Genomic DNA, 122,134 nt, shown 5'->3' with positions numbered 1-122,134 from the left:
AACATGATGAAATCCTGTCTCTACAAAAAATACAAAAAATTAGCCAGGCATGGGTGCACCTATAGTCCCAGCTGCTCAGGAGGCTGACGCTGGAGGATCACCTGAGCTTAGGAAGGTCAAGCCTGCAGTGAACTGTGATCGCGACACTGCGATCGCAACACTGCACTTTAGCCTGGGTAACAGAGCAAGACTGTGTCTCAAAAAAAAAAAAAAAAAATTGCAAAGGAAACAAGTTTAGAATATACTAAGTAAAACCACAGGCAAAATTGTTCTTACGGTACACTTTTCATTGTGCAAAAAGACATGTAGAAAATAATAAAAAATACAATGTCTAAAGGCAACTGGTGGGCTGTGCGCGATGGCCCTCGCCTGTAATCCCAGCACTTTGGGAGGCCGAGGCGGGCGGATCACGACGTCAGGAGATAAGACCATCCTGGCTAACATGGTGAAACCCCGTCTCTACTAAAAATACAAAAACAAAATTAGCCGGGCATGGTGGCGGACGCCTGTAGTCCCAGCTACTCAGGAGGCTGAGGCGGGAGAATGGCGTGAATCTGGGAGGCGGAGCTTGCAGTGAGCAGAGATGGCACCACTGCAATGCAGCCTGGGTGACAGAGCGAGACTCTGTCTCAATAAATAAATAAATAAATAAATAAATAAATAAATAAAAGACAACTGGTGACTTTTTCTATCTCCTTCTCTGTCTTTTCTAAATTTTCTCTAAGGGGGATATATTTTGCCTTGTTTGTATGTCGACTAATTAAAAAATACAAGTACAATAATAAAGCAAATACTGATAATCTCTTTTTTTTTTTTTTTTTTTTTGAGACGGAGTCTTGCTCTGTCACCCAGGCTGGAGTGCAGTGGCCGGATCTCAGCTCACTGCAAGCTCCGCCTCCCAGGTTTACGCCATTCTCCTGCCTCAGCCTCCCGAGTAGCTGGGACTACAGGCGCCCGCCACCTCGCCCGGCTAGTTGTTTGTATTTTTTAGTAGAGACGGGGTTTCACTGTGTTAGCCAGGATGGTCTCGATCTCCTGACTTCGTGATCCGCCCGTCTCGGCCTCCCAAAGTGCTGGGATTACAGGCTTGAGCCACCGCGCCCGGCCTGATAATCTCATATGTAATTAGCATGTTGTCATATTTACTTCCTTTGTTTCCAGTTTTTGCAGTGAGCCGAGATCGAGATCGTGCCACTGCACTCCAGCCTGGGTGACAAAGTGAGACTCCGTCTCAAAAAAAAAAAAACCAGAATATCATCACCCCAAAACTCCTTCATGGTCAAACCCTGCTCCCACTCTTAATCCCTGGCAACCACCGATCTGTCTGTCTTCTGTCCCTATAGTTTTGCCTTTCCAGAACGTTACACAACCAAATCATATCATATGTATGTAGTCTTTTGAGTTTGGCTTTTTTTCACTTAGCATAATGCATTTGAGATTCATCCAAGTTGTAGTATATAACAACTTATTTTTATTGCCAAGGGTATTCCACACTATCTACTTACCAACTGTAAGATATTGGTTTGTTTCTAGTTTTTAGCAACTATAAAGCTGCTGTATACATTTGTGTACAGGTTTCTTGCAAACTTAAGTTTCGTTTCTCTTGGGTAAGAATCACCTAGGAGATTGCTAGGTCAAATGGGAAGTACATGTTTAACTTCATGAGAAATTGCTAACCTGTTTCCCCAGAGCGGTTGTATCATTTTGCATTCTCACCAGCAATGTATGACTGTTCCAGTTGCTCCACATTCTTGTCTACAGTTGGTATTATCAGATTTGAGGTTTTGTTCTTTTGTTTTGAGACAGAGTCTCCCTCTGCCGCCTAGGCTGGAGTGCATTGGCATGATCTCGGCTCACTGCAAGCTCCGCCTCCCGGGTTCATGCCATTCTCCTACCTCAGCCTCCCAAGTAGCTGGGCCTACAGGCGCCCGCCACCACGCCTGGCTGATTTTTTGTATTTTTAGTAGAGATGGGGTTTCACTGTGTTAGCCAGGATGGTCTCAATCTCCTGACCTCGTGATCTGCTCGCCTTGGCCTCCCGAAGTGCTGGGATTACAGGCATGAGCCACCACGCCCAGCCTGGGGTTTTGTTCTTTAAAATAAAAATTTTTAGCCATTCTAATAGATGTATAGTGGTATATTATTGAGGTTTAATTTGTACTTCTCTAGTAACTAACAATGTTGAACATCTTTTCATGAGCTTGTTTGCCATTAAAAAATAATCAAGCTGGCCAAGTGCAGCGGCTTACATCTGTTATCCCACCATTTTGGGAGACCCAGGTGGGAGGATGGCTTGAGCCTGGAGTTCAAGACCAGCTTGGGCAACATAGTGTAACCCTATCTCTATTTTGTAAAAAAATTAAAAATTAAAAAAAATTTTTTTTAAATCAAGCAAACATATCTATCACCTCAGTTTTTTTGTGGTGAGAATATTTAAGATCTATTCTCTTGGCTGGGTACAGTAGCTCATGCCTGTAATCCCAGCACTTTGGGAGGCCAAGGCATGCAGATCATCTGAGGTCAGGAGTTCAAGACCAGCCTGGCCAACATGTTGAAACCCTATCTCTACTAAAAATACAAAAATTAGCCAGGCATGGTGGTGGGTGCTTGTAGTCTCAGCTACTCGGGGGGCTGAGGCAGGAGAATCACTTGAACCTAGTGTAAGAATTAAACAAAAAGGAGAGAAACACGAAGGGTGGCTTGATAGTCAACAGGTTTATTTCAAACCTGGGAGGGACTTCTGACCAAGTTAGGTCAGAAGCTGCACAATCTTACATACTGAGAGTTTTTAAGGATTCAGGGTTGGAGAGTTTATCAGAGACTTGGACTGCTTCTGTGTTTCTTTGTTGTGCTTATCTAGGAGGGAGAGTTGTGTCTGTTCCTGTACATCTTTCTGCAGCTGCGGGCATATCCCCCGAGTCTGCTTTTAGCTTCCCTATCTTAGTGCACCTGAGGGAAAGGAATGTGCTTATTAAGGCCCACTGTTTTACTGGGGCACATTGTATGAGCGTGAAGTTTGGCAGTCACCCAAGAGACTTTATCCCCACCTCCCTCTGAGCCCGAGCTGTCTTATCTGTGTTTTACTGTCTGCTCTTTCTGGCTGCTTATAGCTAGAAGAGAAGTGATTTCCTTGAAATGTATGAGGCTAGAAAGGGAGTTGGAACTTAAAGTGGTGGTATTTGTCCAAGATGACAGTGCTCCTGCTCTGTCACCCGGGAGGCGGAGGTTGCAGTGAGTCAAGATCGCACCACTGCACTCCAGCCTGGTGACAGAGCAAGACCCTATCTTAAAAAAAAAAAAAAAGCAAAAAACTACACTCTTAGCAATTTTCAAATATACATTATTAACTATAGTCATCATGCTGTATAACAGATCTCCAGAATATACTCCTCCCAACCAAAAGGGTGCCTCATACCCTTTGACCAATATCTCCCTGTTTCATCTGAAACCCCTGACTCTGGCAACCACCATTCTACTCTCTGCTTTTGTGAGTTCAACTTATTTAATTTTTATTTATTTATTTATTTATTTATTTACTTATTTACTTATTGAGACGGACTTTCGCTCTTGGTGACAGAGTGAGACTCCGTCTCAAAAAGACAAAAAAATTCCACATATAAGTGAGAACATGCATTTCCACATATAAGTGAGAACATGCATTTATTCATTTTTTCTTTTTCTTTTTTTTGAGACAGAGTTTCACTCTTGTTGCCCAAGCAGGAGTGCAGTGGTGTGATCTTGGCTCACTGCAACCTCTGCTTCCTGGATTCAGGCGATTCTCCTGCCTCAGCCTCCAGAGGAGCTGGGATTACAGGCGCACGCCACCACACCTGGCTAATTTTGTATTTTTAGTAGAGACGGGGTTTCACCATGTTGACCAGGCTGGTCTCAAATTCCTGACCTCAGGTGATCCGCCCACCTTGGCCCCCCAAAGTGCTGGGATTACAGGCGTGAGCCACCGCACCTGGCCCTCGTTTTCTTTATCCATTCATCTGGCAATGGACACTTGATTCCATAATGTGGTTATTGTGAATAGTGCTGCAATGAACATGGGAGTGCAGATATCTCTCCAAAATACTGATTTTCATTTCCTGTATACATATACCCAGAAGTGAGATTGCTGGATCATATGGTAATTCCATTTTTAGTTTTTCGAGGAACCTCCGTACTGTTTGCCATAATGGCTGTACTAATATACATTCCCACCAAGAGCCTGGGAGGGTTCCATTTTCTCCACATCCTCACCAACACTTATCTTTTGGCCATTTAATGTCTTCTGTTGGGAAATGTCTACTTAGGTCCTTTGCCCATTTTAAAATTGTTTCCTTGCTATTGAAGTCCTTATTGGATGTATGATTTGCAAATGTTTTCTCCCATTCTGTAAACTGCCTTTTCACTGTTTTTTTTTTACTTCTCATCAGATAGGCAATGTGTTGACATCATAACAAGGTTTGAGGGAGGCACACCTCACACATGAACATGAAAACCCACTCATCATGCTTATGAACATTAAAAAATCTGTTGTATTTTGTTTGCCATTCTTTTTTGTTTTTGAGACAGAGTCTCACTCTGTCACCCAGGCTAGAGTGCAGTGGTGTGATCTCAGCTCACTGCAACCTCCGCCTCCCAGTTTCAAGTGATTTTCCTGCCTCAGCCTCCTGAGTAGATGGGACTATATATGTGCACCACCACAACTGGCTTATTTTTGTATTTTTAGTAGAGACGGAGTTTCGCCATGTTGGCCAGGCTGATGTCGAACTCCTAACCTCGGGTGATCCACCCGTCTTGGCTTCCCAAAGTGCTGGGATTACAGGTGTGAGCCACCACCCCCGGCCAGTTTGCCATTCTTGTATTGTCTTCAAGGTGTCAGTTCAAATATTTCACCCGTTTTTTAGCTATTTTCTTACTGCTGAGTTTTAATAGTTCTTTATATATTTATTCAGGTCAATTGTTAATGCTTTTCAAATGCATGTGTGTGTCCATAATGTATATGTGGTGATGTATTACTTTTACAATGGTAAACAAACAAAAACAAACAAACAAACAAAACCCAAACATTTCCACGTACAATACAATTTTGGCCTATGGTATCTTTATCATGTAGGGAAGTTGATACTGCATTGCTCCTTTGTGTATGTTGTGTTTTCCTGAGGTTTTTCTGCAAATGTGATTCTAGCATCTTTTGGTTTGAGAACATACAGTGAACAAGTGACTACACTATAAGCTCCATGAGCCTAGAAACTGTGTCTGTTTCTCATGTTATCTCCAGTGACTCACACATAATAGACACACAATGTATTTAATGCTAATAAACAACTTCTTAGGCAAAATGTTTGTGAAAGCCACACTGAAGCATTTATCATTTATTGAATTGAAACATTTCATTTCATTTATTTATTTATTGAGACAGGGTCTTGCTTTGTCGCCCAGGCTGAAGTGCAGTGGTGTGATCTTGGCTTACTACAGCTATGACCTCCTGGGCCGAGGCAATCCTCCCACCTCAGCCCCATGAGGAACTGGAACTACAGGCATGCACCACCACACCTGCCTGATTTTGTTTATTTTTTGTGGTGGAGGTCTCTCTGGGTTGCCCAGCTTGTTCTCAAAACTCCTGGGCTCAAGCAATCCTCCCACCTCAGCCTCCCAAAGTAATGGGATTACACACATAAGCCATCACACCTATCCAATAAAATCATTTTTTAAAAAACTGTTATGGTTGGAAGATGCAGCTGAGGCATAATACAAACTTCACACTTGATAGTCTTAGCAAGTTCAAAGGTGCCAAAGATAACTTTGTCCTAAATGCAAATGTTGATGCCAATGGATACCACCACTTTGATAAATGTAACAAACAATTGCTTTTTTTGCACTCTCATGGTATCAGTGAGATCCAGGGAGAGGCTAGTAGAGGGCCAGTATGGTACAGAAAACACAAAACTGATTTATGAGATCCTGAGTGGCTCTGCACTGACCTGGGAATAAGATTTTAGTTTTGGCTTTGCCACCAGGATGGACATGTCACTCAACCTGTCTGGGTTTGCTTCTATATTCCTAGAATGGCAGGGGCAGACTAGATTATCTCTAAGATTCTTTCTCACCCTAATGTTCTGTGAGTTTTAATTCTTGCTAGTCCTAATCTTTTGCCAATTTAGTGAACAGGGTGGCTTTACTTTTTATTTTTTAACAGATACGGTGTCTCACTGGTGCCCAGGCTGGTCTTAAACTCCTGGCCTCAAGTGATCCTCCAGGGTAACTTTTCTTTAGAAAATAAACTAGTCGGGCACAGTGGCTCATGCCTGTAATCCCAACACTTTGGGAGGCCAAAGCGGGAAGATTGCTTGAGCCCAGGAGTTTGAGACTAGCCTAAGCAGCATAGTGAGACTCTGTCTCTAAAAACAAAGAAAACAAATAAATAAAGAAAAATTAAATGAAGAAACCCCAGCCTGGCCAACCTGGTGAAACCCTGTCTCTACTAAAAATACAAAAATTAGCTGGGCCTGGTGGCACATTCCTGTAATCCCAGCTACTCAGGAGGCTGAGGCATGAGAATTGCTTGAACATGGGAGGTGGAGGTTGCAGTGAGCCAAGATCACGCCACTGCACTCCAGCCTGGGTGACAGAGCGAGACCCTGTCTCAGAAAAAAAAAAAAAAAAAAAAAAAAGAACAAAAAAAAACCCTCTAAGAACTCTAAATCAGCCTTTCTTATGTATAATCTACTTGACAGTCACATGGCCTTTAGAAGTTAGTTGTTGTTGCTATTATTGTTGTTGTTGTTGTTTTTTTTTTTGAGACGGAGTCTCGCTCTGTCGCCCAGGCTGGAGTGCAGTGGCCGAATCTCAGCTCGCTGCAAGCTCCGCCTCCCGGGTTTACGCCATTCTCCTGCCTCAGCCTCCCAAGTAGCTGGGACTACAGGCGCCCGTCACCACGCCCGGCTAGTTTTTTGTATTGTTTAGTAGAGACGGGGTTTCACTGTGGTAGCCAGGATGGTCTCGATCTCCTGACCTCGTGATCCACCCATCTCAGCCTCCCAAAGTGCTGGGATTACAGGCTTAAGCCACCGCGCCCAGCCTGTTGTTGTTTTGAGACAGAATCCAGCTCTGCTGCCCAGGCTAGAGTGCAGTGGTGTGACCTCAACTCACTGCAAACTCCACCTCCAAGGTTCAAGGGATTCTTGTGCCTCAGCGTCCCAAGTAGCTGGGATTACATGTGCACATCATCAAGCCTAATTTTTTGTTTTTAATTTTTAGTGGAGATGGGGTTTCATCATATTGACAAGCCTGGTCTCAACCTCCTGACCTCAAGTGATCTGCCCACCTTGGCCTCCCAAAATGCTGGGATTACAGGTGTGAGCCACTGTGCCCAGCCATGTATTTTTGTACAATTACTAACGGCAGCAATTGTCTGCAAGCTGCCAGAGCAAATTTTCTAAATCATATTATCCAGAGGCAACTGGGGGCCAACCTTTTTTGCAGGCAACAGCATGAATCTGAGTATAAATACTGGGAAGGAGCCTAGAAATGAACAACAGGCTTCCTGTCCCCACCACCATGTTTATTTTTTCTGTTTTTTTTTTTTTTTTTTATTGTAGAGACAGGGTTTTGCTGTTGGCCAGGCTGGTGTTGAACTTCTGGCCTCAAGTGATCCCTCTGCCTCAGCCTCCCAAAGTGCTGGGAGGCATAAACCTCAGCACCCAGCCCCCATACCATGTTTTTGAGATGGTGTATCACTCTGTCACCAAGGCTGGAATACAGTGGCATGATCATAGCTCACTGCAGCCTCGAACTTCTGGGCTCCAGTGATCCTCCTACCTCAGCCTCCCCAGTAGCTGGGACTATAGGCTTGTGCCACCACACCCTCCTAATTTAAAAACTGCTTTTATTTTTTTATTTTATTTTATTTTTTTTTGAGACGGAGTCTGGCTCTGTTGCCCAGGCTGGAGTGCAGTGGCCGGATCTCAGCTCACTGCAAGCCCCGCCTCCCGGGTTCACGCCATTCTCCTGCCTCAGCCTCCCAAGTAGCTGGGACTACAGGCGCCCGCCACCTCGCCCGGCTAATTTGTTTTTGTATTTTTAGTAGAGACGGGGTTTCACCGTGTTAGCCAGGATGGTCTCGATCTCCTGAACTCGTGATTCGCCCGTCTCGGCCTCCCAAAGTGCTGGGATTACAGGCTTGAACCACCGCGCCCGGCCTAAAAACTGCTTTTATAGAGAGGGGTCTCACTATGTTGCCCAGGCTGGTCTCAAATTCCTGGGCTCAAGCAATCCTCCTGCCTCAGCCTCCCAAAGTGCTAGGACTATAGGTATAAGACACCACGGCTGGCCTCTACCCCACTTAGTGTGGCTTATAGTACAGGTTGAGTGTTATCTGAAATGCTTGGGACCAGAGGTATTTTGGATTTGGGATTTTTTCAGCTTTTGGAAATCTGAAATCTTTTGGAACGTCTTTATATACTTACTCGTTGAGTATCCCTAATCCAAAATCCAAAATGCTCCAATGAGCATTTCCTTTGAGTGCCATGTCAATGCTCAAAAAGTTTTAGATTTTGAAGCATTTCCAATTTTCAGAATGCGGATCATCAACCTGTACTATACTTCTTTAGCTTGGTGAAATAAACATGGGTAGTTAAATGTCTGAGTAACAAGAGTGGAATAACAGAACTGGGTACTTCTGTAACTATCAGCCAGACAATAAGCTCCCTATTTTTTCTGCTTCTGAAATCCACTTCAACCATGTTGGCAAGGATGGTTGCGATCTCTTGACCTCGTGATCTGCCCACCTTGGCCTCCCAAAGTGCTGGGATTACAGGCGTGAGCCACGGCACCCGGCCCAAGCTTAATTTTTAAAGACAGACTGAAAACTGCTTTATTATCAAGGGACTTGCAATCTATGCCTAATTGCTCATGGGCTCAAACCTCTTACTTTTCAGTAAATAAGTGAATTAAACCAAATTACAGAGTAAAAAACATTTCAAAGTATACAGGCGTGAAGAGGTTCCCTTGAAGGTGCCTATGAATGGCTTAGAGGAAAATTTTAAATTTAGCTCATTTTCCACTCACAGATTTTGTTTGTTTGTTTTTTAAGACAGGGCCACACTCTGTTGCCTGGGATGGAGTGGAGTGGTGCAATCTCAGCACTGCAGCTTCCACCTCCTGGGCTCAAGCAGTCTTCCCACTTCAGCCTCCTGAGTAGCTGGGACTACAAGTGCATGCCACCATGCTCAGTTAATTTTTGTATCTTTAGTGGAGATGGGGTCTTGCCACATTGCCCAGGTGGGTCTCGAACTCCATCTTGGAAAAAAAAGGTAGATTAAAAAAATTATAATTAAAAAACTTATGATGAGTTGGCTGGGCGTAAAAAGAAGAAAAGAGTTGCTGGGCGCGGTGGCTCACACCTGTAATCCCAGCACTTTGGGAGGCCGAGGTGGGTGGATCACAAGGTCAAGAGATCAAGACTATCCTGGCTAACATGGTGAAACCCCGTCTCTACTAAAAATATAAAAAATTAGCCAGGTGTGGTGGCAGGCACCTGTAGTCCCAGCTACTCAGGAGGCTGAGGCAGGAGAATCCCTTGAACCTGGGAGGTGGAGGTTGCAGTGAGCCAAGATTGTGCCACAGCACTCCAGCCTGGCAACAGAGCAAGGCTCTGTCTCAAAAAAAAGAAAGAAAAAAGAGCTAACTAAAAAATAGAAAAATTAAAAAAAATAAAGACGGGTCTCATTATGTTGCTCAGGCTTGTGTTGACCTGCTAGGCTCAAGCTATCCTACCACCTCAGCCTCCTGAGTAACTGGGATTACAGGTGCACACCACCACACCTAGCAATATGGTACTATTAAGGGCACTAACTCGTTTAGAACATATTATTATTATTTTTTTGAGACGGAGTCTTCCTCTGTCACCCAGGCTGGAGTCCAGTGGCGCAATCTCAGTTCACTGCAACCTCTGCAGGTTCAAGTGATTCTCTTGCCTCAGCCTCCTGAGTAGCTGGGATTACAGGTGCCTGCCACCATGCCCAGCTAATTTTTGTATTTTTAGTAGAGATTGGGTTTCACCATGTTGGCCAGGCTGGTCTCAAACTCCTAACTTCAAGTGATCCACCCAGCCAAAGTGATGGGATTACAGGTGTGAGCCACTGCACCTGGCCAAAGATGTCCATTTCTATTCTAGGATGCACATGCTAAATCAGAGACAAATCCATATCAAGATCAAATCCAGAGCTGAAGCACAGTGTCAGCATGGTAGGATTGGGAGGAACTGAGAAGAGGAAAAGGGCAATGCTAAATGAAAAAGTCAAGTCTAAGAGAACTTTCAGGGGGAAATTTGGCTTAAGCTACACTTTGTTTTTTGAGATGGAGTCTCCCTCTGTCGCCCAGGCTGGAGTGCAGTGGCGCTATCTTGGCTCACTGCAAGCTCCGCCTCCCAGGTTCACGCCATTCTCCTGCCTCAGCCTCCTGAGTAGCTGGGACTACAGCGCCCGCCACCATGCCCGGCTAATTTTTTTTGTATTTTTTTTTTTTAGTAGAGACGGCGTTTTACCCTGTTAGCCACGACAGTCTCAACCTCCTGACCTTGTGATCCACCCGCCTCGGCCTCCCAAAGTGCTGGGATAACACGCATGAGCCACCGTGCTGGGCCTTGCGCTAGACTTTGAATGGCAAATATGATTTGAATTGAGGGAAATCAGTGTATACAGAGCATAATGACTTCTGTGTGACTAAAATAGATTCTATATAGTGGATAAGCCTTTAGAAGTTGGTTGGTACAAGTTTATAGTAAGCTTTGGATACCAAAATGAAAAGTTTAAACCATCTGTTTTTCTTTTTTTTTTGAGACGTAGTCTTGCTCTGTCACCAGGCTGGAGTGCAGTGGTGCGATCTCGGCTTATTGCAACCTGCACCTCCCGGTTTCAAGCGATTCTCCTGCCTCAGTCTCCCGAGTAGCTGGGAGTATAGGCGCCCGCCACCACGCCCAGCTAATTTTTTGTATTTTTAGTAGAGACAGGGTTTCACTGTGTTAGCCAGGATGGTCCCGATCTCCTGACCTCATGATCTACCCACCTCGGCCTCCCAAAGTGCTGGTATTACAGGCATGAGCCACCGCACCCGGCTATCTGTTTTTCAAAGAAGTAGACATTTAGCTTCTGCCTTTATAAAACTAATAATCTGCCTTGGATTGTGGCTAAATTGTGTGAATGCTGGTATTTCAACAGACTGTAAGCATCATGTCTGATTCAATGCTGTATCTTTTATTGGAGTTTAACATGCCTACATAGTAAATACTTGGTAAATGTGCTGAATGACCAAATGATTCCCAGGATGAGCTAGTCAGCTCAGAGTCCAAACATGGGGACTTGGGCTGGTAAGCCACCTAGGCTTTGAATCAAACAGCTGCATCTGAAAGTTTTATGTTAGAATAATAATGCCATATATTACATTTCTGTGCAATAAGTAAGTCCACCTCTAGCTCCTCTCCCCACCATAATCACAGCAGTCAGATAAAAAGTTGAGTTTATTAGGGAAATATGGGAGGCATAGACACTCCCAAGTGACAGAAAGAAAAGTCTAAAAATGTCCCTTCAAGCCAAGTGGGGGCCTGGCCTTGACCTCCCCAAATCAACAAGAAACTGGTGGGTCTGCAACAACATTCTCTGGCAGCCACATTGCCAGGGCATGAGTGTCTTGGCCAGGATTGCCCCCCACTTCCCACCAAAGGTGGGGAGGAGATAAAGACTGTTCACAGAAGCAGTGCAAAGGCAATGAGAACTTTAAGGAAAGTTTGAGAGAGAGAGAAAGAAAGATAGAGGCGGGGAGGACCTTCACAAAGAGTCCCAGGGTTTTGGCTGTGAATGTCTCAAATACATTGACAAGTAGATCTATAAAATGTTACTGAAAAGGTAAAATGCCTCATGTCGTTTCCAGCAGTTCCTCTGGACTTCTCCCCACATAACACACCACACCCCAGATGGCAGAGCCCAAAGGCCACACTTTTGAAAAAAGAAAAACAAGAATAAGCCCTGTTGCTCTTTAAGGAGAAAGGAAGGAGCTGAAGGCTGCTGGGGCCTTTCCCATGTGGCCTGTGTTGTGTAAAGCAACTTCCCAGCAGCAGCACGTCACTGTTCTAGGTGAGTGTCTCACCTTTTGTCACCTGTGAAAGGAAAGGAAAATTGACATTTAGATACATTCAAAAAGATTAGAGGGGTCTAAAAAAAAATTCTTTAGATCCTAGGCAGTGAGAAATAGTAGAAAAGAAGATAGCTGTGAAGTCACAGAAACCTGGTTCAAATCCAGGCAATCTGCTGAACTTTTGTTTTCTTTTTTTGAGACGGAGTCTCACTCTGCCACCCAGGCTGGAATGCAGTGGTGCGATCTCGGCTCACTGCAACCTCTGCCTCCCAGTTTCTTTTTTTTTTTTTTTTTTTTTGAGACGGAGTCTCACTCTGTCGCCCAGGCTGGAGTGCAGTGGCCGGATCTCAGCTCACTGCAAGCTCCGCCTCCCAGGTTCACACCATTCTCCTGCCTCAGCCTCCCGAGTAGCTGGGACTACAGGCGCCCGCCACCTCGCCCGGCTAGTTTTTTGTACTTTTTAGTAGAGACGGGGTTTCACCGTGTTAGCCAGGATGGTCTCAATCTCCCGACCTCGTGATCCGCCCGTCTCGGCCTCCCAAAGTGCTGGGATTACAGGCTTGAGCCACCGCGCCCGGCAGCCTCCCAGTTTCAAGTGATTCTCCTGCCTCAGCCTCCTGAGTAGCTGGGACTACAGGTGTGAACCACCATGCCTGGCTAATTTTTGTATTTTTAGTAGAGATGGGGTTTCACCATATTGGCCAGGCTGGTCTTGAACTCCTGACCTCAGGTGATCCGCCACCTCGGCCTCCCAAAATGCTGGGATTACAGGTGTGAGCCACCATGTCTGGCCAGTGCTTAAGCTTCCTAAGACTGTTTCTGCTTTCAGGTTTTTTTCAGTAATAAGTGGAAATGCGCATTCTCTCTTGGAATGCCCTGGCCCATCAAACTCACCCGTGCTTCAATGTACTCTATTCTCCGTTCAAGGGCTGTCAATTTCTCGTTTAGTGTTGCAAGTCTTGAACGACAAGACATATCTAAGAAAAAGAGACTGGTGTTCAGAATTAAGGTCACTTCAAACACAGACACAGACACACACAACTCCTACACTGAAAAAGAGGAATAATACACAGAATACAAATGGAAATGGATACAGTGAGAAGTATCTTAGCACAGTTCCTTAGAGTGGATCTGCTGAATTTCCTATCAAGTATTGCAAGTAGAGAATAACGGCCCCACAAAAATGTCCTTTCCCGCAGGGCGTGGTGGCGCATGCCTGTAATCCTAGTACTTTGGGAGGACTAGACAGGTGGATCACCTGAGGTCAAGAATTCAGGACCAGCCTGGCCAACATCGTGAAACTCTATCTCTTATTAAAAATACAAAAATTAGCCGGGCATGATGGCACATGCCTGTAATCCCAGCTACTCGAGAGGCTGAGGCAGGAGAATCGCTTGAACCGGGGGTCAAATGTTGCGGTGAGCCAAGATCTCGCCACTTCACTTCAGCCTGGGTGAAAGAGCAAAACTAAAAAAAAAAAAAAAAAAAGAAAAAAGTCCTTTCTCTAATCCCTGGATCCTGTGAATATGGATTATACATGAGGAAACAGGGCTTTGCAGGTATGATTAAGGTTAAGAACCTTGAGATCCTAGAGTTTGTCTTGGATTGTCCATTTGGCCCCAATCTAATCATAAGTCCACAAATGTAGGTGAGAAAGGCAGAGGAAGGGGGTCAGAGATGAAATGGAAGAAGAAAAAGAGATTCGATGTGTGAAGGGGATGCAATCTGCCATTGTTGGCTTTGAAAGTGGAAGAAGGGAGTCATGAGCCAAGGGATGTAAGTGACCTTTAGAAGCTGGGAACAACTTTCAGCTGACAGCCAGTAACAAAACAGAGATCTCAGTTCTACAACCACGAGAAACTGAGTTCTGCCAACAACCCAATATTCGAGGAACTAGACCCGCTCCTTGAGCCTCCAGAAAGGAAGGCAGTCCTGCTGAAACCCTGATTGGAGCTCAGGCCAGGAGCAGTGACTCATGCCTGTAATCCTAATACTTCAGAAGGCCAAGGTGTGAAGATTGCTAGCCCAGTTATCCGTGTTCAATTTATGACCTACACATGGTAAATAATAAATTTATGTGGTTTAAGCCATAAAATGTGTGGTAATTTGTTTTTTTGTTTGTTTTTGAGACGGAGTCTCACTCTGTTGCCAGGCTGGATCACAGTGGCGTGATCTCAGCTCACTGCAACCTCTGCCTCCCAGGTTCAAGTGATTCTCCTGCCTCAGTCTCCCAAGTAGCTGGGACTACAGGTGTGCGCCACCATGCCCAGCTAATTTTTTTTTGTATTTTTAGTAGAGACAGGGTTTCACCACGTTGGCCAGGATGGTCTCAATCTCTTGACCTCGTGATCCGCCCACCTTAGCCTCCCAAAGTGCTGAGATTACAAGTGTGAGCCACTGTGTCCAGCCTGTGTGGTAATTTGTTATGCCAGGAATAGCAAATGAATACACCAAGGCTGTACAGCCATTTACTAATGGCCTAAGTAAGACCTTCAAAAGAGGGGACATGGCAAGAATAAGAAAATAATCTCAATAGGAAAGAAATGAGGCCAGGTGCAGTGGCTCATGCCTGTAATTCCAGCACTTTAGGGAAGCCAAGCTGGGCAGATCAGCTGAGGTCAGGAGTTTAAGACCAGCCTGGCTAACATGGTGAAACCCCATCTCTACTAAAAGCACAAACTTAGCTGGGCGTGGTGGCAAGTGCCTCTAGTCCCAGCTAGTTGGGAGGCTGAGGCAGGAGAATCACTTGAACCTGGGAGGCGGAGGTTGCAGTGAGCCAGGATCGTGCCACTGCACTGCAGCCTGGGTGACAGAGTGAGACTCCATCTCAAAACAAACAACAAAAAAAGTAGAGGCCAAGAAAGCAGCAGAAATTATGGAAAGGGAAGGTGTGAGAGTTCTGAGCTCATTAAAGCCATGTCACTACTGTTCCTCCTAGAGGCAAAAGGCCTTTCAGAACTAGAGAAAACTTGGAGAACATCAAATACCCTATAAAGCCCACATTCCATCTGTGAAAACAGCCAAAATTCTTTTTCTTCCTCTAGCTTTTCCAGTCTTCTTTTACCATCTCATTCAAAATGAAACCAGATTTAATTTAAAACATCTTTTTCTCTGCAAACTTCTGTAACAGGAACTATTCTTTTTCCAACTATTCTCAATATATGAGAGAAAAGGTATCTTAGCATGGTCATTATCTTCTACTCTCTCCTCCAACATTGTTGTTCAGTCATCTCTCAATAACCTACAGTTTTTAAGTTTGAAACATTCGCTGAGACTCTCCCACGCAATGATTTAACACTTAGCTAACAAGCTGCCTTTTCATCTATTCCCTGGCTGTTTTGCAAAAGCGCTTCAGCATCCATTTTGACAAATCTTCCTACACCCTAATCTTGCCTCAACTTTCATCTTATTATATCCAAATCTTACTCATCTTGCCTGCCTATCTCCCCCAAGGCTAAGTTCAAATTCTATCTCTGAGAGGTCTTGCCAGATGGATATCATAATTCTCTTCTGTATTTACCTAAACATTTACGGATGAATATCTTTTTTTTTTTTTTTTTAAAGAGACATGGTCTTGCTCTGTCACCCAGGCTAGAGTTCAGTGGCACAATCATAGCTTACTGCGCCCCTCAACTCCTAGGTTCAAGTGATCCTTCCACCTCAGCCTCCCGAGTAGCTAGAATTACTACTCAGTAGGTGGATGCCACTGTGCCCGACTAATTGTTTTCTTTTTTTTTTTTTTTTTGGTAGAGATGGGGGTCTCACTTTGTTGCCCAGGCTGATCTCAAACTCCTGAACTCAAGCAATCCTCCTGCCTTGGCCTCTTAAAGTCCTAGGATTACAGGCATGAGGCCCCGTGCCAGCCTCTGAAGTTCTAATTTGTAAGTTATTCGTGTACTTGGTCTTTGGTTATCACTTCCCCCTTTGGATAAAGATTTTACAAATAAGAATGTGCATCACTATTATTTAAGATGGTGAAAAAGCAACAAAACCAAATGCCCATGATTGGAATGGTTTGATATAGTGTATCAATGAGACTATTAAAATAGGCATTAAAAGTTACAATGGCCGGGTGCAGTGGCTCATGCCTGTAATCCCAGCACTTTGGGAGGCCGAGGTGGGCGGATCACTTGAGGTCGGAGTTCAAGACAAGCGTGATCAACATGGAGAAACCCCATCTCTACCAAAAATACAAAAAAAAAAAAAGAAACCCTGTCTCTACTAAAAATACAAAAATAGCTGGGCATGGTGGCGCACGCCTGTAATCCCAGCTGCTCAGGAGGCCGAGGCAGGAGAATGGCTTGAACCCAGGAGGCGGAGGTTGCAGTGAGTCGAGATTGTACCACTGCACTCCAGCCTGGGCAACAGAGTGAGACTCTGTCTCAAAAAAAAAAAAAAAAAAAAAAAAAAAAAAAAAAAAAAGGCTGGGCGCGGTGGCTCACGCCTGTAATTCCAGCGCTTTGGGAGGCCAAGACTGGTGGATCATGAGGTCAGGAGATCGAGACCATCCTGGCGAACACAGTGAAACTCGGTGAAACCCCACCTCTACTAAAAATACAAAAAATTAGCCGGGCGTGGTGGCGGGCGCCTGTAGTCCCAGCTACTTGGGAGGCTGAGGCAGGAGAATGGCGTGAACCTGGGAGGTGGAGGTTGCAGTAAGCCGCGATCACGTCACTGCACTCCAGCCTGGGCGACAGAGCAAGACTCCGTCTCAAAAAAAAAAAAAAAAAAAAAAAAGTGGCCAGGTGCAGTGGCTCACGTCTATAATCCCAGCACTTTGGGAGGCCAGGGTGGGTGGATCACCTGAGGCAGTGGGCTGAGATCGCGCCATTGCACTCTAGCCTGGACAACAAGAGTGAAACTCTGTCTAAAAAAAAAAAAGTTACAAGTTTGAGGAGGATTTAATGAAATGGGAAAATGTTCATGTTACAAAGCCAAATGATATTTATGTACTTATAATTTACAATTTATTTACATGTCTGTTTCACCATTAGAACAAGTTAATTGAAAGAAGTACATATTGCCTCTTGTAACCTCAGTATCATGCCTGGTACACAGATGTTGACTGAAAAAAAAAGGATGCATTCTGGTATGTTAGTGGAACAAAAGATTGACTCTAGTGTAACTCTACTCACCTTACAAGTGAGAAAACTGAGGCCTAGGTAAGCTGAGGGCCCATGTTGGGTCAGTAATGGGACAAAATAACAGCAGGGCTGAGTTTAGAACCCCGTTCTCTCACTGCCCAGTATGGTATTCTTTCCCATCACACTGTCCCAATGCACACTGCTACCATCTTTCTGTGCCTCCAGGGCTATAATTTATACCCCAGGTCTCCAGCCCAACTCTGCCACTTTCCATTCTTTTACCTGCTTAAAGTATACAATTCAATGGTTTTTAGTATATTTACAGAGTTGTGCAATCATTATAATCTACTTTTAGAATATTTTCATCATCCCCAAAAGATACCTTGTACCTCTTAGTCCTGTTACTCCTCATTCTGCCACCCCTCAGTCCCTGGGAAACGCTAATCTTTGTCACTATGGATTTGCCATTTCTGGACATTCTTCATTCTTTTTATGCTTGTGCTGCTTCCTTGAATTCCCAGGTCTAGCTTAAGTATGATCATTTCAGCATCCCCTTTTTCCTGGATGCACTGCCAGTTTCTGTCGGAACTGCCCCACAGGACCAAGCCTCTTTTCAGTCTGGTTTTTGGAAGTCTAAAAGCACATTATGTATGCTAGTGAGTAAGAGCATGAATATTATCTCTGACAACCTGTCATTTCCCATGAAGAAAGACATACCAGCTTCATTGGGGGAGGTGAGAGAGAGGGAAGGTTCCTTCCTGGGTGGCTATTCTGTTCTAGCTGTCAATCTGGTAATGAATTAGAATTCAGGAACAATACTATGCTACTGGCCCACATGGATAAACACTGTTGAGAAACAGAAAATGTTCAACTCCAGAAACTTTGGTCATATTTCAAATCCTAATAAGTACACGCTGGTTCAAATAAAAAACACTGAGAAAGCATTCAGCAGCTGGATAAATCTGAGACCAGAGCACAAGTATGTGTACATTATCACCAGCCTTTAACTGAAAATACCAGTTCTTGTTAGGGAACAAATGCTTTTATCAGACAGCTCCTTCTGTGAACTTACTGCATATAACTTTAGCATTACAAAAATCAATACTGTCAGGCTGGGCATGGTGGTTCACGCCTATAATCCCAGCACTTTGGGAGGCCGAGGTGGGCGGATCACTTGAGGTCAGGAGTTTGAGGCCAGCCTGGCCAACATGGCGAAACCCCATCTCTACTAATAATACAAAAAGTAGCTGGGCATGGTGGCGTGCACCTGTAATCCCAGCTACTCGGGAGGCTGAGGCAGGAGAATGGCTTGAACTCAGGAGGCAGAGGTTGCAGTGAGTCAAGATTGCACCACTGTACTCAAGCCTGGGCAACACAGCAAGACTCCATCTTAAAAAAAAAAAAAAGAAAAAAGAAAAAGAATTAGCCAGGCATGGTGGCGCATGCCTGTAGTCCCAGGTACTTGGGAGACTGAGGCAGAAGAATCGCTTGAAGCCGGGAGGCAGAAGTTGCAGTGAGCCGAGACTGCACCACTGCATTCTATCCTGGGCAACAGAGCGACTCCGTCTCAAAAAAAAAAAAAAAAAATACTGCCTTTCTTTTGGAATGTTTTTGTAGTTAAGTCTTACTTTTCCAGAAAAATTCTGAATATCTTAGGAGTGGGTATCATATCCATTTATTCATATTTATTCCTTTCTCACAGCATCTAACACACACCAGGCATGCTGTATTTGTTGGCTTAGTACAAAAACTAAGATTTTTTAAAAACAGCCACATTCTCTATTTTTTCTTTATAATTCTCTGCATATATTACCTTTAGAACCAGAAAAAAAATAGTATAAGAATAAAAAGCAATAATCTCTAACCATCTGTTTTTAGAAGCTTCACCAATTCCAAAGTACAGAATAGGCCTAGTGTTAGGATGTTATTGCTACATTATGATTTGTACGTCCTCAAGTTCAAGTGGGAGACTGTGACTCTACTCTCACCAGCTGGAATCACAGGGTAAATGCTTTTCAGAAAGTCATTCACTATCTTAGAAAAACAATTCTCTCTCCAAAATACATGGCCCATGCAGATTCTCTGTGGTCAGGGTAAGGACTACAGAATTGCTAACATATTTGAAGAACTCCAGATGCTCCCTCAAAGTAAATTATTTTTCTTTGAGACAGAGTCTCACTCTGTCACCCAGGCTGGAGTACAGTGGCACGTTCTTGGCTCACTGCAACCTTCACCTCCAGGGTTCAAGTGATTCTCATGTCTCAGCCTCCCAGGTAGCTTGGAATTACAGGCATGCGCCACCATGCCTGGCTAATTTTTGTATTTTTTATAGAGATGGGGTTTCGCCATGTTGGCCAGGCTGGTCTCGAACTCCTGAGCTCAAGCGATTAACCTGCCTTGGCCTCCCAAAGTGCTGGGATTACAGGCATGAGCCACCGTGCCTGGCCTCAAAGTAAATTCTTATTTTATTTTATTTTTTTGAGATGGAGTCTTGCTCTGTCGCCCAGGCAGGAGTGCAGTGGCACGATTTTGGCTCATTGCAACCTCTGCCTCCCGGGTTCAAGGGATTGCTCCTGCCTCAGCCTCCTGAGTAGCTGGGATTACAGGTGCACTCCGCCACACCCAACTAATTTTTGTATTTTTAGTAGAGACAGGGTTTCACCATGTTGGGCAGGCTGGTCTCGAACTCCTGACCTCATGATCTGCCCACCTCAGCCTCCCAAAGTGCTGGGATTACAGGCGTGAGCCACTGCACCTGGCAGTAAATTCTTATTGAATCTTTACACCACCAAACCATATCATCATAAACATGTTAGAGTTAACCCCTGAACAACTCAGGGGTTAAGAACATCAACCCTCTGTGCAGTTGAAAATCTGCACAGGCTGGCACGGTGGCTCACACGTGTAATCCTAGCGCTTTGGGAGGCTGAGACAGGAGGATCACTTGAACTTAGGAGTTTGAGAACAGCCTGGGCAACACAGTAAGACCTCATCTCTATTTTAAATACATAAGAAAAAGAAAATCTGCATATAATTTTTGTCTCCACAGAACTAAACGAATAGCCTACTGCTGACTGGAAACCTTACTGATAACAGGAGCAGTTGCTTAACACATATTTTGGAAGTCACATATATGACATACTGTATTACAATAAAGTAAACTAGAGAAAAGACTATGTTATTAAAAAAAACATGAGGAGGCTGAGTGCAGTGGCTCATGTCTGTAATCCCAGCACTTTGGGAGGCCTAGGCGGGCGGATCACAAGGTCAGGAGATGGAGACCATCCTGGCTAGCATGGTGAAATCCCATCTCCACTAAAAATTACAAAAAAATTAGCCGGGCGTGGTGGCGGGCACCTGTGGTCCCAGCTACTCTGGAGGCTGAGGCAGGAGAATGGCAGAGCTTGCAGTGAGCCGAGATCGCGCCACTGCACTCCAGCCTGGGCGACAGAGTGAGATTACGTCTCAAAAAACAAACAAACAAACAACAACCAAAAAAACACACTAGGAAAAGGAAACATATTTACTATTCATTAAACGGAAGTGGATCATCATAATGGTCTTCATCCTCATTGTCTTCCTGCTAAGTTAGGCTGAGGAAGAGGAGGAAGAAGAGAGGTTGTTTTGCTACCTCATGGGTGGCAGAGGTGGAAGGTGAGGCAGGAGAGGCAGGCATACTGTATAACTTTTATCGCAATAAATCCACCTATGGCCAGGCACAGTGGCTCATGCCTGTAATCCCAGCACTTTGGGAAGTTGAACAGAGGTGGGTCACTTGAGGCCAAGAGTTCAAGAGCAGCACGGCCAACATGGCGAATCCTGTCTCTACTAAAACTACAAATATTAACCGGGCATGGTGACACACACTTCTAGTCCCAGCTACTCGGGAGGCTAAGGCAAGAAAATCACTTGAACCTGGGAGGTGGAGGTTGCAGTGAGTCGAGATCATGCCACTGCACTTTAGCCTAGGTGACAGAGTGAAAATCTGTCTCAAAAAAAAATCTACCTGTAAATGGATCCCTGCAGTTCAAACATGTATTGTTCAAGGGACAATTGTAAAAGCTTGCTAATGGCTTAGGATGGGAAAAAAACATCCCACACACAGTCATCCTAAATTATCCAATATCAAGAAAACATACTCAAGTCTATCCTTAAAATTTATCCAGTTTTGCAGCTTGTGGGGTCTTTTTCTAAACTCTTGCATTGTGATATTGTCAATCTTTCTTTTTTTTTTTTTTTGGAGACGGAGTCTTAATCTTTCGCCCAAGCTGCAGTGCAGTGGCACGATCCCTGCTCACTGCAACCTCCACCTCCCCGGTTCAAGCGATTCTCCTGCCTCAGCCTCCTGAGTAGCTGGGATTACAGGCGTGCACCACCACACCCAGCTAATTTTGTATTTTTAGTAGAGACAGGGTTTCACCATGTTAGCCAGGCTGATCTCAAACTTGACCTCAGGTGATCCGCCCGCCTCAGCCTCCCAAAGTGCTGCGATTACAGGCATGAGCCACCATGCCAATCTTTAAGAACCTGCCTCAGGTACACCTAACTACTAAGTCAAATTCCTTTGACTGTTAATCCTGCATTATAATTATCTTCTTACTTAGTTGAATTTAATTGTTATTTTCTCTAAATTCACTTTCTAAAATCTTTAAAAACCACCTAGTAATTACTCCAAACATTTGGCCATCATCATCACTTTAAGGGAGGATAATGATCTAAGCTAAGGGAAGTCATTTATTTTGGCTCCAAAAGACTGGACTTCTGTATGTCTAATTCCTTAGTTTAGAATTTGTTGGGGGCAGGGCACAGTGGCTCACGCCTGTAATCCCAGCACTTTGGGAGGCTGGGGTGGGTGGATCACTTGAGCTCAGGAGTTTGAGACCAGCCTGGGCAAGATGGCCAAAACCTGTCTCTACTTTAAAAAGCACAAAAATCAGCCAGGTGTGGTGCACATCTGTAAACCTAGCTACTCAGGAGGCAGAGGCACGAAAATAGCTTGAGTCCAGGAAGACGAGGTTGCAGTGAGCTGAGATCATGCCACTGCACTCCAGCCTGGACTAGAGTGAGACCCTGTCTCAAAAAAAAAAAAAAAAAAAATTGTTGGAAAGCCCAAATAAAAAGTCTTTACTCTCCATCTGATCATAAAATGTGACTCTTACAAATCAGACATAATGTCTGAGCTGATATCTCCTTGCCTATTAAGCAAGAAAAGAGACATTTCTCCTTTACAAATCCTAAGCTTAAGCTTTTCAATTTTCAGTCAGTCCCAAGACTCATTCACTATAAATTTAATGGGTATGATATACCAAGACTATGTCAAAGATAAACATAATGAATTAAAAGTTTACTGGTACAATTCTGTTCTCAGAAATGAAATTACATTACTAGAATCCAACTCAGGATTTCTTTTTTTTGAGACAGCGTCTTACTCTGTCGCCTAGGCTGGAGTGCAGTGGCATGAACATGGCTCACTGCCTCCAGGGCTCAAGTGATCCTCCTGTCTCGGCCTCCCGAGTAGCTGGGACAACAGGTCTGCATGACCATGCCCAACTAATTTTTTGTCATTGTTGTTTTTTTGTAGAGATAGGATCTGGCCATGTTGTCCAGGCTGGTCTTGAACTCCTGGGCTCAAGCAATCCTCCCAACTTGGCTTCCCAAAGTGCTGGGATTACAGATATGAGCCATTGAACCCAGCCATGATTATAGTCCTATACACCCTGTATGAAAATACTTTAATACAAAAATGATGCTCTTCTTTGTTCTGAAGTTGTCATTATTTCATCTTCAAGATTAGAACTTCTTTGAATGTAGGAAGTGGTTCTTATTCTGTGTCTCCCACTATGCCTTAAGAGAGGGCCTCATATGGAGCTCTAGCATATCTCGCTGATGCTTTCTGACCATCTCTTGCTCTGTCACCTTTACACTCCTAAGGCCATCATTCCTTTAGCTAGAGAATAATTCATTTAAAAATCTTTCCAAAGTACACTAGTTGAGGAAAAGTTCACTAGATGCATCCCTATATCCTGTAATTACACAAGAAAATCTAACCAGTGCCAAGTTCTCTTAAACACTTGGAGAAGAAGGGGTAGGAGTCTTGATTACTTTGCTTGCTGTTCATAAGAAGTTAAGGCTGTCACGAGCAGGCCATGCCTAGGAAAGACTCTGGTAAAGATGTCTTTCTGCTGAAGGCACCCGACCTGTACTAGCTCTGAGGAACAGGCTAGAAGTAGACAGAACACCTACCACAAGCTATATACTAGCAATACAGAGAGGATTTCCAAGATCCTGGCATCCCTCTGACCTCATCTCCAACCACTCTCACCGCAGCACACACAGGAGACGGGAAGAAATGGACAAGACGGGAGTGGTTGACAACGGGTCCAACTAAAAGTCATGACGCTAGAGGGTTTCCAGCAGATCCTAAAGATGGGGAACCGTCAACAGTCTTCAAACAGAGCAGTGACACGGTCCCGGATGTTCACTTTGAGTGCAAAGTGGGGACTGGAATGGATGTAGAGTACAAAGGAGGCAGGGAGACCACTTAGGAGAACCACGGAGCGAGGATGGGGCTGCCTGACCCGTCTGGGAAAAGGACTTGTAGAATGGGTCCAGGGGCATGGCAGGAAGCCAGGAGCTCAGCGTAGGGCAGGATAATCCTACAGAGACTGTCCAGCGGAGCCTGAGGGTCAGGACGGGAGGAAGAAGGTGGGACCTGAAGGAGGAAGTGAAAACCCGCAATAGCCGAAGGCTCCGGGAGTCCTCTCAAAGCATCTCCCCGGAGCCCAGCCCAAGCGCCTCAGCGGCCTCCCTCCTCCCCGCCTCCCCTTGCTGGCCCGCTGACCGAACGAGTTGAGAAAGTCCGCGATTTTCTTGATGCTGCTGGTGATTATCTCAATGTACTCTCGGTTAGCCCAGTCCTGGTGAATCTCCCGCTGCACCGGATCCTCCTGTCCCGCCATGGCGGCCGCCTGAGGAAGAGCGACTGCGCAGGCGCCCCGACCCTACAGGCCTCTAGCGCGCCTGCGCCATCAGCCCACACCCATCCTCTGGAGCGCCCACGAATTCTCGGGTACTGTGATACGCCTGTGCAATGTAACGTCCTCGCTGGCGTTTGCTCTCTACTCCCACGCTGTAGAAAACAGAAGCCTCGACTCCGGCGGCGAAGTTGTAGTGCACGCGCGTTATGGTGTTAAACGGGCTCGTGGGGGGTCTTGCCGTCTCCCTCAACTGCTCCAGGCTGTGTCCGCAGTAAGATGGGCACAGTCGATTAAATCACACTAAATAGCCGGGCGCGGTGGCTCACGCCTGTAATCCTAGCACTTTGGGAGGCCGAGGCGGGCGGATTACGAGGTCAGGAGATCGAGACCACGGTGAAACCCCGTCTCTACTAAAAACACAAAACATTAGCCGGGCGCGGTGGCTGGCGCCTGTAGTCCCAGCTACTCAGGAGGCTGAGGCAGGAGAATGGCGTGAACCCGGGAGGCGGAGTTTGCAGTGACCCGGAGATCGCGCCACTGCACTCCAGCCTGGGAGACAGAGCGAGACTCCCTCTCAAAAAAAAAAAACAAACAAAAAAAACACACTAAATACAAGTCTTTTTTTTCTTTTTTTTTTTAGACGGAGTCTAAAAAATGACATGGTCATAAATAGGTGGGCACACTGCAAACTGGAACAATCCCTTTCAGAAGGAACTTTGTGTTTTTGTGACAAGGTTTTGTTTTTTGTTTTTTTGAGAGGAGTCTCGCTCTGTCGCCCAGGCTGGAGTGGTGTGATCTCGGCTCACTGCAACCTCCGCCTCCCGGATTCAAGCGGTTCTCCTGCCTCAGCTGCCCAAGTAGCTGGAATTACAGGCACACACCACCACGCCCGCCTAAATTTTTTGTATTTTTAGTAGAGCCGGTGTTTCACCATCCTGGCCAGACTGGTCTCGAACTCCTGACCTCAGATAATCCTCCCGCCTCGGCCTCCCAAAGTGCTGGGATTACAGGCGTGAGCCACCGCGCTGGGCCTGACACAAGGTCTTACTGATGCCCAGGCTGGAATGCAATGGCATGATCATGGCTCACTGCAGCCTCGAACTCCTGGGCTCAAGCTATCCTCCAGCCTCAGCCTCCAGTGTAGTTGGGACTACAGGTTCAGGTCACCACACCTGGCTAATTTTTGTATTTTTTGTAGAGGGGGGGTTTCACCATGTTGGCCAGGCTGGTCTGGAACTCCTAACCTCAAGTGATCTGCCCACCTCGGCCTCCCAAAGTGCTGGGATTATAGGCATGAGCCACCACGCCCAGTCTATTATGCAGTCATTTAAATGCTAATTATGAACACAAGCAACATGAAAACAAATACAATAAATTAAGGGGAAAAACAAAACATCCTCCCTCCCTCCCTCCCTTCCTTCCTTTTCTTTGTTTTTTTTTTTTTTTTTTTTTTTTGAGATGGAGTTTCTCTGTTAATTGCCCAGGCTGGAGTGCAATGGCACGATCTTGGCTCACTGTGACCTCTGCCTGCCGGGTTCACGTGATTCTCCTGCCTCAGCCTCCCAAGTAGCTGGGATTACAGGCACCTGCCACTACACCCGGCTATTTTTTGTGTTTTTTAGTAGAGACAGGGTTTCACCATGTTGGCCAGGCTGATCTCGAACTCCTAACCTCAAGTGATCTGCCCACCTCGGCCTCCCAAAGTGCTGGGATTACAGACATGAGCCACCCTGCTTGGCCCACATTTTTCTTTAATTGCAACTATGGAAAAATGTCTGCTTGAGGACAGGAAGGATCTACCAAAAAAGTAAGTATCTGCTTTGCTAAGGTAGTGGAATATGAACAATTTTATTCTCGTTTTAGGGAATACTTACAATCTGGCATGCAGTAAATGCTCTTTTTTTTTTGAGACAGAGTCTTGCTCTGTTGCTGTGGCTGGAGTGCAATGGCTCGATCTCGGCTCACTGCAACCGCTGCCTCCCAGGTTCAAGCAATTCTCCTGCCTCAGCTTCTCAAGTAGCTGGGACTACAGGTGCATACCACCACACACGACTGATTTCTCTGTGTGTGTGTGTGTGTATATATACACATATATGTGTGTATATGTGTGTGTGTGTGTGTGTGTGTATATATATATATATATATATTTTTTTTTTTTTTTAAGTAGAGACAGGGTTTCACCATGTTGGTCAGGCTAGTCTCAAACTCCTGACCTCAGATGATCTCCCTGCCTCAGCCTCCCAAAGTGTTGGGATTACAGGCGTGAGCCACTGTGCCCGGCCAGTAAATGCTTTTTATTAAAAAGAAAAAAGGTGGCTGAGTGGCTGGGTGTGGTGGCTCACACCTGTTAATCCTAGCACTTTGGGAGCCTGAGGTGGGCATATTGCTTGAGGCCAGGAGTTTGAGACCAGCCTGGCCAATACAGTCAAACCCTGTCTCTACAAAAAATAGAAAAATTAGTCAGGCATGGTGGCACGTGCCTGTAATCCCAGCTACTTGGGAGGCTGAAGTGGGAGCATCACCTGAGCCCAGGGCGGTCAAGGCTGTAGTGAGCAGTGATTGCACTCTTGCACTCAGCTTGGATGACAGAGTGAGACCCTGTCTCAAAAAAAAAAAAAAAAAAAGTGGCTGAAGAGGCAGATTACTACTAGTATTAGCATTAACTGGGACGAAACCATTGCTAACAGTTATTTACCCCAGTAGAGGATTTTATAAGCTATAAATATGCTTTTATAGCTATTACCTCACTGGACCCTCACAAACCCTGTGGAAGGAAGCCAGGAAGAAGTTTCTCACTTGAAAATCAAAAATCAAGGCCAGGCGCAGTGGCTCACGCCTGTAATCCCAGCACTTTGGGAGGCCGAGGCAGGTGGATCACGAGGTCAGGAGATTGAGACCATCCTGGCTAACACGGTGAAACCCCGTCTCTACTAAAAATACAAAAAATTAGCCGGGCGTGGTGGCGGGCGCCTGTAGTCCCAGCTACTTGGGAGGCTGAGGCAGGAGAATGGCGTGAACCCGGGAGGCGGAGCTTGCAGTGAGCCGAAATGGCGCCACTGCTCTCCAGTCTGGGCAACAGAGCAAGACTCTGTCTCCAAAAAAAAAAAAAAAAATCAGAAATCTGATGTTCAAGGTAACAAAGCCAATTAAGAGGAAGATCCTAACCAGGTGATTCCAGACTTCATTATCTCTTCACCATACCACTCTGAAAACAGGTTAAAGTCTGTCTGAGCTCTCTTATGTATACATATAAATGATTTTTTTTTTTTTTGAGACAGAGTTTTGTTCTTGTTGCCCAGGCTGGAGTGCAATGGCACCATCTCAGCTCACCGCAACCTCCGTCTCCTGGGTTGAAGCAATTTTCCTGCCTCAGCCTCCCTAGTAACTGGGATTTACAAGCATGTGCCACTATGCCTGGCTAATTTTTTTTTTTGTATTTTTATTAGAGATGGGGTTTCTCCATGTTGGTCAGACTGGTCTTCAACTCCCGACCTCAGGTGATCCACCTGCCTCGGCCACCCAAAGTGCTAGGATTACAGGCATGAGCCACCGTGCCTGGCCTACATATAAATGATTTCTAAAATAAATAATAGATATAGAGAATTAGGGAAGCCTAAGCATGCAGTAGGCTATCTGCTGCTCAAGGCCCTGTATCCTAAGTGATGCTGTTGAAGTGGCATTTTGCTTAGATATCACAAAGTCAGATAGACCTGCTTTTCCTTTAAAGGTATTGCAGGCCGGGCGCGGTGCCTCAAGCCTGTAATCCCAGTACTTTGGGAGGCCGAGACGGGCGGATCATGAGGTCAGGAGATCAAGACCATCCTGGCTAACCCGGTGAAACCCCGTCTCTAGTAAAAAATACAAAAAAATAGCCGGGCGAGGTGGCGAGCGTCTGTAGTCCCAGCTACTCGGGAGGCTGAGGCAGGAGAATGGCGTAAACCCGGGAGGCGGAGCTTGCAGTGAGCCGCAATCTGGCCACTGCACTCCAGCCTGGGCGACAGAGTGAGACTCCGTCTCAAAAAAAAAAAAAAAAAAAAAAGGTATTGCATCGGCCGGGCGTGGTGGCTCATGCCTGTAATCCTAGCACTTTGGGAGGCCGAGGCGGGTGGATCGTCTGAGGTCAGGAGTTTGAGACCAACCTGGCTAACATGGTGAAACCCTGTCTCTACTAAAAATACAGAAAAAAAAAAAAAATTAGCCGAGGGTAGTGGCAGGTGCCTGTAATCCCAGCTACTAGGGAGGCTGAGGCAGGAGAATTGCTTGAACCTGGGAGGCGGAGGGTGCAGTGAGCCAAGACTGCACCATTGAACTCCAGCCTGGGTAACAAGGGTGAAACTCCGTCTCAAAAAAATAAAATAAAAAATAAAGGTATTGCATCATGGTCTGAAATCTTAAATCTACCATCCAGGAGTCATTTCACCTCTCTGAGCTTTGGTGTCTTTATGTGTAATTCAAGGATAACAACATTGATGAATTAGAATTGTTGGAGGATTATGTGAGAAAGTATAAATAAAACACTAAGCACAATGCCTAGCTCTTCATAAAGCATGCACTCAGGATCAGTTTATATTTTCTTATTATGCAGATGGCAGAAAACTATATCCAATAATTTTTTTAAATGATCATCTTCCATGGACAAGTCAGACTCAAGTCTTGTCCTTTTGCTTGACTTCCTATACACTGTTCCAGAATCTCCTGTGTAATTCCAAATGACTCAAGGATATGCTGCTGTTCTTGAGTGAAGATGGTTCCTGTGGACCTCAGGAGCCTTTTCCTAAATGCTTTACAGAGCTTGCTGTCAGACAGTCCTCCAGTTATGGGTTTGCTAGCATGATAGTTCTTCATTGTAGGAATTGTTTCTGATGAGTGACACAGGGCTGCAGAGGCCAGCTTTGGGAATGTTGTTGGTGCAACAAGGAGTGCTACAGTTTTTTTTTTTTTTTGAGACAGAGTCTCGCTCTGTTGCCCAGGCTAGAGTATGGTGGCCAGATCTCGGCTCACTGCAAGCTCCGCCTCCCGGGTTCACGCCATTCTCCTGCCTCAGCCTCCCGAGTAGCTGGGACTACAGGCGCCTGCTACCTCGCCCAGCTAGTTTTTTTTTTTTTTTTTTTTTTTTTTTTTTTTTTTAGTAGAGACGGGGTTTCACCGTGTTAGCCAGGATGGTCTCGATCTCCTGACCTCGTGATCCGCCCGCCTCAGCCTCCCAAAGTGCTGGGATTACAGGCTTGAGCCACCACGCCCGGCCAGGGGTGCTACAGTTAACATATGGAAACCAGGTCCCTGTCTTCACTTTTTTTTTTTTTTTTTTTTTTGAGACAGAGTCTCATTCTGTTGCCCAGGCTGGAGTGCAGTGGCGCAATTTCGGCTCACTGCAACTTCTGTTTCCTGGGTTCAAGCAGTTTGCCTGCCTCAGCCTCCTGAATAACTTGGATTACAGGCATGAGTCACCATGCCCAGCTAATTTTTGTATATTTTGGTAGAGACGGGGTTTTGCCATGTTGACCAGGCTAGTCTCAAATTCCTGACCTCAAATGATCCGCCTGCCTCAGGCTCCCAAAGTGCTGGGATTACAGGCATGAGCCACCATGCCGAGCCCCTGTCTTCACTTTGAGTTGGCCATACACTTCACGGAACTTGGGGATCTCACTGATGACTTCAGGTATAAGAATCAATGTGGAATCAAAGCTCGAAGAAATATAGCAATTACATTAAGCCTGGTCATTTGAGCCTCCTTTGCAGTCATATGCACTTGGACCATCATTGGCACAGCTGGGCCTGTTAAGTCAGTATTTCAAATTCCTACTAACACTTCGTGACACCATATTACTGCCATAATAAATGGAACATGTGCTGAGACATCTAAGGGTGGATAGTTTGTGCACCATAGCAGTGTTGCTGCCTGCTTTGAAAGCATTGAATCAGCTTTTGGCAGAGTAAATGTGGCTATTGTCATGAGAATCCCTGAACAGTGCAACCAGAATGTTGAGCACTGGATGATACAGATCACATTCTGGTTTTCCATATGGAGCATACTATCAGACTTAGAGGTGATGGTGAATGGCACTTCTGAGAACACATCCCTTAGAGCTGGGCAGACTGCACAGAGGACTGTTGTACAAATTCTTTTTTTTTTTTTTTTTGAGACAGAGTATTGCTCTGTCACCCAGGCTGGAGTGCAATAGCACGATCTTGGCTCACTGCAGCCTCTGCCTCCTGGGTTCAAGCGATTCTCCTGCCTCAGCCTCCCGAGTAGCTGGGATTACAGGTGCCCACCATCACGCCTGGCTAATTTTTGTATTTTTAGTAGAGATGGGATTTCACCATGTTGGCCAGGCTGGTCTTGAACTCATGACCTCAGGTGATCTGCCCGCCACAGCCTCCCAAAGTATTAGGATTACAGGTGTGAGCCACTGCACCCAGCCCATACAAATTCTTAACAGTATGAAGCCCTATCTATCCAGTAATTTTTAAACATACAATTTTGCATTGAGGACTTTCATTTAAAAAACAAAACAACAACAAAAAAATCACTGTGCAATTAAAACCTAAATAAAAATGACTGTTTTCTTTTAAAATAAAAATGTCTTTTTTTATTCAAGAGGGAAATAAAGCCGGGTGTGGTGGCTCACGTCTGTAATCCCAGCACTTTGGGAGGCTGAGGAGGGCAGATCACGAGGTCAGGAGTTCGAGACCTGCCTGGCCAACATGGTGAAACCCCATCTCTACTAAAAATACAAAAATCAGCTGGGCCTGGTTGCGGGCACCTGTAATCCCAGCTACTCGGGAGGCTGAGACAGGAGAATCGCTTGAACCCGGGAGGTGAAGGTTGCAGTGACCTGAGATCAAGCCACTGCACTCCAACCTGGGCGACACAGTGAGACTCCATTAAAAAAAAAAAAAAGAGATGGAAATAAAAGTGAACTAGCTGGGGAAAAAAGTTTTGTAATTCAAAATCATTTGTGTCTCTTCCAAGTCTCACTATTCTGTGCCCCTCTCTTCATGTTCTGACACTCCCTCCACACTCTTCTCCACTTACCTCTTCTTCCACAAGGTGCACATGCACAGACAGTGGGGGTGTGTCTTCTAAATCAGGATCTTGCCTGACCCTATGCTCAGGCCCTCAGTCTCTCTCCATCAGCTTTACCCAAAGAACCAGACCAAAGGTGACAAGTCTTATTTGTGGTGTGTGTTCTATAGTGTGTAAAATGCAAGGGCGATTCTGGGTGTACAAGGGAAGGCCAAGTAGGCCATTAACTACTTCCCCCCACAAATACTGCACACTGCCAGGCATGGCAATAACCAGGTACTGGGAATACAGACATCAGCTGGGTAGACTCCTCCTTTCCCTCAGCCATCCAGGGTCATTATTTTAAGTGATGATTACAAAGTTGTCAAATCACTCCTTCACTAATATGGCAAAAGTGTATCTCTGCATTATAAGAATGAGACAAAATTATTCTTGAGATATTTTTGTTTTCTTTTTGAGCAGGGCATCTCACTATGTTGCCCAGACTGGTCTTGAACTCCTGGGCTCAGGCAGTCTACCGTCTCAGCCACCCAGATAGCTGGGATTACAGGTACTCTCAGGTTTAACAGAAGGCTGAGAAAGGTTTTCTGTCAGGAAATCAAGGAAGGACGTGCGTTTCCTCCTCCTCTTGACAGGTGAACATTTATTCTATTTCTTTGCACTGGGATCATTCAAATAGAGCAACACTGAGCAAGCCTGAGCACCCACTGAGCACAGTGTGATGAGTTGGGGCTAACTTTTAACACTAACTACAGGTCCTGGGACTTTTATGCAGGCCCTTTGAAGTAGGGGTCGCCTGTCCTCTGTGACTTGATCAAAGGTACACAGGTGTGGCACGGTAGGGAGGCAGACAGTGGAGGGAACAGGATTCGAACCAGCCCTCCTGAAGGCCGAGTCCTGGACAAGGCATTCCAATGAGGTGGGGGCGGGGAGTGCGGCCCCCCGCCGCGGCTCGGGCTGCCCCGCAGTCCTGAGTCACAAAGGTGGTTGCCAGGCGCCACGAACAGCGGCCGCCGCTTTGGAGCGTGCGACCCTCAGGGTTCAGCAGGTGAGCCCTGGGCCCGGATGGTGGGACTGGGCCCAGGTTCCCACCGCATCGTCCTCCTCAGCCAGAACCTTCTGGTCCCCGTCCCCGGATAGAGACCCAGGAGGCCCAAGCCCTTTCTTCCGGCTTGGAGTGGGAGCCTCTCCACTCTCAGCAGCTCCAGACCCTTCGCATCTCCGTTTACAGTTCACGACCTCAGCTGCATTTTGGCGCTAACGCCCCGTTTCCCAGGTGGGGAAATCCTTGGAACGGGAAGTGGGGTGTGAAGGGGAAACCTTTTTGACCAGGAGAACCAGGTGTTCCCTATCTGGGAGCTACTAAGCAGCTTGAGCAGACTTCGTAGGTTCAAGCCCTTCTGGAGTGGTTGACTGACTTCTGGGCAGTGGGGATGGGATGAACCATCTTTAAACTTTGCGCGAAGTGGTGCGGGGACCTAGGTTTAGAAGCCCCTCATCCCATGTTGGTTCTGCCGAATATTTAGGCTGACTCCTGACCTCAAGTGATTGGCCCACCGTGGCCTCCGAAAGTGCTGTGATTGCAGGCCTGAGCCACCGCACCCTGACTTAGGCTGGACATTTGACAAAGCCTTTTACTTCTACCTCTATTTCCTCTTAGAAGATGTGGCAAAAAAAAAAGGATCCTGGGGGCAGAGTCCGGTGGCTCGCGCCTATAATCCCAGCACTTTGGGAGGCTGAGGCGGGTGGATCACGAGGTCAGGAGACTGAGACCATTCTGACTAATACGGTGAGACCCCGTCTCTACTAAAAACACAAAAAAATTAGCCGGGCGTGGTGGCGGGCGCCTGTAGTCCCAGCTACTCGGGAGGCTGAGGCAGGAGAATGGCATGAACCTGGGAGGTGGAGCTTGCAGTGAGCCGAGATTGCGCCACTGCACTCCAGCCTGGGCAACAGAGCCAGACTCCATGTCAAAAAAAAAAAAAAGAAAAGAAAGAGAAAATGATCCTGTGATTAAATACTTTTTAAAATCTCATATTATGGGATTAAAAATATGCTTGGCAGCATTTATCCTCTCTGCCCACCTTGTCATGGTGGTGTACCACGGTAGTCCCTCTCTTGGGTATGTGTTCTGAAGGTCAAGATATCAAGCACCAGAAGCCTTTCACAGGGTGTTTGGAATAGATAACTGTCCCTTGGGTGTCCCTTTCTCATTCTAAGGCCGCCCAGATATTTGAACATTTAGTACTTTGCAAAGAGCCTACATAGATCATGAGAAACATACTAGTTGCAGAAAATCAACAAATCCCCCATACTAACCATTATCAGGGGCAGGTCTTCTGGTCTGAAATGTCACCAACCATTTTTTTTTTTTTTTAATTGAGATGGAGTCTCCCTCTGTCACCCAAGCTGGAGTTCAATGGCTTGATCCCAGCTCACTGGAACCTCCGTTCAAGTGATTCTCCTGCCTCAGCCTCATGAGTACCCAGGATTACAGGTGCCCACCACCGCGCCTGGCTAATTTTTGTATTTTTAGTAGAGACGGGGTTTCACCCTGTTGGCCAGGCTGGTCTTGAACTCCTGACCTCAAGTGATCCACCTGCCTCGGCCTCCCAAAGTGCTGGGATTACAGGTGTGAGCCACTGTGCCTGGCCAACAGTTCTTTTTTTAAAATCAACTTTTCTATCTCACAAATGGTGGTGAAGATGTCAAAATTTTCACAGTATTTCTGGGGCAATTACTGGATAGGATGGGATCTGCTGCTATCTTCTGTGGGAGAAGGGGCAGAGAAATACACTTGGCTAGAAAGAAAAGGGACCCACTATGCCCACTAACAAAATAGGTACACGCTAAAAAAAGAATTAGCTTCTGAATTCAGTAAACCTTCTTGTATACTGGCAATGTTGAAGGAGAATGATAGAAAATTCTAATTTTACTTGCATAAATTTTGAGTTAGCAATATCCTCACAGCCCTTTTTAATCTTCAAAGGAAAAAGAAAATTAAGGTCTTATGGAACCAGTAGGTCTTCCACAGATGGAAAACAAACAAAACAGAAAAACAAATTTAAAAACACACCCACACCTAGAAAAACAAAAATCTTTAACAATATTTTGACTGGACTTTGGAAATGTTTCTCCTCCCAGTCTCCTACCAGCTCCTCTGAGGTGGTATATAAATAACCCAGGGGTCTGCAAGTTGCTCCCGTGTGCAGAGAAAATACAGTGGCCTTTGGGGCCAGGAGATGATCTCAGTAATGAATAGTGAAAGTTAGAGTTGTTTGAAAGGAATAGCATAAGAAATTCTCAAAATAGCCAATGCAAGAGGGCTTGTATAAATGCAGATTGCTGGGCCCCACTTGGAGTTTGTTTCTGTTGGTCTGAGGTGGGGCCCAAAAATGTGCACATCTACAAGTTTCCAAATGATGCTGAAGTTCATACTTGCAAGTTCATACATTGTACAGAGTTCATACATTGCGAACCACACAATTTTTTTTTTTTGAGACAGAGTCTTGCTCTTTCACCCAGGCTGGAGTGCAGTGGTGCAATCTTGACTCACTGCAACCTCTGCCTCCTGGGTTAAAGCGATTTTCACGCCTCAGCCTCCCCACGTAGCTGGGACTACAGGCGTACGCCACCATGCCCGGCTAATTTTTGTATTTTTAGTAGAGACAAGGTTTCACCATGTTGGCCAGGCTAGTCTGGAACTCTGATCTCAAGTGATCCGCCTGCCTCAGCCTTCCAAAGTGCTGGGATTGTAGGCATGAGCCACTGTGTCCAGCCATAAATATTTTTAAGATATGACTTTTCTGAGCTGCTTCTAATCTCAAGTAATAAGGTCTCATCATGAATTCTCAGCAGCTTCTGTCACCTCAGAACATATAGATTCTGTCATTAGCAGCTAACAACATAGCATAGGTCCTAACAGTGGACCTATATTCATTTCATTTCAGACAAATCATTTCCTCATCTATAAAATGGGTTAAGACCTACTTCCAAAGGCTTGTGAAAAAGTGTAATATAAAGTTTTAGTACACATAGCAGTTGCCAGATCAATATTTGTAATCATTCCCTACTTCCCTTTATTAGAATTACTAATACCCACGCTGGGCGCAGTGAGTCACGCCTGTAATCCCAGCACTTTGGGAGGCCAAGGCAGGTGGATCACCTGTCAGGAGTTGGAAACTAGCCTGGCCAACATGGCAAAACTCTGTCACTACTAAAAATACAGTGAGCCAAGATTGCTCCACTGCACTCCAGCCTGAGTGACAGAGCGAGACTGTCTCAAAAAAGAAAAAAAGAAAGAAAGAAAAGAATTACTAATATCCTAACACCTGTTGGAATCTATTCATGGGAACTATAGAATAAGTTTATGTCAATAGTGAGACAGAGATGGGAATTTGAAAGTCCATACCATCATGAAAAGCATGTCAGGGAAATTCCATGCTCTGATTTCCCTCCTTTAGGACTGTCAATGGCAGGATACCAGCTCTGGTCACCATGGACCCCACTGGATGAGAGTTTCCAATGGCTGCGGCACACGACACCTATACCTTCCTCCAAGCACCCCTTCAGGGCCTCTCCCTGCTTCCCACACACACCATCTGACCTTGAAGTGCAGCTGTGCTTTCAAGAGGTCACTCTAGTCCTAGACAGCCCATTCCTGGAATCTGGAGTGAGTCCCAAGTTACCCTGTCACACATCAGAATTGCGAACAATGAACAACAAAGGACTGGTCAGGAAGCCCCAGCCCATCCGCCTCAGTGGAGTAGATTCTGTCTTTGGCAGGGTTATCACAGCTCAGCCACCAAAATGGACCGGGACTTTCAGAGTTTCAGACAAGTCAGCCTTTTGCAAAATCATTAGCAGGGAGCACCAGTGGCCCATTGGACTGAAGGAGCCTCAGATTCAGATGACAGTGACTATGTGCAAACAGATGCTGCGCTCTATCCTCTTGCTGTATGCAACTTACAAAAAGTGCACCTTTGCCTTGCAGCACTCCAAGTAAAGGGTCCTCATTTGATCCCCATTTCTTCACACCATGCCCTTTGGCATGTAACTGAAGCTTACAGAAACCTGTCCATGTAAATGAAACTGTGTCATTGCCCCAGCCATCTTGCTTTTGTTTCAAGCAGTGATGATTCAGGAGCCCCTTTCATCCCTTCCCCTCCAAAAAGGACCAATGATAGAGAACAAGGAAAAACATTCCCATTGTAAGGTTGAACCATTTAGAGTCAAACTAGCATTGACATGTACATGTGATAACCATTAAACAAATGATATAAACCAATGAGCCTAGTGTGAACTCACATAAACACCTAAGATCACAATGAATTGGGGGAAAAAGGGGTGTAGAGGAGAAAGATATGGATTTCATGTACCAGGGGATGTCAAAAATCTATATATAGGTCAAGGATTAGTTTAAAACCTCCCCCAACCAAAACAATGAAAATAAGAAAAAAACCCTAACTAACCACACCCTAATACCATGGGAGTGTACAAAAGTGGGTAGAAATATACTGATATTAAACAATACGTACAGCCTGGCAAGAAAGATCTTGGTAGCACTGAACGAAGCTAGGCTTTCTGGTAGGGTACATGGAACTCATGACTCTCCATTTTAGCTGAAATGTACTCCTAATGTTCTATTTCTAATAAACTACAAGTAATTTTGTAGCATTTTTTTGTTTTTTTCTGTCATCCCAGCTGGACTACAATAGCATGGTCTTGGCTCACTGCAGCCTCAAACTCCCAGGCTCAAGGGATCCTCCCGCCTCAGCCTCCTGAGTAGCTGGGACTACAGGTGTGGGCCACCATATCTGGCTTTTTTTTTTTGAGATGGAGTTTTGCTCTTGTTGCCCAGGCTGGAGTGCAATGGCACGATCTCAGCTCACTGCAACCTCTGCCTCCCAGGTTCAAGCGATTCTCTTGCCTCAGCCTTCCTAGTAGCTGGGATTACAGGCATGTGCCATCATGCCCAGCTACTTTTGTATTTTTAGTAGAGACGGGGTTTCTCCAGGCTGGTCAGGCTGGTCTTGAACTCCTGATCTCAGGTAATCTGCCCGCTTTGGCCTCCCAAAGTGCTGGAATTACAGGCATGAGTCACTAATTTTTCTATTTTTTTTTTTTTTTTTTTTTTTTTAGTAAAGATGGAGTTTCGCCACGTTGCCCAAGCTGGTCTCAAACTCCTGGGCTCAAGCAATCCCCTGGCCTCAGCCTCCAAAAGTGTTGGGATTACAGGCATGAACCACTGCACCTGGCCTTTGTAGCATTCTTATAACTAGGTTGGCCAGGCGCGGTGGCTCAAGCCTGTAATCCCAGCACTTTGGGAGGCCGAGACGGGCAGATCACAAGGTCAGGAGATCGAGACCATCCTGGCTAACACAGTGAAACCCCGTCTCTACTAAAAAATGCAAAAAAACTAGCCGGGCGGGTTGGCGGGCGCCTGTAGTCCCAGCTACTTGGGAGGCTGAGGTAGGAGAATGGCGTAAACCCGGGAGGCGGAGCTTGCAGTGAGCTGAGATCCGGCCACTGCACCCCAGCCTGGGCAATAGAGCAAGACTCCATCTCAAAAAAAAAAAAAAAAAAAAATTAACTAGGTTAGGTATAACTCAGAATATGGAAATAAACATTATATATACAAAGTTAACACGAGTTTGATGCTGCTTTTTTATTTTATTTTGGTCTTTTTTTTTTTTTTGAGACAGAGTCTTGCTGTGTTGCCCAGGCTGGAGTGCAGTGGCACGATGTTGGCTCACTGCAAGCTCCACCTCCCAGGTTCAAGCGATTCTCCTGCCTCAGCCTTCTGAGTAGCTGGGACTAAAGGTGCCCACCACCATGCCCGGCGAATTTTTTGTATTTTTTAGTAGAGATGGGGTTTCACTGTGTTAGCCAGGATGGTCTCGATCTCCTGACCTCGTGATCCACCCTCCTCAGCCTCCCAAAATGCTAGGATTACAGGTGTGAGCCATGCGCCCGGCCTTTATTTTGGTCTTATACTATCACACCAATCAAAAAAATTTAAAAAGCAGCCAAAACATTCCTTTTGACTTTCTTTGGGCATTGACAAGAAGTTTAAGTCGACCAGGCATGGTGACTCACGCCTATAATCACACCACTTTGGGAGGCCGAGGCGGGTGGATCACGAGGTCAGGAGTTCAAGACCAGCCTGGCCAATATGGTGAAACCCTGTCTCTACTAAAAAAATACAAAGATTAACCAGGCATGGTGGTGTGCACCTGCAGTCCCAGCTATGCAGGAGGCTGAGACAGGAGAATCACTTGAACCTGGGAGGCGGAGGTTGCAGTGAGCTGAGATCGTGCCACTGCACTCCAGCCTGGGTGACAGAGTGAGATTCCGTTTCAAAAAAAAAAAAAAAGAAGATCATCAAGATCAAGTCAATCCTCCAGAAAGACCAGATATATCTCATTTCAAATGAAATTGGTTCTTATAATAGGAGACATTTCTTTTTTTTTTTTTGAGATGGAGTCTCGCTCTGTCTCCCAGGCTGGAGTGCAGTGGTGCGATCTCGGCTCACTGCAAGCTTCGCCTCCCGGGTTCTTGCCATTCTCCTGCCTCAGCCTCCCAAGTAGCTGGGACTACAGGCGCCCGCCACCACACCCGACTAATTTTTTGTATTTTTAGTAGAGATGGGGTTTCACCGTGTTAGCCAGGATGGTCTCGATCTCCTGACCTTGTGATCCGCCTGTCTCGGCCTCCCAAAGTGCTGGGATTACAGGCATGAGCCACTGCACCCGGCCAGGAGACATGATTTTAATCGGCAGAACTATGTTAGCACCAGTCTCCATAATTTCTCTGCACAAATCTCAATTCAATTCCACCTAATCCTTGAATAATGAAGCAAATCCAGAAAGATAAATGAGGCAGCTGAAGCAGAACTTAGAAGAGAATTTATTTGTAAAATTGGTACAAGCCTAAGTTCTAGAATAAATCAGTTTCAAAACTAGCTCCCAAAGTCCAGAATCATGACTCAGAGATTTTACTCTGCAGTGTAGCACAGCTAGGTTTATCCAAACCAATAAATAATGCTACATTAGAATCCTGAGCCAGGGACTGTGATGATGTTAGATAATCCATGATGTCCACAAGTTAATAAAGCCCCCACTTTAAGAACAAAAGATGGCCGGGTGTGGTGCCTCATGCCTGTAATCCCAGCACTTTGGGAGGCTGAGGCAGGTGGATCATGAGTTCAGGAGATCGAGACCATCTGGCCAACATGGTGAAACCCTGTGTCTACTAAAAATACAAAAATTAGCCGGGCATGGTGGCGTGTTCCTGTAGTCCCAGCTACTCAGGAGGCTGAGGCATGATAATCGTTTGAACCTAGGAGGTGGAGGTTGCAGTGAGCCGAGATTACGCCACTGCACTCCAGCCTGGGCGACACAGTGAGACTCTGTCTTAGGAAAAAAAAAAAAAATAGAGGAACAAAAAAAGGATCCTTCCAGTAAGAAAGGTAAACAGCGGATTTCAAACTCTTAACACAAAATGATCAGTGGCTGGCAGAGACACAGAAGCGGGCAACAATCTGTCTGGGGTCTAATCAGAGTCATCATAACTCTCATCACTGTCTTGCTCCTTTTCTCCAGCACTTACTTCGTCTTCTTCACCATCCTAAGGGGCAAAGAATAAATAAGTATTTTAGGTTACTGCTCTGGGTGACCTCTGGAATACAGTTCCTAGAGGATACACAACTGTACTACTGTCACTGTTAAAACTTTTATTTATTTTTTTAAAGGAGTCTTGCTCTGTTGCCAGGCTGGAATGCAGTGGCGTGATCTCAGCTCACTGCAACCTCCGCCTCCCAGGTTCAAGCGATTCCCCTGCCTCAGCCTCCCAAGTAGCTGGGATTACAGGCATTCACCACCACGCCCGGCTGATTTTTGTATTTTGGTAGAGATGGGGTTTCGCCACGTTGGCTAGGCTGGTCTCAAACTCCTGACCTCAGGTGATCCGCCTGCCTCAGCCTCCCAAAGGGCTGGGATTACAGGCCTGAGCCATCGCACCCAGCCCAATTTGCATAATTTTAAACAAGCCATGGTCCTCCAGCTCTACTTCATGTGTATGACATAGGAACAAAGAGGGCATTCAATATAGAATGAAATATTTATTACAAGTGGTGCTATGGCAGTGCACGGTGGCTCATGCCTATAATCCCAACACTTTGGGAGGCTGAGGTGGATGGATCATCTGAGGTCAGGAGTTCGAGACCAGCCTGCTCAACATGGTGAAACCCTGTCTCTACTAAATATACAAAAACTAGCCAGGCATGGTGGCAGTCACCTGTAATCCCAGCTACTTGGGAGGCTGAGGCAGGAGAATTGCTTGAACCTGGGAGACAGATTGCAGTGAGCCGAGACTGCACCACTGCACCTCAGCCTGGGCGACAGAGGGAGACTCTGTCTCAAAAAAAGAAGTGCTGTGCTGGTGTATCTCAACAGGAATCCAGTACAAAATTCTGTTCTGTCTGGCTTACAATTCTAGTATGAGAGATTTGCTTAGGGGAAAGTACCAAACTAATAGGATACTGTCTGCCTCAAATTCTCTGAGAAAAAGGTGGAAGGGGTATATTATACAAATAAAACTGTGGACCATGTAAATAAAAGAACTTTTTAAATTTGAGACAGGGTCTGTCATCCAGGCTGGAGTGTGATGATGGCTCACTGCAGCCTCCACCTCCTGGGCTTCAGCAACCTTCTCACCTCAGCCTCCTGAGTAGCAGGGACCATAGGCATGCGTCACTATGCCTGGCTAGCTCAAAAAAATTTTTTTTGTAAAGATGGGGTCTCAAGCTGGTCTTGAAATCCTGGGCTTAAGCAGTCCTCCCACCTTAGCCTCACAAAGTGCTATGATTACAGGTGTGAGCCACCCTACCAGGCCAGACTTTTCATACTAAATGATCTTTCTGGATCAGACTCAAACTGCATTACAGACAGAGGCCCCACAGCAGGGGTTCTTAAATCTGAGATTTTGGTGTCTATAACCTACCTGAATTGTGACAAAATTTTATAAATGTACGCTTTTTTTTTTTTTTTTTTTTTTTGAGACGGAGTCTCGTTCTGTTGCCCAGGCTAGAGTGCAGTAGCGGGATCTCAGCTCACCACAACCTCCACCTCCCAGGTTCAAGTGATTCTCCTGCCTTAGCCTCCCAAGTAGCTGAGACTACAAGTGCGTGCCACCACACCCAGCTAATTTTTGTATTTTTAGTAGAGATGGGGTTTCACTATGTTGGCCAGGCCGGTCTTGAACTCCTGACCTTGTGACCTGCCTACCTCGGCCTCCCAAAGTGCTGGGATTACAGGCGTGAGCCACCACACCTGTGCTTATTTTTCATTTTTTTGTGGAGATAGGGTCTTGTTATGTTGTGCAGCTTGGTCTTGAGCTCCCGGGCTCAAGCAATTCTCCTACCTTGGCCTCACAAAGTGCTAGGATTACAAGCATGAGTCACTGCGCCAGCCATGTATACATTTTTATTTAGCTTTCTTCAAATTCTCAAAAGCATCTGTACCACAAAAAAGAGTAAGAACTTCTATTTTTATTTCAGTTCTCTAAGGTGGCAGCTTCTGACTCTGTGCTTTGGCTTTCACCAAATGCTTTCACATTTCTATTTTCGTATGTTTCAAATGTGTTTAAATGGTTTAACTCATTCTTTTCAACACTCAGAAAATACTTCGATGACTTCTCCCTTCTAAAATGATTTCAGATATGGATTCATGGAAAATGAAAGGCTATAATGCAGAGAATTGTCAACTCTATAACAAATGCCACAACTCGAGATACTCAGTAGCGATTCTAAGATTGTGTGGTTGTTTTTTCTGGGTCCCAAAAAATTATATAAGCACAGAAGGTGTTATGGAGGGAATGGAAATGGGCATAGAAGTACTTGACAATAAACATAAGTAGGCAAAGTTCTGCTCCACCAACTCAGAACAATTAACAAAATGCAACCATCAGTGCCTGACTCTGGTGCCTTTTGCAGAGATACCTCAGTGGCTTTGCTCTTGGAGGCCTGGGATGACATGTCATCCTCACTCTCATCTGCTGTGCTCTCCTGGGAATTTTGGGACTTAATCTCTTCACCCTAAATGTGAATGGACCAAGAAAATTGTGGGTTATAATGACCACATTTAGGGTAATAGGGGAGAAGGTTGAGTTTACAGGCAATACAAAGGAAGATATTCTAGCCATTCAAAACACGGTCAAACATGGATACCAACTTGTGATTCAGCACCTAGAGGAGGGATACTCAACTCCAGGTTTCCGAGATGTCTGTGGCTCTGATACAAAAAGTAATGTAACAAAAGGTTCATCTTGGTATGCTAGCATCACACTACATTTTAAAAGGCTAGATTGTATTGGTGACTCTAAGTTGATGCTGAACATGGTTCTAAAATTTCCCAAATACCTTAAAGTATATAAGCACCATTACACCAACTACGAAAGGCCATGCAGAGGCTAAAGGACAGTACAGTGAAGTGTTTTTTGTTTTTTTTGTTTTGTTTTTTTTGAGACAGAGTCTTGCTCTGTCACCCAGGCTGGAGTGCAGTGGCCTGATCTCCGCTCACTGCAAGCTCCGCCTCCCAGGTTCACGCCATTCTCCTGCCTCAGCCTCCCAAGTAGCTGGGACTACAGGCGCCCGCCACCTCGCCCGGCTAGTTTTTTGTGTTTTTTAGTAGAGCCGGGGTTTCACTGTGTTAGCCAGGATGGTCTCAATCTCCTGACCTCGTGATCCGCCCATCTCGGCCTCCCAAAGTGCTGGGATTACAGGCGTGAGCCACCGCGCCCGGCCCAGTGAAGTGTTTAAGAGCATCAAGTCTGAATTTAGGACTGTTTGGACTCAAACCGTGGCTCCACTCACTTACTGTTGAATGACATTAGGTAAATTACTTAACTTCTTTGAGTTTCAATTTTTACGAAGAAACAATAGTATCTGCCTCATAAGGTTGATGTGAAGAAAGGAAGTTAATTCTCTGTGGTGCTATTTTATATATTTCATATATAAATGACTATAAGACTCAGATATTTTAAGCATGAAAGAAAAGGGCTTATACTACCCTATCTGAAAAATGTTGTAACTCCAAAGTAGTATTATAAACAACACAAGATTTCAGCTAATCAGACAATTAAAAAACCTTATAAATGCTCATTAGTTAAAATTAGAGATTAATTTATAATTTCCGGAATAAGACAGATTGGCTTAGTATAACTAAACAAAAGAAATGTTTGTCCCTATACAAAAATGTTATTATGAATCTACCCTCAGTGGGGCTTAAAGGAGCCCCTCTGGCTGTGGAGAGAGGTTTGTACTGGTCTGACTCCTTTATGTCTGAGGCATTGTTTATATCAATGGCATGTTTTGGTGCCTTGCTGCCTAAGATGAGGGGTATAGCCTGTGACTAGGGCCCATGAGCAACATACCATAACTTTAAGAGTTCAACAGTCACAGACTTAAGAGAAAAGTAGCCTTACTGAGAGACCAGGGCTTAGGTGAACTGCCTTACATGCCATCTGATGCTGTCACAAAGAATAAGATTGGAGAATTATCACTAGCAGGATCCAAGGCTTACCTGCAAGTCCCGGTTTTTTAGATTGCCCAGCCAGAAAGCCTCTCTACAATTGTTGAGGGTGAGCATAGCTTTGACTCTGCAAACTAACAGTTCCAGGGTCTTTTTGAGCAGAGGCACATGTTGTGTGAGTCTCGTGTCCTGGTGAATCTGAATGGAGATAAATAACATCCATCTTTTGTGAGTTTATCATCATGCCTTCATATTTCTTATAGAAACCTTTGAATACTGAATAAGGATACAAGCCCCGCCAATATGAACCAACAGTATGTTCCATCGAACAGGAATAGCTTGGCAGAGTAATCCAAAGACAATGGCAGCTAAATAATTCAAAGCCTAGAAGACATACCACTACCACCTCTGGTTCCTCTTCATAACCTCTTGCTGGCTGATCATCAATGAATTTACCTAAAATATTCTTGAATATATATTTTACTGATATTAAACAATAGAGTAGCCCTATTTAGCTAAGAGAATTCCTTAAAAATTCACTGTGCAGCCGTGAAGTGGAACTTGCAGTGAGCAGAGATTGCACCACTGCACTCCAGCCTGGGCTACAAAGCGAGACTTCATCTCAAAAAAAAAAAAAAAAAAAAAATTCACTCTTCAGGACCTTACACATTTAGAACCAGAAGAGGAAGTAAGTAACAGAAACTGGACTCAAGAATCATTTGGTTTGCCAGCGACTGCAGAACTCTAGGGTTCTATGTTCATTCAGACAAAACATGACAATACCTCATTAACTATAAGAAGGCTTCAAGTGGAAAAATCCTTTAATGCTAAGATGTTCTCATAAGACACAGATGCATTCCTTGAAAGTAAGTAGCACAGATGAAAGCCTCTACAGATGGCTGCTTTAGAGCCACCTCCTGTCTCCTGCAGGATCATCACTTACATCACAGTCCTGTCGCCTAGGGGACTTTGCAGAAGTAAACATATACCAGCATTCTATTCCTCTCACCCAAGAAGTTTCTAGAGGAAAAAGAGCTTTGGAGTTTGAATCATATTTCAGATGCAGAGATTCCCCTCTAGAGGACTGCCCGATCTGAAGCAGCAACTAAGGATTTGCTCTGAATAAACTGCCTTTGGACAGACACAGTCCCAGATATAAATGAAGGACAGCAGCCCATGGATCTCCCAATAGCAACTGCAGATTAAGCCAACAGGCAGGCTGCTGATAGGATCTGCTTCCCTTCTTACCTTGGAATGCCCACACAGGTGATGAAGCAGCCTTGTGTCCAACTGGAAGGTTTCCAGTAAGCTCAGAACATCTTCCTATAACCAATAAGTTTATAAATACTCTATGAAATGTACTGATTTCATTTTAGATTCAGTATACCCTTGGAATCAAAAGCTCCAAAGAGGATAAACTCTGCAGGTTCCAGCCTATGCTGATAATCATCTTAATTTGCCTCTCAAATAGGAGGAATAGCAGCTACCGCTTATTCTCAACTCTCCCATTTCTGTCCCTTGTATAAATCTGAGAGTTATAAGACCTGCATTTTAGTTTTACATAGGTTACCATGTCTCAGTTTTCCCATCTGCAACATTAGGATAAAATACCACCTTCCTTTTCTCTTTCAGGGCTATGAGGGACCAACCAAATATGGTGAGTGGTTTGTTCAACTTGCTAAGTATGTATAGGAAATAATCTGATTCTATCCTTACTTCATCACTCTAGCCCTGGGTGCCATTGGCTAAAAAACTGTCAAGAATGTTCATTACCACAGCAAAGGGTTTTATGACACAAAGGAACTTTTTTTTTTTTAATCATTTCTGAGTATACCTACAGAAGCATAAAGGAATAAGCAAATGACACACTGATACATGAGGACCTGAGAGTGCAGTAGCACAATAAAATCAAGCTAAAAGGAAAACCACTGTCGGATCTGGAGAAGAAGTAGAAAGGTGGGTTTGATCCAGAGTGGGTCTGAGGAGTTCAGCCTACTTTGGAATATTCAGTCCTATTTGGGGATCTCTGGCTATAACTGAAGTGGATCAGAGGAACCCAGGTAGAATACTCCAGCCTCACCCAGGAGTCACCATGGACATAACTTCTGAGCAACTCTTCGGTGCATATCTTTGTTCTCTGCTCTTAGCTCTTTTTTTTTTTTTTTTGAGACGGAGTCTCGCTCTGTCGCCCAGGCTGGAGTGCAGTGGCCAGATCTCAGCTCACTGCAAGCTCTGCCTCCCGGGTTCACGCCATTCTCCTGCCTCAGCCTCCCGAGTAGTTGGGACTACAGGCGCCCGCCACCGCGCCCGGCTAGTTTTTCTGTATTTTTTAGTAGAGACGGGGTTTCACCGTGTTAGCCAGGATGGTCTCGATCTCCTGACCTCGTGATCCGCCCGTCTCGGCCTCCCAAAGTGCTGGGATTACAGGCTTGAGCCACCGTGCCCGGCCCTGCTCTTAGCTCTTACCCGGTGTTTTCTAAAACTGAAGTCTAGGAGCGGCATACATTGCTTCAGAAATGCTTCCACAAAGAGACGTCCGTACTGAAGAAGAGAGACACACTGTTATCTCTAGCTGAGGTATCTCACTGAAAGGCCCCTTTCTGAGGCAGAATAGCCTCATTCTGCCCAAGGGTTTTATTTTCTTATTTATATATATAAAAAACAAATTGGGAATGGTCCAAAAGGTTTATTTGGAGAATGTAACTTAACACAAAAATCAAATAGGCCTGTTAACTAAGCCCCAGAATTAGGCAGACTTACCTACCACAGATACAGTGGATGGAAAGGGAACTTGCTCAGCTTAGGAGTGAGAGCATAGAGGAGTAGAGGGGAGCTGTATCTGAGGATAACTTACTCCCAAGAGGGAAAAACTGGGTAAAGCTGAGGAAGCATATGACCAATTTCTAAACTTCCCAATCAGATAAATCACTCCTCTTTCCAACTCGTCCAGCTCCCACACTGTGCAAGGGTGGAGTAAAAAGGGAGAGAGTGACCAGCAGATAACAAGAATGGGGCACCATCCACTTGGAAGGAAACTTCAGGAGTGGGGAAGTAGCATTCTCCCCATAACATTCCGACTGGACTTCCCATCAAATCTAGGGCTAATACAGGCTATTCCCATGAAAGAGAAGTTTGGCAATTCTCAGTATATCAGATCCCACATTTGTAAGGCCACCACATAGACTTTAAAGAAGAATCATCTACTCCTTCCTCCCTTTTGCCTGGTAAGGAATGGCAGGGAAGGTAACTACTGCTCCTAAACTCAACTGCCCTGAAGCCATTCCTCCTAGTACTAAGATTCTTACCGAAAGTTTTCAAATTCATAGGAAAACTGGCTTCTCCAATCATCCAACTAGGGTGGGAAAATGTATCCATTGCCTTCCCTAAACTGGCACAGATTCTGGAAACTCTGGCTTGTGGGCAAGAAACTGAGCAATTTATCTTAGCTGAGGTCCTCTCTAGAGTGATCCATAGGAAGAATATGAAACAGGGCCCAGTAAATCTCTCACCTTCAAACATACATGCAGAACAGGATGACTGTCAAATACCTGGAGAGGTGAAAGACAAGAAACCAAGGCTGAGATCTGCTCCTTTGAGCACTCCAGCCTCTTTCCCACTGCGCAAAACACAGCTTTGGGTTCTGTAGAGAATACTAAAATGGAGGAATGTCAGCATTTAAATTAATATTACAAAGCAGCATAAAGTAATTATCACAACTGGAGTTCAAGAAAAGGAAGAGAAAAGCAAAGAGAAATAAACTGATTCCAACTGGAAGTGTTCAGAAGATGGCATTATTAGAGGTCCAAAACCTTGATCTGAAGACTTAAGAAAGACTGGATGAGGCTGGGCATGCTGGCTCATGTCTGATATCCCAGCATTTTGGGAAGCGGAGGCTGGTGTATCACTTGAGCCCAGGAGTTTGAGGCCAGCCTGGGTAACACAATGAGACCCTGTTTCTATAAAAAATAGAAAAATTAGCTGGGCATGGTGGCATGTGCCTGTAGTCCCAGCTACTCCAGAGGCTTAAGTGGGAAGATTCTTGAGTCTAGGAGATTGAGGCTGCAGTGAGCTGTGATCACCCTACTGCATTCCAGCCTGGACAACAGAGTGAGATCCTGCCTCAAAACAAAAACAAAAACAAAAAGACATGAAAGAGATGGAAAGGAGAGGCAAGGACATTCTAGGCTAGGGGAACAAGCTGAGCAAAACCACAATGGAGTCGGTGAGAGTACAGTGTGTTTAAAGGAGAACGAGGGCTTTCAGGGTTAGAAGAGGGAATGTGTGCTCAGATCACAGAGGACCCAAGGCAAGGTGAAAAAGTGAAGAAATTACAGATGGAAGGAGTCATTAAATAGTATTGTGGCATAAGTAGAAGGAAGAAAGGAAGAGGCAAAAAAAAAAAATGCCTAGTGAGAAAAAGGGTTATCCAGGACGGGTATGGGGACAAAGGAAGAAGACAATTCAGGGAGAGCAGGCCCCAAGGAAGAGTGGGAAAAGGAGCAAGGACAGTCCATTTTGGAAGCCAGGACACTTGGTTTCTGCAGTTATTTGGTGAGATGGGTCAAGGAGCCTCCATACTCACCTTTATCAAGTTGATGAGGATACTGAAGTCTCGAACAGCCATGTTCCAGTAGAGGAGCTTCTCTTCATGAATCTGGGGCAGCCAAATATATGGGCACCTCTGAGTCATAGCCAGATACTTCCCTTAGTATATTCCCACTAAGATATAGTTCTTGAATTACTAGCTATACAGATATTTAAGCCAATTATCTTTCCCAAGAGATGTAGCAACCAGTGCATCCACAAGATGGCTCTGAGGCCTGCGCATGTTGTGGTAACATTAGAACACCTCATAGAGACAGACATCCTAAGAAGTTTCCTCTTCAGCAATTCCCAAGTAAGTAAAAGCCTTTGCAACATGTACTGGCCATCAGACCAAGTGTGGTGGTTCATGCCTATAATCCCAGCACTTTGGGAGGCTGAGGCTAGAAGATTGCTTGAGCCTAAGAGTTCAAGACCAGCCTGAGCAACATGACAAAACCCTGCCTCTACTAAAAATAGAAAAATTAGCCGGGCATGGTGGCGTGCACCTGTGGTCCCAGCTATTCAGGAGGCTGAGGTGGGAGGATCATCTGAGCCCAGAAGGCAAAGGTTGCAGTGAGCCAAGTTTGCATCACTGTACTCCAACCTGGATGTCAGACTTAGACCCTGTCTCAAAAAGAAAAAGAAAAAACATATATTGGCTGTAGCTTCTCTGCTTCCCTATGCTAGCCCTTTACTTGTGTAGCTCTGTTCTGGTTAGCAGGCTGCCAAGATCCACAGTATCTCAAACAGACTGGCTTACCTCATGTCAGTTAACAGGAGGCAAACTGGGCAGTAGCCAAGGAAAACAGAGCCCATTCCTCATCTCTAACTAGAGGGAAAGGAAATTAAACTAGGAACTCTTTGAAAAAAATCCTGAATCTCAGAAACTCAAAACAAAACAAAACAAAAAACAGCTTAGGAGAAAACTTGGACCCAAGAAATAGAATCAGCAACTTCTACCAGGCGCACTGGCACATGTCTGTAATCCCAGCACTTTGGGAGGCCGCGGCGGGTGTATCATGAGGTTAGGAGTTCGAGACCAGCCTGGCCAACATGGTGAAACCCTGTCTCTACTAAAAAATACAAAAATTAGCCGGGTGTGGTGGCACATGCCTGTAATCCCAGCTACTCAGGAGTCTGAGGCAGAAGAATTGCCTGAACTCAGGAGGTGAGGTTGCAGTGAGCTGAGATCATGCCACTGCACTCCAGTCTGGGCAACAGAGCAAGCAAGACTCTGTCTCAGGGAAAGGAAAAAAAAAAAAAGAATCAGCAACTTCCAAGTAATCCAAAGTCCACTTCTTGAAGTGACTATATCTTACTCACCTGCTGCGAGTCTGCTGCTGTGCCAGGCTCAATTTTTTTCACTGTCTTCTCTAGTTCAGCCATCATGACACGGAAGAAAACAACAAAAGTGTGCCTAGAAGATGAGAAAAGCATGCATGCCTACGCCATGATGCACTGCTTAGAACTACTTGGGAAGAATCAGGAACCAAAAGTATCTTCCTTCCCTACCTCTCTAAATGTCCTTCACTAGGGTCCTTAGGAAGAGGATGGGGGAGTGGAAAGGACTCAGTAATAGGGACTCAGTAATAGGTCCAAGAAGATTGCCTGTCAAACAATGGGATTAACTTTATGAAAGGATGTGGTATGGTAGTATGGAAAAAGCAGTGAAGTAACAGTGAGAAGATCTGAGTTTGAGTCCTGGTTCTATGTTTATTTTATTGCATGTGTAAGCTTGAGAATTTCCCTAGCTCTCATTTTCCTCAACAGTAAAATAGGGGCAATGATACCAAAGACCTCACAGAATTATCAAAAGGATCAAACAAGATAAAGTAAAAGTGCTTTATAAACTGAAAAGACTACAAATGTTAAGATAACTATTGATATTCTGAGACACAAACCCATTAAGTGAGACATACATGTGAGCACCCTGTTCTCAAGATGGCTAAAATATCTCAGCTGGGCACAATGGCTCACGCCTGTAATCCCAGCACTTCGGGAGGCTGAGGCAGGCAGATCACCTGAGGTCGGGTTCAAGACTAGACTGGCCAACATGGTGAAACCCAATCTCCACTAAAAATACAAAAATTAGCCGGGTGTGGTGGTGGGTGACTGTAATCCCAGTTACTTGGAAGGCTGGGGTAGGAGAATCGCTTGAACCCAGGAAGCAGAGGTTGCAGTGAACTGAGATTGCGCCAGTGCACTCCAGCCTGGGTGGCAAGTTTTCTCAAAAACAAAACAATACAAAACAAAAACCACCAGGGTCCTCTCAAATGTATTAGCTGAGAGCCCTTAAAAGGAATCCATAGCAAACTCTCTTTATTGAATGAATGAATATATCTACTGTCTATATCAGAATTAGATGAGGAGGAGCAAAGCAGTTGTGTGGAAGCTACATACATTGGACAGTGTGATGATGATTCTTTTTTTTTGAGATGGAGTTTCGCTCTTGGTGCTCAGGCTGGAGTGCAGTGGCGCAATCCCGGCTCACTGTAACCTCTGCCTCCCAGGTTCAAGCGATTCTCCTGCCTCAGCCTCTTAAGTAGCTGGGATTACACGCCCAGCTACTTTTTGTATTTTTAGTAGGGACGGAGTTTCACTGTGTTGGCCAGGTGGGTCTCAAACTCCTGACCTCAAGGTAATCTGCCTGCCTCAGCCTCCCAAAGTGCTGGGATTACAGGGGTGAGCCACCGCGCCCAGCCTGATGATGATTCTATCTTAAGGGAAAAACTGGAGGAAAGAACTCCCTTACCTGGTCAGTGTAGGGAATGTGGAGGAAGACACATCTTTAGGAGAGTTGATCAGTTCTGGGACACCAACACCAGCAATCTCCTCTATGGCCTTCAGAATGCTATCTGTGTGCTCCAGGTAGATACTGCATTGAGAGTCAAATATTTGACCCACTGATTAACAAAGTAGAATACACTGCAGATTCCTCAAATTCCTCTATGATCTGAATTAACAATAAGCAGTTAGCTGACAGCATAAAACAGAACCAGAGGATCTTAAGATCCACATGTTCCAAATTGTGTTCATTTTTAACCTACTTCATTGTTTTCAAATTCCCACTAAAAAGGTCATTTGTCCAGTCTCTGACAAAAAACAGTAGCAAAGTAGAAAATGGCTATTTGGCTCATTGGAAGAAACCAAACATCTCACCAGAGCAAAGCATGGAGCTGGTCATTAGAGATGCTGCTCTTCTCTTTATCCCCACTTGGCCACACCCGACAGAGGAATTGTCTGGCAAGGGAAGCTGTTAGAAAAGAAGACAAAGGAATCTTACATATGGGAACTTCACCTCATTCTTGCTTTTCAGGCTTTTGAGGATATCGATCAAAAGGATTATTAGTTTACATTTACTAAGACGGTCCTGGTCTAACAGGCAACTTACAAAAAGCTGTCATGTTCCTGAACCACTGGCCCTTTTGCCAGACATAAACTCATTTGTCTAAGGCTCAACACGTCCCACCCCAACCCCATCCTGAAATACACAAACATGCAAACATGAACATAAATACAGACACACAGAGAAAAGGAATGCTGCTGGGCAGTGGGAAGGCCAATCTTGTTCCTCCTGAGCTGGCCAATAGCAGTGGTCACCTCCAAGATTCAGACCAAACCTTCCCCTTTTAATCAATAGGGAAAAATAAAGGTTTGTTTTGCATTTTTATCTTACTTTCTGATGTGCTGCAAACTAGGATGAGCCGCATTCTAAGAGCTATAACAAAAGACAGTTAAAGAAAGAAGCCAGGGCTGGGCACAGTGGCTCACGCCTGTAATCCCAGCACTTTGGGAGGCCGAGGCAGGCGGATCACGAGGTCAGGAGTTTGAGACCAGCCCGACCAACATGGTGAAACCCCGTCTCTATTAAAAATACAAAAATTGGCCAGGCATGGTGGTGCATGCCTGTAATCCCAGCTACCTGAAAGGCTGAGGCAGGAGAATTGCTTGAACCTCAGAGGTGGAGGGTTGCAGTGAGCCAAGATCGCACCATTGTACTCTAGCCTGGGCGACAGAGCGAGACTCTGTCTCAAAAAAAAAAAAAAGAAAAAGAAAAGAAAAGAAAAGAAAAAGGCCAGGGAAGAGGCTAGTATTTCTTTTACACTTGACCCTGACTTCTCCTTTATCTCCTACTTTATTAACCTCATGGTTTGTGTAGTTTTGTCATATGTCTCAGATAATTTTTTTTTTTTTTTTGAAAAGGAAGAACATGATTAAACTTAAGCCAAAGAGAAAACTAAGCAATTTTAGCAGAAATCAGTCAGGTTGTTCTGGGAAAATGACCTTCTTGGTATACCAAGAGGGCCTGTCTGAGGTTATGTGGGGATTTACATGTAAAAATGTCCTGGGAAGCCCCAAGGTTACAAGTGTGAGATATCAGTCCTATTCATTACAAAAAAAAAAAAAAAGGATCTGGGGCCCATCACCAATTTTTTCTTTGTTCTGAGTAGAAGCTGTCGATTTCTCCAAAATAACCATCAAAAGTCTGATGAGATAAAGAGCACACTGGAAACTGGGAATGCTTTGATGGAAATTCTGCAAGTAATGGAAGCTCTGGCTGTAAGAAGACAAGAAAAACAAACAAATGCAATAATATCCTATGTATTACAGATATATTTAAATCCACATGACGTGCCCAAGTCCCTTTAAGTGTTTGATGGCCTAATCAGAATCCTCCTTATTTTCAGGTGCTTTAGTAGCAACCCTCTTCAAGCATCTCAGTAGAAAACCATACCTTTGTATGGAAAAAGCCAGAGCAGAAGACAGCCCCATGGATGGAATGTTGGCCTTGAAGGGGTCATGTATGCTGAGAAACCCAAGCACCACGCTAATATGCACAACCCTAGATAAATTATCTGCTCTTTAAAGCCTTAGGCAATACACTGAAAATAATTTTTAAAATCTGGGTTCACAGGCCGGCCATGGTGGCTCATGCCTGTAATCCTAGCACTTTGGTAGGCTGAGACAGGCAGATCACCTGAGCTCAGGAATTAGAGACCAGCCTGGCCACATGGCGAAAATATCTCTACAAAAATACAAAAATTAGCAGGGTGTGGCAGCATGCGCATGTAATCCCAGCTACTTGGAAGGCTGAGGCAGGACAATCACTTGAGCCCGGAAGGCGGAGGTTGCAGTGAGCCGAGATCACTCCAGCCTGGGTGACAAAGTGAGACTCTGTCTCTCAAAAAAAAATAAATAAATAAATAAAAATAAATAAAAGAAGAAATAAGGTCCTGACCTATAGACAGGGATGATAAGCACTGACTGCTGACCCAGTGATAGTCTAGGTTATCAAGGGAAGTCAGAGAAAGACCAAGTCAAATCTGACTGAAGGGGGAGGGGGCTGAAAAGCCATGCCCCTGAGATCATCTCACCTCCCTTGTCCACTGCCTACCCCTCAGTCATGTAAGGTCTTCCTACAAGACAAGGGGAAAGAAGCAGGTTATCAGTGATAACTAGCTGCTGCCTAATTACCCAACCCTGCTGGGAGACAGTAGGTCCCTGGATAATCAAGAGTTGATTACAGATGGTCAATGTTTTCATCATTATTACTTGAAAAGGCTGTGTTTATGGGCTGATACATTCATGAAGATTTAGCATGATTATTCAAGGCTTCTAATACTTCAGGATTTATCAGAATATATAGATGAGAACGCTCATATATGAGGAGAGTAGCTGAAAATAATTTCCTTTACAACTACTGAAAGACACCCAGGTATTTTCAAGAAAGTTGCCAATCCTGTTCCTAGGAGTTTCTTGGGACAACAATCTTGGTTATGTAGTCTGACTCACCTGAGCAGTTCCTCCAACGGCTGGCTGTGTTCTCCCTGTTTCAGTCGGCTACTAAGGACATGGAGGGCTGAATACAGTAAATTCTGATTTTCAGGTTGAGAAAATCCACTCCTAAGGAAGTCAAGGTAAGAGGGGTTAGCTTAGTTTCTGGAAAACTACTTGGATAATATTTAAGGATCCTGGCCTCCAGTCTATACCATCAATAGTTTAACAGTTTGAAAAAAGAGAGGTCAGGCGTGGTGGCTCATGCCTATAATTCCAGCACTTTGGGAGGCCAAGGCGGGCGAATCACGAGGTCAACAGATGGAGACCATCTTGGCCAACATGGTGAAACCCCGTCTCTACTGAAAATACAAAAATTAGCTGGGCATGGTGGTGGGCGCCCATAGTCCCAGCTACTCAGGAGGCTAAGGCAGGAGAATCGCTGGAACCAGGGAGGCAGAGGTTGCAGTGAGCCGAGATTGTGCCACTGCACTCCAGCCTGGTGACAGAGTGAGACTCCATCTCAAAAAAAAAAAAAAAAGAAAAAAGAATTGAAATGGAAAGTACTGAAGTACCAAATTCAATCACAGCTCTAAGTATCAGAGTAGAAATTGAAATACATCCAAAGTAATCTTTCCTGAAGTCTTCACAGGCTTCTTTTCTTCTTTCTTGTCACAGGTGTGAGCCACCACGCCTGGCCCATAGGTTTATTTTCAAGGGCAAAAAGCTCTCCTTCATTCCCTACATTTTAGAGATAGGTAGTCTTCTTAAAAAATATAGTAATAATTTTGTCCAACTGCTAAATCAATGTCCAGCCCATAGTGGTACTTACCCATTCTCCTACATTAACCAGTCAAGTCTTGACATTTCTATCTTTGGATTACCTTTCATATTGTCCCTTCCTTTCCAAGCCCAGACCATCATTTTGGCCAGGCCCCTATCAATACATGTGTAGATCATAGTGACACATGTATTTTTGAGTGTTCTTTTTGCATCTCTTTTCAATCTGTCCTGCACGCTGCTGCCAGAAGGGTTTTCCTAAACCACTGCTTTCATTGCATCATGGCTATGATCATAAAACTCCAAAATGGCTTCCCTGGACAACATTTAAATTATTCTGCCTGACTTTTGACGCCCAGCACAATCTGACTTCCTAGATGTTCTCCTCTAGAAGCATTTTCCCGACCACCAGTGATAGTAATTCTTCTTTTCAACAAATGTATTCTGAGGGCCTATTAGGTGTCAGGTTTTATGTCTACCATAGCTTCAATGAGATATAATTGATGTACAGCAAACTTCATGTATTTAAAATGTTGAATTTGGGCCAGGTATGGTGGCTCACGCCTCTGATGCCAGCACTTTGGGAGGCTGAGGCAGGTGGATCACTTGAGCTCAGGGGTTCGAGACCAGCCTGGGGGCAACATGGAGAAACCCTGTCTCTACCAAAGAAAAACAAACAAACAAAAAAAAAGCAAAAATTAGCTGGGCATGGTGGTACGTGCCTGCAGTCCCAACTGCTTGAGAGGCTGAGGTGGGAGGATTTATAAGCCTGGAAGGCAGAGGTTGCAGTGAGCTGCGATTGCGTCACTGCACTCCAGCCTGGGCAACAGAGCAAGACCCTGTCTCAGGGGAAAAAAAAAAAAAAGCCGGGTGTGGTGGCTCACACCTGTAATCCCAGCACTTTGGGAGGGTAGATCATGAGGTCAGGAGTTCAAGATCAGCCTGGCCAAGATGGTGAAACCCCGTCTCTACTAAAAATACAAAAATTAGCCGGGCACGGTGGCAGTCGCCTGTATTCTCAGCTATTCAGGAGGCTGAGGCAGGAGAATCACGTGAACCTGGGTGGCAGAGGTTACAGTGAGCCGAGATTGCGCCACTGCACTCTAGCCTGGGCGACAGAGTAAGACTCCGTCACACACATACACACACACACACACACGCACGCACGCACACAAGCATGGGAAACAAGTTCAGAATATACTATGTAAAACCACAGGCTAAATTGCTAAAAATATTCCTGTATCAGACCCTGGTGGATATATGCTTTCATTTCCCTTGGTTAAATACCTAAAGACGGAATGGCTGAGTCACATGGTAGGTACACGTCTAGCTTTTTAAGAAACTACCAAACTATTTCTCAATATGGATGTACTATTGTAAAGTCTCCCTAGAAGCATGTGAGAGCTCGTTGCTCCACATTCTCACCAACACTTGGCATGCTAAGTCTTTTTAATGTAGCTATGCTAGTGAGTGTGTTGTGCTATCTCATCGTGCTTTTAATTTGCATTTCCTTAAGAAGTAATAAATAAACATCTTTTCATGTATTTATTCTAATTATTGTTTTTATAATTTTTAGAGATGGTTTATTTTCTGTGTTAACTTCGCTGGGCCATTGTGCCCAGATTTTTTTTTTTTTTTTTTTTTTTGAGACAAGGTCTGGTTCTGTTGCCCAGATTGGAGTGCGGTGTTGCAATCTTGGCTCACTACAACCTCTGCCTCACAGGCTCAAGCCATCCTGTCACCTCAGCCTCCTGAGTAGCTGGGACTACAGATGCATGCCACCATGCCCAGATAATTTTTGTATTTTTTGTAGAGATAGGGTTTTGCCGTGCTGCCCAGGCTGGTCTCGAACTCCTAAGCTCAAGTTATCCACCCACTTTGGCCTCCCAAAGTGTTGGGATTACAGGCATAAACCACAATGTCAGGCCCCTTTCACACGTGCCATCCATAAGTCTCCTCGATAAATTGTTCAAATTTTTTGTCAGGCACTGCTTTTAAGTACTGAGGATATTAAAATGACAGACATCTGCCTTTATGGAGCTCAGAGTCTAGCAGGAAAGACTGCTGAACAAGTAATTATAATAAAATGAAATTAAGTTTTATCACGAACGGATACCAGAGTGTTAGAAGAGAACTGGGGGTTAGAGAGGCAGGATGGATGCTTAAGCCCAGATCTCAAGAGATGTGATGAGTCAGAAAAAGTTGGGGATCAAGAAGAGTGGGGGTCCTGGCAGGAGAATGAACATGTGCAAAGCCTCCCACATAAAAGCTATATGGGGTGCTGAAATTAACTCAGTGAGGCTAGAGGCAGAGTATAATATAATAAATGGAATAGCAGGAGTCAGAAAAAGACCTAGAGGCTAGGTAAGAGAGTTTTAACTCAAGAAAAATCTAAGAGCAATCAGAAATCCAAATTGGGATAGGATCAAATTGGGTTTATGTTAGGAAGATCACTCTTACTGCCATGTGAAGAATGGACTGAGAGAGGCCAAGTGTGAACCTAGCCCAGTCCAGGTTGAGAGATAATGGGAGTTTGGAAGCAGTGGAGAAACAGGGACAGATGGCTATCTGGATGTTATTTATAACAGAAAATAAAATCAACAGGATTTGGCAATCAGATGTGGGAAAAAGACGGTGGAGAGCAGAGGGAGGGACAAAGAATAACTCCTGGTTTCTGGTTCAGGCAATTGGTGGTACCATGTACTAAGCCAGACAAAGCTGAAGGAGCGTGCTAGGGATGACACATTCCATTTTGGATGTGGAGTCTGAGGTGTCAATGACACATCTAAGGAGGTGTTGAGTAGGCAGTTGGATATAAATGCCTATAGCTCAGAAAATAAATTTTGGCTAAATTTAAGCTTGGGTAGGATTGACCAGAAATCTTGTATAATGAGAACAGAGAGCCCAAGGTCTGTCCCTGATGAACAAAAGTATTTAAGGGGCACACCTCCCTTAGTTCTACTTTTGTCCATGTTGTACCTTCCACCTCCTTTCTTTATCTCTCTAAAGGCCATGTACCCTTCTGGGGTTCCCTCGAGTCCCACTGTTTCCATGAAGGTATCATGGAATAGTCCAGCTCACACTGTGTTCAGCCCGTCACCAAACAATCTGGAATTAAAGCATGCTAAAGGAAACTGGACTGAGGATCAGATGGCCAGATCTGTTATATGTTAGCTTACCTAGCCTCTAGGTCTTTTTCTGACTCAGCAAGTCACCTAATTTGTCAAATGGTTAACAATAGTGACTCCAAAGGACTCAGAGGGTATAAGATCAAATGAAATAATACAGACAAGAACACTCCCACAAAATTAAAGAACCATATTTACATAAGGTTTTTGAACCTTTTCTTTCTTTTCTACATTTCAGTGCCTTGGTGACTGTTAAGTAAAAGCAAGTATATAATCATTTCTCTCCACACTTCCCACATACTTACCAAGCAAAAAGCCCATGAAAAATCTGCAGCAGCCTTTGATAGCAGGAAGACATTATGTGGTACTCCTGAACTTTCATTCCTGGTCCATCAACTACACCATGATTCTCAGCAGCTAAACACTAAAAATAAAAATGATTTTAGGACAGTTGCTTCAGTAATTGTCCTCATTTTCCTTTTTCTCAGCCAAAAATAAAACCTCATATTTGCTTAGTGGCTTCTAAGTCTAGGCTTCTGACCTGAAAATAGTTGTGAATGTTCTCCAGGTGGTTACACATTGGGGTCACCAGTTGAAAAACACAATGAACAATTTCTTGGGCAGATCTCTGTTGGAGATGTGAGAATCCAATATTCCGGCTTCCTTTGTTCTATAATAAATTCAGAGTTATGAGTGAAGAAATTGCTGGATAGCTTCTCAGAAACTAAGGGTTCGCAATGGAGTCAAGTCAAACCTGTGTCACCAGGTAGGAGCAGATGGGAGAAATGAGTTGTTCACCTAAGACTATATTCTAACAGAGGGATAAAAATCTTGCTCCATCTTCTAATGACTGAGAGATTGGCTTTTGTAGAGGAGGAACAGTGTTTGATTGAGACATATAGCCCTATCATAACTAATCAGATAAAGGTCACATAAAAGTAGAAATCATGGCCGGTCGCGGTGGCTCAAGCCTGTAATCCCAGCACTTTGGGAGGCCGAGACGGGCGGATCACGAGGTCAGGAGATCGAGACCATCCTGGCTAACACGGTGAAACCCCGTCTCTACTAAAAAATACAAAAAAAAACTAGCCGGGCGAGGTGGCGGGCGCCTGTAGTCCCAGCTACTCGGGAGGCTCAGGCAGGAGAATGGTCTAAACCCGGGAGGCAGAGCTTGCAGTGAGCTGAGATCCGGCCACTGCACCCCAGCCTGGGCGACAGAGCAAGACTCTGTCTCAAAAAAAAAAAAAAAAAAAAAAAAGTAGAAATCATTTAGGTTGACAAATGTAGAGCAATAGACTCCTTCTTATAACTTTTTTTTTTTTTCTTTTTGAGACAAGGTTCTGCTCTGTCACCCAGGCTGGAGTGCAGTGGCACGATCACAGCTCACTGCAGCCTTGAATTCCTGGGTTCAAGTGATCCTCTCACCTCAGCCTCCCAAGTAGCTGAGACCACAGGCACATGCCAACAAACATGGCTAGTTTTTGTAATTTTTGTAGAGATGGGGTTTAACCACATTGCCCAGGCTGGTCTCGAACTCCTGAGCTCAAGCAATCCACCATCTTGGCCTCCCAAAGTGTTAGGGTTAAAGGCGTGAGCCACTGTGCCCTGCCTCCCTCTTATAATTGAAAAACAAACAAATAAAAAATGTAGGCCGAGACGGGTGGATCACGAGGTCAGAAGATCGAGACCATCCTGGCTAACACGGTGAAACCCCGTCTCTACTAAAAAATACAAAAAACTAGCCGGGCGAGGTGGCGGGCGCCTGTAGTCCCAGCTACTCGGGAGGCTGAGGCAGGAGAATGGCGTGAACCCGGGAGGCGGGGCTTGCAGTGAGCTGAGATCCGGCCACTGCACTCCAGCCTGGGCGACAGAGCAAGACTGCGTCTCAAAAAAAAAAAAAAAAAAAAAGAAAAAATGTAAAAGCCTGGGCAACACGCTGAAACTCTTATTTACAAAAAATACAAAAATTAGCTGAGTGTGGTGGCACATGCCTATAGTCCTAGCTACTCAGGAGGCTGAGGTGGGAGGATTACTTGAATCCAGGAGGTGGAGGTTTCAGTGAGCCAAGACTGTGCCACTACACTCCAGCCTGGGCAATATAGCAAAGCCTTGTCTCAAAAAGTAGAGCCAATAGTGAATACAAAGAAGAATGAATTGCTGGGCACTGTGGCTCTCGCCTGTAATCCCAGCACTTCGGGAGGCTGAGGCAGGCGGATTACGAGGTCAAGAGATCGAGACAATCCTGGCCAACATGGTGAAACCCCGTCTTTACTAAAAATAAAAAAATTAGCCGGGCATGGTGGCGTGCGCCTGTAGTCCCAGCTACTTGGGAGGCTGAGGCAGGAGAATCGCTTGAACCTGGGAGGCGGAGGTTGCAGTGAGCCAAGATCAAGTCACTGCACTCCAGCCTGGCAACAGAGGAAAACTCCAACTCAAAAAAAAAAAAAAAAAGAAGGAATCAAGAAACTGGATATATTGATGTTTAAAATGCTTATATCCAAGACTTTCTTATTTTGTTATATGCACCATCCAACTGCTTCCCCGGATATTAGGTGCATGTTTGTACACAACATACACATCTGAAGTTCTGGCCGCTCTAGACAGCTTACTACTACATTGAGGCATGGGCCCGGGCTTAGTTTGGGAGGCTGTTGAAACCAAAATTCAAGTGAAGAACAGGATTCAGGAATATTTAGGGCATTTAGAAATACACTTCGTAGGTCGGGCGTGATGCTCACGCCTGTAATTCCAGCACTTTGGGAGGCCGAGGTGGGCGGATCATGAGGTCAGGAGTTTGAGATCAGCCTGACGAACATGTTAAAACCCCTTCTCTACTAAAAATACAAAAATTAGCTGGGCATGGTGGTGCGCGCCTCTAGTCCCCAGCTACTCAGGAGGCTGAGGCATGAGAATTGCTTGAACCCAGGAGGCAGAGGCTGCAGTGAGCCGAGATCGTGCCACTGGGCAACGGAGCGAGACTGTCTCAAAAAAAGAAATACATTCCTTATTCCAAGTGCCTTTCTATTTTCTGTTTCAGACTTCCTTTTTTTTTTTTTTTTTAAATTTCTGAGACGGAGTCTCATTCTAATGCCCAGGCTAGAGTGCAGTAGCATGATCTTGGCTCACTGCAGCGTCTACCTCCTGGGGTCAAGCAAATCTTCTGCCTCAGTCTCCCAAGTACCTGGGACTACAAGCATGCGCCACCATACCTGGCTAATTATTTTTGTATTTTTAGTAGAGACAGGCTCTTGCCACGTTGGCCAGGCTGGTCTCAAACTCCTGACCTCAGGTGATCCACCTGCCTCGGCCTTCTAATGTGCTGGGATTACAGGTGTGAGCCACTGCACAGGTAGACTTTTTGTTTGTTTGAGACAAAATCTGTCGCCCGGACTGGAGTGCGGTAGTGCAATCTCAGCTCACTGCAACCTCCGCCTCCCCATGCCTCAGCCTGCCAAGTAGCTGGGACTATATAGCTGCACCACCATGCCTGCTAGTTCTTTTTGTATTTTTAGTAGAGATGGGGTTTCACCATGTTGGCCAGGCTGGTCTCGAACTCCTGAACTCAAGTGATCTGCCCTCCTCGGCCTCCCAAAGTGCTGGGATTACAGGCGTGAGCCATCGGGCCCAGCTTTCAGACTTCCTTTTTAAAGCAAGATGAGGCCGGGCGTTGGTGGCTCACACCTGTAATCCCAGCACTTTGGGGGGCCAAGGTGGGTGGATCATGAAGTCAGGAGATTGAGACCCTCCTGGCTAAAATGGTGAAACCCCGTCTCTACTAAAAAAATTAGCCAGGCGTGGTGGTGGGTGTCTGTAGTCCCAGATACTTGGGAGGCTGAGGCAGGAGAATGGCATGAACCCGGGAGGCGGAGCTTGCAGTGAGCTGAGATCACTTCACTGCACTCCAGCCTGTGTGACAGAGTGAGACTCTGTCTCAAAATAAATAAATAAATAAAGCAAGATGAATACTGTCTGGCAATACGGCTGCACCCATGCTACACAGTGACCCAAACACAAAGCCAGAGAAAGTGACAACTTTTTCATCACTAATACCTCCTTTGTTCCCAAATCCACTAAGCCCAAGTCATCTGCTTCTGCCTATACTAACCTTGAAAAAGGGGACTCTCCTGGCAATAGGAGGTGTCAGCATACTCTCCAGCTTCTGGGAGAGATCTTCTAGCAAGAAAAGTAGCTCAGGGGGCCCAAGTTGCACAACTTCTGTCGCCTGTCACATGGAGGAAAGGATTAGTTCCAAGAATGTCCTAGTCATTTCATGATAATTTTTTTTATTTCTTTCTTTTTCGTAAATGTGCAGTGGCAAGATCATAGCCATTCCAGCCTTGAACTCCTGGGCCCAAGTTATCCTCCCATCTCAGCCTCCTGAGTAGCTGGGACTACAGGCACACGCAACCATGCCCAGCTACATCTTTTTTTTTTTTTAATTAATAAGAAATGAGGTCTCACTATATTGCCCGAGCTGGTCTCAAACTCCTGGGCTCAGATGATCCTTCTGCCTTGGCCTCCCAGTGTGCCAGAATTACAGGTATGAACCAGCACACCTGGGCTCAGCTAATTTTCAAATTTTTTTTATACAGATGGGGTCTCACTTTGTTGCTCAGGCTGGTTTCAAACTCCTGGGCTCAAGCAAACCTCCTGCCTTGGCCTCTCAAGGTATTGGGATTATGGACAGGCATGAGCCACCACACCTGGCTATTTCATGTTAATACTTCCCAATGGGTGAAAAAAAAATTTTTTTTTGAGACAGAGTCTTGTTCTGTCTCCCAGACTGGAGGGCAGTGGCATGATCTTGGCTCACTACAAGCTCTGCATCCCAGGTTCAAGCAATTCTCCTGCCTCAGCCTCCCAAGCAGCTGGGATTACAGGTGCCCACCACCAGCCTGACTAATTTTTGTATTTTTAGTACAGACGTGTTTCATCACGTTGGCCAGGTTGGTCTCAAACTCTTGACCTCAGGTGATACACCTGTCTCGGTCTCCCAAAGTGCTGTGATTAGAGGTGTGAGCCACCGCGCCTGGCCGGGTAAATAATTTGACTTTTATTTATTTATTTACTTATTTTTGAGACAGGGTCTTGCTCTGTTGCTCAGGCTGGAGTGCAATATTGTGTTCACAGCTCACTGCAGCCTCAACCTCCTGGACTCAAGTGATGGTCCCACCTCAGCTGCCCAGGTAGCTGGGATCACAGGTGTGCGTCACCACGCTTGGCTATTTTTTTTTTTTTTTTTTTTACTTTTTGTAGAGACAGGTCTCACTGTGTTACCTAGGCTGGTCTCAAACTCCCAGTACTTTGGGAGGTCAAGGCGGGCAGATCATTTGAGGTCAGGAGTCTGAGACCAGCCTGGCCAATATGGTGAAATCCCCTCTCTATTAAAAATACAAAAATTAGCCAATGTGGTGGTGGGCATCTGTAATCGCAGATACTTGGGAGGCTGAGGCAGGAGAATCGCTTGAGCTCAGGAGGAAGAGGCTGCAGTGAGCCAAGATCCTGCCACTGTACTCCAGCCTGATGGACAGAGCAAGACTCCGTCTCCAACAAACAAACAAAAAAACTAGCTGGGTGTAGTTGGGCATGCCAGTGGCCCTAGATACTTGGAAGGCTAAGGTGGGAGAATCACTTGATCCTTGAATCCAGGAGTTCAAGGTTGCAGTGAGCTATGATCTTGCCACTGCACTTTAGCCTGGGTGACAGAGCAAGACTCTGTCTCTAAAAAGAAAAGAGGCAAAGGAGGAAATTGCACCCATCTCATATAAAGGATAGCTATTATGCTCTGTCATATAATAAAGTCAAGCATGTCCAAAATAAATATTCTGAATAGTAAAATAAGAATTCAAGACAGTATAGTTTAGAAGACATACTTTTTCTCTATAAATTCCTCTGTATACCTTTCCAGTTGTGGATCCAAGATGCATTTCCTAAATATCCTGTGATTTAAAAAATGACTTTGAATGCCACACGCAGAGTTTGGAAAGAAAAAAAAAGACTAATTCAAGGGAATTTCACTTTTGTCTGTTCATTAAATAATCCTTTCATACTTCTCTTCCTCTAATGTTTTGCTACTATTAACTCTGGGCAGGATCCCAGAGTGATCCCAGTGTAATAACTACATTACACTGCCAGAAGCAGAATGGGTGAAATACAGTCTCATTGCAAACTGCTCACTCAATACACATTTATGTGGAATCTCCTAAGGGTGAGATGATGTAGAAAGATAAAAAAAAATATATATGGCTGGGTACAGTGGCTCACATCTGTAATCCCAGCACTTTCAGAGGCCAAGGTGGGCGGATCACAAGGTCAGGAGATCGAGACCATCCTAGCTAACAACAGTGAAACCCCGTCTCTACTAAAAATACAAAAAATTAGCTGGGCAAGGTGGCGGGCGCCTGTAGTCCCAGCTATTCAGGAGGCTGAAGTGGCAGCAGAATGGCGTGAACCCAGGAGGCAGAGCTTGCAGTGAATGGAGATCGCGCCACTTCACTTCAGCCTGGGCCACAGAGCGAGACTCCGTCTCAAAAAAAAAAAAAAAAAAAAAAAAAAAGAAGTGAGAGGTTCTGCCTGTGGAGGAGTGGAGAAACAGTCTTATTTGGGATGAGATGGGCTGCCTCATTATTTTACAAAAGCAATTAAAACAGGCCCTAAGGAATATGGGTTCAATTTTAAGTCTAGCCTTGGTGGTTTCTTTACTGTAGCTGAGAAAGGAGGCTGTATTTGACTGTTTGCCTTGGGGACTTGTAGACTAAGTGTCCCTGGTTTTTTTCAATGTGGACCTCACTGTCTGAACTATTAAAAAAATTAATAATAATAAAGCTATGGTACTGCTAGCTATTTCCACTTCTTCGATTAGATTAGAAGCTATTTGAAGGCAAGCATCATGCTCTATGTACTACTGAAATGCAAGTACCTTGATTAGTGGCAAACACAAAATAGGACTCAGTAAGCATCTGTCGGGTGCTGAACAAATGTGAAAAAGTGAAAAGGGCAATGACCTCTAAGAACCAGAAAAGTGCTCCTCTACAAAAATAATCTAAGTAGCTTACTAGCAGTAGTAGTAGTAGTAGTAGTAGTAATAGTAATAGTAGTAGTAATAGTAGTAGTAGTAGTAGTAGTAACCTAAACGTAAGGATCACATCATTGGCATATTTTATGTCTGACACATTTTTAAAATCCTTATGACTTACAAACACCAATATGATAAGGATGATTATTCATCATTACTTTCACATATAAAGGCTTATACAGTCAGTCTAACTTCTCTCCTCAGGGTCACAGTGTTCTTTGTGAAATAAGAATAGACCTGAGGAACTTTCTGAAAGAAGATTAAATTCTGAGATCCTAGCCTGTCACTTACTTCAGTGTGCATTTCAGTATCTAAGATGAACTTGGTCACAAGTCCACAATGTAGAATAGAGAAGACCTCAATGTCCAGCTCTCGGAAAAAAGCATGGTAATTATGTAGTAACAATGATGTCTTTTCTTCCTTCCCTGTGAACTCCTATGGGGAAGTCACGGCAACAAAGAGAATAAATAAATCTTCTATATTAATCAAATTTTAATAAAACTTCAAAGTGCAAATATGCATTTATTTAATGCAAAAAATTACATTTTTATTATAATAACACATTTCTCTAGCAAAAGTCCCTAAATATTCCCAAGACAGAGCACCTAATTTAAGATGGGGATACAAGTCACACATCAAGACCCTTAGCTGGTTTCTATTTAGGGATGATCTATTAGGCAAATCAAGGCATTTAGGTCTAATGTAGAAAACTGTGAGCTGGCCGGGCATGGTGGTTCATGCCTGTAATCCCAGCACTTTGGGAGGCTGAGGCGGGTGGATCACGAGGTCAGGAGTTTGAGACCAGCCTGGCCAAGATGGTGAAACCCCGTCTCTACTAAAAGTATAAAAATTAGCTGGGTGTGGTGGTGTATGCCTGTAGTCCCAGCTACTCGGGAGGCTGAGGTAGGAGAATCACTTGAACCCAGGAGGTGGAGGTTGCAGTGAGCCGAGATGGCACCACTGCACTCCAGCCTGGGTGACAGTGCGAGACTCCATCTCAGAAAAAAAAAAAAAAGAAAAAAAACCTGTGAGCTTAGGGGCCAGAATGGTCTGGCTTCAAATCCTAGCTCCAGCATTTATTAACTGTGTGACTTTGGGCACTTGTCTTCCCTGGGTCTTAGTTTCCTTATTCATTAAATGTGGTATTAATATTAAACTTGGGCTCTTAGAGAAACTATACCTAATATACAATAAATGGTAGCTGATAAACAGAAATAATTGGGATCCATGTGGTCCAGGCAATTTCAAACACATGAAACTCATTCTGCGAACAGTACAAATGTAAAGTAAAAGGGAACTAATGATAATCAAGTACCTCAAGAGAGAATTCAACGTATTGCTGGGGTACAAAAAAGGGACTAAAACAGTCAAGAAAATAATTAGAAAAAACAGTCAACAGTGTGTGGCAGGAATAAGGACCTACAGTCTAATCTGAACTTTGCTACTAAGGAGATTACTCCAAGGCCTAAGAGAGTTTTGGCTTGCTGTTTCCTAATTTTCTTTTTCTTTGTAAAATGCAGAGAATAAAGTTGGGGTTCTGTTACTCTCATTTGGATGTCACAAACCTTCATGGATACCCATCATTCCAATACCTTGTTCAGCTGGCCTCTATGAGATGGTGTAGGGTCACATTCTGAATTTTTCTCTTCTGAAATTGTGTCAGAGGAGGATGTCTTGCTACCATCTGCTTTTTGTTTCCTTTCTTTTATATTAAAAAGAGAAAAATGACTCAAGTAATTAATAATCATGTCAGCCAAATATCATTGCCCTCAGAAAACAACCTGTTGGGAACTGCCTAGAGGTAGAAGAGGTAATTTTATAACCCTAAATTACAGTGTATTTATAAATCTAACAAAGGGTTCAGTTATACAATTGCTCCAATTATTTATGCCATGATACACATAACTTTTAGGTTAATTCAACGCAGCTCATTTAGAAACAGAAGACGAGGAAAAGAACATACTTACCTATTTTTCCTTTCTTTCTGATTTTTGCTGAAATAGCAGTAACAGTATGAGGTGTTATATCTAAAGTTTCCACGTCAAAGTTTCCAAGAGGAGGGATATAGTCTGGGGTGACTGAAACAAAGAGCAGGTTGAAACTCAATGAGTACCAATTACACGCCACCATTAGACTTGAAATTCAGTCACTCCATTGGCTAAAAACTAGTTTCCAAAATTACCAAGTGTGGCTGAATGCTTATAAGACATATTCAAGTCATCTGACATTGTTTTGGCATAGCAAAATGGCCAGAGATAACACAGAAATATCATATTATGATCAATTATCATAAAACAACTTTAAATAATGATATATAACTAACAAACAGATAAAAACTAAAACAAACATTTAAAATCTAAATGGTGGCCAGGCAGGTGGCTCACGCCTGTAATCCCAAGCACTTTGGGAGGCCAAGGCGGGTGGATCACCTGAGGTCAGGAGTTTGACACCAGTCTGGCCAACATGGTGTAACCCTGTCTCTACCAAAACTACAAAAATGAGCCGGGTGTGCTGGCAGGTGCCTGTAATAGCAGCTACTCGGGAGGTTGAAGCAGGAGAACTGCCTGAACCCAGGAGGCAGAGGTTGTAGTAAGGATCTTATTCATTCTATCTAACTATATTTTTGAACCTATTAACCACCCTACCATTTTTCCTAGTCCCCCAACCACCATTACCCTCCCCAGCCTCTGGTAACCATCCTTCTACTCTATCTCCATGAGTCAAATTATTTTAATTTTCAGCTCCCACAAATATGTGAAAATATGTTGTGCCTGGCCTATTTCACTTAACATAATGTCCTCCAGTTCCATCTGTATTATTGCAAACAACAGGATCTCATTGTTTTTTATGGCTGAATAGTACTCCATTGTGTAATGTACCACATTTTATCCATTCACCCACAGATGGACACTTAGGTTGCTTCCAAATCTTGACTATTGTGACTAGCACTGCAATAAACATGGGAGTGCAGGTATCTCCTTGGTATACTGATTTCCTTTCTTTTGCGTATACACCTATCAGTGGCATTCCTGGATCATATAGTGATTCTATTTTTAGTTTTTTGAGGAAACTCCAAACTGTTTTCCATAGTGCTTGTACTAATTTACATTCCCAACAGCGTACAAAGGTTCTCTTTTCTCCATATTCTCACCAGCATTTGTTATTGCCTGTCTTTTGGATAAAAGCCATCTTAACTAGAGTGAGATGATATCTCATGGCAGTTTTGATTTGCATTTCTCTGATGCTCAGTGATGTTTAGCACCTTTTCATATATCCACCATTTCTATGTCTTGTTTTGAGGAATGTCTATTCAGACCTTTTACCCATTTTTCAATCCGAATAAATTTTTTTCCTATCTTTATATATTCTAGTTATTAATCCCTTGTCAGTACATAGTTTACAAATATTTTCTCCCCTTCTGTGGGCTGTGTCTTCACTTTGGTGTTTCCTTTGCTATACAGAGGAAAGGAACTTAACTTTTTAACTTAATGTGATCCAATTTGTCCATTTTTGCTTTGGTTGCCTGTGTTTGTACGGTATTCCTCAAGAAATCTTTGCCCACTCTAATGTCCTGAAGAGTTTTCTGAATGTTTTTTGTTATTGTTGTTGCTAGTAGTTTCATAATTTGAAGTCTTAGATTTAAGTCTACAATCCGTTTTTTCTATATGGCAAGAGATAGGGGTCTAGTTTCATTCTTCTGCATATGGATGTCCAGTTTTCCCAACACCATTTATTGAAGACATGTCCTTCCCCAATGTATATTCTTGGCACCTTTGCTTAGAATGAGTTCATTGTAGGTATATGGATTTATTTCTGGGCTCTCTTCTGTTCCACTGGTGTATGCATCTGTTTTTATGCCAGCACCATGCTGTTTTGGTTACTATAGCTCTGTAGTATAATTTGAAGTCAGGTAATGTGATTCCTCCAGTTTCATTCATTTTACTCAGGACAGCTTTGGCTATTCTGGGTCTTCAGTGGTTCTCTATAAATTTTAGGATTTTTTTTTTTCTATTTCTGTGAAGAATCTCATTGGTATTTTGATAGGGATTACCTTGAATCTACAGATTGTGTTGGGTAGTATGGAAATTTTAACACTATTAATTCTTCCGATCCATGAACATGAAGTATTTTTCCTTTTTTTATTTGCTCTTCAATTTCTTGCATCAATGTTTCATAGTTCTCATTGTAGTGCTCTTTCACTTCTTTGGTTAAGTTTATTCCTATTTTATTTGTAACTTTTGTTTGTTTTATTTGTAGCTATTGTAAATGGATTACTTTCTTGATATTTTTCAGATTCTTAGTTGTTGGTATACAGAAATGCTACTCATTTTTATATGATGAGTTTGTGTCTTGCAACTTTACTAAATTTATCTAATAGTTTTTTGATGGAGTCTTTAGGCTTTTCCAAATATAAGATCATATCTGCAAACAAGTATAATTTAACATTTTCCTTTATAATTTGGATGCCCTTCCTTTCTTTCTCTTAATTGTTCTAGCTTGGACTTCCAATACTGTATTGTATAATAGTGGTATTATATAAGTGGGTATCCTTGTCTTGTTCCAGATCTTAGAAGAAAGGCTTTCAGTTTTTCCCTGTTCAGTTTAATAGTAGCTATGGGTCTATACCCAGTTTTCTGAGGGACTTTTTTTATGATGAAAGGAAGTTGAATTTAAAAAAATTTTTTTAAGCATCAAGTTAAATATCAGGTGGCTTTTGTCCTTCATTCTGTTGATAGGATGTATCACATTGATTTATGTATGTTGAACAATCCTTGCATCCCTGGGATAAATCATCCCATTTGGCCATGATGAATGATCTTTTTTTTGTTTGTTTTTGAGATGGGAGTCTTGCTCTGTCACCCAGGCTGGAGTGCAGTGGCGCAATCTTGGCTCACTGCAACCTCCGCCTCCTAGGTTCAAGCGATTCTCCTGTCTCAGCCTCCCGAGTAGCTGGGATTACAGGTGCCCACAACCACGCCCAGCTAATTTTTGTATGTTTAGTACAGACAGGGTTTCACCGTGTTGGCCAGGCTGGTCTCAAATTCCTGACCTCAAGTGATCCACCTGCCTTGGCTTCCCAAAGTGCTGGGATTACAGGCGTGAGCCACCTTGCACCTGGCCGATATTTTTAATGTGTTGCTGAATTAGGTTTGCTAGTATTTTGTTAGGATTTTTGTATCAACATTCATCAGGTGTATTGGCCTGAGGTTTCTTTTCTTTCTTTTTTTTTTTTTTTGAGGAGTCTCACTCAGTCACCCAAGCTAGAGTGCAGTGGCGCGATCTTGGCTCACTGCAAGCTCCGCCTCCTGGATTCACACCATTCTCCTGCCGCAGCCTCCCAAGTAGCTGGGACTACAGGTGCCCATCACTATGCCCGGCTAATTTTTTTTGTATTTTCAGTAGAGACAGGGTTTCACTGTGTTAGTGAGGATGGTCTCGATCTCCTGACCTCATGATCTGCCCGTCTTGGCCTCCCAAAGTGCTGGGATCACAGGCATGAGCCACCACACCCAGCTGAGGTTTCTTTTTTGATGTGTCTTTGTCTGGTTTTGGTATCAGGGAAAGCTAAGCGCTTTATTGCCTCACTACTGGCCTAGTAGGACTACCAGTATAGGACATGTCCCTTACCTGCCAAGTACTTTTCCAGGATTATTTGCAGTTCTACAATGTGCTTTAATCGGGTGAGCACCTTCCCCTTCATCTCAGGTGACGTTTCCTGGCAGAAGGCATTCACAATCTGCAAAGTACAAATTACACTGTCATACTTCCAAATGTTCAGATTTTAACCTTGTTTGTATTATTTATCCAGAGCTGAGAGATGTCTATGAAAAGCAGGATCTTTGAGTTTAGTCTGTAATAGAACTGTCCTCAGCAAGGTGGTATAGAGAAAAAAAATTTCTGGGCCAAAATATAGGAGATTCAGCCAGGCGCAGTGGCTCACATCTATAATCCCAGCACTTTGGGAGGCCAAGGCAGGAGGATCACTTGAGGCCAGGAGTTCGAGACCAGTCTGGCCAACATGGTGAAAGCCCATCTCTACCAAAAATACAAAAATTAGCTGGGCATGGTGGCACATGTCTGTAATCCCAGCTACTAGGGAGGCTGAGGCAGGAGAATTGCCTGAACCTGGGAAGCGGAGGTTGCGGTGAGCCGAAATTGAGCCACTGCACTCCAGCCAGGGTGACACAGCAAGACTCCATCTCAAAAAAACAAAAAGTGAAGGAGATTAGGCTTGTGACCCTAGTTTTACTTATTACTAGTTATGTTACAAGCTGGAATAGCCAGAGAGCACATAATTTGGTGAAACAAGTTCTATTCTGCTCCTTACTGTGTGACCTTGGCTGAGTCTTTAACCTTTCTAAGATTTTCTTCATAAAGAAATGAGTCCAGCACTTGGTACAGTGTAAGTACTTAAAAATTTTTAATGACTTTGAACTCCCTATACTTGAAATTCATTTGTGTAAAATGAGGACAATAGTATTCCTGCCCATATCACAATAGAGATGTGGTAATCAAATAAGCTCATTCAAGTGCATAAACATTCCTGAAATAACATGTGAGAGGAAGTCAGTGAGATAGAGACATAAGGTGTTGTCATCATTGTCATTATCACTAAACACAAACATGTTCTAATGGGAGGGAAACTACCACCACTCACTGAATCAAAACCATAGGCATATGCCTGTGCTAGGATGGACAGCAGTTCTACAGTGAAGAAAGTGAGAAGGTCATTCTAGGCAGAAGGCAGCTTGGAGGAAATAAAACGTGGGCAATGTGAAGTGAATTCTAAGTATTCTGATTTGGCTACATAAGGAGGATCATATAATTGGAGAGTGGTGGGATATAACAGCTAGAGAAGCACAAGGGGGTTAGTGCTTGGTGAAGACTTCTAGGGAATCTTGCGAGAACTAAGAAAATAGTTTTGAGAAAAATTGCGGACAATAAGTGAAACATCCTATTAACTCTGCTTACCTCTCGGAACCAGTTGAGAGTAAGAAATAGGAGAGAACACATGAATGCACGCTCTTTAGCAGACATGGACTCCAGCTTCTCTCCAGGCTCCAGGTCAGTTAGGAATATAGGACAATCTGAGAGAGAACAAACATTTCCAACTACCTTTAGTGCAAGCCAATAAAACCTGGAGGTTGCCTCTGGAGCTAGCTCTGCTTGCTATTTACTTTCCCCTTTAACTCATATTTGAAGGCCAAGATTTAAAATATTTGCATATCATATGGCAATCAACAAATATAATTAGAAAGTTTTTGTAACAATTGATTTGTTAACATAATGGGATTCTGTATGCACTATTTTGTCTTTGGAATTCCAATGCTAAACTACTCTGTTAAGGTTAAAAAATTATTCCTTCCCACATATACCATGTACTGATATGCCCTTTCCCTAAGTTTACCAAAGAAAGAGTACAAAGAAGAAAGGATCTGATGACTTCATCCTATACCTAGTAGACCATCAATCTCCTCCAAGTTTCCGTTATGCTGTCTCTCCACACAAAGTCTCAGTAATCGGAAATAGGGAGCCAGGCACAGTGGCGACACCAATCTGAGAAGGAAAAATAAATTTCTAGACCACACTTAATAGGTATATGACTCTACCTACATAGGAAGCACAACTTTTTTTTTGAGACAGAGTCTTGCTCTGTCATCCAGGCTGGAGTGCAGTGGTGTGATCTCAGCTCACTGAAACCTCTGCCTCCCAGGTTCAAGCAATTCTCCTGCCTCGGCCTCCTGAGTAGCTGGGATTATAGGCGCACACCACACTGTCCGACTGATTTTTGTATTTTTAGTAGAAACGGTGTTTCACCATGTTGGCCAGGCTGGTCTCGAACTCCTGGCCTCAAGTGATCCACCCGCCTCAGCCTCCCAAAGTGCTGGGATTACAGGCATGAACCACCATGCCCGGCTACCAACTTTTTAAGAATTTTCCTCAAAACAAGTGTCTACTTTTAAGAATAAATGGCAAGGAACTTAATGGATGCTCCATTAAGAAAATAAATATAATGAGCTGAATCATAGGAAGGCAGAGGTATGAGGAATGAAAGTCCATGTGTTAGGAGAACCAGAAATAAGATAGAAAGAGAATGTAAGAGAGGCAGAGGTAGCACAGAATGTTCAAGGGAGGGAAAGAATAAGATACAGAAAAGAAGGTAATCTCAGAATATCTGTTGGCTCACACAAGGCAATATAAATCTCAAGCCAAGGGTCCAAGAAAAACCAAGGAATCTGCCGCATCCTCCCTAAGCTCTCCAAATACCATTTGTCCTGAGAGAAACTTTTTTGACTCAAGTTCCCCACCAAGAACTGTGGAATTCCCCATGAACATTCAAAACACTAACAGGTTTAGAAAAGAAAAACTATACTGACTTTTGGCCTGATTCCTGTGGAGTCACCGGAACCCCATCTTTTGCAAAGTCCTGAGAAAACAGCAGCGGCAGGAGGTTGATGGCGATCCCATCCTGAGTGTTGTGTTCTTCCAGTCCGTACAGCGCTTTCACAGGAAATGGAAAGTCACTGCGGAGAAAAACCAGAATCTGATGCTGCAGCTCAGGAATACGCAAGGCTACAGGGAAAACCACTAGAGCAAACCAATTTCAAATACAACATCATGGGGAGAAATTAGAAATAGAAGAACAAACAGTGAAACTTTTAGGAATTTTGGAGCTAAGGGTGCAGGGGTGCTGGGGTTGGCAGGAAAGAAGCTGTGGGACTGGGCAGCTGTGGCTGAGGTCAAGGGTATTCTGAAGTTTGTATCAGCTACTGACAGAATTGATGTAACTTCACCAGTACAACCAAGCCAGCAGGTAAACAATACCTACCCTTCCGGAACAACACAGGAGTCCACTACGAAGGCATCCTGGAAATCAATGCAGATGGTATGCCCAACACGTTCCTTCAGGAAGCAAACAAACAAAAAGGGCATTGCAGGGTGTACTTGCTGTAAGCCCTAGATAAATTACTCTTAACCTTTCTAAGTCTCAGTTCTCTCATTTCTAAAAAGAAAGTAATAATAAATATCTCATTTTTGTGAAGTAGAAAAGAGAGAGTGCATAAAAAGCACTTAGCACAAGGCCTAGCATAGAATAGGGCTCTCAGACAGATAGTAGCCATCATCATTAACAAAGTCAATCTCTTCTTTACTATTGTTATTAAGTGAAGGAAGCCTCAGAGAAGAGCCCTGAGACAGGGTAGGGCAGAAAAGCCTTTCGCAGTTAGAATTTAGGAGAGGTCACAGGATGATCTATTTTCACACTGCAACAGAAAGACCTGAAGAGTGTAGTAAAGCAGCTCTCATGCTTTATTGCTTTAAGAAAAGACAATTGGCTTTACCAGGGCTTTTGGATCCAGCTTTTCTTGTTGGATCAGGTTGGCAAATTCATCATAGTAAAGTGCAGAGGCCTGAGGAGACTGCTCACTGCAGGAATGAACCAACTGCAACAAGGAGGTCACCTGGAGCAAAGAGGAAGAATGGTTTAAACCTTGGGCTGCCAATCCTTCCCAAACTCCATTCGCCCCATTCAAGACTGTTTTTTTCACTTTCTGATTTTACTGGCAAAGCTCTACTTCTCACTTGAAGTTTTCCTGAATGTTCTGACCTGTTTGTCTCTTTCTGATATCATCCCTTTTGCAATCTGTCAGACACTGCAGCCAGATTAATTTTTCTAAAGCAAAGCTTTGATTTTGCCATTTCCATGCTAAGAAACCCTTAAGGAATACCTCTGCCTAAAGAATGAAATAAAAATGTATTGCTTTACAGGCAAGGCTCTCGGTTTTCTCTCTCAACTAGCTTTTTCTTTTTTTCTTTTGAGACGGAGTCTTGCTCTGTCATCTAGGCTGGAGTATAGTAGCGTGATCCCAGCTCACTGTAACCTCCACTTCCCGGATTCGAGCAATTCTCTTGCCCCAGTCTCCTGAGTAGCTGGGACTACAGGCACCTGTCACCATGTCCAGCTAATTCTTTTGTACTTTTATTAAAGACAGGATTTCACCATGTTGGTCAGGCTGGCCTCAAACTCCTGACCTCAAGTGATCCTCCTGCCTTGGCCTCCCAAAGTGCTGGGATTACAGTCGCAAGCCACCGTGCCCTGCCTGAACTAGCTTTATGTCCCACTTTCCAATTATATACTTATTTGTCCCTATGCTTCAACCAAACTGTTATTCCATAAACATGGTATATCTTTCTTGCTAAGACTTTATAATCAGAGAGATTAAATGGATATAGAAATAAATGCAACCGGCCGGGCGCGGTGGCTCACGCCTGTAATCCCAGCACTTTGGGAGGCCGAGGCGGGCGGATCACAAGGTCAGGAGATCAAGACCACGGTGAAACCCCGTCTCTACTAAAAATATAAAAAAATTAGCCGGGTGCGGTTGTGGGCGCCTGTAGTCCCAGCTACTCGGGAGGCTGAGGCAGGAGAATGGCGTGAACCCGGGAGGCGGAGCTTGCAGTGAGCCAAGATCGCGCCACTGCACTCCAGCCTGGGCTGGGCGACAGAGCGAGACTCCGTCTCAAAAAAAAAAAAAAAAAAAAAAAGAAATAAATGCAACCAGCCTGGGAGTGGTGGCTCACGTCTGTAATCCCAGTGCTTTGGGAGGCTGATGGGGGCGGATCATCTGAGATCAGGAGTTTGAGACCAGCATGGCCAACATAGCGAAACCCTGACATGGTGAAACCCCGTCTCTACTAAAAATACAAATTTAGCCGTGGTGACTCAACACCTATAATCCCAGCACTTTGGGAGGCCAAGGCAGGTGGATCACTTGAGGTCAGGAGTTCAGGACCAGCAGGGCCAACATGGTGAAACCTCATCTCTACCAAAAATATAAAAAATTAGCCGGGTATGGTGGTGTGTGCCTGTAATCCCAGCTACTCTGGAGGCTGAGGCAGGAGAATCGCTTGAACCTGGGAGGCGGAGGTTGCAGTGAGCTGAGAACCTGGGAGGCGGAGGTTGCAGTGAGCTGAGATCTTGCCACTGCACTCCAGCTCGGGTGACAGAGCGAGGCTCTCTAAAAAAAAAAAAAAAAAAAAAAAAGAAAGAAAGAAAAAACTCACCTGTGTGCACTGCTCATTGCTCAGGTTGGCTCTCTCTTGGGTCAAACTACATGATTCAGTTCTAAAAATAAAACATTTTAATTTCATTTTTGTAATATTTTGTAGCAACTGCCAATAAGTTTAAGAATTCTGACTTCCCGGCCGGGCGCAGTGGCTCAAGCCTGTAATCCCAGCACTTTGGGAGGCCGAGACGGGCGGATCACGAGGTCAGGAGATCGAGACCATCCTGGCTAACATGGTGAAACCCCGTCTCTACTAAAAAATACAAAAAACTAGCTGGGCACGGTGGCGGGCGCCTGTAGTCCCAGCTACTCGGGAGGCTGAGGCAGGAGAATGGCGTGAACCCGGGAGGCGGAGCTTGCAGTGAGCTGAGAGATTCGGCCACTGCACTCCAGCCTGGGTGACTGAGCGAGACTCCGTCTCAAAAAAAAAAAAAAAAGATTTCTGACTTCCCTAGGGTAGGGTAAAGATAAAAGTGCATAAAGGCAGAGAAGAGTATTTATTTTGTCCATACAAAATACAGATTAGAGCAAAGGATGGTTATTTTATATATTTTTTTCTTTTCTCTTTTCTGTACATATTTTTTAAGGGCAAATTAGCAATAATTAGAGGAAGCACTTAATTAGTGTATGTTATGTGCTAGACATTTCAACGACTCTATGAGGTAAATCCTATTATTATCCTTATTGCAGATGTGAGTCTATAAAGGCAGAGAAATAAAGTAACTTACCCAAGGTAATTCAGCTAATTTGACCCTGGGCAAGCAGTATGGCTTCAGTGAAGGAACTCTTAACCAATACACTCTGCAACCTCTTCCCATTATTAATGTGTGCCACAGGGGAGCAATGACTATCTGAGCCGGTGGCGGCTGGGGTAGGGTTAGGGGGAGAATTTACTAAGACAGTTGTAGGTAAAGAAAGACAAGATTTCTTAGAGAAAGTATAAAAATACATTGCAAGAAAGCAATGGGCAGCCAGCAATAGAGGAGCTGACTGCAAGGAAACAAAGGCTTGCTGGGGATTTACAGAGTAGTACTTATGATGTATGCTGTATGCTGAAGAGGGCTTTGTGCAGTACTGATAATGCCAAAATTGCAGTGAGCCAACTTGCAGGTGTCTGGTGATAAGTTGGGTGCAGAGGGCTGCATGTCCTGCACCATGAAAAAAGGCAGACTTACATACTTTGTCTTTGCTTTCTTTGCTCCCACCACTCTGACTCCTTTTCCCTAATTAGGATTCCACAATGTGGATTCTAAAGATGTCTCCTGATGTCTCAGAAAATAATTTCCAAGGAGCATGAACTGAAATCCAATGTTGGTTTGTAATAGCAACATCTTATCAAGCCCCCAAACCAATATGTCTTTAGATTCTACAAATGGGGACTCAAGGAACAAGGTGAGAGGAAATCCACAAGATCTTATTTGTACCAAATGTATAAAGTTCCCAACAGGAATGACACAGCAATGTAGACACCTGCATTGTCTAGTGCCTACATCAGGAGCAGATAAAGAAAAACGCATTCTAAAAGAATCAGGGCTCCCTTTTTGTGCAAAGATTTCTAGAATTTTACCTCTAGGCAATCCTTAATTTTTAACAACAGACTGTAATAGCTAGGATCACAATCCAGCAAAAAATATACATGGTGGTATATACAGTCATGATTAGAACATGGAAAAGTAGCAAAACACATTTGCTCATTTCTCTCATAGTTGCAACGTCTACTGTTAAAATGATGTCTATGAGATGTAACACTTCGTTTGTTAGCAAGATTAACTGATCTCAGACCACAGAAGTCAGAATTTCCATGTGTACCTGTCTGCTGCCATGATGCCAGCCATGGTGACAGCACCAATAATCCCAATGAGTTTGTACTTGAATACGGTGCTAGAGAGCTGCTTTCTTATCACCAAGTGCATGTCATCCTGCAATGAGATGATGAAGAAAGATGAAAATGCTGGAATGGCACAGCAAAAGAAGGTATGGCTTTTATCGTTTACTAACTGTTTTTTATTTTTATTTTTTTTGAGAGGGAGTTTTGTTCTTGTTGCCCAGGCTAGAGTGCACAATCTCGGCTCACTGCAACCTCTGCCTCCCAAGTTCAAACGATTCTCCTGCCTCAGCCTCCTGGGTAACTGGGATTACAGGTGCCTGCCACCACGACCGGCTAATTTTGTATTTTCAGTAGAGATGGGGTTTCACCATGTTGGCTAGGCTGGTGTTGAACTCCTGACCTCAGGTGATCCACCCGCCTTGGCCTTCCAAAGTGCTGGGATTACAGGTGTGAACCACCATAACTAGCCCTGTGTGTCTTTAGCAAGTCAATTCATCTCTCCAAGTTTTAATTTTTACATCAGTGAAATGGGGAAGTCTTTTTTTTTTTTTTTTTTTGAGAAGGAGTCTCACTCTGTTGCCCAGGCTAGAGTGCAGTGGCACCATCTTGGCTCACTGCAAGCTCCGCCTCCCGGGTTCACGCCATTCTCCTGCCTCAGTCTTCTGAGTAGCTGGGACTACAAGCGCCCACCACCACACCTGGCTAATTTTTTGTATTTTTAGTAGAGACGGGGTTTCACCGTGTTAGCCAGGATGGTCTCGATCTCCTGACATTGTGACCCGCCCACCTTGGCCTCCCAAAGTGCTAGGATTACAGGTGTGAGCCACCGTGCCCGGCCTGAAATGGGGAAGGTTGTTTTAAGGATTAGAGATAAATCATAAAAAACTTCTAGAACATGAGAACACTTGGACACAGGAAGGGGAACATCACACACCGGGGCCTGTCATGGGGTCGGGGGAGCAGGGAGGGATAGCGTTAGGAGATATACCTAATGTAAATGATGAGTTAATGGGTACAGCACACCAACATGGCACATGTATACATATGTAACAAACCTGCACGTTGCGCACATGTACCCTAGAACTTAAATTAGAAACAAAAAACAAAAAAAACCAAAAAACCTTATAGAACAGTGCCTGGCACATGACAGACATTCAATAATAATATATTTTATTTTATTTTATTTTTTATTTTTTTTCTGAGATGGAGTCTTGCTCTGTCACCCAGGCTGGAGCGCAGTGGCGCGATCTTGGCTCACTGCAAGTTCCGCCTCCTGGGTTCACGCCATTCTCCTGTCTCAGCCTCCCGAGTAGCTAGGACTACAGGTGCCTGCCACCACGCCTGGCTAATTTTTTGTAATTTTAGTAGAGACAGGGTTTCACTGTGTTAGCCAGGATGGTCTTGATCTCCTGACCTCGTGATCTACCCGCCTTGGCCTCCCAAAGTGCTGGGATTACAGGTGTGAGCCACTGCGCCCGGCCAATAATACCTTTTATTATTATTTCTATAAGGATATGAAAATTATAACGTTGATGACTGCTCAGCTAAAATAATGAACTAGAATAAAATACTCAGGTAAAGATTTAAACATGGAGGCAAGGCTGGGTGAAGTGGCTCATACCTGTCATCCTAACACTTTGGGAGGCTGAGGCGGCTGAATTGCTTGAACCCAGGAGTTCAAGACCAGCCTGGTAACATGGCAAAACCTCGTTTCTACAGAAAATACAAAAACTAGCCAGCTGTGGTAGTGCATGCCTGAGGTCCTGGCTACTCGGAATGCTGGGGTGGGAGGATCACCTGAGCCTGGGAAGTCAAGAATACAGTGAGTCAGGATCACGCCACTATACTCTAGCCTGGGTGACAGAGCCAGACACTGTCTCAAAATAAAATAAAATAAATAAACATTGCTGAAAAACTTTAAAGACATAAGCAAATGGAAAGAGCTATTGTCTTTGTGGACTGGAAGACACTCAATATTGTTAAGATGACAATACCATTCAAAGTGATTCAGCACAATCCTTATCAAAGTCCCACAACACGTTTTGCGGAAATAGAAAGATCCACACCAAAATTCACATGGAATTTCACGGGACCCCAAACTGCCAAAACCTTGAAAAAGAACAAAGTTGGAGGGCTCACACTTCCTGATTTCAATATTAATACAAAGCTACAGTAGTCAAAACAGTGTGGTGATGGCAGGACAGACATATAGACCAATGAAACAGAACACAGAGTTCAAAGATAAGCCTTCATATATGTGACAAACTGATTTTTGACAAGGGTTCCAAAATCATTTCAATGGTGAAAGGACCATCTTTTCAACAAATGGCACTGGAAAAACTGGATATCCATCTGCAAAAGAATGAAGTTAAATCCTTAAAATATTAAAATATGCTATATACAAAAATCAACACAAAGTGGATCAAAGACCTGAATTTAAGAGCTAAAACTTTCTCTTAGAAGAAAATAAAAGAAAACCTTCATGACCTTGGATTCTGCAATGGTATCTTAAGCATGACAACCAAAAGGACAAGCAACACAGGAAAAAAAATTGATAGAGTGTGGGTCGCATAGCTTTGGAGTGGCAACCTTTGGGGCGTCAGTGACGAAAAAGAGATTAAACATGGGTGATGTTGAGAAAAGTAAGAAGATTTTTGTTAAGAAGTGTGCCCAGTGCCACACGGTAGAAAAGGGAGGCAAGCACAAGACTGGGCCTAATCTCCATGGTCTCTTCGCGCGGAAGACAGGTCAGGCCATTGGATTCTCTTACACAGACGCCAAGAAGAACAAAGGCATCACCTGGGGAGAGGATAAACTGATGGAGTATTTGGAGAATCCCAAAAAGGAAAATGATCTTTGCCGGAATTAAGAAGGCAGAAGGGGCAGACTTGATAACTTATCTCAAAAAAGCTACTAATGAGTAATAATTGGCCACTGCCTTATTTATTACAAAACAAATGTCTCATGACTTTTTTATGTGTACCATACTTTAATAGATCTCATATACCAGAATTCAGATCATGAATGACTGACAGAATATTTTGTTGGGTGGTCCTCATTTAAAACTAAAATTGGCTTGTGGTTAAATGAATATTTTCAGTTTTTTGAATTTTAATAGTAATTCCAATTCAGTAAATGGTATCACTGTTTACCCCTTCTAAAAATATGATTAGACTTCGTTAGTAATGTTCAACTTTTCACAAAGATGGCAAGTGCCATCTTCAAACTTAACGGAGGTCGGGCGCAGTAGCTCACGCCTGTAATCACAGCACTTTGAGAGGCTGAGACAGGCAGATCATGAGGTCAAGAGACTGAGATCATCCTGGCCAACATGGTGAAACCCCATCTCTACTAAAAATACAAAAATTAACTGGGTAGTTAATTAACTGGGTTGTTAATGTGCCCGTAGTCCCAGCTACAGGGGAGGCGGAGGCAGGAGAATTGCTTGAACCTGGGAGGCGGAGGTTGGAGTGAGCCAAGATCGCGCCACTGCACTCCAGCCTAGCGATACAGTGAGACTCCATCTCAAAAAAAAAAAAAAAGAAAAAGAAAAAGAAAAAAAATAGATAAATTTGACTTTATTGAAACTAAAAACTTTTGGGCATCAAAGGACACTATCAAGGGAGTAAAAACCCATAGAATGGGAGAAAATATTTGCAAATCATATATCTGATAAGGGATCAATATCCAGAATATATAAATAACTCCTATACCTCAATGGCGACAAAAACCTAATATAAAAATGGGCAAAGGGCTGAGCACGGTGGCTCGTGCCTGTGATGCCAGCACTTTGGGAGGCAGAGGTGGGTGGATCTCCTGAGCTCAAGAGTTCCAGACCAGTCTGGGTAACATGACGAAACCTCATGTCTACCAAAATTACAAAAAATTAGCTGGGCATGGTAGTGTGCGCACCTGTGGTCCCACACTGACATGGGAGGCTGACATGGGAGGATCACTTGAGCCTAGGAGGTGAAGGTTGCAGTGAGCCAAGATCACACCACTGCACTCCAAAGTGTGTGAGAGTGAGACCCTATCTCTAAAACAAAACAAACAAAAATGGGTAAAGGACTTGAATAGACATTTCTACAAAAATATAGAAATGGCCAAGAAGTACGTGAAAAGATGCTTAACATCATTAGTAATTAGGAAATGCAAATCAAACCACAATGAGATACCACTTCGTACTCATCAGGATGATTATAATTAAAAAATAGGGCCTGGCGTGGTGGCAGGTACCTGTAGTCCCAGGTACTCAGGAGGCTGAGTTGGGAAGACTGCTAAAGCACAGGATTTTCAGGTTGCAGTGAAGTATGATCACGCCACTGCACTGCAGCTTGGGTGACAGAGCAAGACCCTATCTAAAAAAAATAATAATTTTTTAAATTAATTAATTAATAAAAATCAAAAGAAATTTTTAAGAAAGGAAAATAAATGTTGGCCAGGATATGGAGAAATTGGAACCTACATACGTTGTTGGTGGGAATGTAAAATTGTGCAGCTGCTATGGAAAGCAGTTTGGTGGTTCCTCAAAATGGTAAACATATGGTCATCATATGATCAAGCAATTCCACTCTTAGAAATATACCCTAAAGAACTGAAGATAGGGACTCAAACAAATATTTGTAAACCAATGGTCACAGCAACATTATTCAAATGGCCAAAAGGTGGAAACAACCCAATAGTCCATCAATGGATGAATGGATAAACAAAATGTGTTATAAACAAAGAATGGGGGCTGGGCGCAGTGGCTCACGCCTGCAGTCCTAGCACTTTGGGAGGCCGAGGCAGGTGGATCTCCTGAGGTGAGGAGTTCGAGAGCAGCCTGGCCAATATGGCAAAATCCCATCTCTACTAAAAATATAAAACTTAGCCAGGCATGGTGGTGCACGCCTATAACCCCAGCTACTTGGGAGGCTAAGGCAAGAGAATTGCTTGAACCCAGGAGGCAGAGGTTATGGTAAGCCGAGATTGTGCCATTGCACTCAAGCCTGGGTGACAGAGTGAGACTCCGTCTCTACAAAACAAAACAAAACAATAACGAAAACAAAGAATGGAATTATTACAGCTGTAATGGGAATATAGTTCTGATGCATGCTACAACATACATGAACCTTGAAAATATTATGCTAAATAAGTGAGACACAAAAGGATACATATCGTATGATTCCATTTATATGAGGCATCTAGAATGAACGAATCCATAGACAGAATGTGATTAGTGATTATTAAGGGTGGGGAGAGGAAGATGGTGAATTATTGCCTAATGGGTACAAAGTTTGCTTGGGACGATCAGAAAGTTCTAGAAATGGATAGTGGTAATGGTTGTATAACACTGTGAATATACTTAATGCTACTAAATTGTACCCTTAAAAACAGCTTAAATATTCTATTTTACGTTATGTATATTTTATCAAAATTCAAAAATAAAATACAATGATGAAGTAGCTTTATATTGCTGATTTGAAGGAATCTCCAAAATAAACTGCTAAATGCAAAAGGTAAGATGTAGAACAAGAAGGGAAAGGAAACTACAGGTAAATACAAATTTGTAAATTCTGAGAACGTCTCAGAAGGTTATAAAGTGGAAGACAGACCAGGTGCCTAGAGGAGAGAAGAAGTGAGAGTTATTTTTCACTGGATACCCTTCTATATGTTTTGAATTTTGTATGACACATGTATATTACCTAGTCCAAAAAAAATTTTTTTTAATTAAAAAAATGTGCTGACTGGGGATCCAAGAAAGGGGGAAAAAAAGATAAAAAATATGCTGGTTGTTCAAAGCCACAGTCCAGTATGAATTATTGCCATAAGGTAGCACTAAAGATACAAACGAGTTACAAGTTATGATTCCAATCTAATCTCTTCCTTTTGTTTTATTTATTTATTTAGAGATAGAGTCTCATTCTCTCGCCCAGGCTGGAGTGCAGTGGCACAATCATGGCTCACTGTAGCCTCAACTCCCTGGGCTCAATGGATCCTCCCACCTCAGCCTCCTGAGTAGCTAGGATTACAGGTGTATGCCACCACACCTGGCTAATTTTTGTATGTTTTTGTAGAGATAGGGTTTCACCATGGTGCCCAGGCTGGTCTCAGACATGTGATTCGCCTGCCTTGGCCTCTCAAAGTGCTGGGATTACAGCCTGCCTTTTTCAGTGAATGGTGTCCACAAACGAAAGCAAGCCCACGTGAAGTTCACATTAGATGGAGATGTTTCTTAGGAAACAAGGCAATTCTGTGTCCCCACTGCACTCAGAACCTGAACAGTTTCATGGTTATCTGATCACAGACCCATCTCTTCCCTAATAAACAAAGCTTTTCGAGGGCAGAGGATCTAATATATCAGTGCCTGGCACAGGATAGGCACTTAATGTTTGTGGTAAGAATTTAAAAATGCTGGTACTATGGCTATTTCCACTACTATACACTAGCAAATCTATCATTTGCTTGTTTGGTTTTTTTTCCTAGCAAATTTCAAGTAAAGAGGTTTAAAATTAATACAAAATAGGAAAAATACAAAAATTAGCCGAGTATGGTGGCATGTGCCTGTAGTCCTAGCTACTTGGGAGGCTGAGGCAGGATAATTGCTTGAACCCAGGAGGCAGAGGTTGCACTGAGCCGAGATCATGCCAACTGCACTCCAGTCTAGGAGACAGAGCTAGACTCCGTTTCAAAAAAAAAAAATCTTTCCCAACATTGCCTCTTACCTGGATGTGGCTGCTGGCTTCATTCTGTTTACTAAATGCCAGTGTGCTGAGAACATAGAAGAGTTTTCGTATTTGCTGAGGGGATATGTTATCCAGATAATCTAAAATGCCCTGTGGAAAAAATGATGCCAACAATGAGGCTAGCAGCTAACATTTTTCTCTTAAAAATCAAAACATTAAAATCCCTGTAAAAGAGGCACACATAGACAGCCAGGTATCTAAAACTTTTTAGCTCCCTTAAAAGCTCAAGTTCTAAAAGCTATGCTCAGAGCCCAAAGGTTTGATAGACTGGAAATAAACTGAGAAAACTCTTCCAGCTTTCTAAGTCTCTTATTATCAGAGACTAGGAACTAACTATCAGGAAAGATAAAGTTATCCTCTTCACTCTAAACCACCATCCTGGGCTTTAGTCGTCTACTGCTTAGTCATTCTAATGCACCTCCCAGTTCTCGGTATTCTTTACCTCCACCTTTCCCCTTTTTTCAGTGAAAACAATATTCTACCAAAAGTTATGTCTTTACCCTATTCCTTGCCATATCATCCCTTCCCAGCTTCTACTTCATGAATTATTTCTCCTTTCTCTACAGATCTGGAAGGAGTCACAAGGAAACTACTTACTTTGCGACCGTGGGAAATGTCTCAGCTTTTCTCATCTGTAACATGGCGATAATAATAGCTATACTACCTTTCATGGTTTGTCTGAGGATAAAGTAATAAAACAGCTTTGAAAACTTTTAATTAATTTCTGAAAAATCTCCATTTCTTCCTCTCTATTGAATGCTTTCTCTCAGCCTACAAGCAATCTCAAGCCTCCTCATCTAAAAAAATCTCCCTTGCGGCCAGGTGCAGTGGCTCACGCTTGTAATCCCAGCACTTTGGGAGGCCGAGACAGGCAGATCACGAAGTCAGGAGATCGAGACCATCCTGGCTAACGCGGTCAAACCCTGTCTCTACAAAAAATACCAAAAATTAGCCAGGCGTGGTGGCGGGCACCTGTAGTCCCAGCTACTCGGGAGGCTGAGGCAGGAGAACGGTGTGAACCCGGGAGGCGGAGCTTGCAGTGAGCCAAGATCGCGCCACTGCACTCCAGCCTAGGGGACAGAGCAAGACTCCGTCTCAAAAAAAAAAAAAAATCTCCCTTGCAATTAGCTTCTTTCTCAAGCTACTTTTCTTATTCTGTCCTCCTTGATGCTTCTCAACATTGACTCTATTCCCCAAGTCTTCAAGTTACTGCTCTCTGGCTTCCAACCTTATAATTCAATTAACACTGTTCTCTCAGAGGTTGCCAGAGGTATCATAATTGCCAAAGACAATAGCCTCTGCTCCATCTTCAACCTCTACAGTATCCAGCACTGAGATAAATCCCTCGCTCTTTTTTTGTTTGTTTGTTTTGACAGAGTTTCGCTCTTCTCGCCTAAGCTGGAGTGTGATGGCATGATCTCAGCTCACTGCAGCCTCCACCTCCTGGGTTCAAATGATTCTCCTGCCTCAGCCCCCCGAGTAGCTGGAATTACAGGCATGCACCACCACGCCCGACTAATTTTTGTATTTTTAGTAGAGGAGGGGGTTTCTCCGTGTTGGTCAGGCTGGTCTCGAACTCCCAACCTCAGGTGATCCGTCCGCCTCAGCCTCCCAAAGTGCTGGGATTACAGGCGTGAGCCACCGTGCCCAGCTGTCCTCTTCTAAGCTTCTATGGTCTTCTGCCTCAAAATTACCTCAGTTGAGCTCACATTTATATGGTTCTGAATACCCAAACTAAATCTTCCACCAAAGGGTGCCCCACAGGGTTCCAAACCAGAATTTCCAACTATCCACTAACCATCTACATGTGGCTATCCCATAGTGAACTCATCATACTTCCTACAGAAGACACACTCCCCTCCTGGTCTCCGGAAATAGCACAACCATCCACCTGGTTTCCTAACACGAAAAACTAGGACCTAGTTTTCCTGTTTCTCATTGCCACATATTCTCTCTCTTCTTCTTTTTTTTTGAGACGGAGTCTTGCTCTGTCGCCCAGGCTGGAGTGCAGTGGCACGATCTCGGCTCACTGCAAGCTCCGTCTCCCAGGTTCAAGTCATTCTCCTGCCTCAGCCTCCAGAGTAGCTGGGACTACAGGTGCCCATCACCACGCCCAGCTAATTTTTGTGTTTTTAGTAGAGACGGGGTTTCACCGTGTTAGCCAGGATGGTCTCAATCTCCTGACCTCGTGAACCGCCCATCTTGGCCTCCCAAAGTGCTGGGATTACAGGCATGAGCCACCACACCTGCAACATATTCTTAACAGTCACCAAGTCATGTTAATTCTAACACCAAACTGTCTTTTAAGCCATCATTTCTTCTACATTCCCGTGAGTAAAATCTGGCCCTTACTCTCACTCCCTTAGACCCTTTCAGCAGTCTCTAATCCACCCACCATATAGCCTACTGAGTTATCTCTGAATGCTGAGCAGATTAAGTCAACTCTGTGTAAAAACTGGTAATAGCTCCCTATTGTCTAGAAAATAAAGTTGAAACTCTTTAGCATGTTATTTGAGACTCTTTGCAAATGGGCCTGTCCTATGTCTTGCCAGCCTCGCCTCCCATCACTCTTCTCCATATATATCCTATTCTCCAGTCATGCTTGTTTGCTTCTCATTCCTCAGTCATACCACTGACTTGGGCACCAGTTTGTTTCTGCTCAAACTCTTCTCTGCCTAGAACACACTTCCCATACTTTCTCTTGTCAGTCATTCCCATCCTTCAGCAATCACTCAAATTGTCTCTTTGAAGAATTCTCCAGCTTCCCAGGCTAAATTTAATTATTCTTGCTCTGTTTTAGCTATAGAACTTTACCAGAGAATTCACCATGTTGTATTTATAGTGACTTGCTTAGGTGTCTTAGCCTTTAACATCAAAGGCAAGGACTTACTTTACACCCACAGCACCCAGAATAAAGCTTAGCCTGTAGGTTAGGCATAAAGAAGTGTTTGCTGAATGAATCAACACATAGATAAAATAGTCACTTTTTATTTATATTACTTGCCCATCATCTCACCTCCTTCCCACCTCCTCCCACCAATTACAGTATTCAATATCTAAAGTAAAAGAAGCCAATAAGATACCTTTACAAAGACAGCATTCATCATCATAGCAGACGGGTTTAACACTACCAACTCTAGGAGGACATCTAACGCAGTATCAACTTCAGCTTCATTCCCACTGCAGATATGGGTCACTAAGGCACCAACCACCTCCTATACAGAGGAGAGTCAACAGGACAATGTAAAACAAAATATGGAATGGCCATTCTAAAGGGATTCACCCCCAAGGCCTCTCCAATCTCTACTTCATTAAAATCACAATCAACCCAATCCCATCATCTATTATCTAGTTTTCATTAATGTTGGCTTCAGGAGATTTAGGAATATGCCAGTGTAACTTTAGCATCCCGTCTTGACCTATTTCCCGTATTTTATCGGTGAGCACTACCTAAGCCCTCCTGATTTTGCTCCTTGGCATAGTTTTCCTCTTTCTTGTTCCCACATGGGTTAAATTTTACCCTTTGCAAGTTGAGGTTGTACAAGATCAGTTGAAATTTCTCAAAATGATGGCACTCAAGGAACTAAAAGCGGCCGGGCGCAGTGGCTCAAGCCTGTAATCCCAGCACTTTGGGAGGCCGAGACGGGTGGATCACGAGGTCAGGAGATCAAGACCATCCTGGCTAACACAGTGAAACCCCGTCTCTACTAAAAAATACAAAAAACTAGCCAGGCGAGGTGGCGGGTGCCTGTAGTCCCAGCTACTTGGAAGGCTGAGGCAGGAGAATGGCGTGAACCCGGGAGGCGGAGCTTGCAGTGAGCTGAGATCCGGCCACTGCACTCCAGCCTGGGTGACAAGAGTGAGACTCCGTCTCAAAAAAAAAAAAAAAAGGAACTAAAAGCTTTAAAGGTTTTCTTTATGTAGTACAGGCTAGACTTGCATGTTTCCAAGCAAACATGGATCATGATAGGGTCTCTAAGACATTAAGAGGGTTCAAAAATGTCTTAGATGCCATTCTCCCTTTATACTGTCACTGTGTAATAGTCATAACAGAATTATATTCTCAACTGTAGCAGCTACCTCATGTTAGCTGCAACTACTGCTCTACTTTAAATGTTTAAAATCTTCTTACAAATCTTCATTTTAAAATTTCCATTCAAATGTGTTTTAACATTGTCAATAATAGGAAGAATATATGTAAAAACACAAAATAAGACACTGTTCTTTACTTGCTTTCATAAACATTTTCCACAAATACAGTCCCTCCTCTCTGGATATATGCTGTTAAAATGTGTCTTGGCTGGGCCCGATGGCTCATGCCAGTAATCCCAGCACTTTGAGAGGCCGAGGCAGGCAGATCACCTGAGGTCAGGAGTTCGAGACCAGCCTGGCCAACATGGTGAAACCCTGTCTCTACCAAAAATACAAAAAATTAGCCAGCTGTGGTGGTGTGTGCCTTTAATCACAGCTATTCAGGAGGCTGAGACAGGAGAATCGCTTGAACCTGGGAGGCGAAAGTTGCAGTGAGCCGAGATCACGCCACTGCACTCCAGCCTGGACATGAAGAGCAAAACTCCGTCTTAAAACAAAACAAAACAAGTGTCTCATGTTTTGAAATAGATCTGGATCTTAATTTCAGACAGAATTTTAGAGCTCAGAACACAGAGTTAGATCCACCAGTCAAGTCTCTTCATTTCATCAAGGCTGGGACTAGAATTGAGCTTTCCTGAGTCCCAGTTCAGAGTTCCTTCCCCTTCAGTAAGTTCCAATCAACAAAAAATAAACATCAGATTATTTTTCCTTCCCCTGTTCCCTCCTTGCCAAAATAAATGCTTCAACATACCTGCTGGCAATACGTGTCAAAAAACTTAAATGCATATTTGTATAGGAGACTGCCAAATGAAATTATACTCTGGTCTAGAGAGTGAAGCAAACTCTGAGCCAGCGACAGAATGGATGAACACATATCCTTAAGAACCTTGAGTGGGGAAGAGTAGAAAGAGAAAAAGAGCTATAAGAAGCAGTTAGTACACAAGCTAAGAGTTGCTTATCCTTTTGGAATGTCAGACTTCTCCTCTCTAACTCTCATTTTAACTTGAGAAATCTTAATCTTTGCTTTACACAAAAATAATCCTTCACCATTCCGAGATTACTCTCAGCATCAATGGTTTGGATAAGAATTGACCTTTAAGCTCAAAGAAGTTAAATTATAAGCCTAATAGTACGTTCCTATCTGCTCAATTTGGGATTGGAGGCCAGCTCTTCTAAATTCCAGTTTCCCCATGCAATCACCTTGCTTATAACCTTGCTTATAATTTGAAGTTGGTCTATAAGGTTCAATGCTAACTAAACTGATCTTTTTTAAAAGAAGATCAAGAAGAGAAGTGATCATACCCTACCAATAATGCAATATACATAGACATTAATAGACCCAGACTAACCAGTTAATAAACATAGCTTCTTTATTGATACCGTAAGTTTTAAAAATCTTATACTCAGCTGGGTATAATGCTTTATTGGGGAAAATACAATGAAAAATTACATATAGTTTCTGTGTCTAGAAAATTATAGCCCAAAACATATACAACTGGCAGAAATAAACACAGAAAGAACTGCAAGATAAAATAATACAACTGCTAAATCTATATCTAAATGTAAAATTTAAGACCCAATGAGGTATTCTCATTAGCTCCTAACCCAAACCCCAAACGACTGGCCCATCCAGTTTTCTAAGTTCTATACTGTTAATACCCTGAATGTTCAGCTGGCAAAACACTATTCCCAGCTTATAAAATTCCACTTTGAATAATTTACATTTCCAGAGGAATTATCACCTAAATTCCAGTTTTGAATGGCCAAAGAGTGATAGTTCAAATAGGTTCATATTTACGTTTCTACTAGTTTCTACAGGCTGGTCCTTTACCCCTCAAGGTTTTTGTAAGCTACTTAAATAGGATACGGACGGTCAGTTTGTCAAAGTTGCAAACTGCATTGAGATAGACAATTAAAATAATTAATGCAAAAATAAAATTCAAAAATCTCAATGGGTTTGAACAATGGACTGAAATAAGATAAAATTTTACATGGGAGCTATAAAGCTTTCCATTTTAGATTAAAGATCAATAGTCTCTGACACTTACTAAGTAATGAACAGAGAATGTACTCTGGAGCAGCTGTTCTTGAATGCAGCCTGATCGAATCTTATTTCTTAGCACCCTTTCAATGTACTTCTTTGTCTGAGTATTGGTGCTATAGATGATGAAAAGCATCACCAGGTCAAACACCTATTGTCAATAAATATGCAATAACAGAAAAACAGTTAACAAATCAGTACATTCGCTACAATTAAACAGCAGCTTTTCCCTGTTAAAACACAGAATGGATAATGCTCATTTGTTCCACACACTCCCCTGGGAGTATCTACACTTTTCACAAAACCCAGAAATATTTTTCAGAGAAATAAAGTGCCACAACTATTAACCACTAGTACCTCTCAAGAATACAGAGCAGCCGGGCACAGTGGCTCACGCCTGTAATCCCAGCTCTCAGGGAGGCAGAGGCAGGAGGATAGCTTGAGCCCAGGAGTTGGAGACCTGCCTGGGTAATATAGCAAGACCCCGTTCTCCACAAAAAGGAAACAACAACAAAAAAATACAAGAATACAGAGCAGGCCGGGCATGGTGGCTCATGCCTATAATCCCAGCACTTTGGGAGGCCAAGGCGGGCGGATCACAAGGTCAGGAGATCGAGACCATCCTGGCTAATACGGTGAAACCCCGTCTCTACTAAAAACACAAAAAATTAGCCGGGTGTGGCGGCGTGCGCCTGTAGTCCCAGCTGCTGGGGAGGCTGAGGCAGGAGAATGGCGTGAACCTGGGAGGCGGAGCTTGCAGTGAGCCAAGATGGCGCCACTGCACTCCAGCCTGGGTGACAGAGTGAGACTCCGTCTCAAAAAAAAAAAAAACAAAAATAAAAACAAAGAATACAGAGCAATATACATGAAAGTGATATTATTACAGATGTAACTCTGAACATTTTGACATTTATTAAAAGAAAGATTCAATCACTTGCCAACTCCAGTGTGTATTTGTTGCCAACTACAGTATGTATTTTCACTATTATTAGGAAAATTACTAGGCCAGGCGAGGTGGCTCACGCCCGTAATCCCAGCAATTTGGGAGGCCGAGACAGGTGGATCATGAGGTCAGGAGTTCAAGACCAGCCTGGCCAAGATGCTGAAACTCCGTCTCCACTAAAAATACAAAACTTAGCCGGGCAAGGTGGCATGCACCTGTAATCCCAGCTAGTTGGGAAGCTGAGGCAGGAGAATTGCTTGAACCCGGGTACCAGAGGTTGCAGTGAGCCAAGATCGAGCCACTGCACTGGAGCCTGGGTGACAGAGCAAGACTTTGTCTCAAAAAAAAAAAAAAAAAAAAGAAAATTACTTTGTAAAAGTTGGAAAGACTATAAATGCCCATCAATACGGGAAAGGTTCAATAAATTATGATAGAGTTATTTTAATTTTTGGAATATTACACAGTCATCAAAAAGAATAAGCCATGCAGGGTGTGGTGGCTCATGCCTGTAATCCCAGCACTTTGGGAGGCTGAGGTGGGCAGATTACCTGAGGTCAGGAGTTTGAGACTAGCCTGGCCAACATGGTGAAGCCCCATCTCTACCAAAAATACTCACAAAAAAATTCGTCAGTCATGGTGGCAGGTGCCTGTAATCCCAGCTACTCGGGAAGCTGTGGCAAGTGAATCACTTATACCTGGGAGGTGGAGGTTACAGTGAGCCAAGATTATGCCATTGTACTCTAGCCTAAGTGACAGAGCAAAGCTCTATCTAAAAAAAAAAAAATTTATTTAAAAAATTAACAAACAGGCCGGGCGCGGTGGCTCAAGCCTGTAATCCCAGCACTTTGGGAGGCCGAGGCGGGTGGATCACGAGGTCAGGAGATCGAGACCATCCTGGCTAACATGGTGAAACCCCGTCTCTACTAAAAATACAAAAAACTAGCCGGGCGTGGTGGCGGGCGCCTGTAGTCCCAGCTACTCGGAGGCTGAGGCAGGAGAATGGCGTGAACCTGGGAGGCGGAGCTTGCAGTGAGCCGAGATCGCGCCACTGCACTCCAGCCTGGGTGACACAGCGAGACTCCGTCTCAAAAAAAAAAAAAAAAATTAACAAACAAACAAAAAGAATAAGCTAGACCAGGGGTCCGCAATCCCTGGACCACAGAGTCTATGGTCTGCTAGGAACCAAGCTGCACAGCAGGAGGTGAGGGGCGGTCAAGTGGGCATTACCACCTGAGATCCTTCTCCTGTCAGAATAGCGGCAGCATTAGATTCTCATGGGAGTGTGAACCCTATTGTGAACTGCACATGCACAGGATCTAGGCTGCACATTCCTTATGAGAATCTAAGTAGTGCCTGATGATCTAAGGTGGAACTGTTTCATCCTGACTGTTCATGAACTGTTCATGCCCTGACATGATTTCATGATTTCATGGATGTGGAAAAACTCTCTTCCATGAAACCAGTCCCTGGTGCCAAAAAGGTTAGGGACTGCTGAGCCATAATATATTTTTTGACAGAGAAAAGACATTCCTGATATGAAGTGGAAAAAACAGCAACCTGCAAAAGGATAATCAGGCTGGGCATGGTGGTTCATGCCTATAATCCCACTGTTTTGGGAGGCTGAGGAGGGAGGCTCACTTGAGCCCAGGAGGTGGAGGCAACAGTGAGTTATGATTATGCCACTGCACTCCAGCCTGGTGACAGAGTGAGACCCTGTCTCTTTAAACACCACCACCACCACCCATAATCATAGTTAAGATTCTGCTTTTGTAAAAACAATATATAAACATATATATGTGTAGGTATAAGAGTACACTTGTACTTCCACGCAATTACAGCTTGTATATGAAGAGAAAAAATTTAGGATGATTATCCCTGAGGAATGGGACAGAGAGTGGAGAAAAACTGCATTTTTTACATCTGTAGTTTCCTTGTGGGTTTTTCTCCACAATTAGCTTGTTTACCTAAGTTTAAAAAAGAAAAATCTGAGGGCTGGGAGCGGTGGCTCATGCCTATAATCCCAGCACTTTGGGAGGCCCAAGCAGGAGGATCACTTGAAGCTAAAAAGTTGAGACCATGCCGGGTGCAGTGGCTCACGCCTGTAATCCCAGCACTTTGGCAGGCTGAGGCAGGCAGATCACGAGGTCAGGAGATCAAGACCATCCTGGCTAACACGGTGAAACTCTGTCTCTACTAAAAATACAAAAAAAAAAAAAAAATTAGCCAGGCGTGGTGGCAGGCACCTGTAGTCCCAGCTACTCAGGAGGCTGAGGCAGGAGAATGGCATGAACCCGGGAGGCAGAGCTTGCAGTAAGCCGAGATCATGCCACTGCACTCCAGCCTGGGTGACAGAATGAGACTCCGTCTCAAAAAAAAAAAAAAAAAAAAAAATTCAGACCAGTCTGGGCAACACAGCAAGACCTCATCTATATAAAAAATAAAAAAATCGGCCTGGCATGATGGGTCACACCTGTAATCCCAGCACTTTGGGAGGTTGAGGTGGGCGGATCACCTGAGGTCAGGAGTTTGAGACCAGCCTGGCCAACATGGTGAAATCCCGTCTCTACTAAAAATGCAAAAATTAGCTGGGCGTGGTGGCGGGCACCTATAATCCCAGCTACTAGGGAGGCTGAGGCAGGAGAACTGCTTAAACCCAGGGGGCGGAGGTTGTAGTGAGCTGAGATTGTGCCACATCACTCTAGCCTGGGCAAAAGAGCGAAACACCATCTCAAAAAATAATAATAATAAAAATAATAAATAAATAAATAAAACAATTAGCCAGGCCTGGTGGTGCTTGCCTGTAGTCCCAGCTACTCCGAAGATTGAGGTGGGAGGATCACTTGAACCCAGGAGTTTGAGGCTGCAGGGAGCTATGATGCTACCACTGCACTCCAGCTTGGGTGACAGAGCAAGACTTAGTCTCTTGAAAAACAAAACAAGACCAAAAAAGAGAAAACACTGGGAGTGTATTCAGGGCAACTTGAGTCTATGCTTCCAGGGGAAAAAAAAAACAGTTAAAAAGGAAAGCAGGACAAACAAGAAAAAACAAAACAAATTTTACTGCTTTTCTTAACTGATTGTCCCACTCCTGAGGACACCAAAATTGAGAGTTATTAGACCAGAATACAGTCATTAAAGATAATAATGAAGACAAAGCAGACACTTGAAATATTTATGACAGGAGAAAAAATGTAAAGAAAAAAATAAGAATAGAAATTATATTTATACAATGATTACAAATATGTAAAAATAGGAATGCAGGCAGCCACGGTGGTAAATTTATGTTTATCCAAAACCAAAAACAGTGTGTTGGAGTACTTTGATATTTTTCACCAGAAAAAATTCTGAATTTTTCATTGCTTTATTTGGCATCATGAAAGTTTTTAAGATAGTCACCCCAAAATCGGCTAACACAACTAACAAAAATCCCACAAAACAGATTCCAACCAAAGAAAAATCTTTAAAGGCAACCAATCAAAACCTAAGGAACTCAATCATCTGGCTTTTTTTTTGAGATGGAGTCTTGCACTGTTGCCCAGGCTGGAGTGCAGTGGTGCGTGACACCAGGCCAGGCTAATTTTTTTATTTTTTTATTTTCTTTTAGAGACAGGGTTTCGCTACATTGGCCAGGCTGGTCTCAAACTCCTGACCTCAGATGATCCGCCTCCCGAAGTACTGGGATTATAGATGTGACCCACAGCACCCAGCCAACCATCTGGCTTTCTGATGGAAGGTACTTCTAGATTAGAGACATAAGATCCAGTACCACTGCCTTGACAGTGGACAGACTGATTTACTCCAGTCAGGTCTACATGGGCAAAGTAAAATAAAACATGGAATGCCATTATCTTGACAGTGGTGCTGGGTGGAAGGAAGGGCAATTAGGCAGATACAGGGACCTGAGACTCAGGTGGTTATTTTCTTCATCTCATCGGTGGGGACTTGGCTTCTTTGACTGCATCTTGATATGCTTGGTTACACTGTTAGTATTTCCCCTTATGGATACTGTAGGCTTATTTTATAGCCAGAGTGAGTAGGGGCAGGCTATCTGGCCAGTCGCCCCCTCAGATTATCTTCCCCAGACAGCTAATGTTTATTAGAACAACTAGAGAAGAGAAAAAAAGAGTGACTAGAGGGAGGGGAAAGAAAGAAAGCAGGAAGGCAAGCTAGCCAATGTCATTACTTTTAAGTCTGCAATACTGAAAATGCATAGTACATGAACATTACCTTGTGTTCAGACACTGAGGCAGTGTTTTCAATTGCCTGAAAAAACAAGAGACAGTCACAAAAATATTACGATACATCAGTGAAACATGTTTCACCTTACTCAGCAAGCCCTGTTATGTCATCCAAGAGTCAATGTGTCCATTTGGCAACCATGAGCCATCATTTCCACTTGAATGACTTTTGAGATTTTTATTTCAAGCTACCTCAGTTATACATCTGTCACTAATTGCCACTCATTTCCTCCTTGATAATCAAAGTTCCAAAGATCTCACCTTAATCCAGGCTTCTGAAATGGTTTTCTCATATCTAATAGCTGACTTTATTACATCAAAGAGGAGAATAATACAGCTCTGATCGCTGCTTTCTTGATTTCCTGAGGAACTACAAGTAGCAGAGAGGAAACAAATTACTGTTCTACCTACCAGAAAAGAACTTACAAGATCTGAGTTCCTGCTTAGTAGCCATGTACACTGAAGCAAATGACAACCTCACGTATAAGATGGCTAATAAACTTGCACTGTAGTCTGTCTGGAATTGATCTGAATCGCTAAGAAAACATATAAACGCATACATAATCACATACATATATGTAATTTGAAACACTATACAATACTAGGTGTAAATGTCATAATAGTACCATTATTTGTAGTTGTAAGTTTTTGTTTGTTTGTTTTTGTTTTGAGACGGAGTCTTGCTCTGTCGCCCAGGCTGGAGCGCAGTGGCCAGATCTCAGCTCACTGCAAGCTCCGCCTCCCGGGTTTACGCCATTCTCCTGCCTCAGCCTCCTGAGTAGCTGGGACTACAGGCGCCCGCCACGTCACCCGGCTAGTTTTTTGTATTTTTTAGTAGATTCGGGGTTTCACCGTGTTAGCCAGGATGGTCTCGATCTCCTGACCTCGTGATCCGCCTGTCTTGGCCTCCCAAAGTGCTGGGATTACAGGCGTGAACCACTGCGCCCAGCCTGTAGTTTTAAGTATTAAGCTCTAACTCTGACTGTGGGATGTCAGAAAATTGTGACATCCTATGTGAGGATGAGTTCTTTACCTTGCTCGTCCTTTACTTTTCAACTTTACTTGGGAAGCCTGTAACCGTGATGGCAAAACACAATGTTGCAGATCCAACTTCTCCCGAAGCTCAGAAATTACCTGCAGAAAATAAATATTAACTATGGTTTTCTGCTTATTCATAATGGGTAGGCACAGTCCAGTCTCTCAACCATGACAATCTCCTGAAAGACTGAGGAAGAAAAAATTTTAAATGTTGGACATTTTGAAAAATAGAGTTGTGAGAATAGTTAATGCAATGTCATAGAGCGTCATACCCAAAATTTCAGAATTCTGTGAGGTACTACACAGAAAGAGTAAATGTAACTTATAGCAGCTTATACAGAATAATGAATCTGTTGAATAGCTCCATTCTCTCCTCTGAATGCTATGCGGATTAGTCAGTATTCTCAGTCTGGGGACAGAGAAGAGCAATTGGCACGTATTAACTTAAGTTGCTTTATCTAGGTGTGACGGGATATAAGAGCATACCTCAAGTGCATCCATGGCTGTTATGGAATGAAGAATGAACTTTATTATCACAGGTAAATCTTCCAATCTAATAGATGACAACTTATCCATCACCAACTGGCGAACCTAAAAATTAAAAGCACAAAAACTTAGTAAGTTTTAATGTCACTACCTCAACTTTGTACTGAACTGTTAGGTAACATTAGAAAAAAATCACTTCTCTTACTCCATTTTCCCACTTATAATTAAGGGGGAAAAAATTTTAGATTTTTCCCCAAATTAGAATCTTTTAGTTGTTAATACCACAGCTTCGTCAAAAACAGATGGGCAATAAATGTGAAACAGAGCTATTATCTTACATTCAGAGCCTAAATTCTCAACTGGCTACAGTACGGCATAAAAAGTATTATTCCTATGGGAAGCAGGTATGATTCAGACAATACAGATTTCCACTCAAAACTTACTGCTTAAGGCCGGGCGCGGTGGCTCAAGCCTGTAATCCCAGCACTTTGGGAGGCCGAGACGGGCGGATCACGAGGTCAGGAGATCGAGACCATCCTGGCTAACACGGTGAAACCCCGTCTCTAATAAAAAAATACAAAAAAAAACTAGCCGGGCGAGGTGGCGGGCGCCTGTAGTCCCAGCTACTCGGGAGGCTGAGGCAGGAGAATGGTGTGAACCCGGGAGGCGGAGCTTGCAGTGAGCCGAGATCTGGCCATTGCACTCCAGCCTGGGTGACACAGCAAGACTCCGTCTCAAAAAAAAAAAAAAAAAACTTACTGCTTAAAAACAGACCTGTGGGCCGGCACAGTGGCTCAAGCCTGTAATCCCAGCACTTTGGGAGGCCGAGGTGGGTGGAAAACAAGGTCCAGAGTTCAAGACCAGCCTGGACAATATGGTGAAACCCAGTCTCTACTAAAATTACAAAAATTAGCCAGGCGTGGTGGCAGGCGCCTGTAATCCCAGCTACTCGGGAGGCCAAGTCAGGGAACTGCTTGAAACTGGGAGGCAGAGGTTGCAGTGGGCAGAGACCGTGCCGCTGCACTCCAGCCTGGGCGACAGAGCAAGACTCCGTCTCAAAAACAAACAAAACAAAATCAAAAACAAAAAAAACAACAGACCTGTGATTCTATCACAGAATAGCATCTGAAACTCATTGAGGTGGGGAAAAAAAAATATCAAATGTGATTCACTATGGTTTCAAAATGATATATTCATTACTCCCAAGGCAATGACTGAGTAATACTTGTTCTGGGAGGTTGGAAAGCTGGCTCAGTTTCTGGAAAGCTGAGTCTTTCCTACCTTCAACAGGAAGTTTGGATCAAGTCGGAGGCTGGAAAGGACATCCAAAATTGGGACAGTGAGTGAAGTATTCTCTATCAGTAGGTCACTGTGAATGGTAGAAAAACAAAAAAGTTGTGTAATGGTTTGAACAGAGCTGGGCAGACAATGACTTGAGAAAATCATTCATTACAGTATGGAAAGAAAGGACATACTTAGTTGCCATTAAATTACCATTTATAGTATGTTTCTTTAAAAATTGTTTTGACTGCAAAAAATAATACATGCTCATTATAAAAATTCAAATAATAAAAGTAGAAACAAGCCTTCCATCACAATCCCCACTACCCAGAGAACACCACTATTTAGTTTGGTACATATCCTTCCCCGCAAAAAGGAAAAAGAAAACACAAAACATTTACAATGAAATGTGATAAGGATGAGAGACATGTGTGCATGGTGCTACAGGAGCACAACGTAGTGAGGACAGTAATAGATTTTTTTTTTTTTTTTTTTGCTTTTTGAGATAGGGTCTTACTCTGATGCCCAGGCTTGAGTACAGTGGCGTGATCACAGTTCACTGTAGCTTCGACCTTTCATTCTCAATTGATCCTCCCATCTCAGCCTCCTGAGTAGCTAGAATTATAGGTCGTACCACCACACCCAGCTAATTTTTGTATTTTTTGGAGAGACAGCTTTTTGCCCAAGCTGGTCTTGAACTCCTGGGCTCAAGCGACCCACCCACCTCAGCGGCTCAACATGCTGGGATTAAAGGCATGAGTCACAGTGACAGATGCTAAAAGAAGACTATACAAAAGGAGATGAGCTGGCATCAGGCAGGTAAAGTGGGTGGCATAGTGCTTTGCCCATAGGGAGCATCCTGCCCAAAAGGACAAAGGCAAGAAATCATTGGATGTTTTGGAGGTAGCTGTGCACACAACTACACAAAAGGAAGTATCACAAACTGAATTTTTAAAAAACTCTTCTAGTACAATAAAAAGTTGCATTATGATGGAAACTTTATTACCTAGGGATATTGTTCACCCCTTCTTCAATACTGCCCTACCAATTACTATTTTTCAAATGAATGACAGCAAGCAATGGGTCTCTGCAAGGGGTCTGATGCAAGGTTGTGCATTAGAATGAATCACCTAGGAACCCAAAGAAGGTAGATGTTTAATAGGCTCCACAAATGATTTTAATGTGCAGTCAGGGTTAAGGACGCTCTGAAGAACATGTTAATGAAACTAAGGGATCATGGTCAACTTCTCCATTGGCCAAATTTAGATACCTAATCCTAAGCCAGACTTCACGCTCATAACAGGTATACCATTTAAAAGAAAGTATGTGGGGCCGGGCACAGTGGCTCACACTTGTAATCCCAGCACTTTGGGAGGCTGAGGCAGGTGGATCACAAGGTTAGGATATTGAGACTATCCAGGCTAACATGGTGAAACCTCGTCTCTACTAAAAATACAAAAAAATTAGCCAGGCGTGGTGGCAGGCGCCTGTAGTCCCAGCTACTCAGGAGGCTGAGGCAGGAGAATAGCGTGAACCCAGGAGGTGGAGGTTGCAATGAGCTGAGATCACACCACTGCACTCCAGCCTAGGTGACAAAGCAAGACTCTGTCTTAAAAAAAGAAGAAAGTACGTGGACCTATTCAAATATATACCTTTTTTTTTTTTAAGTCAAATCCCATACCCTACTCATGAAGGTGGGTATCATCTTCTTTTTAGATATAAGAGACCACATTACTACTGCTTTTTGAATACTGCAATGATAAAGCCCCCACAGTCGAGCCTCACTTAGATGGTGACAGAGTGCTTATCCACCTGAGTTCTTTCCCCACATCAGTGTGCTGGGAATCCCCTAGGATCTCAGGTAGGCTGGTGATGATGTCATGCTGCAGATTCTCTGGAGCAATACTGATCAGCTGCATGATCTTGGCGGTGAGGTCCTGCAGTAGAGGACAATATTAGAACTGCAGCACATTACCCAGAATAAAGAAACACTACCTACTTGTGAAATGCAGAGCTGAAATTATTTGAGAGATAAACATAGTTATTTATCTCTGTACTTTGAAAAAGAATCTTCCCAAATATTTAATTTATTTAATAAATGATACCTACTCTTCGTATTTAAACTTTTCTGATGAAATTAAAAGGTGAAATATCTATGATTCTCAAATGATGAAAATTAGAAAAAGCTAATGGATGGATGGATGGATGGAAAAGTATGAATTTTCTGTTTAGAAAGAGAAAAAAAAATACAACTTCCAAAAGATATGAGAAACATACTCTTTAAATTCAAGAGATAAAGTCCGTAAGCCTACCTTGCCATCCACAACTCTGTCAAGCCACTTTAGTTGACTGACAATGAGTCGAGGTACGTTGATTTCATCACTGTTCTTGCTAAAATATTAGGAAGAGAAGACAGGGAACTTAGCCTTCCTGGCCAAAATAACAGCAAGCATTAATACTGCACAAAATATTTTAGCCATTCCATTAACATTTACTGAATACCTACTATGAATTTGGCACTGCACTAGACACACAAGTGATACCCAATATGCAGGAGATATATGCTTACGTATGTTGAGAAAAATGTCTAGAAAGTATGCTAAATATGAACAGTGGCTACATCCAGGGAGGATTTAGAGAAAAGGGATGACAGGGCTAGACAGCATCTCTTAATAATAATTTTTAAAAAGATAACGTTAATAAATCTTAAAAACCAAATATGACAAATATTTTTAAAAGGTAAGACACTAATAACATCAACGCAGTAAGTGCTTAAAAAGGCAAGCATGGCCGGGCGCGGTGGCTCAAGCCTGTAATCCCAGCACTTTGGGAGGCCGAGACGGGTGGATCACGAGGTCAGGAGATCGAGACCATCCTGGCTAACACGGTGAAACCCCGTCTCTACTAAAAATACAAAAAAAAAAAACTAGCCGGGCGAGGTGGCGGGCGCCTGTAGTCCCAGCTACTCAGGAGGCTGAGGCAGGAGAATGGCGTGAACCCGGGAGGCGGAGCTTGCAGTGAGCTGAGATCTGGCCACTGCACTTCAGCCTGGGCGACAGAGCGAGACTCCGTCTCAAAAAAAAAAAAAAAAAAAAAAAAAAAAGGCAAGCATAAGTTGGGTGCGGTGGCTCATGCCTGTAATCTCAACACTTTGGGAGGCCAAGGTGGGCAGATCACATGAGGCCAAGAGTTCAAGACCAGCCTGGCCAATATGGTGAAACCCCGTCTCTACTAAAAATACAAAAACCAGGCCGGGCGCGGTGGCTCAAGCCTGTAATCCCAGCACTTTGGGAGGCCGAGACGGGCGGATCGCGAGGTCAGGAGATCAAGACCATCCTGGCTAACACAGTGAAACCCCGTCTCTACTGAAAAATACGAAAAACTAGCCGGGCGAGGTGGCGGGCGCCTGTAGTCCCAGCTACTCGGGAGGCTGAGGCAGGAGAATGGTGTGAACCCGGGAAGCGGAGCTTGCAGTGAGCTGAGATCCAGTCACTGCACTCCAGCCTGGGCGGCAGAGCGAGACTCCGTCTCAAAAAAAAAAAAAAAAAAAAAAAAAATACAAAAATCAGCTGGGCATGATGGTGGGTACCTGTAATCCCAGCTACTCGGGAGGCTGAGGCAGGAGAATCGCTTGAACCCAGGAGGCGGAGGTTGCAGTGAGCTGAGATCGTGCCACTGCACTCCAGCCTGGGTGACAGAGCCAAGATTCTGTCTCGGAAAAAAAAAAAAGACAAGCATATATTGCTAAGGGAACACAGAAAGTCAAATTAGATTATATTCATAAAAGTACTAAAAACCATTTGTAAATAAAGAAATGTTGGCTCAATTATCATTTTTCCAAAAATGATAGTTTCCGCCTTCCTTCAAGCCTCCTGTATCTAAAGTTTTGGACCACTTCCACATCCTTGACAGTATGGTCCTTGTTATTGCAGCCAGTCTTAACTGAAAAAGATAAGCCAGGATGTAAGGCATCCAGCATGAGACATTTAGCTGAAACAAATTAGAAAAACCTTCAGTGGGTGCAGTGGCTTACTCCTGTAATCCCAGCACTTTGTGGGGCTGAGGCAGGCAGATCACTTGAGGTCAGGAGTTCAAGGACAGCCTGGCCAACATGGTGAAAACCCGTGTCTACTAAAAATATCAAAAATTAGCTGGGTATGGTGGTGCACACCTGTAATCCCAGCTACTCGGGGGGCTGAGGCAGAAGAATCACTTGAACCCAGGAGGCAGAGGTTGTAGTGAGCAAGATCGCGCCACCGTACTCCAGCCTGGCGACAGAGTGAGACTCTGTCTCAAAATAAATAAACCTTTAAACTTATTACTGTATCAGGACTCTGAAAAAATTAAAAAGGAGAACATAAAAATGACTATAATCCTGTCATTCCAGAAATGTACACTATTAACACGCATATGTATACGTGTGTATCTTCTTTTTTAAACAAAATACTGGACTGCACTATTTATTGCAAAAACTGCAATTACTTTTGCACCAACCTAATATAAATGCTACGTGTAACCTGGTTTTGTTTTTTTCAATTAACATATGATATTAACTAGTTCTTTGTACAGTAATTAATGTACACATAATATTCCTATTTTTTGAACATCTCAATTATTCACATTTATTTTAAAGAGTAATCTTTTTCAATATATGGAACACTTCACAAATTTGGGTATCACCCTTGCAAAGGGGCCATGCTAATCTCTGTATTGTTCAATTTCAGTACATGTACTGCCAAAGCAAGCACTAAACTAATATATTTCATTTTCTTTTTTTTTTTTTTTTTTTTTTTTTTGAGATGGAGTCTCGCTCTGTCCCCCAAGCTGGAGTGCAGTGGCCCGATCTCGACTCACTACAACCTCCGCCTCCCGGGTTCAAGCGATTCTCCTGCCTCAGCCTCCCGAGTAGCTGGGACTACAGGCATCCGCCACCACTCCCAACTAATTTTTTTTTGTATTTTTAGTAGAGACGGGGTTTCGCCATATTGGCCAGGCTGGTCTCGAACTCCCGACCTTGTGATCTGCCCGCCGCAGCCTCCCAAAGTGCTGGGATTACAGGCGTGAGCCACCACGCCCGGCCAATATTATTTCATTTTCATTCACAGTTATTATCCTAGGATAAATTAGGAGACATGACATTAGGACTAAAGGGTATGCAAAATCTAAGGTTTTTGACACATACAATCTATTGCTCTTCAGACTCAATGCCTGAACTAATTTATATGCTCACTAGCAATGCACGAGCATGCCTATTCACTACACTCAACAAGGAGACCCTTTGAGAGTAGGAAAAAATGCCTTTATTTTACTGCTTAATAGTTATTATTTACTATTTTTTTTTTTTTTTTTTTTTTTTTTGAGACGGGGTCTCGCTCTGTCACCCAGGCTGGAGTGCAGTGGCCGGATCTCAGCTCACTGCAAGCTCCGCCTCCCGGGTTCACGCCATTCTCCTGCCTCAGCCTCCCGAGTAGCTGGGACTACAGGTGCCCGCCACCTCGCCTGGCTAGTTTTTTGTATTTTTTAGTAGAGACGGGGTTTCACTGGGTTAGCCAGGATGGTCTCGATCTCCTGACCTTGTGATCCACCCGTCTCGGCCTCCCAAAGTGCTGGGATTACAGGCTTGAGCCACCGCGCCCGGCCTATTTATTATTTTGATATAGTGTTTTAAATTTGTGACTTTGCTAACAAAATTGAACTTTTTAAATATTCGATGTTCTTGCATTTCTTCTTTGTAAACTGTCTGTTCACAAGCTTTGTCTACTTTTCTATTAGGCTGTTCATTTCTTTTTTAACATAGTAATTAAAAAAAACAGGTAGGGCCACATTCCAGTAGTTGGAGAGGCTCAGGCAGGTTGATCACTTGAGCCTAGAAGTTTTGAGACCAGCCTGGGCAACACGGCGAAACCCCACCTCTACCAAAAAAACATGAGAATTAGCCAGACCGGGTGGCGCGCACCTGTAGTCCCAGGCACTCATGGGGCTGAGGTGGGAGGATCACTTAAGCCTGGGAGGTGGAGGCCTCAGTGAGCCGTGATCATACTACGGCACTCCAGCCTGGGTGACAGAGTGAGACCCTGTCTCAACATACGCTACAAAATTAAAAAGGTAAAGAAAAGTATTCAGAGAATACCTGATTCCAACCAACTGGCTACCCTCTTTGGAAACAACTACTGTTACCAGTATATTGTGTATCCTTCTACTAGGGACTATCCCTGAGCATAAGCAACAGACACTTAAAAAAAAAAAAAAATTCTGTTTCTAAATACAGACAAGGTCTCACTACATTGCCCAGGCTGGTCTTGAATTCCTGGACTCAAGCAATCCTCCTGCCTCGGCTTCCCAAACTGTTGGGATTACCGGTGTGAGCCACCGCACCAGGCCAATAGTTACTTTTATCATAATCCTATCTATTTTTACAAAATCATATTAATAGATGAAACTTCAAAGACACTCCAGTAAAATTTTAGTAGTCACTTAAGAAGCATCATGATAAATATGACTTTCAGAGAAACCAAGAGTTTTCAGAGTAACCTTTTCAGAGAGAAACTTAAGTAACACCGGGGTACTTCGAACATTCCATAACTCCACTTACTTTTCAAAAAAATATTCTGGCAACTTCTCAAACAAGGTTTTGATAATGGCAGGCTAAAAAAGAAGACATAGGGAGTTAGGAGATCATCTCAAAATACATAATAGAAATGTATAATCCCAGCTACTTGGGAGGCTGAGGCACGAGAATCGCTTGAACCTGCGGGAGGCAGAGGTTACAGTGAGACAAGATTGCACCACTCCACTCCAGCCTGGGTGACAGAGAAGACTCTGACACACACAAACACACACACACAAAAGAAATGCATAATTCTCTTTCCAACCAGAGCTCCTGGAATAAACACTTCGTTAAAGTTGATATCTTATTACAAAGATATCCACATGAATATGTCTTCATTTTTAGAATATGCTATTGGAATACAAAGATTTAATTTGTCTTGTGAAAAACTGAAAATGATTATCAAGACAAAGTTAAAATAATCAGATAATCAAAATATTATTAAAAACAATGACAGTTAATCCACGAAATGCAGACTTTAAAAGATTATCAAATAGGTTGCAACAGGAGCTCTGCAGAGGAACAAGGGAGCTCTTAGACTGAAAATAACTAATTACCTTCAAGATTTCCAGTGAAAAGGAAGAGTTTAAGAGTGTGAAAAGATTAACAGTAGGGGAGAAGAGGAAAAATGGAGAACGGGGTGGAGGGAAGTGTTCTGTTCCATATGCATTTGTATAACTTGAAATATTTAAATTATATCAATGTATTGTCTTTAATATATTAAAGGAGAAGAGGAGGAGGAAAAGGACAAAATTAAGATACATGAGCATCTAAAAAGCTAAATGGAGATGATGGAGATACGAATATGATAAAGATTACAAGATACTGGCTGGGCGCGGTGCCTCATGCCTATAATCCCAGCACTTTGGGAGGCTAAGGAGGGCGGATCATGAAGTCAGGAGATCGAAACTCCATCTCTACTAAAAATACAAAAACTTAGTATTTTTTTGGGCGCCTGTAGTCCCAGCAACTCGAGAGGCTGAGGCAGAAGAATGGCGTGAACCCAGGAGGTGGAGCTTGAAGTGAGCCAAGATCGTGCCACTGCACTCCAGCCTGGACAACAGAGTGAGACTCCATCTCAAAAAAAAAAAAAAAAAAGATTACCAGGTACTCAGATACACAGGATGTAGCTTTAAGAAAAGGAATCAGATACAGAGAGAATAGGACCGCCAGATGTATTAGGCTAATAAGCACAGTTTTAAAACACAGATATAATCCCAGCACTTTGGGAGGCCGAGACGGGCGGATCACGAGGTCAGGAGATCGAGACCATCCTGGCTAACACGGTGAAACACCGTCTCTACTAAAAAATACAAAAAACTAGCCGGGCGAGGTGGCGGGCGCCTGTAGTCCCAGCTACTTGGGAGGCTGAGGCAGGAGAATGGCGTGAACCCGGGAGGCGGAGCTTGCAGTGAGCTGAGATCCGGCCACTGCACTCCAGCCTGGGTGACAGAGCAAGACTCCGTCTCAAAAAAAAAAAAAAAAAAAAAAACACACACACAGATATTACCTTACCAAACCCATCACAGCAACAGGGCTGTGCTAAAGCTGTTACAAACCCAAATTCTCCAATTAACCCTACTCTATCCTGTGTTCCTGCTATTTAGACTTGAGCATACATCACAAACTTCATCCATCAAATGTTCACAGAAAAAGTGACAGTCTTACCTGTAGTATGTCAATCCCCAGAAGCAGTTTGATAAGACTCTTAGAATAAGATGCACCCATACTGTAAAAAAAAAAGAAATGTTTTCCACTTTGCTTTCCTTGTTTTAACGCTTTTATCATTTTTTCTCAATAAAATTGGTTAAATACATAATCTTTAAAGAGGAACTACCCTGTTAGACAAGAAACACAGAAATAAGCAGATGGCTCTTTGCAAGGGAGCGGTAGAGATTTGAAATTCTGTCAACACAGGTGAAACACATTCTAGAAAACACTGATTGTTAGGCTCATAACCACAAGCTTAGGAATTTTAAACTTAGTTTAAATTCTGAGGAAGACAGCCTACACCAAAAATGAAATTTCAAACAATTGTGCTCTCCCTGCCCAGCCCCCTGCGATTAGCAGAACAGACTGAATTTCAGCAAGATTCCATGCCTCCTCTCCACACCTGGCTTCCTCATCCTGCAGACGCTCACAAGGCAAAAGGCAGTTCCTGAAACTGTCTTCATCCTCAATGTAAGACTCCAGGCCACTAACAAATTCTTCTATTATCTTAAGGAGATTTAAAAAATAAAAAGAATAAAGTATTTAGTTTAATATTTGCTGTTAAAAATCATTTTAGCCCACTCAACTTTATACCAGTGTCCTTAAATTCCAAATTCTAGAGTTACGCTGGCACAAGCAAAAATACCAGGGGAAAAATACATACTTTGGGATAGGAAGGGTGTCTCCTCAGGGTCTGAAAGAGCTTCTTTTGGAAAGCTATTTGGTCCACAGCTATGGAGAAAAAAGAAGAGCTGGTCACCAGTTTCCTACCATAGTTTTCCTTCTCTAAAAACCCAAGTTTCTTGCTTTCTTGCCTGATGAAACCAATAAAAACATTTTCAACCTAATTTCAGAGCCAAATCTTCTTTTTTTTTTTTTGAGATGGAGTTTTGCTCTGTCACCTAGGCTGGAGCGCAGTGGGGTGATCTCGGCTCACTGGAACCGCCACCTCCCAGGTTCAGGCAATTCTCCTGCCTCAGCCTCCCAAGTAGCTGGGACTACAGGCACGTTTTTTTGTTTTGTTTTGTTTTGTTTCGTAATTTTGGTGGAGACAGGGTTTCACTGTGTTAGCCAGGATGGTCTCGATTTCCTGACCTCATGATCTGCCCTCCTCGGCCTCCCAAGTGCTGGGATTACATGCGTGAACCACCTCGCCCAGCCCACAGTCATGGGGTTATATCTAAACCCACATAATAGACTTAGCTTTGGCTGGGCACGGTGACTCACGCCTGTAATCCCAGCACTTTGGGAGGCTGAGGCGGGCGGATTGCTTGAGGTCAGGAGTTTGAGACCAGTCTGGCCACCATGGTGAAACACTGTCTCTACTAAAAATACAAAAAATTAGCTGGGCGTCGTGGTGGGCGCCTGTAGTCCCAGCTACTCGGGAGGCTGAGGCAGAATGGCATGAACCCGGGAGGCAGAGCTTTCAGTGAGCCGAGATCACGCCACTGCACTCCAGCCTGGGCGACAGAACGAGGAGACTCCATCTCAAAAACAAACAAACAAACAAACAAACAGACTTAGCTTTGGTAGCAGATAGCCACTAAGTGTTCTAAAAAAGACCTGCCATAACCTTAGCAAGATGGAATAATCTGTTCCCCAAAAACAGAATCTTACATGGCTTTATACATTTTCTTCTGAAATTATTCTGACACTGATATAGCTGCTTTCTGAATATTTATTTTTTCATAACACAAAAGAAATAATACATAATATTTTTTCTAATAAAAGAATGAGAAATGCTTTACTTAACACACAGTAATGAGGACCAAAGACTGTACCATTTTCTTTTTCCTTTTTTTTTGGAAATGGAGTCTCACTCTTGTCGCCCAGGCTGGAGTGCAGTGGTGCGATCTTGGCTCACTGCAACCTCTGCCTCCCAGGTTCAAGTAATTCTCCTGACTCAGGCGCCCGAGCAGCTGGGACTACAGGCACACGCTGCCACGCCCGGCTAATTTTTTGTATTTTAGTAGAGACGGTGTTCCACCGTTTTGCCCAGGCTGGTCTCCTGAGCTCAGGCAATCCGCCTGCCTTGAGCATCCCAAAGTGCTGGGATTATAAGCGTGAGCCACCGTGCCTGGCCTCACTGTATCATTTTCTAAAAAGCAATTTCAACTTTGTCTCAAGATGGATGGCCCTCTCATTTCTAATCTTCATTGCCTCTCTATTTAGAAAACCCATGATTCAGTCCTGAGTTATTTCATTAAAACCACAGAATAAAATTAGATTAAAATATTACCTAGTTGATTCTGATTCTCTCCCGTTTTAAGAATAATTCCTGATATCTTAAGAAGCTTCACAAAGATGCTGTCATTTTCTTCAACTTCATTAGCAATATGAGATTTCTTTGTCTTTTTGGAAAGTGGTTGCTTCCTGGTTTCTGAAAATAGAAAAATTTAAGAATATGGCAAACAGTAAAGGAAAAATTAAAACTTAAATCCAGGAATAATAATCCTGAGAGGAAAACTGATGTGTTCCTTAAAAATTATACTAGGATTGATGCTGTAGTGAAATAAACTATCTTCAGAAATAGTGGCTTCCAAAACAAATAGAATTATTTTCAACTATTGAGTTTTCATTTGAAGAATTCAAAATGTGCCATTTCTGGCCAGGCAAGGTGGCTCACGTGGTAATCCCAGCAATTTAGGAGGCCGAGGCAGGAGGATCACTTGAGCCAGGAGTTCAAGACTAGCCCAGGCAACAAAGGGAGACCCCATCTCCACACATACACACACACACTAGTTAGGTGAGGAGACGCCCACCTGTAGTCCCAGCTACTTCAGAGGCTAAGGCAGAAGAATAACTTGAGCCCAGGAGGTTGAAGCTATATAGTGAAGCTATGACAGTGCCACTGCACTCCAGCCTGGGTGACAGAGTGAAATCACCATCTCTAAAAAACTAAATTCAAACAAACAAGTGCCTAACAAGAATAACCCATGGAAATGTTTTCCACCCAAATACTAAACTAGCCAGTGTCTCTCAAGCTATTGCCTGCAAACCACTGTAGTGGAATCCCTGGAAAGCTTATTAAAATGCATATTCCCGGCCGGGCGCGGTGGCTCACGCCTGTAATCCCAGCACTTTGGGAGGCCGAGGTGGGTGGATCACGAGGTCAGGAGATCGAGACCATCCTGGCTAACATGGTGAAACTCCGTCTCTACTAAAAATACCAAAAAAAATTAGCCGGGCATGGTGGCGGGCGCCTGTAGTCCCAGCCACTCGGGAGGCTGAGGCAGGAGAATGTCGTGAACCTGGAAAGTGGAGTCTGCAGTGAGCCAAGATCACGCCACTGCACTCCAGCCTGGGCGACTGAGCAGAACGCCGTCTCAGAAAAAAATAAAATAAAATAAATAAAATAAAATAAAATGCATATTCCCGACCAAGCATGGTGGCTCACGCCTGTAACCCCAGCACTTTGGGAGGCCGAGGCAGGCTGATCACCTGAGGTCACGAGTTCAAGGCCAGCCTGGCTAATGTGGTGAAACCCCGTCTCCACTAATACAAAACTAGCTGGGTGTGGTGGTACGCACCTGTAATACCAGCTACTCAGGAGGCTGAAGCAGGAGAATCACTTGAACCCTGGAGGCAGAGGTTGCAGTAAGTCCAGATCACGCCACTGCACTCTAGCATGGGAAACAGAGTGAGACTCCGTCTCAAAAAAAAAAAAAAAAAAGGCATATTCCACGCCATATACCAGAGTTACTGAGTCAAAATCTTGGGAATGGGACCTAAGAGTCTGAATTTTTTAGTCTTCAGATAATAATCCTGATACACACCAAATTTGAGACTCAATGATCTGAATAAAGGGTAGACAGAATGGGGAAGTTTCTCCTGTATCATATCTTTGACTACAAAGCTCAGATAGGTTTAATCCCAAGGCTTTCTACCCATAAAAAGAAACATGAAACAAACAAAGCCAAGTTTAAAATTTACTCTTATCCCTTAATGATGCCATTCTGTTTTTTCCTTCTTCAATTCCAATCCCTCTTTTTTTTTTTTGAGACAGAGTCTCGCTCTGTCGCCCAGGCTGGAATACAGTGGTGCAATCTTGGCTCACTGCAAGCTCTGCCTCCCGGGTTCATGCCATTCTCCTGCCTCAGCCTCCTGGTAGCTGGGACTACAGGTGCCCACCACCAGCTCGGCTAATTTTTTGTATTTTTAGTAGAGATGGAGTTTCACCATGTTGGCCAGGATGGTCTCGATCTCCTGACCTCGTGATCCGCCCGCTTCGGCCTCCCAAAGTGCTGGGATTACAGGTGTGAGCCACCATGCCCGGCCTCCTCTCCCTCTTTCTAATAAAGCCTTAATCAGAATGAAAGACCACTACCTTCCTGAATGAAATGTAAAACATAACCAGAATGAAAGATTCAGTTTGTTCATTACTGACCAAGAGAACCCAAATCCCTTCTAATAAACTTAATTCAGAAGTCTCTTCTCTATTGGAAAACAGTATTTCCAAAGTAAAACATTTACTTTCAATAATTTCCTATATTATTCCTCTTCAGTTTCAAATTTTCTACCAATTTCTCTATATTCTAATTCTATAATCCCATTACTAATCAACTATTGGAGCTTCACAACATGCTTTTTTTTTTTTTTTTTTGAGATAAGAGTCTTGCTCTGCTGCCCTGGCTAAAGTGCAGTGGCATGATCTCAGCTCACCTCCACCTCCTGGGTTCAAGCAATCCTCCTGTCTCAGCCTCCCAAGTACCTGAGATTACAGGTGCGTGATCCCACACCCAGCTAATGTTTGTATTTTTAGTAGAGATGGGGTTTCACTATGTTGGCCAGGCTGGTCTCGAACTCCTGACCTCAGGTGATCCGCCCGCCTTGGCCTCCCAAAGTGCTAAGATTACAGGCGTGAGCCACCGTGCCTGGCCCACAGTTTCCGTTTCTAAATCAAGCCTATTCCTAACATGGTTTTGGACTTGCAATTTTTATCATTATAATTGCTGTTCAGCAAGCATTTTCATCTATTTTGGTTGAATTGACCAAGAATCAGACTTAAATTCCAATAACCTAGTAAGAAATAACTCTTCAATCCACAAGTTAGTAGAAGCTAAGCTATGAGAATGCAAAAGCATTAAGAATGACATAATGAGGCCAGGTACGGTGGCTCACGCCTAAAATGCCAGCACTTTGGGAGGCTGAGGTGGGTGGATTACCGGAGGTCAGGCGTTTGAGACCATCCTGACTAACACGGTGAAACCCCTTCTCTACTAAAAATACAAAAATTTAGCCAGGCATGGTGGTATGTACATGTAATCCCAGCTACTTGGGAGGTTGAGGCAGGAGAATCGCTTGAACCCGGGAGGCAGAGGTTGCAGTGAACCAAGATTGTGCCACTGCATTCCAGACTGGGCAACAAGAGCCAAACTCCATCTCAAAAAAAAAAAAAAAAAAAAAATTATATAATGGGCCAGGCGTGGTGGCTCAAGCCTGTAATCCGAGCACTTTGGGTGGCCGAGGTAGACAGATCACTTGAGGTCAGGAGTTCCAGACACCCCCTGGCCAACATAGTGAAACCCCGTCTCTACTAAAGATACAAAAAAATAGGCCGGGCGTGGTGGCTGGCGCCTGTAATCCCAGCTACTGGGAGACTGAGGCTGGAGAATCACTTGAACCTAGGAGGTGGAGTTTGCAGTGAGCTGAGATTGTGCCACTGCACTCCAGCCTGGGCGACAGAGTGAGACTCCGTCTCAAACAACAACAACAAGAATGATATAATGGACTTTGGAGACTCGAGATAAAGGGTGGAAGTGGGGTTAGGGATTGAAAAACTACACATTGGGGACACCATACACTCTTCAGGTGATAGGCACAACAAAATTTCAGAAATAGCCACTAAAAAACTTATTTATGTAACCAAACACCACCTGTTCCCTAAAAACCTAGTAAAATAAAAACAAACCAACACAAATCAAGTTAGAACTGCTTTAATAGAGTAAATGAGTGCAATAAATGAACTATCAACCTCCCTGTCCCCCCCCTCCCTTTTTGAGACACGGTCTCTCTCTGTCGCCTAGGCTGGAGTGCAGTGGTGCTATTATTGACTCACTGCACCCTTGACTTTCTGAGTTCAAGTGATCCTCCCACTTCAGCCTCCTCAGTAGCTAGGACCACAGGCGCACAACACCACACCCAGCTAATTAAAAAAATTTTTTGTAGAGATGGAGTCTTGCTGTTACCCATGCTGGTCTTGAACTCCTAGCTTTAAGTGATCCTCTCACCTTAGCCCCTCAAAGTGCTTGCATTACAGATGTGAGCGATAGCACCCAGCCAGAACTCCTTATATCCGGAAGTCTTGGGATCTTTGTCAACCATTTCTCATATGGGCAGAGTCTGCACTGTTTCTTTGCCTCTGGAGTGCTTGCTTTGATATATCTTTCTTTTCACATCACTAACATAGCATGTGTCTAGATCATAATATTTTTTTTCCAAGAGAGGAAGAAAGAACATAAAGTTTTTTAAGAGTAGAGACTGTTATATATTTGTGTCTCAATACCTAAATGATGTATAGCAGAAAAGTCTGTAACACTAATTCCTCTTATGGATGTGGAAACTGAGGCCCAGAGGGTGTGGGCATACTCAAAGTTATATGCAGAATTCGAGGCAAAAATTCAATCCCAAATCTGATATTTCTCCCTTAATTCTGTGCGCTCTATCCATTACACTTTGAAGATTCTCAGCACTTGAAAAGCAGGAACTTTATATCTCTCACATGCCTCATACATTGCTACAGGAAATAAAGCAACAAATGACTAGATACTTACTGGAGGCATCTTCGATCAGGCTCTCTTTATCCTCAGATTTTGATAGTCTTCTTTTGGAAACCATTTTGACCAATGTCTTGTGCATTTAAATTACTTCCTAGAGCAAAATCGGGGAACAGAAGTTACCCTCTAGAAGATAAATTCTGAGAAGTTAAAGCTATTGTTCAAAGAAAACTGTTCTATCCAAAATCAGTGGGGCTCATATCTCCATATTAATGTTATCTAAATCTAGGTGCTAAGCAAATTTCAACTCTCACATCTAGCCAATAGTACCTTCCTTTCAAGTCTTAGTTGCCTCTTTAGGCAGACTACTTTGCTGTTGCTGAAGGATAAAACCCATCGCTCTCCATCTGAGATTCAAGACCCTCCATTATCTATCCCCCAGTGGACCTGTCCTTTAACTCATTATTTCAATACAATAGGTTAGGGACTGTGCTAGGTGCTGGGGTTACAACTGTGAACTAGACAGACATGATTCCTGTCCTCAGGGAGTTTACAGTATAGTAAGTAACAAATAGCCTTAATGTACTGAACTACAGTTTTGTAAGTGCTATAAAAGTACAGGTTCTATGAGGGCTTACTAGGAAATTTAATCTAGTTGCTAGTAGGGGTGGTAAAAAGAAGCAAGGACAATTTCTTAGGGACAATCTCCTCGAATTTTTTCTTTCTTTTTTTTTTTTTTTTTTTTTTAGTCGAGACAGGGTTTCACCATGTCGGCTAGGCTGGTCTCAAACTTCTGACCTCAAGTGATCCACCCACCTCGGCCTCCCAAAGTGCTGGGATTACAGATGTGAGTCACCCGGTCTGAAGAAGTGATTTTTTTTTTTTTTTTTTTTTTTTTGGAGACGGAGTCTCCTCTGTCGCTCAGGCTGGAGTGCGGTGGTGCAATCTCAGCTCACTGCAAGCTCCACCTCCCGGGTTCACGCCATTCTCCTGCCTCAGCTTCCCAAGTAGCTGGGACTACAGGCGCCCGCCACCACACCCGGCTAATTTTTTGTATTTTTAGTAGAGATGGGGTTTCACCGTGTTACCCAGGATAGTCTTGATCTCATGACCTCGTAATCCGCCCACCTCAGCCTCCCAAAGTGCTGGGATTACAGGCGTGAGCCAAACCGACCGACGAAGTGATTTTTAGGCAGGGACTTGAGGACTGAAACAGGAGTTAGCCAGTAGAAGGTGTAGGAGAAGAGGAGTCTCATACTGAGAAGAGGAGATGTGGAGTTAGAAATGAGCCAGCAGAGGTAGGGGAGTGCCTGAATCACATGACCTTTTAATCTTGTAAATCAGAACCTTCGTGGTCTCAGTGCCTTTGCACAAAGGTGTTCTTTTCATCTGAAGTGCTCTTATTTGCCTGGAAATTTCTACTCAGACCTAAACATTCAATCAAATGTCATCTTCCTTGAAAAGCGCTCCTCCTATCCCTAAGGGAGTTTGCTACTGCAGCTTCCCTGCTCCACAGGGTAAATCTAAGGGGACCTTACCTCACACTAGACTGGAGCTCTTTGAGAGCAGGAACCCAGTCTCACCTACTCAATGCCCCTAATGCCCAGCATAGTTACCGGCATAAAGAAAATTTCTGAGAATATTCAGAGTGAGAAAAGCTGGCAGGGCAGGGGAAATGCTACAAGTTAATAAGAACTGTTTCAAGTACTTTACATTTAATAATTCATTAATTTCCCACGAAACTTTTTGAGGTGGGTACCATTATTCTTCTCATCATCCCGGGCGGAACTGGGATTCTAACTTGGGCAGTCTGGCTGCAGCACCTGTGCTCTTCACCACCTATACTTACTCTTGATGACAATAATGACTTATAATAATGGTTAACATTTTCGAGGTACCGGGCGCTGTGCTAAGCTTTTTATTTGTCGCCGCTTCGGTTAGTACAGATAACCATTATCAGCCATCTTGCAGATGGAAAAACTAAGGCAAGTCAGGACGTCCGGCTTCCAGGCACCCGCCTTTAACACGTGCAATACCATCTGGCTTTCAGAAAAGTCCAACAGACGTGAGATGAGGCCGACTGTCTGGACTAGTTCATCGGGAAGGGGGTGAGGGTAAAAGCCTTTCTCGTTTCCTCATTTTAATGACGCAGAAAGGTACCTGTGGGGATTATCCCATCTCAGCGCAGATGAGGAAGCCGAGGTTCGGGGCGCGAGCCCCAGAGGAGAACTCCAACCGCGGCTCGGACTTAGAGATTAGGCCGCAGGGGAGCGGGGCCTCAAGAGACTACGACCACTGCTCCACTAACTCACCGAGAAGCCGTCACCGCCCGTCGTTTTCGACTTTCCCGCCATGCCCGACGACTCTCTGACGCCACCGAGGCGCGCCATGACGTGACGTCAACTTCCGCGCCGGAAGTGGAATGCCAGTCAGCCCCCTGAAGGCAGTAGGCTGGGCTCACAGCTGCAGCCCAGTTTTGGGCTAAGCGGGAATAGGGGCTTGAGAAGGCCCGGAGGCGAAGTCAAAGAGAAGCACCTGCGCCCGGGTGAAGAGACGCTCGCCCATCACCGGCTGGGAGGCAGCTTTCAGTAAGATGGCAGGGCCAGAACTGTTGTTCGACTCCAACACCTGCCTTTGGATGGTCCTACCCATCGTTATCACTTTCTTCGTAGGCATGATCGGCCACTACGTGTCCATCCTACTGCAGAGTGACAAGAAGCTCACCCAGAAACAAGTATATGACAGGTCAGCGCCCTCCCTTCTCCTGCCTACCTCACACCGCCGTGACCTTGGGCAAGAAAGTGCAGGAGTTCTGTCAATTTGTCTAGGTTCATGTCTCGCCCCCCACTGGCAGGGTGACCTTACCCGTTACCTCTGTGTTTCACTTTTGTCTTCTGTGAAATGGGGATGATAATAGTACCTGCCTCATAGACAAGTGGGAATCAAATTAGATGATGTCTGTAAAGCCCTTAGCACAGGATCTGGGACGTATTGAGTGTTACAAAAACAAAAACAAAAACGGTGCTGTTAATCCTTTAGGTTAGTCGCCAACCCTCGGTGGGTTTACCTATGAGCTATCCCATCCTACCCTTTCGTCGGGAAGAGTGCCAGGTGCGTTAGAGCTTTTAGCAGTTGTAACATACAGTCAGGTGAGTGTGATAATCTGCATTCTACCAAATTGCTGTTCCAATAGTCGGCTGAGATGCTAAGTACCAAAGCGCTTTGCAATCTGTAACACTGCCGTTAGAGATGTAAGGAATTGTAATTATCATTTCCCTTCCTAGAGTGGAGGCAAATTCCCCACATACTTCATTGCAGTATTAATTAATTAATTTATTTATTTATTTTATTTTTGAGACGGAGTTTCGCTCTTGTTGCCCAGGCTAGGGTGCGGTGGCGCGATGTCAGCTCACTGCAACCTCCGCCTCCCAGGTTCAAGCGATTCTCCTGCCTCAGCCTGCCAAGTAGCTGGGATTACAGGCGTGAACCCTGCGCCCATCCCCTCATCGCAATATTTATATACAGAGACAGGAATTTGAGATGATTATCGGTGGGTATCTAGACATGTACCCCTTCATATTAAAATAATAGTTTTCTCCCAGCTGCTTGAGATGCTGAGGCAGGAGGGTTGTTGGAGACCAGCCTGGGCAACATAACGAGACCTTATCTCTTAGAAAAACAAGCAATTTTCCGTCAATTCTGATGGCTTTCAGAAACCATCTCAGGTAAGTGCTACTATATCTTTAGCACCTCCTTCTCACTTATTAATTTCTCGTTTTAATAGAGTAAGCCTCAGGCTAAGAACTTTCCCACAGGTAATAGTATCTAGTTAAAATTTAATGTTGTTTTGTTTCTACTGTACTTATTTTAAGTTTCTTTTTTGTGACAGTACTGGATTTCCATTTGCTGGTAATTTAAAGATTCTTTGAAAATCATATAGATGGGGAAAAAGTTGATATATAAAAAGTGTTAAATATGTAATGATGCAAGTGCTAGACAAAAATTCTAACATGGCATGAGAGTGACTGAAGTTTAGGAAGCACTGCTGTAACATTTTCAGTTCTTCCCAATTATGCCAAGAAGAATAATAACTATTTACTCTATATCAATGATACTCTATATCATTACTCTATATCAGTAATGATACTCACATATCATTACTATGCGAAGCACTTATATTCGTTAACTTATTTAAGACTCAAAGCAACTCTATGAGGTACATATTGTCTCATTTTATAGATATTGAGGCTTTAACAAGTTCCATGGTCACACATGGTTACATTCAGGACTTCACACCAAGCCTTCTGGTCTTGGGCTTTTTCCACTATACCACAGCGATCACTTTATCTTTCTGTAGCATTAGTTTTAGAACTGACCAGAGCCAACACCCACCCTGGAGCGAACCTTAAGAAGTCAACTTACTGGCTGGGCCTGGTAGCTCACACTTGTAATCCCAGCACTTTGGGAGGCTGAGTCAGGTGGATCATGAGGTCAAGAGATTGAGACCATCCTGGCCAACATGGTGAAATCCCATCTGTCCAAAAAAAAAAAAAATTAGCTGGACATGGTGGTGCACCCCTGTAGTCCTAGCTACTCGGGAGGCTGAGGCAGGAGAATGGCTTGAACCCGGGAGGTGGAGGTTGCAGTGAGCTGAAATCGCACCACTGCACTCCAGCTGGGCAGCAGAGCGAAACTCCGTCTCAAAAAAAAAAAAAAAAAAGTCATTTACCACAGAAAGAAGGGCTGTAGAAAAATGCAAAATGGGGAAAGCTCAGACATTTAGCATTTTTTGGCACCTATAAATTTTTCTTATTTTATCCTTACATTAGCACAGAGGTAGATACTCCTAAACCCATTTTTACAATTGAAGAAGAGGAAGCCTGGAAAAGTTAAGTAGCCTTCCCAAAGTAACCAAAGTAGGGAAATATTATGCCTATACTTGAACTCAGATCAGTCTGACTCCCAGGTTAAACCCTCTTCAACCGTGATTCCTGCTGTCATAGATTCTCTGCCACGATTTTCTGCCCATGGTTCACTATTAGAGCAATGATTCTGAATTATATCAGATCCAGTGCTCTCTTTTGTAACCCCAAAATGAAATTCACAGTTAGTGTAGTCTATATACAAGAACTTTTTTTTTTTGGCCGGGCGCGGTGGCTCAAGCCTGTAATCCCAGCACTTTGGGAGGCCGAGACGGGCGGATCACGAGGTCGGGAGATCGAGACCATCCTGGCTAACATGGTGAAACCCCGTCTCTACTAAAAAATACAAAAAACTAGCCGGGCGAGGTGGCAGGCGCCTGTAGTCCCAGCTACTGGGGAGGCTGAGGCAGGAGAATGGCGTGAACCCGGGAGGCGGAGCTTGCAGTGAGCTGAGATCCGGCCACTGCACTGCAGCCTGGGCGGCAGAGCGAGACTCTGTCTCCAAAAAAAAAAAAAAGAACTTTTTTTTTTTGGAGACTGGAGTGTCACTCTGTTGCCCAGCCTGGAGTCCAGTGGTGTGATCTTGGCTAACTGCAATCTCCACCTCCCTACCTCAAGCAATTCTTCTGCCTCAGCCTCTTCAGTAGCTGGGATTACAGGCATGTGCCACCACGCCTGGCTAATTTTTGTATTTTAGTAGAGATGGGGTGTGAGCCATCGCGCCTGGCCAAGAATATTTTCTTAAGAAGGAATGTAACAGCTGGGCACAGTGGTACACACCTGTAATCCCAGCACTTTGGGAGGCCGAGGCAGTCAGATCTCTTGAAGTCAGGAGTTTGAGACCAGCCTGGCCAACATGGTGAAACCTCATCTCTACTAAAAATACAAAAATTAGCCAGGCATAGTGGCGCACACCTGTAGTCTCAGCTACTCAGGAGGCTGAGGCAGGACAATTGCTTAAACCCAGGAAGCAGAGGTTACAGTGAGCGGAGATCGCTCCACTGCGGTCCAGCCTGGGCAACAGAGCAAGACTCCTCAAAACAAAACAATTTGGTGAGATATTCAAAAGTCATGTGGGACATGGGAAAATTCTTTGTATTATGTGACTGTCCCCAGGACTAAGGGATACTCATCTCTTGCATCATACAAATGACAGTTACGTGATTTTTCCCCACAGTTCCATCATTTTAACAATCAAAAATTTCCACAGATTACCATAAGGCCCCCTAGAGGGCAGTACCACCCCCATGAAGAACCAACCACTGCTCTAGAGAAAACTCAATGTCTCTGCTCATAATTGCTCTGTCCCATAAGTGAGGTAGTTGGATTATGCCAGCTCTGACATGGGGCGGTTGAGCCTCATCAAGTTATCATTTGACTTAGGTGAAATGCTGTACACACTGAACCAGCCTAAGTCCAATAAAAAGGTGTATTTCAGTTGTAAAACTTTTTTTTTTCTTTTTTGTTTTTAAGAGACAAGTCTTGCTATGTCACCCAGGCTGGAGAGCACTGGCACAGTCAAGGCTTACTACAGCCTCAACATCTCAGGCTCAAGGATCCTCCCACCTCAGCCTCTCAAGTAGCTGGGACTATAAGCATGTGCTACCACGTTCAGCTAATCTTTAAATTTTTTGCAAAGATGGGGTGTCCTCTGTTTCCCAGGCTGGTCTCAAACTCCTGGTCTCAAGTGATCCTTCCATCTCAGCCTTCCAAAATGCTGGGATTATAGGCATGAGCCATTGTGCCCAGTGGGGTAAAACATTTTTCTAAATATACTATAAATGTCCATTAGCAGCCTGGCGTGGTGGCTCACACCTGTAATCCCAGCACTTTGAGAGGCCGAGGTGGGCATATCACGAAGTCAGGAGATCAAGACCATCCTAGCTAACATAGTGAAGCCCCATCTCTACTAAAAATACTGAAAATTAGCTGTGCGTGGTGGCACACACCTGTAACCTCAGCTACTTGGGAGGCTGAGGCAGAAGAATCGCTTGAATCCAGGAGGTGGAGGTTGCTGTGAGCCGGTATCACGCCATTGCACTCCAGCCTGGGCAACAGAGTGAGACTCTCTTTCAAAAAAAAAAAATTCTATTAGTGCCAGACGTGGGGTCTCATGCCTGTAATCCCAGCACTTTGGGAGGCCAAGGCGGGTGGATCACCTGAGGTCAAGGGTTTGAGCCCAGCCTGGCCAACATGTCGAAACCCCGTCTCTACTAAAAATACAAAAATTAGCTTGGCGTAGTGGCATGCACCTGTAATCCCAGCAACTTGGGAGGCTGAGGCAGGAGAACCACTTAAACCTGGAAGGCAGTGGTTGCAGTGAGCAGAGATCACGCCACTGCACTTCAGCCTGGGCAACAGAGTGAGACGGTCTTAAAAAAAAAAAAAAAAAGTCCATTAGCCTGAGTGATCACAAAGTGAATGTTTGGTTTCTTAAATGATTAGGCTTTTGCTGCTTCAAAACTTAACTAAAAATTTTCTGACGGTGCAGTGGTTCAGGCATGTAATCCCAGCTCTTTAGGAGGCCGAGACAGGCAGATCACCTGAGGTCAGGAGTTCAAGACCAGCCTGGCCAACATGACAAAACCCCATCTCTACTAAAAATACAAAAATCAGCCAGGTGTGGTGGTGCGTGCCTTTAGTCCCAGCTACTCTGGAGGCTGAGGCCGGAGAATCGCTTGAACCTGGGAGGCAGAGGTTGCAGTGAGCGGAGAGCATGCCATTGCATATGACATAATCATAGCCCATTGCAGCCTCGAACTCTTGGGCACAACCCTCCTGTCTCAGCCTGCCAAGGAGCTGGGACTACAGGTGCATCAATGCCATTACACCTGCCTAGTTTTTATGTTTTTATAGAGACAGTGTCTGGCTATGTTGCTCAGGCTGGTCTCAAACTCCTGGCCTCAAGGTATCCTCCTACTTTGGCCTCCCAAAATGCTGGGATTACAGGCATGTGCTATCATGCCTGGACATGATTTTTTTTTTTTTTTTTTGCTAAATAATATTCTACTATATAGATATACCAGATTTTAAAATCTATCAATGGATGAACACTTGGATTGTTTCTTTTTGACTATTATGACTATTTTGACTATTATGAAAAATGCTGCTATGAGTTTTTATGACAGGTTTTTATACGAAAACCACACGTTTTCATATAAATATTTCATATAAATGTTTATATGAAACTGTATGTTTTCGTATAAAAACTTGTATACAAAAACTCATAGCAGCATGTTTTCAATTCTCCTGGGCATATACCTAGGAGTAGAATTGCTAAGTCATACCTTAACTCTATGTTTAAATTTTTTTTTTTCTGGAAACAGGGCCTTGCTCTTTAACCCAGGTTGAAATGTAGTGG

General features: G+C 43.9%; 4 protein-coding genes, 2 non-coding genes and 1 pseudogene across 37 annotated transcripts; 3 read left to right on the top strand and 4 right to left on the bottom strand.

Annotated features, from left to right (window-relative positions):
• Positions 1-4,415: 4,415 nt before the first annotated feature.
• On the bottom strand, positions 4,416-4,518 carry LOC114676627 (small nucleolar RNA U13). Its single transcript, XR_003727676.1, has one exon. It is a non-coding gene; the product is annotated as a small nucleolar RNA U13 (small nucleolar RNA).
• A 6,706-nt stretch (positions 4,519-11,224) lies between these two features.
• Positions 11,225-24,184, bottom strand: BRK1 (BRICK1 subunit of SCAR/WAVE actin nucleating complex). Its single transcript, XM_015130251.3, has 3 exons — positions 24,046-24,184; positions 13,015-13,097; positions 11,225-12,142 (listed from the first exon to the last, which is right to left on the bottom strand). Exons 1-3 carry the CDS (start codon positions 24,161-24,163, stop codon positions 12,116-12,118), a joined length of 228 nt encoding a protein of 75 aa, XP_014985737.1. The 5' UTR covers positions 24,164-24,184; the 3' UTR covers positions 11,225-12,115.
• Positions 24,185-32,268: 8,084 nt separating this feature from the next.
• On the top strand, positions 32,269-36,519 carry FANCD2OS (FANCD2 opposite strand). Its single transcript, NM_001194342.2, is given in 2 exon segments — positions 32,269-32,484; positions 35,672-36,519. A coding segment is annotated over 1 exon segment (534 nt). The 5' UTR covers positions 32,269-32,484; positions 35,672-35,679; the 3' UTR covers positions 36,214-36,519.
• A 2,574-nt stretch (positions 36,520-39,093) lies between these two features.
• FANCD2 (FA complementation group D2) lies at positions 39,094-116,223 on the bottom strand. 32 transcript variants are annotated; one of them, XM_077993420.1, is made up of 45 exons: positions 116,164-116,223; positions 113,909-114,005; positions 110,666-110,758; positions 109,375-109,515; positions 107,800-107,867; positions 107,539-107,642; positions 107,094-107,154; positions 105,411-105,463; positions 101,131-101,209; positions 100,631-100,755; positions 98,819-98,906; positions 97,538-97,642; positions 97,047-97,147; positions 96,275-96,383; positions 96,003-96,038; positions 90,840-90,983; positions 89,543-89,677; positions 87,783-87,914; positions 84,679-84,789; positions 77,956-78,065; positions 76,145-76,205; positions 74,422-74,541; positions 73,911-73,984; positions 73,459-73,605; positions 72,537-72,637; positions 72,053-72,168; positions 70,709-70,817; positions 67,048-67,158; positions 66,673-66,782; positions 65,372-65,515; positions 62,111-62,227; positions 58,547-58,675; positions 58,311-58,429; positions 54,116-54,226; positions 52,750-52,880; positions 51,482-51,575; positions 51,075-51,197; positions 49,646-49,739; positions 48,321-48,392; positions 47,248-47,286; positions 46,205-46,279; positions 44,987-45,061; positions 43,790-43,936; positions 42,208-42,303; positions 39,094-39,836 (listed from the first exon to the last, which is right to left on the bottom strand). In XM_077993420.1, the coding sequence occupies exons 7-45, from the start codon at positions 107,151-107,153 to the stop codon at positions 39,762-39,764; spliced, it is 3,978 nt and encodes a 1,325-aa protein (XP_077849546.1). In that variant the 5' UTR covers position 107,154; positions 107,539-107,642; positions 107,800-107,867; positions 109,375-109,515; positions 110,666-110,758; positions 113,909-114,005; positions 116,164-116,223; the 3' UTR covers positions 39,094-39,761. The 32 variants fall into 32 exon arrangements, with proteins under 32 accessions (XP_077849546.1, XP_028700263.2, XP_077849527.1 ...); XM_028844430.2 differs by lacking the exon at positions 110,666-110,758 and having other exon boundaries at positions 116,012-116,223; XM_077993401.1 differs by lacking the exon at positions 110,666-110,758 and having other exon boundaries at positions 48,321-48,419; positions 100,604-100,755.
• Positions 80,542-80,898, top strand: LOC114676390 (cytochrome c pseudogene; annotated as a pseudogene).
• On the bottom strand, positions 103,464-103,566 carry LOC114676523 (U6 spliceosomal RNA). The gene has a single exon (XR_003727591.1). It is a non-coding gene; the product is annotated as a U6 spliceosomal RNA (small nuclear RNA).
• A 2,553-nt stretch (positions 116,224-118,776) lies between the features above and the next one.
• LOC144339275 (zinc finger protein ENSP00000375192-like) lies at positions 118,777-119,556 on the top strand. The gene is made up of 2 exons (XM_077993423.1): positions 118,777-118,976; positions 119,289-119,556. The coding sequence occupies exons 1-2, from the start codon at positions 118,898-118,900 to the stop codon at positions 119,468-119,470; spliced, it is 261 nt and encodes an 86-aa protein (XP_077849549.1). The 5' UTR covers positions 118,777-118,897; the 3' UTR covers positions 119,471-119,556.
• The last annotated feature ends 2,578 nt before the right edge of the window (positions 119,557-122,134 follow it).

The sequence above is a fragment of the Macaca mulatta genome, chromosome 2 (genome assembly GCF_049350105.2).
Source record: "Macaca mulatta isolate MMU2019108-1 chromosome 2, T2T-MMU8v2.0, whole genome shotgun sequence".
Classification (NCBI taxonomy): Eukaryota; Metazoa; Chordata; class Mammalia; order Primates; family Cercopithecidae; genus Macaca; species Macaca mulatta.
This window is presented reverse-complemented; position numbering and strand designations above follow the sequence as displayed.

What these genes read in the sequence shown, in the direction of transcription:
- BRK1 (XM_015130251.3), bottom strand. Translation starts at nt 24,163, where the DNA reads ATGGCGGGACAGGAGGATCCGGTGCAGCGGGAGATTCACCAGGACTGG. An exon ending in GGACTTTCTCAACTCGTTCG is followed by an intron (nt 13,098 to 24,045) that starts GTCAGCGGGCCA and finishes TCTTTTTCTTAG; the next exon opens with ATATGTCTTGTCGTTCAAGA. An exon ending in TAGAGTACATTGAAGCACGG is followed by an intron (nt 12,143 to 13,014) that starts GTGAGTTTGATG and finishes TTCCTTTCACAG; the next exon opens with GTGACAAAAGGTGAGACACT.
- FANCD2 (XM_077993398.1), bottom strand. Translation starts at nt 113,993, where the DNA reads ATGCACAAGACATTGGTCAAAATGGTTTCCAAAAGAAGACTATCAAAA. An exon ending in AGCTGGATCCAAAAGCCCTG is followed by an intron (nt 73,985 to 74,421) that starts GTAAAGCCAATT and finishes TGCTTCCTGAAG; the next exon opens with GAACGTGTTGGGCATACCAT. An exon ending in TCAGAACAAAGAAAAAATTG is followed by an intron (nt 51,576 to 52,749) that starts GTGATGGGCCCC and finishes CTTTTCTAACAG; the next exon opens with CTTCCCTTGCCAGACAATTC.
- LOC144339275 (XM_077993423.1), top strand. Translation starts at nt 118,898, where the DNA reads ATGATTCTGAATTATATCAGATCCAGTGCTCTCTTTTGTAACCCCAAA. An exon ending in AGTTAGTGTAGTCTATATAC is followed by an intron (nt 118,977 to 119,288) that starts AAGAACTTTTTT and finishes AAAAAAAAAAAA; the next exon opens with AAGAACTTTTTTTTTTTGGA.